Consider the following 144179-nt stretch of genomic DNA (forward strand, 5'->3'; position numbering starts at 1 on the left):
AGTCTCTTGTACATCTGTAAACAAGTGTCCTCGTCCTCCATGATGTCTTTGCCTTTCCACTCTGTACAGAATTCAAACACAGTATGTGTTCAGCATAGGAACTGTAAACAATGTACAAAGAAATGTAGTACAGCATGATAACCAACCTCATTCATTCAATACAGTGCAGTAAATGGATGGCTTAGAGTTAAATGTTTATGCAATACTCTGCAGTCATACATATTTTACAGTACATTACTGTAATGCTAAAATAGTCATTAGATAGTTGCATACCTGTTCTCATTTCTGAAGGTTCGAATTATGGACGCCACTGTAAATCGACTCAAATTGGGCTGGACTCTGAGTCCATGGTTAAACCATGGTTGATCACATGATCAACAAGTGTTGCCCTAATCTCATTAGAGTGGCTCTCCTTCCTTCCTTCCTTCCTTCCTTCCTTCCTTCCTTCCTTCCTTCCTTCCTTCCTTCCTTCCTTCCTTCCTTCCTTCCTTCCTTCCTTCCTTCCTTCCTTCCTTCCTTCCTTCCTTCCTTCCTTCCTTCCTTCCTTCCCTCCTTCCTTCCCTCCCTCCTTCCTTCCTTCCTTCCTTCCCTTCTTTGCCCTCGTCCTCTCCCTCCTACTCCTCTTGCTCACTGTCCATTGTTGGCATCCATTGTTCAAAAGAGGTCATCTGACCTTTGACCAATTTATAGGCCTATACCACAGTAAAGCAGTGATTGGTTAGTGATCAGTTAAGCTATTAGTGTTTACACATGTGAGGAGTGTGTGTGTGACCTGGTGAATAAGTGTAGCATTTTGATTGGTTGTGTTCGGAAAAGGAAAGCAAGTCACTTCCTGTTAGATTTCTGTGTTTTAGGTAGAGAATTATGTGTAGTGTTTTGAAAAAAGTGTTTTATGCAATTGACAACTGAGTCAAAGGCTGAGAAATAGCTTATGGTTTTGGATATTTGGTGTGTAGTTTTGCACTTTGAGTGAGAGGTTTCAAAAATCATGTGACATGAAAAGATTTTGTGTGTAAGCAGTTGGAAAAAACTGTAATATACCCACATGGCATTTTAAGCATTGACATACACAGGTATAGACTTACAGTTTTTCCAATTGCTAACACACTAAAATGACATGCACATCACAATTATTTAAACTGACACACAGAGAGCAAAACCTCTTCTCAAGTCTCCAAAAGTCTAAACACATTTTCTGCTTTACACACATTTTGCAATTCAAAATGGCACTTTTTAAATGCACTCAACACGGTTCTCTGCATAAGACACAACAATCTGACATAAAGTCACATGTTTGCCATTTCAAAACACTGCCATTCAAAATTACACTACATGAGCTAATTGGCCAATACACCTCAACAGTTAATTGTTACCACTTCAATCAGGAAGTAAGCACTATGAAAAGACCACAGGTGAGCACCTTTTGTTTTACAACAACAATGGAAGCCATTGCAGAGAGAGAGGAAGAGGGAGGGTGAGAATCAGAGGGGGAGGGTGAGAATCAGAGGGGGAGGGGGAGAATCAGAGGGGGAGGGGGAGAATCAGAGGGGGAGGGTGAGAATCAGAGGGGGAGGGGGAGAATCGGAGGGAGGGAGGGAATCAGAGGGGGAGGAAGAGTGAGAGGTATGGGTAGAGCTGGTAGAGGAGTTCATGGCCAAAGAAGACAACATCTTTCAAATGAAATCAGAGCAACCTTAGTTGATCATGTCATCAACCATGGGCTGACAATGCGAGAGGCTGGACAGAGAGTGCAGCCCAACTTGAGCCGTTTTACTGTCGCCTGTGTCATCCGGACATTTAGACTGGAGTACAGGTATGTAACCAAAATTTATTTCACACTATGTAGTACACCCCATGTCATAGTGTATCACTTGGGTGACACCTGTTAACTTCATAAATGGCTGATGTCATACACTAACTGCACAAATTTCCTGTAGAATTTACTCTACTGTGGGGGAAATATCTTTAGGCTGCATTGTCCAAGCCCTATATTTTTGTTTTTTTTGTTTTTCTAAAGGACTGAGAGACGCAACCATGGTAGAGGAAGGGGCCAAATGTTCACCGGGGTACAGGAAGATAACATTGTAAACTTGGTTTTGGAAAATAATGAAATCAGATTACGAGAAATTCAAAGCCAAATCATCCAAGACAACACCATATTCAACAACATTCAACGAGTCAGTCTGTCCACATTGGCTCGCATTCTCACGCGAAACCAAATCAGAATGAAACAACTTTATAAGGTGCCGTTTGAGAGAAACTCTCAAAGAAACAAAGAGGTCAGACGAGCATATGTGGATGTAAGTACAATATTGACTGCAGTACACTACACGCAACATTGTTTCCCAGTGTACTGGATAACACCATATTGACTGCTTTTGTTCTTTGTTTTCAGGGAGTACTGGAAATGGATGCTCATGCAATCCCACATGAGTTCATCTTTATAGATGAGGCTGGGTTCAACCTAGCAAAGACCAGAAGAAGGGGGAGAAACGTCATTGGCCACAGAGCCATTATAGATGTTCCTGGCCAACGCGGTGGGAACATCACAATGTGCGCTGTCATCTCCAATACGCATGGTGTCCTCCACCGTCATGCCAACCTTGGACCATACAACACAGCCCATATTCTCACATTTCTGGACAGACTCCACAACATTCTCATACCACCAGAGCATATGAATGATGCAGATCATCAAAGAACCCGGTACGTTGTAGTATGGGACAACATGAGATTTCATCGTGCAGCCCCAGTCCAAAACTGGTTTGCTGACCACCCACCATTTCTTGTGCAATACCTCCCACCATACCCACCATTTCTGAACCCCATAGAAGAGTTGTTTTCGGCATGGCGGTGGAAGGTATACGACCGGCAGACCTTTGTGCTCATGCCTCTTGTGCAGGCTATGGAAGAGGCACGTGATGAGATTGATGTGGGTGCGATTCAGGGATGGATAAGGCACTTCTTCCCTCGATGTTTGGCAAGGGAAGATATTGCCTGTGATGTGGACGAGGCGTTGTGGCCAGACCCAGCTGTGCGGCAAGGTGCTGCCTAATTATTTTTCTTGACTCTTTTTTTTCTATACATTTTTTCTGCAATTTTCTTATTCAGTTTACTCTTTTTTTGTGAGCATATTTTTGTTCAGTCCAATGTAAATATATCTGCTGTGCATATGTTGCACTGACTTGTTTGGAAAAATAAAAAACTGTTTCAAAAGCATGTGTGTGTCTCTGCAAATATTTCTGTGCATCTGAAGATTTTCTACAATTTGAACTATTTTAGTATTATGGCAAAGCATACTAAAGAGGAGAGTGCTTTTCATTATGCCCAACAGTGTGTAGTTGGTTAGACAAAAATCTGGTAATATGAAGTGTGTGCCATTTCGTGCAAACATTTGATTTTGATAATGCTATATGTAGTTTTGGTTGCAGTGCTTCATTTTGCAGGATCTGAGGTATTTTGCAGTTTGGATGTGTGGTTTTGTGAATTGTGTTAAGTATTTTGATAAAACCAGCCTAGTTTGCAAAATTGTGTTTTAGCAATTGGGAAAAACTGTAACAGCAATAAATAAACAATTACACACAGTTAAGATAATGTCTCAATTAATTAGGTGGTAGAAGTAAGGTTTAAGGGTGTCTTGTACTGTATCTCTCTGTTCCTGTAAATTCCCAATTCTGATAAGAAGAAATACAGGGTGGGAGGGTGAACATGTTGTCTGGCACTCGTCCAAAAGGGGAGGGTCAAAAGCAGAACTGAGTTATGGTCTGGGAAAATGCCACGATAAAAGCTTGAGCCTGGGTGAAGCAATTTAATTTGGGCTTGAATCAGACCCACATTATGCTGGTGGAGCTAGTGTTGCTGGCCGCTGTGGCTCTGTCTCTCCCTCTCCTCTCCAATGGTGAAGTGCTGTGAGTACATCATAAATACAATCGTTTTCAATGTGGTAGAACATTTGGTGCCACAATTCTAAAGGCAATACATCAGCCATCCTTCCTAGAATTGTCATGGTAAAACGTGTCATAGAAACATTGATGAATAATAAATATTACTTCAAAAAATTATAGTATTAATAGATAGATTTCCATCTAATTGGAGACAGATTTTCATGCGAAATTTTAAAGGACTTGTTGCGGGTAACATTGACTTTTTGTGGATACAAATCAGGGTGTAATGATGTAGCGCACACAAAATGTACTTTTTTGTTTAAGTTGTCATGTACAAAATCTAAATCTGAAGTTCAATATTTTTCCATTGCATTTTCAACAGTACCAATAGTTTTGTCACAAAAACTGTTGCGCTAAATAGCAAATGTGCCTAATCTGGTTTTGGCACATGTCCCAGTGGTTCTCAACTGATTTTGCCTGGGGACTAACAAAATTGACCATGACAAATGAGTCACGACCCAATATTATGGACTGTTATATTGCAGCTACATTTTGTAATGTTGTATTGCAGCTGCCTTCTTGGACAGACTTCACTTGCAAAATAGACTCTGGCTCAACGGGCTACTAGAATACAAACAGTGAATGGTTATACAAGCTATAATCCCCATTATCAAAGTCAATCAGTTAGCAAACAATGACGTTTCTCATTTCACTCTTTCAATTGTCTTCATGTGTACATATAATTAATGTCAATACATATGAACCATATCGATTGCATGATCCGTAGGGCCGTGATCATTGACAATTCACATTACACAATATGTTTGAAGCGTGCGCTCCAAGCCGAATGAATAACTATTAACAGTAACTGAATGGCCCACTCTCCCGATCGCCACAGATAATTCAGATGAAAGGTAACAGAGTCGATGGATTCATGGGCGCACAGAACTTCTGGATCAGATGGAGTTAAGCAAGAGAAAGCAGCGAGATCAGGCGATGGCAATTTCCTCCTTTTATGGAGTTGAGATCTGTCGGACATTTCCACCTGACCTAATTAAAGCGCCCCTGGCCCAGCTGAGTAAATGGCAATGAATTAAAGGATTATTCCACCAACTCCATGGGCCTTTTCTACAATTATGGTATAAAAGAAAGTCATTACACAGCCATATTAACTAAGAAAACATTTATTATCAATTCAAGAGAATAAGCCATTTAATTAGGCAACCAGTTCAGGAGTGGGTGTAATAAATTATCAGATTCAGAATATGACATCGAATGAATAGCTTCACAACCTTGAAAAGGTGTACATTTTTAACCAGTTCAATAAAATGTAATATGAATGTCAGAGTTGATTAACATACTGAACAATAACTAATTTACCTGTTTTTCTGTGCTTGACAAGATGCTGTTTAACAGTTTTTTTCAGTGTGTCGCTGTGTGCTTTGTTGATCAGATTCCAAATCTCGACCGTCCCTTGCGTTGACACTTTGAGCGAATTCAGATTCTAAAAAATATCCACCAGGTAGGCAAACTTTGTGAGCTACTCCTCACAAACGAAATGTTCAGCCAGAGGTAACTTGTTCTCCGAAAAAAAACAAAGCAATCTCCGCTTGAAGTGGGTATGTGTGGGGTGAGAATTGTTATTGTTTTGGTCAGTGAGTGAGTATGTGCAGCGTGAAAATGTAGCTAGCCATTTCATCACTGCGGAAGTGCTGCACGTGGGGGTCGCGACCCCCCAAATTGAGAATCACTGCTCTAGCCAACAGCTCGCAGATACGGTGCGGGTAGGCTAGTCTAGATGATGAGATTATTATGGATAAGAGCAATAATATTTTTATTTGTCATGATATCGCCAGAATAAGACCCTCAATATTTATTGGAATGGAGCATCAAGATCACTGTGCACTTTCACCACCCTGTGAAGTTCATCCTCATTTATTTCATCAGTAGCCCAGTAAACAGTATGGTTTGCCGAGTCATAGTGGGAGGACACCATATCTTCGTGACTCCAAGTCTAGTACGATATGATGGTTATTATATCAATATTTGTTTATAAAGGCGTGTCCACCGCAATTTATCGTATAATATATATTTACTGACAAGGATCTGTTTGCATTTATAAAATTATACCGAAACTTCCTGTTTCCATGAGCTGTTGTGATTTTTAAAAATTTAATATGATATGACTTTACTTACGTAAAAACTGTGTATGGAAACGTGATTTGTGCCATACAACTTGTTTACCAGTTACTGTGCATGCGTTGTGAATTTATTCATGTTTTGTTTGCATGGCCACTGCAGGTACCATCATGTTATGACACACAAGTTACATTTTTATTTCCTGCAATTACACAAAAAAGTACAATATTTTATAAAAAAGGAGGGGGGAAATTCTTAAAGAGATTGTTCACTTTTTAAATCAAAGGGAAAGTTCGGGATTTTACAACTTGATGTTAAGAGGATCATCACCCTAAAAGTAGTCTATGGGCCCGAAGAAACTGTAATCTATGGGTTAGTTGTCTTTAAACGACCTCTACAAACATCGTCTTTGTTTAACCACCGCCTTGACCTCTGAATACTCGGCTATGAAAAGCCAACTGACATTTACTCCTGAGGTGCTGACCTATTGCACCCTCTACAACCACTGATTATTATTTGACCCTGCTGGTCATCTATGAACGTTTGAACATATTGAAGAACGATCTGTCTTTAATGGCCATGCACTCTTATAATCTCCACTTGACACAGCCAGAAGAGGACTGGCCACCCCTCAGAGCCAGGTTCCTCTAGGTTTCATCCTAGGTTCCCAACTTTTCTAGGGAGTGTTCCCTAGCTACTGTGCTTCTACATCTAAATTACTTCCTCCTTTTTGAGTTTTAGGCTGGGTTCTGTGTAAGCACTTTGTGACATCTGCTGATGTAAAAAGGGCTTTATAAATACATTTGATTGATGGACAGTTGTGCCTATCAATGGCCAAATCAACTGAAATCAACAACATATTTGGTTGACAAAAAACATATTCTGTTTATAGGATTTTTTAACCCAAAGTTTGCATAGAGGGGTCAGTGAAGCATTAGCCTACTAGACATCCCAGAATGGCTGAATAAGTCTACTGGTTTGGAACCTTGTTCAGAGGTAATACATTTCTCAGCAGTTTGCTATACTTTATGAATGGTGTGAGAAATGGGAACTAAAAATGGATTATTACACGGCTCCAAACACAGCATGTATCTGCAGACAGATTCCCCAAAAACACACACGCAGACAGATGCATGTACACATTGATCAGATGTCAGTCATTCCATAACAAAAACGTCTAGCCTGTGATTCAGTGCAAGGTGTGTTATAGTATGGTGCACTAAACAGCCAACAATATGCCTTTAAAATACATTTTTCCCAACGTTCGTGGAGATCACATTCATGGTAAATGCTGCCCATGTCAGGTCAACTGTAAATGACCTTTAAAGTGTGTTATAGTGTGCTGTGACCTGCCCTGAATTACATCCCGGGCTTAGTCAAGCACAAATCAATATTCCACCCTCCATATTTTGAATCATCCTTTCCCCTCTCTTCATCACTGCAGGTATGTCATGTCTGCTCCTAACCCTCTACGGGTGGGTAGCATGGAAAGGGTCTTTGTTGAAGCTCAAGGTTACTCAGGGGATGACCTCAATGTCCAAATCAAGGTGATGAACTTCCCTGCGCAAAATAAATTGCTTTACACCACAAGTGTGTCCCTGAATTCAGTGAACAAATACCAGGCACTTAAGGACATTAAAGTAAGTCTTTATACATGTTTCCTCACATAAATTAAATGGCTTCAGAAAGAATTCACACCCCTCGACTTTTTACACATAATATGTTACAGACTGAATTTAAAATTGATGAAAAAAACAGGTAAAAGCTGATATGTCTTGAGTCAATAAGTATTCAACCCCTTTCTTATGGCAAACCTAGAGTTTAGGAGTAAAAATAATAACATAAGTTGCAGCTGCACAATTCACTTTTTGTCCTGAATACAAATTGTTATGTTTGGGGCAAATCCAATACAAGACATTACTGAGTACCACTCTCCATACTTTCAAGCATAGTGGTGTCTGCATCATGTTATGGGTATGCTTGTAATCATTAAGGACTTTTTCAGGATAAAAAGGAAACGGAATGTAGCTAAGCACAGGCAAAATCCTAGAGGAAAACCTAGCTCGTCTTTGAACCTTTCTACACAGGTCTTCCGGTCCATCTCTGCTACTGGACAGCTAAGCTGTTTACCAGTGTATACAACAAGAGTAAACAGAAATCCAACAGGCTTGTCCTTACTGGGGTCAGGTCAACGGCCAAGTAATGTCCATTAGGTTCATGTCCAGCCACCACCCAACCTCCAAACTACAGGTGTGTTCAATTAGGCTCATACCTTTCCGGGCCATCCTCTCCCCTGGCCAGCAGATGTAGCCAACTTCAACTATGACAGACAAAATGAGAAGAAAAAAAATCCAGAAAATCACATTGTAGGATTTTTAATGAATTTATTTGCAAATTATGGTGGGAAATAAGTATTTGGTCAATAACAAAAGTTTATCTCATTACTTTGTTATATACCCTTTGTTGGCAATGACAGAGGTCAAACATTTTCTGTAAGTCTTCACAAGGTTTTCACACACTGTTGCTGGTATTTTGGCCCATTCCTCCATGCAGATCTCCTCTAGAGCAGTGATGTTTTGGGGCTGTTGCTGGAAATACTTATTTCCCACCATAATTTGCAAATAAATTCATAAAAAATCCGACAATGTGATTTTCTGGATTTTGTTTCTCATTTTGTCTGTCATAGTTGAAGTGTACCTATGATGAAAATTACAGGCCTCTCATCTTTTTAAGTGGGAGAACTTGCACAATTGGTGGCTGACTAAATACTTTTTTGCCCCACTGTATATCGGGTGTCCTTTGAGCCTTTCTACACAGGTCTTCCGGTCCCTCTCTGCTACCGGACAGCTACGCTGTTTACCGGCGTATCCAACAAAAGATAACAGAAATCCAACAGGCTGGTCCTTACTGGGGTCAGTCTACGGCCAAGTAACGTCCGGTAGGTTCCTGTCCAGTTGGGCTCGATATCCCTCCCAGTATTGGAGGGCCCTGCATGTCAGCTCCAGACCAAAAACAGATCTGGCCAAAGCTAGGTTAAAACAGCCACCACCCAACTTCCAATCTAATTTTGGGGCTCCGGAGAGGCGCAGCGGTCTAAGGCACCGCGTCTCAGTGCTAGAGGCGTCATTACAGACACCCTGGTTTGAATCCAGGCTGTATCACAACCGTCTGTGATAAATAATTGTAAATTATTTAATTAATTAATTTTTTTATTGTAAATTAATTGTAAATAAGAATTTGTTCTTAACTGACTTGCCTAGTTAAATAAAGGTTACCTTTACAAGGCTCTTTACCCTTCCAGGCCATCCTCTCTCCTGGCCAGCAGATGTAGGCAACGAGCAGAAATATACCGACCTTCACACACCCACCCTCTAAGCTCCATCACATTCTAAAAACATGTTTTCACTTTGCCATTATGGGATATTGTGTTTAGATGGGTAGAAAAATATATATTTTTAGTCAATTTTGAATTCAGGCTGTAACACAAAATGTAGAATAAGTCAAGGGGCATGAATACTCTCTGACGGGACTGTATCTTCATAAGTTATTAATTTCACAATTATACCTATGGTTGTGAACTTTGCACAAAAAATCACTTGTGTTTTCTCCAACTTGTCAGATCCCGGAGGGACCTGACTTCTTTGATGAGGACTACACAGGGAGCCAGTATGTGAACCTGTACGCTCAGTTCCCAAGCCACAAGCTTGAGAAAGTAGTCCTGGTCTCCTTTCAAACCGGCTACATATTTATACAAATGGACAAAACCATTTACACGCCGGAAAGTACAGGTATGCTGAGCCCACTGACCTAAAGACTTCGAATTAGCATCGCTCAGCAACCACTTATGCTCGGTGGCGGACTGGGACCAGAAATCGGCCCTGGTATTCCTAACACACCGGCCCATTTTTAATTTTCTTGGGGCCCCCATTATTAGCCAGATAATGATCATTTAGCGCAAACAAAAGACAAGTTAAACAGGCCCACTGGGCTAAAAATGGACCGACCCATCTGGCATTTGCTCGAAATGCCAGATGGGTCGGTCCATTTTTAGCCCAGTGGGCCTGTTTAACTTGTCTTTTTTTTGCGCTGAATGATCATTATCTGGCTAATAATGTCTGCCCCTGTGAATCAATTTGATTAATTTGGGGTCGGGTCGAAACATTCATGGACATTTAGCTAGCTAGCTGGGAGATGAACATTGGGGTGTTACTTTACCTGAAATGCATGTGGTCCTTTTTTTACCAGATCTTTGTAGAATTTTGATCCGCAGTCAAAATCGTGTTTCTCTACTTAATCCACAGATAAAAAGGTGTTACTCTATAAAAACCTAACATCTTAAACTACATTCTTAGTGTATTAATTCAGTAATATTGTTTCAGTTAAATACAGAGTCTTCAGTTTAAACTCCGGTTTAGAGCCTGTAACGGATAGCATCAATGTGGAAATTATGGTAAGTAAGTAGTCCTCACAATAAATGTAACTGCATTGACAATGCTTCCTTAGTGGTGGTCGATGCATATGGCCAGTTGTCAAAATAGTTTTTTTCTGACATTACTCATGTTTACAACTGTCAGTCTTGCGTAGTAACAGATTAATTATCTGTGATCCATTTATGTTAGTCTTTCACATTTCATGTATATTATTTATAGAACCCTGCTGGAATCACCTTACTGCAGGAATATTTCAAACCAGATGATGGGATGACATCTAGAGTCTTCCCTGTCCCAGAAATCCCCAGGTTTTTTTGTGCTATTCAATCATCCTAACACACTTATCAGGAAAACTTTTGCCTGTGAACTCTTCTGCTCTCATTCTCTTTTTATATAGCTTTGGAAACTGGAAAGTCGTGGCCAAGTTTAAGAACAGCCCACAGAAGAACTTCACTGCAGATTTCGAGGTGAAAGAATATGGTAAGAAGGGTATTGGTTTGGGTGGCCTTTTATTAAAAGGACAATTACGCCACTTTTCAACCTCATATTCATTTCCAGTCTCCATATGTGAAAATGACACGTTTCTATGATCTGTGGTTAAAAAGATATGAAAAGAATGTTCCTAAAAGATGCTTCTCTATGACATAATAGGGTAGGATTAAAAGTAAGAAAAACAGTGATTTTCAAAACCTGTTTCTAGCCAGAGGGAGGTTATTTTCTTTCTCCCCACATCACTGAAAATATGATGATAATAAAATGATTGAAAATCACTTTTTTTTTTTTATGTTTTAATCTCTGATGTCATTGGGAATATTTTTTTGTTTGTTCTTTCTATAAAACATAGAAATGCACCGTTTTCAATTAGATGAAAAGAGGTGGAATTGGCCTTTTAAGAACAGGCCTCGCTTGTCTAGGACGGAGTGTTTGTACAGAGTAAATAGGGCCTATGTAAACTACATGAACTTAACAAAAATATAAACCAACATGCAACAATTTAAAAGATTTTACTTAGTTACAATTCATATAAGGAAATCAGTCAATTGAAATAAATACATTTGGCCCTAATCTATGGATTTCACATGACTGGGAATGCTGATACAGTTCATTCGGAAAGTATTCAGACCACTTGACTTTTTCCACATTTTGTTACGTTACAGCCTTATTCTAAAATTGATTAAATCGTTTTTTCCCCTCATCAATCTACACCCAATACCCCATAATGACGAAGGAAAAACAGGTTTTTAGAAACTCTGGAGCTCTGTCAGAGTGACCATAGGGTTCTTGGTCACCTCCCTGACCAAGGCCCTTCTCCCTCGATTGCTCAGTTTGGCCAGGTGGCCAGGTATAGGAAGAGTCTTGGTGGTTCCAAACTTCTTCCATTTAAGAATGATGGAGGCCACTGTTCTTGGGGATCTTAAATGCTGCAGAAATAGATGTAGACAGGTGGGTGCCTTTCCAAATCATGTCCAATCAATTGAATTTACCACATGTGGACTCCAATCAAGTTGTAAAAACATCTCAAGTATGATCAATGGAAACACGCACCTGAGCAAAATTTAGAGTCTAAGGTATTTCTGTTTTTATTTTAAATACATTTACAAAAATGTCTAAAAACCTGTTTTCACTTTGTCATTATGGGGTATTGTGTGTAGATTAAGGCTGTAAAGCAACAAAATGTAGAAAAAGTCAAGGGGTCTGAATACTTTCCGAATGCACTGTAAGCATCTGGTGGTCACAGATACCTTCAAAAAAAGGTTGGTGCGTGGATCAGAAAACCAGTCCGTATCTGGTGTGACCAACATTTGCCTCATGCAGCGGACACATCTCCTTCTCATAGAGTTGATCAGGCTGTTGATTGGAATGTTGTCCCACACATCTTCAAAGGCCGTGCGAAGTTGCTGGATATTGGCGGAACTGGAACACGCTGTCGTACACGTCAATCCAGAGCATCCCAAACATGCCCAATTTGTGACATTGAGCATGGAAGAACTTGGACATTTCAGCTTCCAGGAATTGTGTACAGATCCTTGTGTACAAGTCCCTTTGTTCACAATGTTAACATCCGCAAACCACTCCACAACGCCATACACGCTGTCAGCCATCTACCAGGTACAATTGAAACTGGGATTCATCTGTGAAGAGTACACTTCTTCAGCGTGCCAGTGGCCATCGAAGGTGAGCATTTCCCCACTGAAGTCGGTCACAACGCCAAACTGCAGTCAGTGCAAGATCCTGGTGAGGACGATGAGAATGCAGAGGATTTTCCGTGAGACGGTTTCTGACAGTTTGTGCAGAAATTCTTCAGCAAATTCATAGGTTCATCAGCTATGTTGGGGGATGGTGTTCTGACAAACAGAGTGAAAAACTAACGGACAACTAGTCAAAGCTCAAACCAAGTTTATTCACCCACTTGGTCAAACAGCTGAAAAGACATGTTTACACAGGCACATATATTTATACCCTCCTTCTAGGCGGAGTCTGTTGCTAGGCAGGAATTTAAGTGGTGACTGTTCCTTCTCACTTCATCTGACCTGACCTTGGCCCACATTCCTCACTCCTCCCTAATCCACGGCTATACAACCTTATCAGTGACTGAAACCAGACTGTTACTCTTTGCCTCTCTCCATAGGATACATGAGATTTGACAAAAACAAAATGTAAGCAATAGGAGATCAGGAGACAGAGACAATGCCATAGCTATTCTCCCGGCAGTCGCTGTATGGACAGAATGTAAACTTTCTGCACTCCCCTTTCTCACTCAGTAGATTTCTATACACCCAGTTCTAATATGGTAACATGAACAAGGATATTTTAAGTTAGAATCCAACACTTAAGCCGGGTGTGAAGGTCCTGGGGTTGGCTGGTTACATGTGGTCTGCAGTTGTGAGGCCGGTTGGACGTACTGCCAACTAATCTGAAATGATGTTGGAGGTGGCTTATGGTAGAGAAATGAACATTAAATTCTCTGGCAACAGCTCTGGTGGACATTCCTGCAGTGCAACGCTCCCTCACAACCTGAGACATCTGTGTTGTGTAACAAAACTGCACATTTTAGTGACCTTTTATTGTCCCCAGCAAAGGCTTTTTGATATGCGGGTGGATTATTTGACAATGGAGAAATGCTCACTAACGTGGATGTATACAAAAATTTTGAACAACATTTTAGAGAAATATGGTGAGTTTGGACATTTTTTAGGATCTTTTATTTCACAGAAGAAACCAACCCTTTACATGTTGCGTTTATATTTTTGTTCAGTAAATTAATTCATAACTAACTTCCTATCTAGTTCTACCCAGCTTTGAAGTCAAATTGACAGTGAGCAAGTCCTTCTTCTACGTTGACGATGATGAGCTAACGGTCAACATTAATGCCAGGTTGGAGCCATTGTAGAATGTCAAAATATATTTATAGTTATTTCCATGGTAACTATTGCTAAAATAGCTACTTAACGTTTCATGTCATTTATAGTACTCCTCTATCTGTTTCCCTCCCCCTGAATTCTCTGTGGTGATATTACTGTATGGTTTGTGTCGGAAGGTACCTGTTTGAGGAGCCTGTGAAAGGAGTTTGTTTTGTGGTGTTCGGGGTGATCCAAGGAGTTGACAGGACGAGTTTTCCTGGCTCTCTCCAGAGAGTGGAGGTTTGTGCATGTAATATGGGAGGGAGTATATTTGGATGATACACATACGGGTATTCAAACATTCACCATGGGTAGTCTATATTTGATTAGCTCTATAGCTCGAATAACACAAGTCTGACAGATGGACATCTTGTCTTTGTTTCTTTCAAATGCAGCTTAAGGAAGGAGTGGGCAAAGCGGTACTGAAGAGACAGCACATTAAAACAACTTTTACAGACATCAATAAGCTTTTGCATAAATCCCTATACATATCAGTCAATGTGCTAACGGACACAGGTAAGTAGAGGCTGTAAGTTGTGGTACGTGCATACGTTTGCATCTTTTGAAGTGTGCGTTTGTGTTCAGTCTCAGAACAGGGAAGGTGTTGGGTTTTAATCCCTCAGGGAGTGAGATGGTGAAAGCAGAGAAGAAGGGAATCTTCATAGTCAAGTCACCGTATAGCATTCACTTCAAGAAGACCCCGCCGTACTTCAAACCAGGAATGCCGTATGATGTCTCGGTACATTTAAGAACATTCAATCACTGTGTTCTACATTAACTCAATTACTATGCTATTCCAAAGTGTTGCCCAGTTCTTTTAACCAGGGAACCCACCTGGTAACTGTGGTCAAGGGGTAGGATGATATATTGGGCTTACACTGTCTTTCCTACCTATTGGTCTAATTGTACCTCTTTCCATTTGTACTATTAGGTGTATGTGACCAATCCAGACGATTCTCCAGCCAAAGATATCGATGTGGAGGTTTTACAAAAAGACCAAAAAGTGCTGGGGAAGACCCATGACAATGGTATTGCCAAAATAACCATTAACACGAAAGCGGGGGATTCTGAGCTGCCAATCACGGCAAGTTCAAAACTAAAACTTCTCTAAGCCGCAATCCAATTATGTGTGCATGTCTGTTTTGGCTTTTTGTTCTGTATCAATCACAGTGTTGACGCCTTGTAGTCGTTCATGTTGTTACTCTATTTCCACACAGGTGAAAACCAAAGTCGACGGACTTGGGGATGACAGGCAGGGCACACAGAAGATGACTGCCAAACCCTATCAAACAAAAGACAATTCACAGAACTACATTCACATACACATCCATTCTACAGATGTCAAAATCAAAGATCAACTCAAAGTAGACCTAAGCCTCGGCAGCAGTCCCTCGGCCCAAAATAACAATCATGAGATAACCTTCCTGGTGTGTACTGGTCAACTTTAACCACATAGACTTGTGTATTTTACCGAGCTGGGGTGCATTGGTTGGCAACATTACAGGGTAAAAATGCTACATGGTGTGTATTTATTGTATTCAAGTGTGGTATGTAAACCAATATATCTATATTTTTTGTTGTTTTTGAAAAAACGTAAAAGCACAGAGGTGCTGCTTTGAGGAAGGAACAATAACCTGGGTCTTGTTCCTTACTTAAACCATGAACTCACTGACTCCACCCATCCCTGGTTGGTAATTTATTCCCTTAGTGCCAGTTTGTCATCCCCGTAGGGAGGATTACTGTCAGTTATCGGTCTCTGTGTTCACAGATCTTGAGCAAGGGACAGCTCATCAAATCCCAAAAGATAGAGTGGAATAAGGGACAGGGACTGATGTCACTGCCTCTGGTGGTGAACAAGGATATGATCCCCTCCTTCCGGGTCGTGGCGTATTACCACGTGGGCCATAATGAGGTTGTGTCTGACTCTGTGTGGATCGACGTCAAGGACACGTGCATGGGATTGGTAAGAATGTTGCCTTACTGTGCAGAGCCCATCGTCTAGTGGTAACACTGTTCTCTAGTCACATCTACCACTCTCCACCAGAGAGCGGGGCTCAAACTGTGTCCACCCTTTCTACTGTTATACCCATGTGCCTGTCTCCCCCTCTTAAAAATGGTTCCTTACTGTGTTAGTATTTCAGTGTGAGGTGTTGCATTCAGGACTTCTCAAACATGACCTCCGTCTTTGTGTGCCATACTGTAGCTAAAAGTGAAGGATGTCAGACACAGTGGTAGTTATGCACCTCAGAAAAGAGTCACCCTGTCTATCATTGGTGATCCAGGGGCCAAGGTGGGACTTGTGGCCGTGGATAAGGGGGTCTACGTCCTGAATGACAAAAGCCGACTTACTCAGACTAAGGTGAATAACTGCAGACTGAACTTTCCCTACTTCAGCCAGCTAATTAATGATACTCTTTGATCCTTGTCATCTAAATTGTGCATAATTGTTCACTTATTGATATTAGTCCATACCTACAGTGGTATCCGAAATTATTGACACGCTTGAAACAGATGAGCAATATTGACTGTATAAAATAAATACTGAGCTATATTGCATGCCAAAACATATTTTTTTATACTAACACAATTGCTCAGAGAAAGAGATTTTGTAACAAAAATTAGGTAGGGGTCAAAATTATAGACACCCCTAAAGATTCTTATGAATAAAGTAGTCAAAAGTTTAGTGTTTGGGCCTATATTCCTAGCACGCAATGACTACAGTACATCAACCTTGTGACTCTACAAACTTGTTGGATGAATTTGCAGTTCGTTTTGGTTTTGTAAATAGTATACAGATAATCCTGAATGAATTGTGAATGATGATGATGAGAGGGTCAAAGATTATACCCCCCAAGACATGCTAATCTCGCCTGTTATTGGAACTTCAAAAGCAAGCTTGATGTAGTCATTGTGTACTAGCAATAGGGGACCAAATACTAAACCCCTTTATTCGTAAGAATCTTTAGGGGTGTCAATAATCTTGACCCCTACCTTATCTAGATGAAGAAGAAAAAAGATGTTAAACAATATTTATTTCGCAGAGAAATGTATTAAATAATATAATTTCCCAATTTTTTTGGAGCATAGAATATTTTATTTATTTAACAAATTTTTATTGCTCATCTTTATCAATGGTGTCATCATTTCAGACCCCCACTGAATGTATTTCATGTGGGTATAAAAAAAAAAAGTGACGTGTTTTTTTAAATGTAATCTTTCATGTGTATTAAAAAAAAAAAGGCCATGTGGGTATTTAACATAATTGTACTCGGGAAACTGGTTGGTTTGATAAATCAAATTAATGTGCGAGAGAATTCAACTCTTATATTTAAAACAATATGATAAATAGATTTTTGATAGATGCAACATTTTCATTTGTACTCTTTTTTTTTTGTAAACTTTTTTGTAATCTTTGACCATACAGAAGATTGCACCCTACTTGCCCACCAACACTTGGGAATGTTTTGGAACTTAGCTGATTTGTGTGTAAGTGTGTTTTTGGTTTTACTGTCCTTGTGCGGACCAGAAGTCCACAAGGATAGTAAAATAGGAAAGGTCGGAACAAGTGGGGGAATTTTTGTCGGTCCCCACAAGGAAAAGGCTATTTTAGGTTTAGAGGTTAGGTTTAGGGGTTAGTTTTAGGGTTGGGTTAGGGGTTAGGGGAAATAGGCTTTTGAATGGGAATCAATTGTCTTGTCCCCACAAGGATAGTAAAGTGTGTGTGTGTGTGTGTGTGTGTGTGTGTGGTGTGTGTGTGTGTGTGTGTGTGTGTGGATGCATCCATCCTTAGATCTGGGACATAATAGAGAAACATGACACAGGCTGCACTGCAGGGAGTGGAAAAGACAGTATGGGGGTTTTCTACGATGCTGGGCTGGTGTTTGCATTCAACACTGCAAAGGGCACCCCTCAGAGGACAGGTATTTGACATAAGGCCTCTACATAAAAGCTGCAATACACATTCAGGCCTGTCTTGCGTGGCCATGCCTGCCTAGTCTCTCGTTCACTTGACTTTTGGAAGTCAGGCAAACTTCACGTTTGGATTTCTAGTTTGAATGGTAATGGTCAAAGTCAATTGCATTCAGTGCTCGGATTTGATTGCCTCAGTAAAGGCATTTAGTGTATTCTCTTTTTCTTGTTTTGTCCGTGTCTCTGTTTAAGTAGCTTGTTATTTTGTTACTCAATGTCTCTTTGGAATGGCACCCATGCAAAATACTTGATTGGTTTGATAGAGGCATTACCCACTGGGCACAAACTGGCTGAATCAACATTGTTTCAACATAATTTGTCAATGTATTGTGAAGTTGAATCATCAACGTAAACTTGTTTTGAGGATGAAATTTCAACCACAGGATTGTCCTTTGGTAACCAAAGGTCAACATAGACAAACCTTTGAATTTGTATCTTTAAAACAACGTCAGATCTTCAACGTTATATCCACTATCAGAAGATAAACTACAGGCTGGGCCGCACCTCCAACTGGAGAATTGATCTATCAAAAGCTGCCCGTTGGTCTCCCATCCAGGGTTTTAACCAAGGCCTGCTTAGCTATGACACATGCGAGGGTTTGGTTAAATGCGGAAGACACATTTCAGTTGAATGCATTCAGTTGTACCCCCTTTCCCTTCCCTACGATATTTGTATTACCAATATGCTATGGTGAGAATGATTATTGAAAAATCTCAACCTAAAAACTAAATGGATACACTGTTGCTATCGATATTGGCCATATACCACAGCCCTCTGGCCTTATTTCTTAAATAGACAATTCATGTTGTAGGCCTACTGTTTCAAGCTCTGGTTGATTTCAAATGTAATAGTATTTAGTGATAATGAATTGGGTTTGGTTGTCAATGCAGTGTCTTCTGCTCGGTAGTTCCATCTGTGCCACTGAATTAGTCTGGCTTTAATTCCAGTTTGGCTACAAAAAAAGCTACATTGATTACAAACATAGTGTAGACATTGTTAATGTTGTAAATGACTATTGTAGTTGGAAATGGCAGATTTTTTTTTAATGGAATATCTACATAGGCGTACAGAGGCCCATTATCAGCAACCATCACTCCTGTGTTCCAATGGCACGTTGTGTTAGCTAATCCATGTTTATAATTCTAAAAGGCTAATTGATCATTAGAAAACCCTTCTGCAATTAAGTTAGCACAGCTGAAAACTGTTGTCTGATTAAAGAAGCAATAAAACTGTCCTTCTTTATACTAGTTGAGTATCTGGAGCATCAGCATTTTGGGGTTTTATTACAGGCTCAAAATGGCCAGAAACAAAGAGCTTTCTTCTGAAACACGTCAGTCTATTCTTGCTCTGCGATAGGAAGGCTATTCCATATGAGAAATTGCCAAGAAACTGAAGATCTCATACAACGCTGTGTACTACTCCCTTCACAGAACAGCACAAACTGGCCCTAACCAGAATTGAAAGAGGAGTGGGAGGCCCCGGTGCACAACTGAGCAAGAGGACAAGTACATTAAAGTGTCTAGTTTGAGAAATAGACACCTCACAAGTCCTCAACTGGCAGCTTCATTAAATAGTACCCGCAAAACACCAGTCTCAACATCAACAATGAAGAGGCGATTGTGTTCTTTTGCCCATCTTCATCTTTTATTTTTATTGGCCAGTCTGAGATATTACTTTTTATTTGCAACTCTGCAAAGAAGTCCCATGTATTATTACTTAACTTGTAAATACACTAAAATAAATATTTTAGCCAGTTATCAGCTGGTGTATCATATATTACTTCACCAGAGTATCTTCATTCTCAATGTGAGGTTTGGTTGATGTAGGCTTAATAGATTTGTCCTTAATATTGTCTTGGCAAGTTTTATCCATCAGTCTTCTTCTTTGTGTGCTTTAGTCTCCAGCTGCCCTGTCAACTCACGGAGACGACGAGCAGTAACTGTAAATGATGTCGGAACCACAATGGGTAGGACAAGAGTTTCTCTGCTTGTGATGCCTGATCATAAAACTGGATGTTTTTATTTTGACTATGTACTGTATGTATCCATGTATGTATGTATTTATTTATTTATTAGTAGAACTTAGTACTACTTTCTTACCAAACAGACATATGTTGTAAGGATGTCAAATAGTGTTTTATTGTTTATGTTTTCAATCTCTGGGAATGAGAACGAATTGTGAAATAGGAAGACTGCTGTCCTGATTGGTCACTAAACAAACTTCAAGTGACTCTCACTACTGGGTTTCCCAAAGCTTTTAATGCATTTCTCTCTGTCCTAGCGACCCTGTACACAGGCCTGGAGAGACAGTGCTGCATGGACGGTATGAGGAAGAACATTCTAGATTACACGTGCGAGCGGCGATCCCAATACATCAGTGATGGAACAGAGTGTGTGGGAGCCTTCCTGAAATGTTGTAGAGAAATGGTCACCAAAGGCGAAGAGGCCAAGATTGACCAGCTCACACTAGCCCGCAGTAAGTAAAACAACTGTGGTGGACTGGAATTGTCAATTCTAAAATTGCACACTATGGAAATCGAGAGGGATAAACAAAACCAGAATGTGAATGTTAAAGTATACTGGTATTCCCTTCTGTGTAAAAGGGAAATACATTCACAGTGATGGGAACTGTCTGACTTCTTGTCACTCTTTGTAAGGTGAGATAGAGGATGACCAATTCGAAAGTTTTGACGAAATCAAGTCCCGTTCCTTCTTCCCTGAGAGTTGGCTATGGAATGAGGAGATTTTGCCACAGTGTCCTAAAGATGAGGAGTGGTAAGAGCAGAATTGAGTGAGATCGTTCAATGCACTACAGTAAAATGCGTTCTTATGCATATCCCTTTTCCCATGTAAATAAAATCCTACTTATTTTCTCTCTCTCTCTTTTTGCCATTTAGTGCTATACAGAAATCAATTGACTTACCAGATTCCATCACCAGCTGGCAGATCACTGCTATTGGCCTGTCCAAAACACATGGTACGGTCATGTATTTGTGCCCCTCTTTCTATATTGGTGGCTACACTTTCTACATCTTATGGCAACTCTCTTGCTCAATAGGAATCTGTGTGTCTGAACCCCTTACGCTGATTGTTCGTAAGAACTTCTTCCTTGATCTGAAGCTGCCCTACTCTGCCGTACGCAATGAGCAGCTGGAAATCAAAGCCATTCTTCACAACTACATGGACGACACTATAACCGTAAGCTTATTGTCATTTAAAAGCAGGCACGCAACCCAGCCCAAATATTTTATTCTAAAATCAGTATGACGCCTGATTATTATTATGATACTTACTATTATACCATTCAGTGTGTTTTTTATCTGATCAGATGCACGATGATGTGACAACATCACCTCTCCACCCTAATGGCAGGTCCGTGTAGAACTGAGGGAGACATCAGATGTGTGCAGCTCTGCTAGCAAGAAGGGGAAGTATGTTGTTACTGTTATGGTGGACCCCAGGTCCACACGAAGTGTCCCCTTTGTCATCATCCCCATGATGTTGGGCCTCCATACCATCGAGGTGAAGGCCTCCGTCCGAGATTGGGGTGGTCAAGACGGTGTTAAGAAGGAGCTACGTGTGGTGGTAAGGCAAACCGTTGCATCTTGACAGATCTATCTAGTAACTACCCTGAGGATGATATGGAATTTATATATGAACATGTGTCGATCAGTGTGAATCTGATTGATTGAATCATAAATTCCAGTCCTCAACAAATGAGGGCTACCACCTTACAGTTATGCTAAGAGATAACACCTGGAGAAGAGTGGAAGGCGCTCAACCAATTTGAGATGAGGTGCCACATTTTTTTTTATATCCAATTATAACCAATAAGACGGGGGGGGGGGGGGGGGGCGTTCACAGAGTCACTGGGCCAACATAGAGAAGGGGCCCTTGCCCTTCACAGAAACATTCTGTAGTCAATGTAGCTGTTTCCAAATGACTAAGTTATCGAAACAAGATTTTGACTTATTAAGAATGTGACCTTTCCCAACCTATCCAAGGTACAGGTTGCCAATATTTGGTGCCATCCATGTACCCAGCCGTCCAACTACACTGTAACCAATAAGGTGTCAAACTTAAAATAATTAGTGTTGCTGGAAAAGAGGAAAGTGGACTGGTATCAATTCTCAAATCAAGATGTTCTGGTACCTTGAAGTCACCTGTCTTTATGATAAGATGGAAGAACAGGAAGCATTTGTTTGATGCTCTCAATATCTGACACAATGGGTTTGCCTGTCCAGGCACTTGTGAATCTTCAGTTATGTGTAGAAGAGTGGGAAGTTGGACATACATGAACTGCCAAGTAGTGCTGCTTCTTAATTCACTATAGCTTAACCCGGAAGCCAGCCGCACCATTTAACTCACAACCGAAGTCAGCTTGCAGGTGCCTGGCCCGCCACAAAGACACGCTAGAGTGCAATGAGCCAAGGAAAGCCCTCCAGCCAAACCCTCCCCTAACCCGGTCGGAACTTGGCCAATTATGTGCCGCCTTATATGGAGCTCCCGACTGGCTGTCACACAGCCTGGCATCGAACCCCAGACTGTAGTGGTGCCTCACCACTAATGATGAAATGTGGCAGTTCTTGACCCTTGTGGTGGATGTTGATCCTTGAATATTTGGTAACTGGAAAGCCTTGCTATTTAACAATGATTCCAGAATTTTCCCATAAAAAGTAGGCCTATTTGCTGTACAAGTAAATACTTTATCGAGCCTTTTGGAAAACCTAGGCCACCAGGTGAATTGTTGTAATTCAAGCAAAAAACCTATATGTTGAGTTGATAAATAAGCATAAGAGCAAATTACAGTGCTTTCATTCTAACAATGACAGGCCGAAGGGGTGCGGAAAAGTCTTCAGGTGAAGAATGTGGAACTGGATCCTGCCAGACACGGTGAGTGTATGGCAACATATACAGATGTAAATGATTTATAGTTCCAGTGACAGTGTTGCCATTCGGTTAAAAAAAATAAACATTTGTATTTAACCTTTATTTAACTAGGCAAGTCAGTTAAGAACAAATTCTTATTTATAATGATGGCCTACCAAAAGGCCTCGTGGGGACGGGAGCTGGGGTAATAAAAAAAAAGAATAATAATAATAATAAAAAAAAATATATATATATATATATATATATATATATATATATATATATATATATATATATATATATAGGACAAAACACACATCACAACAAGAGAGACAACACTATATAAAGAGAAACCTAAGACAACTGTCGTGTCTTTGGCTATGCCGGACTAAGTGATATGACATGCTATTCTATAAAATAATTTCTTGGTAATTAATATCACCTGATGGAGCTAATCATGTAAATGCAATTAACTAGAGAGTCGGGCACCACAATAATATTTACAGTGCCTTGCGAAAGTATTCGGCCCCCTTGAACTTTGCGACCTTTTGCCACATTTCAGGCTTCAAACATAAAGAAACTGCTGTTCACAAATGCTCTCCATCCAACCTCACTGAGTTCGAGCTGTTTTGCAAGGAGGAATGGGAAAAAATGTCAGTCTCTCGATGTGCAAAACTGATAGAGACATACCCCAAGCGACTTACAGCTGTAATCGCATCAAAAGGTGGCGCTACTAAGTATTAACTTAAGGGGGCTGAATAATTTTGCACGCCCAATTTTTCCGTTTTTGATTTGTTAAAAAAGTTTGAAATATCCAATAAATGTCGTTCCACTTCATGATTGTGTCCCACTTGCTGTTGATTCTTCACAAAAAAATACAGTTTTATATCTTTATGTTTGAAGCCTGAAATGTGGCAAAAGGTTGCAAAGTTCAAGGGGGCCGAATACTTTCGCAAGGCACTGTATAGAGCTGTTATCTTCCGAATAAACTCTTAAGGACCTCGTAATATTTTACATCAATAGCAATCAATATCAATCGTCACCTTAATTCAGTCTCATCTGAAAGTTGTAAATTCTTAGTTATCTGCACAAACCCTGGCTAACAATTTGAATCAGCAATACAAAATTGGGTTTAATTATTTATTTACTATATACCTAACTAATCACACAGAATTACACATATACATAATTAAATCATAACTTGATTACAAATTACATCATAAAGGAAAACGTCCCTAGCGGGCGAAACAGATATGACAGCTTGTCACACAAAAGAAAAGGGGCTGGGTTTGAGTGAAGGAGCGGTAAGACTGAGGAACAAAGGGAAGAAGCTGGGCTATCGTAAATACAGTATCTTATGCATTCTAAATTACCGCCCATTTGGAAAAGGAAAATGCAATAAATATTTACTCTGAGCTGCGGTTGGTGGTAGATGGAAGGCCGTGTTGCCAAGCCGAGTCCTTTGAAGAATGTCTCTGGTTGTCAATTGGATACGTTGTAGTAACGTCGTTGGATAGACGGGATACTCTGTCTGTTCCTTCCTACCCCTCGTTGCATCTGCTGTTGCTAACTCAACGGCTAGGAGGTATCACTTCTGTAGTGAATAAGAGTTCAAAGTTCATACCATTTGCAACCAAAGCTCATGCTGTTGTTGGCTTCGTTCTGTAGTTATTATCTGAACCATTCTGACATAGGACCGTCGTCCTCACATCGTTGGAACAGCTGGTTATATTGTCGTCAAGACTTTATATAGGAAGGGAGAAAAAGGGTGTGTTTCATAGTTTACAACCTATGTCTCTTCACGTGGGCGGGCCACTGAGTGAGCAGCCCTATCTTATGAAAACCCACATCTCACATTTTAGAAGCTAAAATCACATTTCATCCCATCACAAATAATTTCATTTTCAAACATTTAAATTGAACAACAATTCCATGTGGTTCCGATATCTCTGATGTGTAGACTTTCCACTGTAGAGTTTGTCATCTTATCATTGATGAGAATGTCTCAGATGACAACCGAACTGACATCATATTCATTAAGTACCACCGCATATGTTCAATTGGTCGCATTACCAGAATATTGTTTATTTCCCCCCACCTTCTGATGTTCCCAGAATCTCTATGTTAATCAAGAGTTTTGCAAATGTAACATCAGTAGGGTAGAGAGAGGAAAAGGGGGGGGAAAGAGGTATTTATGACTGTCATAAACCTAACCCCCAGGCCAACGTCATGACACAACATAGCAAGGCAGGAACACATGACAACACAGCATGGTAGGAACACAACATGACAACAACATGGTAGCAGCACAACATGGTAGCAGCACAAAAACACGTACCGAAACATGGTACAAACATTATTGGGCACAGACAAGAGCACAAAGGGCAAGAAGGTAGAGACAACAATACATCCCGCAAAGCAGCCAAAACTGTCGGTAAGAGTGTCCATGATTGAGTCTTTGCCCTGATGAGTATCATGATTGTTGATAATATACATTTAATATGCAAGCCATATTGTATGGCTTTACCCGTAAGTGAGACTGGAATTTTAAAACTCCTAACAACTGTTTGCTCTCTCTTTCTTTCTCTGTCTTTGTCTCTCTCTGGTTAAAAGGGGGGACTGATATTGTGCATGTTGGGAGTGGTGCACTGACTGACCAGGTTCCAAATACACTTGCCAGCACACACATAAGTGTGACAGGTGAGACAGAATGATCTGACATACATGCACCATTTAGAAATGTACTGCGGATACGTGTTGACAACATTAGTTGAATTAGCTAGAGTTGCTCACTAGTTCTCGTCTGGATTCACAAAGCTATAGGACCGCCATGGCTATTAACATCGTCAGTAGAAAAAAACCCATTGTGTGATGCTTTGGAAGCTTAGTGTAGGGATAAGCCGGGATCAGTAATAATACTGTTGTAGTGTGGCTCTATTGCTCCGTGGTAATTCTTTATCATCTATGTCACGAAAATGTCTTTGTCATTTTGTCACTGACCATTGACTGAGTCGTATTCCAGTTCTGATTATGTTTTACTGTCTGCATTTACCTTTGAATGGGCTGTATGCAACTTGTCAGGTCAGCAGTTGGCCCGGACGATAGAGGCTGCCATCAGTGGTTCACCCCTGGGTGACCTCCTTCAGCAACCAAGTGGCTGCGGGGAGCAGAACATGATGAAGATGACTTTACCTCTCATCGCCACACTTTACCTGGACGAGACCAAACAGTGGGATAAGGTGGGGTTAGAACGCAGAAAGGAAGCAGTCAACTCCATTAAAATGGGTGAGAAGCTTTAGATTTCCACTTTTGAGGTTTGCAATTTACAGTTGCACAACTCCCAGAGAGGATGGCATTGATTGGAGCATTTGCATTAAAAATTGATATGATATTACAGTGTAGTTTTAGCAATTGTTGTTTTTTTTTTTACATTGGATTTGGTTAGCAACCACACAAAAAGCAAGTTAGAATTATTTTGTTTAAAGCTTGAACAGACCAGGCTAATTTGGTACTTTGTCTCTCAACAAAAAGAAAATGAATAAAGTAACACTCCCTAACATGTTAGCTACAAATGCTTTGGGTGTGATCAGCACCCTCAGCACAAATTCTTTGTTATCATCAGCACAAATAAGGCTTTGATTATCTTCATGGTTCCTTTTCTTTTGTTATATCAAGGCTATGAGCAGGAAATGGCCTATCGGAAACCAGATGGATCATATGCTACCTATCTTTATGAGCGTAGTGGTACCTGGTGAGCTAAACCTTCCCCCACTCCCACACAAATGTTCTCTATATCCTCCAATGTTCCACAATACCAGGGACACAACATTAGATGTACAACAAATAGGCCTAGGTCTACTGTATGTTAAAACAACAGTCTGCGATTGGTACATAATTTAACAAATAAATAGATGATTGACATAGCCATTGATTCTTTAAGAATATAACAACTGTCTTACCCCATCAGAACCCAAAATATAAGCACATTTTTATTTCATTATTTGTAAACAATGTTTTTTGATCTCATGAATGTCCTTGCATCTATAGCTCTGTCTGTAATTTCTTTGAGTGGCTACAGTTCCTCAGCCCCAATCCCTCAGCTGTTTACCAAAACAAGTGTCAGGGCAGCCGTGTTTTTCTCTTCTTCGAATCGCAGACTGCAACTTTAACTGAATTGTATCTGTTGACTTACGCCAATAAGACCTTGTAGTGGTGAAACAAAGAAGCACGTAGCACTTTGAGGAATAACAAAGGAGGACGATTTATACATGTACATTTTGTTCAAGGCAGGGCATGTGATACATAGGCCTAAATATCATCCTTCCATCTAGGCTCACAGCTTATGTTGTGAAGGTATTTGCCATGGCAAATCCGTTCATCGTTATTTCGAAAGATGTCCTGTGCAGTGCAGTCAAGTGGCTTGTCATGGAAAGACAGCGGCCCAATGGCATTTTTGAAGAATCTGGCAAAATCCTGACCCCCAGCATGATGGTACTGTATGGGTTGCGGGCAAAATCAAGTCAACCATCATTATTTGTGCCAAATTGATTTTCTAAAACAAATGATATCAATGGCAGTAGGCCTACATCTCACCCCTGTCCTACAATACATGTAGCCGAACACGAATTATAATAATATTCCTCAGTTGTAATCTTGTTTCTGAGTCTTATTTCATCAAAATCTTTGGAGTTTTCATGGAAAGGTTCTTAAACAAATTCAGGGGTACATTCTTGCAGAGAATTAGAAAACGGACATACCATTTCTGTCTTGTATTTGCTTATCTACAGGGAGATGTACTGGGGAAAGACGTGGACGACACACTGACAGCATTTGTGCTCATAGCCATGCAGGAAGCACACACATTTTGCACAAATTACGATGGTATCAGTGTAAGTGAAATTTACACAATCTAATTTCCTATTACTTCTTTCATAAACATGTTTTCTATGGTCATGCATAGTCGAACAACAATGGCAGTTTTTTAAGAAGTCTATGGAATTGTTTTTGGTTGCCTTTTTCCTCTGATACTTCAAGAAGTTCGCAACTGCCTCTCTTTTTCTTTCTCTCTCTCCAGGAGCTACCAGACAGCATGAAAAAGGCTGTGCAATACCTGGAATCTCGAAATCAATACCTGACCAACCCCTATTCAGTGGCCATGACCTCATATGCCCTGGCTAACAAGGGCAAGCTCAACAAGGATATCCTGTTCAAATTCTCATCGAAAGGTAACCTTCAGTTTCATGAAACACAATTGCTGACTCATACAGTGGGGCAAAAAAGTATTTAGTCAGCCACCAATTGTGCAAGTTCTCCCACTTAAAAAGATGAGAGAGGCCTGTAATTTTCATCATAGATACACTTCAACTATGAATTTATTTGCAAATTATGGTGGAAAATAAGTATTTGGTCAAACAAGCAAGATTTCTGGCTCTCACAGACCTGTAACTTCTTTAAGAGGCTTCTCTGTCCTCCACTCGTTACCTGTATTAATGGCACCTGTTTGAACTTGTTATCAGTATAAACGACATCTGTCCACAACCTCAAACAGTCACACTCCAAACTCCAATATGGCCAAGACCAAAGAGCTGTCAAAGAACACCAGAAACAAAATTGTAGACCTGCATCAGGCTGGGAAGATTGAATCTGCAATAGGTAAGCAGCTTGGTTTGAAGAAATCAACTGTGGGAGCAATTATTAGGAAATGGAAGACATACAAGACCACTGATAATCTCCCTCGATCTGGGGCTCCATGTAAGATCTCACCCCGTGGGGTCAAAATGATCACAAGAACGGTGAGCAAAAATCCCAGAACCACACTGGGGGACCTAGTGAATGACCTGCATGTCATATGAAGATGAAACCAAAATATAACTTTTTGGTAAAAACTCTGTTTGGAGGACAAAGAATGCTGAGTTGCATCCAAAGAACAGCATACCTATGGGGGTGGAAACATCATGCTTTGGGGCTGTTTTTCTGCAAAGGGACCAGGACGACTGATCCGTGTAAAGGAAAGAATGAATGGGGCCATGTATCGTGAGATTTTGAGTGAAAACCTCCTTCCATCAGCAAGGGTATTGAAGATGAAACATGGCTGGGTCTTTCAGCATGACAATGATCCCAAACACACCACCCGGGCAACGAAGGAGTGGCTTCGTAAGAAGCATTTCAAGGTCCTGGAGTGGCCTAGCCAGTATCCAGATATCAACCCCATAGAAAATCTTTGGAGGGAGTTGAAAGTCCGTGTTGCCCAGCAACAGCCCCAAAACATCACTGCTCTAGAGGAGATCTGCATGCGGCCAAAATACCAGCAACAGTGTGTGAAAACCTTGTGAAGACTTACAGAAAACGTTTGACCTCTGTCATTGCCAACAAAGGGTATATAACAAAGTATTGAGATAAACTTTTGTTATTAACCAAATACTTATTTTCCACCAAAATCCTACAATGTGATTTTTCTGGATTTCTTTTCTCATTTTGTCTGTCATAGTTGAAGTGTATCTATGATGAAAATTACAGGCCTCTCTCATCTTTTTAAGTGGGAGAACTTGCACAATTGGTGGCTGACTAAATACTTTTTTTCCCCACTGTATAGCCCAGTGCTCTTGACATCAAAAAAGGTTCATTTTGCCAGTGTAGCAGATGTGTTTTTGTACACTTCTTTTGTTATCAATAAAGAATGTAGGGCTGTCCCCGACTAAAACAAATCTTTGTCGACCGAGAGTCATCCTGTTCTTTCGACCAATCGATTGGTCTAAATGTTTAAACAACTTTTTCCGTATAGACAGACGCACCCTATGTGTTTGAATAAAATTAACTACATATGCACTGAGATTGACTGATTTCAGCACATTGTTTGATTAAATAATGAAGACAAGAAAGAGCCCAATGGTCACACTGGGTTAAAAAAAATGACAGTGACTGGCGCACGTTGTCTCGCTCTCCTCCCTACTGCAGCGAAAAGGCACTACAGCACAGCAAGTGTTTATTATGCTGTTGCAACTATCATTTCAGCCATTTAGTTTCATACTTATGTTATCGAAATCCCTAATTTGTTTAGGAAAAACATTCCCTATTTCCTCAACCCTTGCTCTCTTTACGTGAAACATGTAAGCATTGCATGCATGTGAACAATAGGGCCTGACCTTGAAGCTTATCATATTCACATCAATAAATTGGTTATAACAAACTCTGAACACAGTAACACGTGACAGCAAAATGGATGTGGAGGACGTGAAAAAGAAACTTGACATGGGTGAATGTTTACTGGTTGCTCAGGAGGGAAAGGGGAAGTCATATCTGTGGAAGACACAGTTGTGGAAACTACTGGAGATCAAGAAAAAGGAGGGTATAGGAGCAAGGGTTGGGTAATTATTATGTGTGCCAAAAAAACTAAAACATATTTAACCAAACATCAGCTCTGTCTATTAATGGACACTGTGTTTATACAGTATTTTCTGTAATATCTTTGAAGGAACTGTCTGTAAAATAATGCACATTGTATCAATAATGTTCTGTTTTTATATGGATATGTTGTTAAAATAGTGCTCCCCCTCCATGTATATACAAAGTTATTTTTAATCTCTCTCTGTAAATCTATGGTAAATACTGTATGTTGAAAAATTGCAAATGTACATAAATTAACAGAAACTATTATTTTAAAGAAACTGTTAAATTATCATTCAGAAATATTTATTTTGCAAAAGAACAAACGATACATTCCTCAATACAACAAATAAATGCAATAATATAAACACTTAATGTACAATATCATTGTGTAAAGTACAAATTGTTGTCTATATCGGCAAAAGAGAGAAAAGGTTATGAAAGTTTTTTCAAATTCATAGTTATGAGCAATTTGTGCTCTTTGTGGTCGGTTTTGATAATGATAAAAATTATCATGGTTTTCACATTAAATACACTTTGCATTATGTTATGAATATGGGTCCAAATACTTAACTTTTTAGTACTTTAAAACACAAGTGAATTTGTCCCAATACTTTTGGTCCCCTAAAATGGGGGGGAACTTTGTAAAAAAAAAAAAGTTTAAAAAAAGGGTCACCCGATATGGATGAAAATACCCTCACATTAAAACTGACCTCCATAGTCATTGTATAATTTCAAATCCAAACCTTTGGAGTATAGCACCAAAACAATTTTTTCTTCCCATTGCAAGAGTGAGGTTAGAGGGTAGTTTGTGCCAAGGAATTGTGAACACCTCACTGGATAGGCAACTGGGACCTATCAATGTTGGAGGCTATGACAAAACTGGTTGAGAGGGCTAGGGGACAGCATCACCACATCACCAAAAACAAATCATGAGCAATGGCAGACATAACAGAAATAGTTCAGTTTATTGATTAACTGACTTTTGAGCGCATGTTAAGATCATTCATATTCCTCCATTTGAAAAAGTCTTTAATATATAGAATTCATACCAGGATTGATATTTATAATGTGCACAATACAAAACTGACAATGGACAGAAGTAAATCTGTTATCTATCAACTCAGCAAAAAAAGAAACGTTCTCTCACTGTCAATTGCATTTTTTTCCAGCAAACTTAGCACGTGTAAATATTTGTATGGACAATTTTATATTTTTTATTTCACCTTTATTAAACTAGGTAGGCCAGTTGAGAACAAGTGATCCTTTACAACTGCGAGGATAAAGCAAAGCAGTGCGACAAAAACAACACAGAGTTACACGTGGGATAAACAAACGTACAGTCAATAACACAATAGAAAGATCTAAATACAGTGTGTGCAAATGTAGTAAGATTAGGGAGGTAAGGCAACAAATAGGCCACAGTGGCGAAATAATGACAATTTAGCATTAACACTGGAGTGATAGATGATGATGTGTATAACATATTTTTTTTTTTACCTTTATTTTATTAGGCAATTCAGTAAGAACAAATTCTTATTTTCAATGACGGCCTAGAAACAGTGGGTTAACTGCCTGTTCAAATTGAATAATGTGTCCCTGAACAAAGGTGGGTCAAAATCAAAAGGAACCGTCAGTATCTGGTGTGGCCACCAGCTGCATTAAGTACTGCAGTGCATCTCCTCCTCATGGACTGCACCAGATTTGCCAGTTCTTGCTGTGAGATGTCACCCTCTCTTCCACCAAGGCACCTGCAAGTTCCTGGAAATTTCTGGGGGGAATGGCTCTAGCCCTCACCCTCCGATCCAACAGGTCCCAGATGTGCTCAATGGGATTGAGATCCAGGCTCTTTGCTGGCCATGGCAGAAAAGGACATTCCTGTCTTGCAGGAAACCACCCACAGAATGAGCAGAATGGCTGGTGGCATTGTCATGCTGGAGGGTCATGTCAGGATGAGCCTGCAGGAAGGGTACCACATGAGGGAGGAGGATGTCTTCCCTGTAACGCACAGTGTTGAGATTGCCTGCAATGACAACAAGCTCAGTCCGATGATGCTGTGACACACCGCCCCAGACCATTACGAACCCTCCACCTCCAAATCGATCCCGCTCCAGAGTACAGGCATCGGTGTAACGCTCATTCCTTCGACGATAAACGCGACCATCACCCCTGGTGAGACAAAACCGAGACTCATCAGTTAAGAGCAAGATGCTTGTTTCTATTGGCGCGATGCGTGAAGAAACCAGCTGGCTGCAGCGACTCCGATAGTGTCTCTCTAGTGATCAATGTTCCCGTGACGCAAAGAACGTTAGTCTCTAATGTCTCTCTGGAATGCTACCCTTGCTCGGATTTTACCAACCTTGTTGTCAAGAGACTGGACATTGGCGAGTAGTATGCTAGGGAGTGCTGCGCGATTGCCCGTCTCCGGAGCCTGACCAGAAGACCACTTCGTTTTCCCCTTTTACGGCGACGTTGTTTAGGTTCGCCGGCTGGTATCCGATCCATTGTCCTGGGTGGAAGGCAAAACACAGAATCCGCTTCGGGAAAGTCATATTCCTGGTCGTAATGATGGTGAGTTAACGTTGCTCTTATATTCAGTAGTTCCTCCTGACTGTATGTAATGAAACTTAAGATTACCTGGGGTACCAATGTAAGAAATAACACGTAAAAAAACAAAATACTGCATAGTTTCCTAGGAACGCGAAGCGAGGCGGCCATCTCTGTCGGCGCTGGAAGTCATTCCGGAGCTGTTCAATTTTCAAGGCAAAACTTTTCCCGAAAACAAAGGTTGGCACATGGCAGATGTCTCTGTAGTGATGCTGCCTAATACCCAACAGGCAAAACGTGTTTGGTTAAATCCGTAAATGACCTGTAAGCGGTTATACAGAACATTTCTGTTGGGAAAATGCAGAAGATTGTCCATTAAAATGACAGATATTTTTTTACAGTGTATGTTTGTGTGTTTCCCCCATAGACCGGACCCACTGGCCTGTTCCAGGCAAAAACCTGTTCACATTGGAGGCCACAGCTTATGCCCTGTTAGCCCTGGTGAAGGCCGGTGCCTATGAGGAGGCTGGTTCCATCGTCAGATGGCTCAACAGGCTGGGGTTTAAAGGTGGAAAGGATTCATACACTCAGGTAACAAGTAACATCAAACATCCAACCAGGGCAAACAAGCTGCCTAACTAACCTTGGCTAAGTAGGGCTACTGTCAATATCATATAATTTGAAACAGGCTGCATCAAGGTCATACAACTTTATAACACAATATTGGTAATATGATGTGTGTTGGAGAAAGCTGCATTTAGGATACAGCAAATACAACACTCAAAACTCAAGAGCCATATATGACACTTTGTACACTTTCTTACCTCCTGCTTCTGTTTCTTCCAAAATAGGCCACTATCATGGTGTTCCAGGCTGTGGCAGAATACAAGATGAAAGCAGGAAAAGTAAAAGACATTGATCTGAATGTGGACATTGATATCGCAGGGAGATCTCAAGTCATCAAGTGGTCATTTAACAAACGTAACGCCTTACTCACACGCACCGACAAGGTAAGGACGTATGCACACATAAGCCCCTTTGTAACACGTTAGACGTGCAGACCTATTGTCAATGAGCGCAGAACAACACAATCTAGCTACCTGAATCACCCCTCTGGGTCAAAATGTTGCAGGTGTGAAAATGGTTCCCAGAGGAAAGGAGCAAGGCAACCTGCAATCACAGAGGGGGAAGGAGAAATGTGTGTTAGAGGAAGCAAAATTACAGAATAGTTGATCACAGCCAGATGGAATAAGGACTACAACAGTGTGGGATGTATGCTATGTTGTCTGTTAGGCAGGTCTTAAATTAAAGTTTTCATTCTGTATAGGTCATGCTGCATGAGAACTTCACAGTAACAGCCAAAGGAACTGGTCAGGGGGGATTATTGGTAAGAAGCATGCCACTTTTTCTTACAAGGCCTTAATTCCAGGAGAGACACTGGCATTTAGTCTGCTGACAAATGGGCAATGATGCATCATTTTATGGGGGCGGGGGCTATCCCTCTGCCCATCCTTCCTTACCCCAAATCTAGCCTCAGGTACCCAGGCTTTGCTCAAGTCAACAGTTCCCTGTTTACTTTCCACACAATAGTGCACACACAATGCACTGGATTTAAATGAGTCGAATTAGTGTGAAGACAATATTTGATAACATTCAAATTAAATGAATACCTAAGGCTAACCACGTAACACCAACCCTCTCCTTGCCTATCCGTGTCAAGGTTACAACCTTATACTATGCCATGCCCAAGGAGAAGAACCAAGACTGCAAAAACTTTGTGCTTAATGTGGAACTAATAAAACAGGATACAGGTAGGCTACTTGTCATGGCTATTGTATTTGAACTTGTTTCCACTCCACAGTGATAATTCAAGTTTGTTTGTTTTGTTTTATTTAATTGAAATGGGTAAGAGCTAATAGTGGCAGATTTACGTTCTGTGGTTGTTGATATCTGCAAGACTGAAGTTGCCCCACTGTGTATGATGTCATATTGCTAAATCTACCTTCAAAATGACATTTCTTGTTTTTTAAGTTTCACTCAAAGAAGCTACAGAGACATATAAGCTCTACATTGACGTGTTGTAAGTAAAAGAAAACCTGATTACTCGGGGTATACTGTAATCACCTTCATACCTTGCCATAGGCCAATATTGCTATATCTGATTCTTATCTAGTGGAATAGGAAATACTTGCAAAAATGAAATCAGTTCAAATCAAGTCTTGCTTATGGACACTCCCATTCTCTCCTAAGGTTTAACTCTGACAGAAATGCCACCATGACAATTTTAGACATCAGCTTGCTGACTGGCTTTGTAGTTGACTTTGAAGATCTGAAACAGGTGAGTGATCAATGTTGATATAGCAGATGGCTTACGGTGCATCACTACTGCCTTTCTGAGACCTAGAAGTACTGTTGCCCTGGCCTGGATCCAGAAAACGCATTGGCATGTACTGGGTCAGTAGTATTGACTAGAGGTCAACCGATTATGATTTTTCAACGCCGATACTGATATCAATTATTGGAGGACCAAAAAACGCAGATACCGATTAATCGGACGATTTTTATTAATATATTTGTAATAATGATAATTACAACAATACTGAATGAACACTTTTATTTTAATATAATAAATAAGATCAATGTAGTCTCAAATAAATAATGAAACATGTTAAATATGGTTTAAATACTGCAAAAACACAGTTGGAGAAGAAATTAAAAGTGCAATATGTGTCATGTAAAAAAGCTAACGTTTAAGTTCCTTGCTCAGAACATGAGAACATGTGAAAGCTGGTGGTTCTTTTTAACATGAGTCTTCAATATTCCCAGTTAAGAAGTTTTAGATTGTAGTTATTATAGGAATTAAAGGACTATTTCTCTCTATACCATTTGTATTTCATATACCTTTGACTATTGGATGTTCTTATAGGCACTATAGTATCGCCAGCCTAATCTCAGGAGTTGATAGATTTGAAGTCATAAACAGCGCTGTGCTTCAAGCATTGCGAAGAGCTGCTGGCAAACGCAGGAAAGTGCTGTTTGAATGAATGCTTACGAGCCTGCTGCTGCCTACCACCGCTCAGTCAGACTGCTCTATCAAATATCAAATCATAGACTTAATTATAATAAACACACAGAAATACGAGCCATAGGTCATTAATATGGTCAAATCCGGAAACGATCATTTCGAAAACAAAACGTTTATTCTTTCAGTGAAATACGGAACCGTTCGGTATTTTATAGAATGGGTGGCAACCCTAAGTCTAAATATTGGTGTTACATTGCACAACCTTCAATGTTATGTCATAATTATGTCAAATTCATGCAAATTAATTACGGTCTTTGTTAGGAAGAAATGGTTGCATATACTGTTGCATATACCCTGAATTTCCCTAGTTAATATTGCCTGCTAACATGAATTTATTTGAACTAAATATGCAGGTTTTAATGTATTGATTTAGTGTATTGATTTTAAGAAAGGCATTGATGTTTATGGTGAGGTACATTGGTGCAACGATTGTGCTTTTTTCACGAATGCGCTTTTGTTAAATCATCATCCGTTTGGCGAAGTAGGCTGTGATTCGATGATAAATTAACAGGCACCGCATTGATTATATTCAACACAGGACAAGCTAGTTAAACTAGTAATATCATCAACCATGTGTAGTTAACTAGTGATTATGTTAAAACTGATTGTTTTTTTATAAGATAAGTTTCATGCTTGCTAGCAACTTACCTTGGCTCCTTGCTGCACTCACGTAACAGGTTGTCAGACTGCCACGCAGTCTCCTCATGGATTGCAATGTAATCGGCATCCAAAAATGCTGATTACAGATTGTTATGAAAACTTTAAATCGTCCCTAATCAATCGGCCATGCCGATTTAATCGGTCAACCTCTAGTGTTGACTGTGCTTCTTGCAGATCTCCTAGAATGCCTGGAGTCAAGGCTGTTTCTCCAGAATGCCTGGAATCATTGGATGTCAGAGAGGGATCACAGTGTTCCTTTTGGCTGGGCAATTTCGGTGATACATACCTAGCAAAACAGCTTGCAGATATGCGGTCTTAATTTGATCCCTGTGCTGTCGCAGTGAAATGCAAATTGTGCTGTATTTGAGGTTTAAAAAGGCTTCTAAAGTTTCCACAAATTAGACTTGATTTGCCCTAACGAAAAATTTATCAACCCCTACAAAAATGTTCAGTAGTTATAATCCACTAATGTCTTGTTGCTACAGGATTATCTTCCTGCTGTGAGAAACATGGTCAAATTAAGATAGCAGATCTGTATGTACTCTTACCCTTAATAGTCTTTCATTATCCTAATTGTAATATTTCCCTGTAAAATCAATTGGGTCCATACTTGCGAACATAAAAAAAAAAGTTTTTGTTAATGATTAATCAACAGCCAAATAAAATTGTTGACGTAGTGGCACGTGATCAAAGGCTACATGTTAGCTGTTCGCATTACATTACCTGGCAAATTCCATATTAGCGAATTAAAATCATTGACGTAGTTGGACGCGAGAGAACACTTTTCCATAACAGCAGTCAAACAGCACCATTTGCCAATCAGTTACTTTTTAGTGTACCAATTTTTAACTGGACGAGTCGCTAAAATTGTTTGTTGTTTCACGTGATAGAACGCTACATTGTAGTTGGTCCCATCAGATAACCTGGCACATGTTAGCCCTATGCTAATCTCACCAGTGTGAGCTCTGGTGTAGTTATGGCAATACTCTTAATCCCTCAACCTGGATGAACACTTCTTAGCACAGCATTGCCAAACACAGTTTTTGTTAATTTCAGATTTTTTTTGTGGATAATACAATAAACATTAATGGTTCAAAGTTCACTCTTGTGTTTTTGCTTGCAGTTGTCAACCGGGAGGGAAAAGTACATTCAGAAGTTTGAAATGGACAAAAAGTTGTCTGAGAGGGGCTCCCTCATCATCTATCTTGACCAGGTATCTGTTTGTGACTGCATGCCACACTGGTATTGTAATGACTTTCTTCTGCTCAGTGACAGTGACATGTTTACAATGATGTAACTTAATTGTATTATTCAACTTTCACTATATCTCCGGTATCCATTAAGGTGTCTTTTAAACTACCAGACAAAGTGGCGTTCAGAATACACAAGGTACAAGATGTAGGTCTGCTTCAACCTGTCGGGGTCACCGTTTATGAATACTATGCTCAAGGTATGCTTTATTTGAGAGGTGAGATGAACCAGACCTGGTTTAAATAGAATGTACCTTTCTTTAAAATACTTAACCTGTGCTTGATTCAGCTTGTCTGGTGGAATGGAGCCAATGGAATATTCCCAAAAGTATAAACCCTGCCCATCTGGCATTCCAGGTAGGCTCAATCAAACACTCAAAGTATTTGAAAGAAAATGAAAAACTAGTTGAACCCAGGTCTGATATAAGCACAAATACTCACATGTACCTCATAGACTACAAATGCATTCACTAGAAATGCCAACACACAGAAGAAATTGTTTTGAATAGGGACTTTTGTCATTTTAGAGAACCGCTGTGTGAAGTTCTACCACCCAATGAAGAAGGATGGAACCCTGAACCGGCTTTGTCAAGATGATGTGTGCCGTTGTGCTGAAGGTACCATGCCTCGGTGACCAAATTGCTGCCAAAAAGTAGTTGCAGTTATAGGATCAGCTTACTCTACTCTGATCCTTTTACCATTGTCAACAATCCCTCCATCATCCATTCAATGTTCAGGAAAAACCTAAATGTTGTGTTCCATTTTCTCATCGAATAATCATTTTGCCTGTACAATAATATGTTAATGTTGCCTGGGAAGCAGTCTTTTTCTGTCATTCTTTCAACTCCTTGTGACACCTTGTCATGCCAAACAATGACACGGAGTACAATGCCATGTTTGACAATGACACAGAGTACAAGGAATGGAATGTTCGCACAAAACATGTTCTGAATTTCAGCCTAATGTTAATATTCTGAATGCCAAAGTAATACTGTCCTCACTATATAGATTGTCTGGTTACTTTGAAATGTTTAGACACATGACCTTTCTTTCATAGAGCGCTGTAGCTACCAGAAGAAACTTGGAGACGTGAGTGAAATAAAATTGTTGGACAAAGCCTGCGAAACTCGTATGGATTATGGTAAGTCTGTTGAGGCAGACAATTGTGTTCAGTAGTATGACACAAAGTGCTTTGCAATGGGACCATTTGTGTTTTCTCCCTACTGGACACAACACAGGTTTTTATTAAATTGAACAAAATTATATGTTAATTTGTTCATATGACTCTGTCTTTTTTTCTCAGTTTTCAAAGCCTCCATGGTCAATGCAACATTGGAGTCCTACACCGACACATACCTCATGGAAATAAAAATGATTATTAAAGAAGGTAGGATAAGTCCTTAATGTTTAGTCCGGAGTTCTCAAATGAGAATCATTCACTGCTGGATTATAATGGAGTAGGACTGTGTAATCAGTGGCAGTTGATATTTTGTTAACATTTTCAAATGCTCCTCTCACTTCAACACAAATGTGTCATTCCGCAAATAGAATGCCTATCATTGGGTAGTGTAATTTGTCAAAAATATATATTTTGAATTTTTCACCTAATTTTCACATTCTGATCAAATTCATAAAAACATGTTTCCCAATCTCAAGAGGTTTATTTAAAAGAAATTACTATAGTGACAGGGTTGATCATAGCAGTGTTGACGATTTCATCTTGAATCAACCATAACTTCCCTTCTGACAGGGGAAATGGAAGCTTGTAGTGTGCAACAGAGAGGGGCAATTGAATGCAAGCTTAATCCAAATATTTCACTTGTTAAAATATTTCTAGCCTTCCTATCGATGAGTAACAGGGTTGACTTATGTTTAATGTGCTCAGTTTTCCACAATTAAACACCAGAAAAACGGCCAGCTCACCTGCTTGTACATTTTGATTTGACTGTTAAATGTTCAATGTTTCTTTAGCAAAAACTGAGGGACAACTGTTAATGAATCACTAATCACATGAAATAAGTAAACACCTTCAGAAATGACTTTACCAAAGCAACAAAGTAAATAGGGCTTTACAATGATGGTGAAAACTTGTGAAAATCTTGGTTATGTGGGTTAAAATTTTCCAGAGAAGTTGACATGATGTGGGACATGCCAAAATGGGAAAACAAATCACTTTACTTGAATAAAAACAGACAGCTATTGGAATTTTTAACATGGTTTAGTTAGAGCATAGATGTTTGTGGTCCAACTGGTAAATCAACTGTTTTATCAACATTTACACGCATAATGTCCGAAGTATATAAAAGGCAATCTATTTGTGTTCTATATTGTGTTTCCCTAGAAACACAATATGGTTTTGCACACAAATGCAAATGTTTTTGTTTTGCAAGCCACTCTTTTTCCAGAAAGTTTAAAACCAAAGTTCTTTACAAAATGAGATCAACGTTAAATGTTTCATTTCTCTTTAGGCACTGACTATGTGTTAGAAGGGGGAAAACGCTTGTTCCTGGCCCACCCCTCCTGTAGAGAGGCACTAGATCTGAAAGAAGGCCAGAGCTACCTGCTCATTGGAGACACTGCAGATCTAATCAAGAGTGGTCACGGGTAAGAAATGTCTCATCATTTCATTACGCTAGTTTCAAAAGGGTTTGAAGAGAAATCTTGCCCACGACTCTGTTTTTTAATCGTAAACCAGACATTTTAGGCTCAGTTATAGTGATACGCATCTATTCTGGTCTTCAGTTTGACCGTTCGTTGCAAAAGTGATATGTTTTGGTATTTTAGTAGTTAATCTAGCTATTTTTGCCCCTAGCGGTACCAATGAAATCATAATGTAAAGGCACCTTGAGAAGGTGCCTCTACGTCATTTCAAGGGAGGGGTTCTGTATGAAATACACTCCCTTCTAGATGTGCTGGGTGGTTCCACCTGAAGTCTTACTATAAAAGCAGGTGAAAGCCTGCCTTATTTGGAAATGATCTTGGTAAGTGGAGTGTGCCAATATATTTAGCATGATGCTACCTTGACTAGACTACTGACGTTACACAAAATAAAATAAAAAGTATGGTGCATTTCCCCATATGGACATAAATTCTATGTTTTTGCTTACCGTTTCATACACATCTATGCATCTGACAAAAAACATGTAAACTATGAGGATTATACATTCATAGTTGTAGCTACATCCTAAGAAGAAATAGATGACAATGGTGGTCATGTCAACTTGTTGTATTTTTTCCCAACCACTGACTGATTTGTGGTGTGGTCTGCTAAAACAGATGGCTCATACTGTTGTTGAATGGTTGTGAGTTCTAGTCAATATGTATAAACCCTGGATGACCAACAGGGGGTGCTGTATTGAAACCACATTGTGGATTCAGATTCCTGATTTAACCTTTCAAGTGTAGATAGGATTAAACAAACAATGGAATGCAGTATCAGCTTTAAAGGAGTAGTTCAGTATTTACAACTTGATGTTAGATGGTTCCTCAACCTTAAAGCAGTCTATGGGCCAGGAAAAACTGTAATCAATGGTTGTTTTTTCCTTAAACAGCCTTTACTTAAACAGCCATTACTTTAGCCACCGCTAGCTAACAATCAATGGAAGTGATGGGGGGGGATGTGAGCATGTTATTTTTGAATGGCCAAATATGGAGTTATTCATTGATTTCGGTGATTTGGAGAAAACATTTTTTTACATTCTCACATGCCCCCATCACTTTCAATGATTCTTTTGCTATCAGTGTCTCAAGTTTGTAGTGGCTGTTTAAAGAGAACTTAACCATGGATTACAGTTTCTCCTGGCTCATAGACTACTTTCATCCTTGAAGTAAAAGCTATAAACGAGCTATTTTATTAACTGTAACTATTTCCGTCACGCTACTAGACCGCAAACCCTGCTAAGAGCTATGTCTTTGTTTCTAGATTCGACTATGTATTGGGTGAGCGGACATGGATCGAATACTGGCCCACAAGTGATGAGTGCAATATGCAGGGTCAGGAAAAGACCAGGAAAAGATGTTTGGAAATCTATGACTTTGTTCACGAAATGCAAAGCGAAGGATGTGTAAACTAGAGTGAACATGTGTTATTCTGTTCTTTTCATTTGACACAGTCATTTTATTCCTTGCACAAGAATGTCTTTGTACCAAATGTAGCCTAAATTAGCACTATTACTTGTCAATTAAAATGCTTTTGTTTGTTGTACTGGAAGATGCTTGCAAAAACATGAATAAAGATGTTTGTCCAATTTTCTTGGTTGACACCAGTCTCAGTCCAGGGTTTAAACCAGGTTCATCCATGTCCCTACCTGTCTATACTATACCAGAGTGAACATGTGTTATTCTGTTGTTTTCATTTGACACAGTCATTTTTTTCCTTGCACAAGAATGTCTTTGTACCAAATGTAGCCTAAATTAGCACTATTACTTGTCAATTAAAATGCTTTTGTTTGTTTCAATCCCCTGTCGAGTCAGACCAAAGACTTACAAAATGGGACCGATGCCACTGCTTTGCACTCAGAATTAAGGAGATTCATTTATGGTCCAGCCCTTTGATTGACTAGCATTCTGTCGATAGGTCTACTTGTACATCAAGCTGCTTCACGCTACAGACACAGGAGATGGGTTTCTGCCCTATTGGCTGTTCTGGCTCAGACAAGGCTTGCTTACTTAGGCTGTGGCCAGAGATGTTGCATTCGCCACAGTTCATTTTGAGATCTTTTAGAAATGTAATGCAAATACAAATGACAATGTGTGAATTCACAAACCACAAACTGTTATTAAAGTTACTGTATGCCTTCAAAAAAAGACAAATAGCTTCCTGATAACTAACATGTTACTGTACTAACAAGAACAAAGACAATGTACACCAAACTTGTAAAAAATAAAAAAGGTTTAATAGGACAGCTGTACAGATTGTAAATGTCCTATTTTTTTCCCACAGTCGCCGCACAGCTGCACACACAGTACATGTGTTAACCTTATGTAACACTCCTATGGTGGGCTGTCAACCCTCTTATGGGGAGAATGAGGTCATCAAAAGGCACTGGGCCAACTTCTCTCCAGATAGGCTTGTGGCAGTCAAACACCAACAACCTGGCGTTATGCCCAACAATCTGTACACCTTCACAGTAGTAATCAGCTATAACTGTTCATCAAGCGCACCACTGGAAAGGTGTACTTCAGATAATAGGTCTACAGTTGAAGTCGGAACTTTACATACACTTAGGTTGGAGTCATTAAAACTAGTTTTCAACCACTCCACAATTTTTTTGTTAACAAACTATAGTCTTGGCAAGTCGGTTAGGACATCTACTTTGTGCAAGACACAAATAATTTTTCCAACAATTGTTTACAGACAGATTATTTCACTTATAATTCACTGTATCACAATTCCAGTGGGTCCAAAGTTTACATACACTAAGTTGACTGTGCCTTTACAGCTTGGAAAATTCCAGAAAATGTCATGGCTTTAGAAGCTTCTGATAGGCGAATTGACATCATTTGAGTCAATTGGAGGTGTACCTGTGGATGTATTTCAAGGCCTACCTTCCAACTCAGTGCCCCTTTGCTTGACATCATGGGAAAATCGAAAGAAATGAGCAACGACCTCAGAAAAAAAATTGTAGACCTCCACAAGTCTGGTTCATACTTGGGAGCAATTTCCAAAACCCTGAAGGAACCACGTTCATCTGTACAAACAATAGTACGCAAGTATAAACACCATGGGACCAAGCAGCCGCCATGCCGCTCAGTAAGGAGATGCTTTGTCTCCTAGAGATGAGCGTACTTTGGTGCGAAAAGTGCAAATAATTCCCAGAACAACAGAAAAGGACCATGTGAAGATGCTGGAGGAAACAGGTACCAAAGTATCTATATCCACAGTAAAACTAGTCCTATATCGACAAAGGCTGCTCGGCAAGGAAGAAGCCACTGCTCCAAAACCACCATGAAAAAGCCAGACTACGGTTTGCAACTGCACATGGGGACAAAGATTGTACTTTTTGGAGAAATGTCCTCTGGTCTAATGAAACAGAAATAGAACTGTTTGGCCATAATGACTATCGTTATGTTTGGAGGAAAAATGGGTAGGCTTGCAAGCCGAAGAACACCATCCCAACTGTGAAGCACAGGGGTGGCAGCATCATTTTGTAGGGTTTTTTGCTGCAGGAGGAACTGGTGCACAAAATAGATGGCTTCATGAGGAAGGAAAATTATGCGGATATATTAAAGCAACATCTCAAGACATCAGTCTTGACATCAGTTAAAGCTTGGTCACAAATGGGTCTTCCAAATGGACAATGGACAACAACTTTGGAAGCATACTTCCAAAGTTGTGGCAAAGTGGCTTAAGGACAATAAGCCAATGTATTGGAGTGGCCATCACAAAGGCCTGACCTCAATCCCATAGAAAATGTGTGGGCAAAACGGAAAAAGCGTGTGTGAGCAAGAAGGCCTAAAAAAACCTGACTCAGTTACACAGGTTCTGTCAGGAGGAATGGGCCAAAATTCACCCAACTTATTGTGGGAAGCTTGTGGAAGGCTCCCCGAAACGTTTGACCCAAGTTCAGCAATTTAAAGGCAATGCTACCGAATACTGAGTTTTTGTCAACTTCTGACCCACTGGGAATGTGATGAAAGAAAGAAATTCTGAAATAAATCCTTCTCTCTACTATTATTCTGACATTTCACATTCCTAAAATAAAGTAGTGATCCTAACTGACCTAAAACAGGGAATTTTTACTAGGATTAAATGTCAGGAATTGTGAGTTTAAATGTATTTGGCTAAGGTGTATGTAAACTTCTGACTTCAACTATATATTTCAGGTATTTATTTACAATACAAAAAATACAATGTGACTTTTTATCAAATGGATCAGAAAATAATGGCAAAATAATTTGTGAGGTTTCAAATACACACAGTAACAAGGTCAAAGGACTAGATAGGTGGAAGCAATAGGATAGCAACTCCACCTAACCAACCAGAGAACTACAGTAGAGATCCCTATCATATCCTTACAAACTACCCAATCCTCTCAGATCTGCCAGAGGGAAATCAACAAGGAACTGAGCAATAGAGGCCTAGCGATCTGAATGGATTTGGGCCACAGAGCAACCGGCAGCCGGATGCAGCTTATCTTTCTTCCTCTAAATAGGAAGTTGGAAGGCACACGTGTCACAACTCCTTTTGTGCAGTTAGCAGGAGAATCTACTGATCTCTCTTCAGTCCTCACAAGTTCCTCTCTACACAGCTTCCGTCCACCACGTCTGGGCACCGGCAGGTGAAGCCGCCGCGGCGAGGTAGACAAAGGTGTGAACAGCCTCCGTTGTTCGAGCAGTAGTTATATGCTGTGGAAGACATTTGGATAACATTACCATCATTTACAGGAGTTTCTAGCCATTTGGCACAAGTGTACTTTAAATTGTACTTTGATATCAAATGCACACTACATGTGGTCTGAATAAGAATAAGAGCAAACCCCACCAAAAGCAGCAGTAGGGATATTCACAGTGCTATAACAACATACACAGCTACATACTCGTACACTAAAAACTGTTTAATTGATAACATGTGACATTTCACACACACAAAAACATTCACTGTATGCTCTAGGAGTGTTTCAGACACCCAGAGTACTTTGAAAAAGACAGTCAGAACAGATTTACACTGTTCTTGGTCCTGTGGTCTTGATTATGCAGTAATGTAAACCAGACTGAGAGCTCTATTATTAAAACCTCTACAGGATCGGTGGGTCCCCATCAGGACGGTTGAGCTAACATAGGCTAATGTGATTATCATGAGGTTGTACGTAACAAGAACATTTCCCAGGACATAGACATACAGTGCCTTGCGAAAGTATCCGGCCCCCTTGAACTTTGAGACCTTTTGCCACATTTCAGGCTTCAAACATAAAGATATAAAACTGTATTTTTTTGTGAAGAATCAACAACAAGTGGGACACAATCATGAAGTGGAACGACATTTATTGGATATTTCAAACTTTTTTAACAAATCAAGAACTGAAAAATTGGGCGTGCAAAATTATTCAGCCCCTTTACTTTCAGTGCAGCAAACTCTCTCCAGAAGTTCAGTGAGGATCTCTGAATGATCCAATGTTGACCTAAATGACTAATGATGATCAATACAATCCACCTGTGTGTAATCAAGTCTCCGTATAAATGCACCTGCACTGTGATAGTCTCAGAGATCCGTTAAAAGCGCAGAGAGCATCATGAAGAACAAGGAACACACCAGGCAGGTCCGAGATACTGTTGTGAAGAAGTTTAAAGCCGGATTTGGATACAAAAAGATTTCCCAAGCTTTAAACATCCCAAGGAGCACTGTGCAAGCGATAATATTGAAATGGAAGGAGTATCAGACCACTGCAAATCTACCAAGACCTGGCCGTCCCTCTAAACTTTCAGCTCATACAAGGAGAAGACTGATCAGAGATGCAGCCAAGAGGCCCATGATCACTCTGGATGAACTGCAGAGATCTACAGCTGAGGTGGGAAACTCTGTCCATAGGACAACAATCAGTCGTATATTGCACAAATCTGGCCTTTATGGAAGAGTGGCAAGAAGAAAGCCATTTCTTAAAGATATCCATAAAAAGTGTAGTTTAAAGTTTGCCACAAGCCACCTGGGAGACACACCAAACATGTGGAACAAGGTGCTCTGGTCAGATGAAACCAAAATTGAACTTTTTGGCAACAATGCAAAACGTTATGTTTGGCGTAAAAGCAACACAGCTCATCACTCTGAACACACCATCCCCACTGTCAAACATGGTGGTAGCAGCATCATGGTTTGGGCCTGCTTTTCTTCAGCAGGGACAGGGAAGATGGTTAAAATTGATGGGAAGATGGATGGAGCCAAATACAGGACCATTCTGGAAGAATGATGGAGTCTGCAAAAGACCTGAGACTGGGACGGAGATTTGTCTTCCAACAAGACAATGATCCAAAACATAAAGCAAAATCTACAATGGAATGGTTAAAAAATAAACATATCCAGGTGTTAGAATGGCCAAGTCAAAGTCCAGACCTGAATCCAATCGAGAATCTGTGGAAAGAACTGAAAACTGCTGTTCACAAATGCTATCCATCCAACCTCACTGAGCTCGAGCTGTTTTGCAAGGAGGAATGGGAAAAAAATTCAGTCTCTCGATGTGCAAAACTGATAGACATACCCCAAGCGACTTACAGCTGTAATCGCAGCAAAAGGTGGCGCTACAAAGTATTAACTTAAGGGGGCTGAATAATTTTGCACGCCCAATTTTTCAGTATTTGATTTGTTATTTGAAATATCCAATAAATGTCGTTCCACTTCATGATTGTGTCCCACTTGTTGTTGATTCTTCACAAAAATACAGTTTTATATCTTTATGTTTGAAGCCTGAAATGTGGCAAAAGGTCGCAAAGTTCAAGGGGGCCGAATACTTTCGCAAGGCACTGTATCTGATATTGGCAGAAAGATTAACAAGAATTTAAGCCAACTGCACTGTCCAATTTACAGTAGTTATTACAGTGAAATAATACCATGCTATTGTTTGAGAGTGCACAGTTATGAACTTGAAATGTATTAATAAACCAATTAGGCACATTTAGGCAGTCTTTATACATCTTTTTTTATACAGAAATGCAATGGTTCTTTGGATCAGCCTAAAATGTTGCACATACACTGTTGCCATCTAGTGGCCAAAATCTAAATTGCACCTCGGCTGGAATAATACATTATGGCCTTTCCCTTGCATTTAAAAAATTATGGTAAAAAATATATATATATGTTTTATCAGATCTAATGTGTTACATTCTCCTACATGAATTGAACATTTCCATAAACTTCAAAGTATTTCATTTAAAATGGTTTCAAGAATACGCATATCCATGCTTCAGGTTCTAAAGCATGAAGCAGCTAGATTTGGGTATGTCATTTTAGGCGAAAATTGAAAAAACGGGTCCGATCCTTTAAAGAAAGAAAATGAAATAAATATAGAACTATAACAAATAATTAAGGAGCAACAATAAAATAACAGTAGCGAGGCTATACACAGGGGGTTCCGGTACAATGTGCGGGGGCACCGGTTATTCAAGGTAATTGAGGTAATATGTACAGTTGAAGTCGGAAGTTTACAAACACTTAGGTTGGAGTCATTAAAACTAGTTTTTCAACCATTCCAAAATGTCTTGTTAAGAAACTATAGTTATGGCAAGTCGGTTAGGACATCTACTTTGTGCATGAGACAAGTCATTTTTCCAACAATTGTTTACAGACAGATTATTTCACTTCACTGTATCACAATTCCAGTGGGTCAGAAGTTTACATACACTAAGTTGACTGTGCCTTTAAACAGCTTGGAAAATTACAGAAAATGATGTCATGGCTTTAGAACTTTCTGACAAGCTAATTGAAATATTTTCAGTTACAGCAGCTCTGTCAGGAGGAAGGGGCCCAAATTCACCCAACTTATTGTGGAAGGCTACCCAAAACTTTTGACAAAACTTTTAAACAATTTAAAGGCAATGCTACCAAATACTAACTGAGTGTATGTAAACTTCTGACCCACTGGGAATGTGATGATAGAAATAAAAGTTTAAATAAATAATTTTCTCTAATATTATTCTGACATTTCACATTCTTAAAATAAAGTGGTGATCCTAACTGACCTAAGACAGGGATTTTTTACTCTGATTAAATGTCAGAAATGGTGAAAAACTGAGTTTAAATGTATATGGCTAAGGTGTATGTAAACTTCCAACTTCAACTGTATATTTCAGGTATTTATTTACAAATTATTTGATAAAAAGTCAATGTATTTTTTTTGTAATGTAAATACAGCTTGCAGCTGTGCTTCCCTTCGTAGTCCGTAATAGTTTGTAAGCCCTAACCCTAACCCAACCATTTGTACCTCTGCATTAGCTTTAATGTAAGGCAGGGACTGCTGTATGTCTAAACCTAAAACCTCTTGAATCCAAATTTTAAAAATACTTTCTTGATGAATGGTTAAAAGCAGTTGGCTGGCGGTTCACCATCCTAAAGCCTTTAATCACACAACATCGGGCATCATTTTTCTTTTTCAACATCGGCCGCCATTTCACAACAATTCTGCATGTTGAATGGCCACCGTTCGTCGACACTCATTAGGCGATCTACAGCACATAGCCAACTATACTATAAGTACTTACTATACCACTCATACTGTACACAAATTAAGGCCAGAAAGTAAGAACAGACCCCCATGGTGGATGGGATCAGACCAGATGAATCCAGCGGGACCCCAGATGTATGAACATGGCAGATGGTGCACATTCCGCCAGACCCGAGTAATTGCATCCAGACCATGTGAGGATATATATGTAGGAAGGGGGGGTGGGAAAATCGGGCGGTTGCTGAGTAAAGTGAACCTCTGCATAGCCAGCTGTAACGTTACAATTATGAGACTCTCAACTGTATCCATGTACAGCTGTGTATTTAAAGCTATGTATCCAACTTGACTAATTCAGTGCTATATAACTAGTCTAGAACCACAACCATTAGAGTTGGGATCAATTCCATGGAATAGAATTGGACATAAATTCAGATCACGTGCGTGTGTGTTTATTGTATAGACCTACACCAGTGGTCACTAACCAGTCGATCACCAAACATTTCTGGAGAAAAGCAGACGATAAAGGCATAAAGGGTCCCTTTTTTTGTGTTGCGCTGTAGGCGGTAGGTGCACTTGATTCAGAAGCCCTGCGCACCGGGATACAAAGTGTTCCAATTTTGAACCATTTAATTTGTCTGAAAAGGCAAACTGCCTACCCTGTGGACCAGGAGATCTCTGGTGAAATTGAGTGTGCCGACTGCGTTGGCCAATTGGATAGCTCAAATCACTGTGCCTACCTACAGCTTCCACGACCCTAGCCTATGAGAGGTTTCATGACTTTTAAAACCATGACCAGAGAGACTGTCAAATAACACAGCAAAGAGCAGCTGTTTTTATGAGTGAGTTCACGTCTGAGTTTTATTCAGCACTGTCAACACTGTTTTTATGAGTGAGTTCACGTCTGAGTTTTATTCAGCACTGTCAACACTGTTTTTATTCAACACTATTACAAAACATAAAACGCGCTTCTCTCTACTTCCACTCGCGCTGTAGCTGCAATGAATGAGTAGCCAGGTGTATCGATAGCCCTGCGTTTTTATTACTATTAGTAGCTTGCCGTGCCTGTTTTAATATCAAGGAGTATTTCACTTTCTCGGGTCATAGGAAAAACAGGAATTTGTGCCTGAGGCAGATGCAGTGCGACTCGAGTTTCGCCATCAGGTGGAAAACTGTGTCCCGTCTCTCTGGTCAGCCTCAGAGGACAGGAAGGAGGGACCATGAGAGGCAGACCCTCTGCTGAGGCTAATGCCGTGTTCAAAACAATTGGGAACTCGCAGATCCGACTGAACATTTTTTATTTGACCCGCCATCCAACTCAGAAACGCTGGTCTCTTTTTCTAGATCTTTCCGACCTGATGTTCACTGATGTCATAATTTGACCTTTTTTTCCAGAGTTACCAGTCTTGAAAGCATTATGACCATCAGATGCAGATACCTATAATCAGTCCAGCGAATGATTTACATTTATGCTCAGCTGTGCCTTGCAAGCGCTACACCAACTGATCTATTTTGTTATCAAAGCTCGAGTTTTGAAATATAATATGGTCTGATTAACAATATTGACAGGCCAGGCATATAGCCAATATGCTGTGATAATGTATTAGGACTACTGCACAAACCTCATTCCTACAGAACTGTTTTTATTAGGTTAATGTTATATTTTTTAAGTGATGTTTAAAAAAAATCAGAGTGGTGGATCTCGGCTTGCTTTCGACTACGAAAGTGATCTTGACTCAGTCTAGGTCAGTGGTCACCAACCTTTTCTATCTCCAAATGGTACCCTATTCCTTATATAGTGTACTTATTTTGACCAGAGCCTATAGGGTGCCATGTGGGATGCAAACCAAGGCTATTGAGAGAGTGAGGAAGTGTGAGGAGGCTTACCTTGTGGGCATTGAGTTGGGGTCGTGGCAATGCCGTACACTCGTGAACGCTTCTGTGGCAGAAACTCGTCCGTCTCTCTGTCCGTTGTGCGGTCCACGGCTACCACCGCCTCCCTGGCAACAGCAAACGACATTATCAGAGCATTTTCTAAACATTCGCTGGGCCCCCTCGGGACCACACGCCAACGTTTGAGCCATGCTTAGTGCTATACATTACTTAAGTAATAATACTTTTTAAATAATACTTTACTAATCATATTTGACAACTTTTACTTTACTACATTCCTAAAGAAAATTTATCTACTTTTACTCCATACATTTTCCCTGGCACCCAAAAATACTTGTTACTTTTTGAATGGTTAGCAGGACAGAAACGTAGTCCAATTTACACACTTATCAAGAGAACATCCCTGGTCATCTCTACTGCCTCTGATCTGGCAGACTCACTAAACACAAATGCTTAGTTTGTAAATGCTGTCTGAGTGTTGGAGTGATCCCCTGGTAATCTGTAAAGAAAAAAGAAAATGGTGCCGTCTAGTTTGCTTAATAAAAATATAAGGAATTTAAAATCATTTATACTTCTACTTTTACTTTTGATACTTAAGTATAATTAAAACCAAATACCTTTAGATTTTTACTTAAGTAGTATTTTACTGGCCAACTCACTTTTACTTGACTCATTTTCTATTAATAAATCCGCCCCTTTTTTTCAATTTTTGCCTAAAATTACATACCCAAATCTAACTGCCTGTAGCTCAGGCCCTGAAGCAAGGATATGCATATTCTTGGTACTATTTGAAAGGAAACTCTTTGAAGTTTGTGGAAATGTGAAAGGGATGTAGGATAATATAACACAATACATCTGGTAAAAAATAATACAAAGGAGAAAAAAAACGTTCTTCTTACCATCATCTTTGAAATGCAAGAGAAAGGCCAAAATGTATTATTCCAGACCAGGTGGAATTTAGATTTTGGCCACTAGATGGCAGCAGTGCATGTGTAAAGTTTTAGGCTGATCCAATGAACCATTGCATTTCTGTTCAAAATGTTGTATCAAGACTGCCCAAATGTGCCTAATTTGTTTATTAATACATTTGAATGTTCAAAATTAGGCACTCTCTTCAGACAATAGCATTGTATTATTCCACTGTAATAGCTACTGTAAATTGGACAGTGCAGTTAGATTAACAAGAATTTAAGCTTTCTGCCAATATCAGATATGTCTATGTCCTGGGAAATTCTCTTGTTACTTACAACCTCATGCTAATCGCATTAGCTTACGTTAGCTCAACCGTCCCGTGGAAGGGAAACCAATCCCGAATAAGTTTTAAGGTATATTTACTTTTACTCAAGTATGACAATTGTGTACTTTTTTCACCATTGGTCACATCAAATAAACATTGTCATTAAACAAATATGGACATTTATGAGACAGTCGCTTTTTTAAATGAATAGAACTCTTTCAAATGGCTATGAAGAAAGAGAGCATAAACCTCATACTCATAACTTTGAAGTCGACTACCATTCTAATGAAGGCTCTTACACTATTGACTGCCGTGAAAAAATACATTCTACATGACAATAATCCTTTCGATCATTCATTGCCAAAGTTTTTTATTTATTTTCATGAATCTTTTGAAAATGGGCAATATACTGACCTGATGTATACAAATCTGAACATTTTAAGTAATGGGAAATGGATGCATGCTCATGAAATAGGTGTGTATGAATTAATTAATTAATTAAACAAATCAAATTGTATTCGTCATGTACACAGCTTACAGCAGGTATGAAAGGTATATCTTTAGGCAAAAATTACAGACAGTAGCCGACAATTAGCAAATTAGAACTCAAATTATTGATATAGAATTTATTTTTATATGATTTAAATATATGTATATATATATAAATAATTTTCATGTTTTAATTTGAAGCACCTTCACTTGTTTGTAACAATTGCAAAGACATTGGCGACTTTGTATTTCTGGTCAACTTCATTCTGCAGTTATCGTCAGTCACAGAGAGACAGATAGGCCTGAACATCTTGATTCTATGTATAGCAGAGATTGTATGTGCATAGTAGGATAATCTACAGAAGGGCAGCCAGTAAACAACAAGCATTTTCAAGAGCAACTTTAGTAACAATAGTTTTGGGAAACAGCTTGGAGATTTAACGATGCTCCTACCAAGGTTCAAACAATGAATTTAGCCTTAAGATGCTTTTGGGAAACCGGACCCAGGTCATCATACCTTCTCCAGTCAGTGTAGTAAAGGTTCCTCCCATGGGATACGATGGCAAAAGGATACTGAATCCCTTCCACAATAGTCCTACGGTTCCTACCGTTGGGGTCCATACACTGTACCTTACGAGTACCTGTAAAGGTAAAAGAAAACATGCAGCAGTCAAACCAACATCCCTGCTGTGAGCACCAGTTGTGTAAAGTACTTAAGTAAAAATACTTTAAAAAGTATGACTTAAGTAGTTTTTTGGGGTATCTGTACTTTACTTTACTATTTACATTTTTGACAACTTTTACTTTTACTTCACTACATTCCTAAAGAAAATAATGTACTTTTTACTCCGTACATTTTCCCTGCTACCCAAAAGTACTCGTTACATTTTGAATGCTTCGCACAGGAAAATGGTCCAATATATGCAAGAAAACATCCCTGGTCATCCCTTATGCCTCTGATCTGGCGGACTCACTAAACACACATGCTTCATTGGTAAATTATGTCTGAGTGTTGGCTATCCATAAATAAAATAAATAAATAATATAGTGCCGTCTGGTTTGCTTAATATAAGGAATTTGAAATTATTTATACTTTTACTTTTTTTACTCAAGTGGGTGACTTTCACTTTTACTTGAGTCATTTTCTATTAAGGTATCCTTACTTTTACTCAAGTATGACAATACAGTACTTTATCCACCACTGGCTAGCACCATGCTCCAACTAACTGAGTCATCTGAACTGTCTCAGTACAGTGGGATTTTCCCATGGATTGCTACATAGCATGTTTAGCTCACAATATCAATAGTGTTAGCATCTTTAGTGTAGCATCTTTACCTGCATCAATAGGGTTAGCATGTTTAGAATAGCTTCTTACTAGCATCACTAGTGTTAGCATGTTTAGCACACCTTCTTAACAACTTCAATAGTGTAAGCAACGTTTAACATAGCTTTTTACAGATAGTGTCTGCATGTTTAGCGTAGCCTCTTACCGGCGTCGGCCCAGCACAGTTGCTGGCTCTCAGTGTCGTATGTCAGGCCGTTGGGCAGCCCCAGGTCGTCCTTAACCAAGACTGTCCTGTCGGTTCCGTCCATGTTGGACATCTCGATCTTGGGCCCGTCTCTGTTCCAGTCTGCCCAGTAGAGTCGTCTGGACAACAAGCCATAGAAAACATGTTCCTGTCACAATGCTTAGGACCATATTTTTAAACCAACAGCTTTAAAAAGGAACACAGCACCAGTGATTTGTGTTGTCAACCCTACATCAAACCTACAGTGGGGCTGTAGTCAGCCACCAAATTGTGCAAGTTCTCCCACTTAAAAAGATGAGAGAGGCCTGTAATTTTCATCATAGGTACACTTCAACTATGACAGACAAAATGAGAATTTCTTTTCAGAAAATCACATTGTAGGATTCTTAATGAATTTATTTGCAAATTATGGTGGAAAATAAGTATTTGGTCACCTACAAACAAGCAAGATTTCTGGCTCTCACAGACCTGTAACTTCTTCTTTAAGAGGCTCCTCTGTACTGTACCTACGTGCTATCTAAACCATGAAAAGGCTAACCTGACAGATTCGCTAGCAAAATCATTCTAGGCCTTAGCGGTTAAGAACAATATTATTCAGCACAAATAATTAACTGCTTATTTAATCGCAAATTTGCATCAAAGGAATCAAAAGTCAGACATTGTCCAAAGACACGTACCCATAGGAGGGGTCAGCGACGATGGGCCGGGGGTTGACCAGGTCGGTGTCAAAGAGAACACGGCGCTGGCTTCCGTCCAGTTTGGCCACCTCAATCCTGTCCTTCATGGAGTCCGTCCAGAACATTAGCCGGGCCAGGTGGTCGATAGCCAAACCCTCTGGGCTCTCCAGGTCTGAGGAAGAGAGAAGGATGATATCGTTACGCCTAGTTCAGACAGAAACTACAGATTTTGTATGAGGGTTTTCAGGGATGGAATTTAAGTATTTTGAGCACTGGCCCGCCAGGCGAATAGACCGCAATTTCTACAAGCCCGGGTCCAAAATCTGTGGGACATTTAAGAAGAAAAAAATCACTAGCCAGCGAGCTAGTTGGGCACATTTTCTACAATCCCGATATGAAAAATACTATCCTTAGGTTAGCTTTATTTCCATCCCTGGGAGTTATACACTACATGACCAAAAGTATGTTGACACCTGCTCGTCGAACATCTCATTCCAAAATCATGGACATTAATATGGCGTTGGTGCCCCCATTGCTGCTTTAAAAGACTCCACTGTTCTGGGAAGGCTTTCCACTAGATTTTGGAACATTGCTTGCTTCCGTTCAGCCACAAGAGCATTAGTGAGGTCAGGCACTGATGTTGGGTGATTAGAGCTGGCTCGCAGTTGGCGTTCAAATTCATCCCAAAGCCGTTCGATGGGGTTGAGTTCAGGGCTCTGTGCAGGCCAGTCAAGTTCTTCCACACCAATCTCAAAAAATAATTTCAGTATGGACCTTTTTTTCACCTTTATTTAACCAGGTATGCCAGTTGTGAACAAGTTCTCATTTATAACTGCGACCTGGCCAAGATAAAGCAAAGTAGTGCGACAAAAACAACAACACAGAGTTACATATAAATAAACATACAGTCAATAACAAAATAAAATAAAAATAGAAAAATCTATGTACATTGTGTGCAAATGTAGAAGAGTAGGGAGGTAGGCAATAAATAGGCCCTAGAGACAAAAATAATTACAATTTAGCATTAATACTGGAGTGATAGATGTGCAGATGATGCTATGCAAGTAGAGATACTGTGGTGCAAAAGAGCAAGAGGGTGTGCTATTTACAAATTGGCTTTGTACAGGTACAGTGATCGGTAAGCTGCTCAGACAGCTGATGCTTAAAGTTAGAGAGGGAGATATAAGACTCCAGCTTCAGAGATTTTTGCAATTCGTTCCAGTCAGCAGAGAACTGTAAGGAAAGGCGGCCAGAGGAAGTGTTGGCTTTGGGGATGACCAGTGCAATATACCTGCTGGAGCGCGTGCTACGGGTGGGCGTTGCTATGGTGACCAGTGAGCTGAGATAAAGCGGGGCTTTACCTAGCAAAGACTTATAGATGACCTGGAGCCAGTGAGTTTGGTGATGGATATGTAGTGAAGGCCAGCCAACGAGAGCATACAGGTCGCAGTGGTGGGTGGTATATGGGGCTTTGGTGATAAAACGGATGGCAGTGTGATAGACTGCATCCCGTTTGCAGAGTAGAGTGTTGGGAGCTATTTTGTAAATGACATCGACAAAGTCAAGGATCGGTAGGATAGTCAGTTTTACGAGGGTATGTTTGGCAGCATGAGTGAAGGAGGCTTTGTTGCGAAATAGCAAGATGATTCTAGATTTATTTTTGGATTGGGGATGTTTAATGTGAGTCTGGAAGGAGAGTTTACAGTCTAACCAGACACCTTAGGTATTTGTAGTTGTCCACATATTCTAGGTCAGAACTGTCCAGAGTAGTTATGCTAGTCAGGCGGGAGGGTGTGGGCAGTTGAAGAGCTGCACTTGGTTATACTAGCATTTAGATTTACTATCACCATTCTCTGTGCATTGTCATGCTGAAACAGGAAAGGGCCTTCCCCAAACTTTGCCACAAAGTTGGAAGCACAGAATCGTCTAGCATGTCATTGTATGCTGTTGTATGCTTCACTGGAACTAAGGGGCCTAGCCTGAACCATGAAAAACAGCCCCAGACCATTATTCCTCCTCCACCAAACTTTACAGTTGGCACTATGTATTCAGGCGGGTATTCGTCCATCAGGACTGCCAGATGGTGAAAAATGATTCCTCACTCCAGAGAATGCATTTTCACTGCTCCAGAGTCCAATGGCGGCGAGCTTTCACACCACTCCAGCCGACGCTTGGCATTGCGCATGGTGATCTTAGGCTTGTATGCAGCTGCTCGGCCATGGAAACCAATTTCTTGAAGGTCCTTAACGAACAGTTCTTGTGCTGACGTTGCTTCCAGAGGCAGTTTGGAACTCGGTAGTGAGTGTTACATGCAATGTGTTTCAGCACTTGGCGTTCCCGTTCTGTGAGCTTGTGTGGCCTACCGCTTTGCAGCTTAGCCATTGTTGTTACCAGAGCTGACCGGGGCAGCTCTAGCAGGGCAGACATTTGACATACTTGTTAGAAAGCAGTGGTGTAAAGTACTTAAGGAAAAATTAACTTAAAGTACCATTTAAGTCATTTTTTGGGGTATCTGTACTTTACTATGTATATTTTTGACTACTTTTACTTTTACTTCACTACATTCCTTAAGAAAATATTGTACTTTTTACTCCATACATTTTCCTTGACACCCAAAAGTACTCGTTACATTTGAATGCTTAGCAGGACAGGAAAATAGTCAAATTCACGCACTTATCAACCGAACGTCCCTGGTCATCCCTACTGCCTCTGATCTGGCGGACACACTGAACCAACGTGCTTCGTTTGTAAATTATGTCTGAATGTTGGAGTGTGTCTGTGGCTTTCTGTAAATGAAAAAAACAAGAAATTCGTGCCATCTGGTTTGGTCAATATAAGGAATTTGAAATTATTTATACTTCTACTTTTGATACTTAAGTATATTTTAAACCAAATACTTTTATACTTTTACTCAAGTAGAATTTTACTGGGTGACTTTTCCTTTTACTGGAGTCATTTTCTATTAATTATTTCTTTACCTTTACTCAAGTATGATAGTTGGGTACTTTTTCCACCACTGTTGGAAAGGTGGCATCCTATGATGGTGCCACATTGAAAGTCACTTAGCTCTTCAGTAATGCCATTCTACTGGCAATGTTTGTCTATGGAGATTGCATGGGCGTGTGCCCGATTTTATACACCTGTCAGCAACGGGTGTGGATGAAATAGCCAAATCCACTCATTTGAATTGGTGCCCACATACTTTTGGATATATAGTGTACATGTCACACCCTGACCTGAGTATTCTTTGTTTTCTTTATTGTTTTGGTTAGGTCAGGGTGTGACATGGGTGATGTATGTGGTTTTTGTACTGTCTAGGGGTTTTGTAGGTTTATGGGGTTGTTGTTTTTTGTTGTTGTTGTTTTACCTTTATTTAACTAGGCAAGTCAGTTAAGAACAAATTCTTATTTTCAATGACGGCCTAGGAACAGTGGGTTAACTGCCTGTTCAGGTTTACCATCTAGGTGTTTATATATGTCTATGGTTGCCTAGATTGGTTCTCAAATAGAGGCAGGTGTTTATCGTTGTCTCTGATTGGGAACCATATTTAGGCAGCCATCTTCTTTGGGTATTTCGTGGGTTATTATCTATGTCTATGTCTAGTTGCCTGTGTCTGCACTTTTGTAAGATAGCTTCAAGGTCATTTTGTTATTTTGTATAGTTTGTTTAGTGTTCGTCTTCATTAATAAATAGAAGATGTATTCACATCACGCTGCGCTTTGGTCTCCTCACTACGACGAACGTGACAGAATAACCCACCTTAAAAGGACCAAGCAGCGTGATTGGGAGGAACAGCGCTTAATGGAGAAATGGACCCGGGAGAAGGACGAATGGGTAACAACCTGGGAGGATATTGAGAGTTGGTCGATCAATCCAGGGAGAGTGCCAGAGCCTGCATGGGATTCTTTGGAACAGTGCGAGGAGGGATACAGGAGAATGGAGGAACGGCGAAGATATAAGGGTACATGGCTAGCACGGAAGCCCGAGAGGCGGCCCCAATAAATGTTTTTTGGGGGAGCACACGAGGAGATTGGCTAAGTCAGGTAGGAGACCTGAGCCAACTCCTCGTGCTTACTGTGGGGAGCGTGTAACTGGTCAGGCACCGTGTTATGCAGAGATGCGCGCAGTGTCTCCAGTGCGCATCTCTAGAATGAGCATCCAGCCAGGACGGGTTGTGTCAGCTTTACACTCCAGACGTCCAGTACGCCTCCACAGCCCAGTACGTCCTGTGCCTGCTCCCCGCACTCGCCCTGAGGTGCGTGTCCCCAGCCCAGTACCACCAGTGCCAACACCACGCACCAGGCTTCCTGTGCGTCTCCAGAGCCCTGTACGCCCTGTTCCTCCTCCCCGCACTCGCCCTGAGGTGCGTGTCTCCAGCCCGGTACCACCAGTGAGGGGCACCACGCACCAGGCCACCAGTGCGCCTCCAGGGTCCATTACTCCCTGTTCCTGCTCCTTGCACTCGCCCTGAGGTGCGTGTCCCCAGCCCGGTACCTCCAGTGCCGGCACCACACACCAGGTCTATAGTGCGAATCGGCAGTCCAGTACGCCCTGTTCCTTCTCCCCGCACTCGCCCCGAGGTGCGTGTCTCCAGCCCGGTACCACCAGTGCCGACACCACGCACCAGGACTATAGTGCGCCTCGGCAGTCCAGTACGCCCTGTTCATCCTCCCCGCACTCGCCCTGAGGTGCGTGTCCTCGGCACAGAACCACCAGTGCCGGCACCACGCATCAGGCCTACAGTGCGCCTCACCAGTCCAGAGCGTCCGGCAACAGTACCCAGTCCAGAGCATTCGGCAACAGTACCCAGCCCAGAGCGTCCGGCTACAGTACCCAGTCCAGAGCGTCCGGCTACAGTACCCAGTCCAGAGCGTCCAGCAACAGTCTACAGACCGGAATCCCCTACGACAGGCCGCAGATCGGAACCTACCACGACAGGTCCAGTCCGGATCCGCCAGAGTCTCCCTCCAGTCCGGATCCGCCAGAGTCTCCCTCCTGTCCGGAGCCGCCAGAGTCTCCCTCCTGTCCGGAGCCGCCAGAGTCTCCCTCCTGTCCGGAGCCGCCAGAGTCTCCCTCCTGTCCGGAGCCGCCAGAGTCTCCCTCCTGTCCGGAGCCGCCAGAGTCTCCCTCCTGTCCGGAGCCGCCAGAGTCTCCCTCCTGTCCGGAGCCGCCAGAGTCTCCCTCCTGTCCGGAGCCGCCAGAGTCTCCCTCCTGTCCGGAGCCGCCAGAGTCTCCCTCCTGTCCGGAGCCGCCAGAGTCTCCCTCCTGTCCGGAGCCGCCAGAGTCTCCCTCCTGTCCGGAGCCGCCAGAGTCTCCCTCCTGTCCGGAGCCGCCAGAGTCTCCCTCCTGTCCGGAGCCGCCAGAGTCTCCCTCCTGTCCGGAGCCGCCAGAGTCTCCCTCCTGTCCGGAGCCGCCAGAGCTGTCAGCCAGCCAGGAGCCGCCAGAGCTGTCAGCCAGCCATGACCCGCCAGAGCTGTCAGCCAGCCAGGAGCCACCAGAGCCGTCAGCCAACCAGGAGCTGCCGATGCCGCCTGTCACGCCGTCGATGCTGGAATCTCCCTCCTGCCCGGAGCTGCCAGAGCCGCTTCTCAGTCCAGTGACGCCCTCTACGATGATCTTCAGTCCGGGGCCTGAGGTAGAGCGGGGTCCACGTCCTGCACCCGAGCCGCCGCCGTGAAAAAGGCCCACCCGGACCCTACCCTTTAGATTAGGTTTTGCGTCCGGAGTCCGCACCTTTGTGGGGGGGTACTGTCACACCCTGACCTGAGTATTCTTTGTTTTCTTTATTGTTTTGGTTAGGTCAGGGTGTGACAATGGTGATGTATGTGGTTTTGTACTGTCTAGGGGTTTTGTAGGTTTATGGGGTTGTTTACCATCTAGGTGTTTATATATGTCTATGGTTGCCTAGATTGGTTCTCAATTAGAGGCAGGTGTTTATCGTTGTCTGTTTGGGAGCCATATTTAGGCAGCCATCTTCTTTGGGTATTTCGTGGGTTATTATCTATGTCTATGTGAAGTTGCATGTTTGCACTCAGTGTTTATAGCGGTCACGGTCATTTTGATATTTTGTTTGTTTAGTGTACTTCGTGTTTTTTTTCATCTATCATTAAAAGGATGTATTCACATCCCGCTGCGCTTTGGCCTCCTCACTACGACGTTCGTGACAGTACATTGAAAGACTACCAAGACAATGGATCACAATCCGTCATTTGTCCGTGTTGTTTCACGGAACTTTTGTTTTTTGTTTACACATTATACTATATTTCATGAATAAGCCTTTATAAAGGCACACAAGTCAATTATGAGAAATCCATGAGAAATAAAACATGATAAATGAAAAGTTAACTATTATCATTCTTGATGCGTTTCATGGACCAGGCTAGCTAGGTTTGAGCTGATCTCAGACCAGTGTACCTCTCACCTGTTGTGACGAGAGAGATTGTGTCTCCTCCTGACTGACTGGCCTGAGACCTGTGTACTAAAGCGGTTGTGACGAGAGAAATGGTGTCTTTTCCCTGCAGGCTGACCTCAGACCTGTGAACAGCTCACCTTTTGTAACGAGATAGTTGGTGTCTCCTCCCTCCAGGCTGACCTGAGACCTGTGTACTGCTCACCTGTTGTGATGAGAGAGATAGTGTCTCTGCCGTCCAGACTGGCCTGAGACCTGTGTACTGCTCACCTGTTGTGACAAGAGAGATGGTTTCTCCTCCCTCTAGGCTGGCCTTGCTGATGGAGGGCCCTGTGATGTCTGTCCAGTACACCATCTTCTCCACACAGTCGTAGGCCACAGCGATCGCCACTCTGTCCTGGGAGCAACACATAGAGACAGAGGGTTTTATTGATTTATGGTTTATTTAGATCGGGACAGATACAAAACACATTGACACATTGAATAGACCAATTATCCAATACACTTTGCACCATAGTAGTGTGTAGCTGGCCTGGTACAAAAAAAATGATTCCTTGTGTTTTCCCTTCTTAACTGCTAATTGGAAACCATTCTAATGTCAGAATATAGGATGTCACACACACACTCAATGGAGCCCCTGTTTACACCAAGAGAACATTGCAGTAATGTTATAAATGTTTTTTTATCAAGATTGTCAAATTTATGTTGCAAGCAGAACAGGAATGACTTTAATAGTGTTAATATCTCGCCCCACTCATTTCAGATGGGGTTCAACCAAATGACATAAGAAATACACAATGTTACATTACATTTCAAAATGGCAGAATACGGTTAGCCAAACAATTGAAGCATTTATGGGGAATCCCGCTGTTCTGCCAGACCATTCCACGCTAGTGAGAAGAAAGAAGAAAAGCCTGAGGACGAGTATGGATGGCCGACTCACACAATCAGGAGATTGTTCAAGTGGCATTTGGGACATTCCAGAGAGTGGGTACGTGGACCCACGACACCCATCAACGCACTCTCAGTCCGGCTAAAGGAAATATCTGACATGCAAGAAAGAGATGATAAAAAAATACTATTTTCATTCAACCTAAGACTGGGGGTCTTAGAAGACAGCTCTGGCCATCTGGTGAGTGGCCATCTTGACAAGGCGTGGTAGGCCAGGGCTTACAGAGGAGTGAGTTACTGACAGAGTTAATCACTCACTCGAGAAGAGAGTGAGTGAGTGAGTTAAAGTTTGTGAGTCAATAAGTAACTTCCCACAGTGCTTGTAGCAAGTGATGTGCAGTGCTTGACTGAATGACTGACTAACAAACTGACTGGCTGTCTGACTGAGATAATGTGAGGTGAGTTGAGGTGCATCAATGTGGAGCCTCACAGGCAGGTGCAGCAGGGCTTTGGCCTCCCCTTTGTTCATGCTGTATCCATCCAGGGGGATTTGCTCGATCTTCCCGCTCTGGGCAAAGAGCAGGTGGGTCCCTGGGGCCACAGGAGAGACATCCGGCCTGGTGGTGGGTCCGATCGGGGGAGGAATAACTCCCCGGTCAATACCTGTCAAGGAAGGACAACTGAAGTTACATTGTCATTTCCCACTGGGCACAGACGTCCTATCCACCTCTAGTTTTGATTTGCATATGATTGAGTTTTCAACTAACCTAAATTAAATGTGAAATCAACAAAACGTTCAACCATGCCATTGAATTTAGGTTAAAAGTTACTTTACTTTGATTACTTTTTGCAAATCCAATCAGTTTTTCACATTGATTTAATGTCATCACATATAACTTTTTTGTTGAAATGACGTGGAAACAATGTTAATTCAACTAGTATGTGCCCAGTGGGTTCCTAATGTATTTTTATTTAGCATGCGGGTGCAAATGTTGAGTGTAATGGAATGGACATGAATGTGCATGAATATGTTGAATATGAATATTAAAGGTACAAGCCAAGGATGACCAATCGCCCCCTCCGTCTTTTGAGGCAGTCACTCACACAAAGGTCTTTGGCCGGGGCCAGTTCTAGTGTTGGAGATCTCCTGACCATTGCCGTCCACACACCAGCACTGCCCAATGCTACCGTGGCACTGGGTAGGCTCGTAGGCACCATGCTGGTCGCAGGTAGGAACATACTGACTGACGGCGGGGCGTAGGTGGAAGAAGGAAAACGAGCCTGTGTTGGAGGAGACCTGGATGCTTTCTCTGTCTCGCTCGCACTGCGTCTTCTCATGCTCTGGAATAAAAACAGAAAGATGACATGAGAGAAGTAACAAAAGAAATAGAAGAAATTAAGAAGATAAAAATGATCCTACATGTCCTTTAGAAAGGTTTCTAAGAAATTGCTCTTTCTTTTTAAAGCGCTGTATAGCTTTGGTTTTAATATAATCTCCTTACTGTATGACATGGCACATGGCAGTTCAAAACTAAAGTTACTTGCCCACTACTAATGTGGATAACATGGAATAAGGAGAGAGCCGATGAGCACATGATTTAAATGCAGAATCATTTTTGCAGTCACGTAAAGCAGACATAGGGGACAGGGTGACATCTGGAATGTAGTGTCTCGCTGAAAGACTTATCCCAAGGGTATCTGTCCGGTTAACCACAGACTAGTCATAACAATCTCAAACAGCTGCACCATACAATCTGTGCTTTGCACAACGTCTGGCAGCAGCAATCAACAAAAGCCACCAAAAAAAAAGACAACTAGTCAACGATGGGAATGGTTGTCTCTGAGGAAAGGTTGTCTCTGAGGAGGAGATCAACGCAGTCTTTGTCAGATGGTCGTTAACTGTCGAGATGCGAGGAGGACAACCAGGACAACTCTCACAGGGTCCAGATGCTACAGTGTATACTACAAGGACAAGTTCAGACAAAGGAGGACAAAATGATGCCCCCTTTTCAGACGGGTTGTACAAAATATGACAAAACTGTGGAGGCAGAGGAGAAAAGGCTATAATTAGCGTGGTGGAGTACATACATGCAGTTGACACCTGGATTGGACTTGAACAAAGAGGCAACAGCTGAGAAAGATGCCAACTCGCAAACAACCCAAGGTACATGACATGAAAGCTGCAGCCTATTTTTTATTTTATTTTTTATTTCACCTTTATTTAACCAGGTAGGCTAGTTGAGAACAAGTTCTCATTTACAACTGCGACCTGGCCAAGATAAAGCATAGCAGTGTGAGCATACAACAAAGAGTTACACATGGAGTAAACAATTAACAAGTCATAGAAAAATAATGGAACACTTGAATACACATACCCTAAATTCCCAAACATACAGTGGTGAGTTGAATCAAAAAGAAAATGTATTGGTTGTTAAGTCAGTAGGGGTAAGTGATACTTTTTCCTATTACTTCAGTTGTTGTTGTTTATTAAATGTTTAAATTCCTGGTTGTAACTCCAGGGCATCTTTATCTTTATGTTCAACTGAATTGGACTATTGACCCTGGGCAAAAGTAGTGCAATATATACAGTGCCTTGCGAAAGTATTCGGCCCCCTTGAACTTTGCGACCTTTTGCCACATTTCAGGCTGCACACATAAAGATATAAAACTGTATTTTTTTGTGAAGAATCAACAACAAGTAGGACACAATCATGAAGTAGAACGACATTTATTGGATATTTCAAACTTTTTTAACAAATCAAAAACTGAAAAATTGGGCGTGCTAAATTATTCAGCCCCCTTAAGTTAATACTTTGTAGCGCCGCCTTTTGCTGCGATTACAGCTGTAAGTCGCTTGGGGTATGTCTCTATCAGTTTTGCACATCGAGAGACTGAAATTCTTTCCCATTCCTCCTTGCAAAACAGCTCGAGCTCAGTGAGGTTGGATGGAGAGCATTTGTGAACAGCAGTTTTCAGTTCTTTCCACAGATTCTCGATTGGATTCAGGTCTGGACTTTGACTTGGCCATTCTAACACCTGGATATGTTTATTTTTGAACCATTCCATTGTAGATTTTGCTTTATGTTTTGGATCATTGTCTTGTTGGAAGACAAATCTCCGTCCCAGTCTCAGGTCTTTTGCAGACTCCATCAGGTTTTCTTCCAGAATGGTCCTGTATTTGGCTCCATCCATCTTCCCATCAATTTTAACCATCTTCCCTGTCACTGCTGAAGAAAAGCAGGCCCAAACCATGATGCTGCCACCACCATGTTTGACAGTGGGGATGTGTGTTCAGGGTGATGAGCTGTGTTGCTTTTACACCAAACATAACGTTTTGCATTGTTGCCAAAAAGTTCAATTTTGGTTTCATCTGACCAGAGCACCTTCTTCCACATGTTTGGTGTATCTCCCAGGTGGCTTGTGGCAAACTTTAAACGACACTTTTTATGGATATCTTTAAGAAATGGCTTTCTTCTTGCCACTCTTCCATAAAGGCCAGATTTGTGCAATATACGACTGATTGTTGTCCTATGGACAGAGTCTCCCACCTCAGCTGTAGATCTCTGCAGTTCATCCAGAGTGATCATGGGCCTCTTGGCTGCATCTCTGATCAGTCTTCTCCTTGTATGAGCTGAAAGTTTAGAGGGACGGCCAGGTCTTGGTAGATTTGCAGTGGTCTGATACTCCTTCCATTTCAATATTATTGCTTGCACAGTGCACCTTGGGATGTTTAAAGCTTGGGAAATCTTTTTTTATCCAAATCCGGCTTTAAACTTCTTCACAACAGTATCTCGGACCTGCCTGGTGTGTTCCTTGTTCTTCATGATGCTCTCTGCGCTTTTAGCGGACCTCTGAGACTATCACAGTGCAGGTGCATTTATACGGAGACTTGATTACACACAGGTGGATTGTTCAGAGTTGGATCATTCAGAGATCCTCACTGAACTTCTGGAGAGAGTTTGCTGCACTGAAAGTAAAGGGGCTGAATAATTATGCACGCCCAATTTTTCAGTTTTTGATTTGTTAAAAAAGTTTGAAATGTCCAATAAGAATCAACAAACTTTTTTAACAAATCGAAAACTGAAAATTTTTGCAAGTTTGAAATGTCCAATAAATGTCGTTCCACTTCATGATTGTGTCCCACTTGTTGTTGATTCTTCACAAAAAATACAGTTTTATATCTTTAGGTTTGAAGCCTGAAATGTGGCAAAAGGTCACAAAGTTCAAGGGGGCCGAATACTTTCGCAAGGCACTGTAGGCTATTAGGGACGCAACCCAGGAGTCTGTATTCAGGAGTGTGGCTCTATTCCAGCACATCCATGTGACATGTTCCAGGCCTTTGGCCCTAATTGCATGGAGAATGAGTAGCTATGTTGGTCTTTCTCGTGGGGATTGTATGTTATCTATCAACACCAAACTTGATTATATCAACACCAACCTCCCTTTCCATTCCTGTATCCTCCCTATGTAACATCTGTGTGTTGTTATACCCATCCCCGCACAGGAAGGCTGCACAGTGTCAAATGGCAACCTTTAAATGTCATTCGAAGGGGGGAGGGAAGAGGGGGACATGTGGTCAAGGCACACCAGAAACCAACAGACACTCAGTTCAGAGTGAGTTTCAGAATCCCGAAGCAAACGCATACGCACATACCCTTCATCCATCCTCCCTCCCCCTAACATTTCCATATTTTAGCACGCAGTCTCATGGAATCCTATATCAGTCTTATGGAAGTACACTCTGTTCCGGCCTTCGCCTCAATCCACGTTCTACCATGCTGGGAGCGTTCCATGATTAAATAACTTTCTATTGGTGCCAGGCGATGACACAACACTAACTTGGCGAACAGACCTCCATTAGTAAAATGCACTGTATATACTGTTAAGTCCACTATGGCTTGTGTTGACGTTCAATGTAAACAGTTCGTCTCTGGTGTATTATGCTTTCCTTTGATGACAAATCTGTCTCGCTCCGCCGCCTGGACTCTCTCCCTCCCTCTCCCTCTAAACCAAACTATACAGTTAGGAGCTTCACATGTTCCAACTGTTGGCACTAAGACAGAAGAAGTATAACTAAGGCGAATCCTAACATTTTGAGGGGAAGAAGATGGCTGATCAGAGCTCAAACTATACACATTGAATGTACAGTATTTACATACTTCCGGGACATAGCCATATAATTTAGAGGTTTCTTCTGAATGCATGCCTTCCCTTGCACATTTTAGACTACACTGCCTCTGGCTGCTGTTTAACTTAGAAGTATCAGTAGCCTTGTCTGAGACAAAATGGCCCATAGGGTAGGAGCCTATATCCTGTTTCTGCAGCATGAGGCAGCTTAATGTACACACCCTGTCCATTTCCTTAAAGGGCCAATCTGCACATCACAACTTGTAAATGTCTCATGAACTTATTTCAACTGCCGTACCCCATCAGAAACCCAAGATATAAGCTTATTTTACTCCAATGTTTTTTAAATATTGTAATTGTAAACAAACAATGTATATCTTTAAAACATGGGTAAAACTATAATTTTGATGTCATAGAAGGTCAGTTCTTGCATCCATAGCTCCATCTATACATTTGAGAATGGTTACATTTCTCCAGTCCCTGAGCTATTTACCAAAACACTTGCCGGGTGTTAACCTTGTTATTATTTTGAACTGCAGATTCACCCATTTTTAGAGTTGTTGGTATGACTTGACCAGGGATCAAACTTCTGTTTGGTTCCAAATGAAGAAGAACTCCTCTTATACAACTTGGGGTTTGAAAATGTGATTTATTTACACCAAAAAGCACAGGGGTTACCTACCCGGGGAGCCAGGTGTACACTGGAAGCCGTCACCATGGAAACCAGGGCGGCACTGACAGGTGAAGGAGCCCTGAGAGTTATAACAGACGGCGTCCCGGTGACAGCGACCTTGCTCACACTCGTCAATGTCTGTGTGTGAAACAACAGACAACAACAGTTGCTAAGTTCAACTGAAAATAAGGTATCAACATATTTAAATATATAGCTGAAATAGACAGTCAATAGGAATGTGAATATGAAATCCTGCAATGGAAATATACCAAAAAATACACATTCATATGTATTGGTATTGCACTACGCCTTTAAAAAGTATCTAAATCTGAAACATACATTCATGACATGTCACATCCTGTGTTATATAGGGAAAGAAACAGCATTATTTAGATAATAAAAACACATTGTGAAGTTTAGCGTTTGATAGGGACAAAGAGACCATTCTTTGGATACAACTTGGATGTAACACACCCAGCTCACTACCCCGACCTCTGAAGTATATCTCTAAGGCCAACAAATGAAAAAGGAGTTCTCCAAATTCTACAAGGACATATGGAAATTCCTACAGCTTTCGTTTGGTGGCGGGCCAAGTCACGTTGGACGAGGGAAAATAAGAAATACAGGGATGGATGGATGGATGAATAAAACGCATGACCAACGAGCTCCCCAGCTGTAGGGCCGGGTTGTGTTTGCATTTCCTGTCCAGGTGCACACATTTCCTCTCGCAGGGGCCTCCGTGTGGGTGCATTACAACGAGAAGGACTCAGAGGGTTCAATCTAGAGAGACCCAGTGGAGAGTTTAGAGAGAAGACATGGTCTGTTTTTTTTAAAGCTGAAGGGTTTGTGTGTTTCTGTGGTGTCTGGGGGGGTTCTGAGAAAGGCAAAAGACAACTTTATTTTTCATGTTGGACAGTAAAGTACACTATTCGAATACGGCATAGTAACTAGACAAGTTCTACAAAGGCAAGTCTAGACATATCTGAAGTAACCAATGGGGGGGGGGGTCATACTCAGACAATCAGAGAAGGGACATATTATTGTGGCCCTGGTAGCACAAAATAATCAAAGGTTTGACTGCACAGAGATGCTTGGGGAAATGGTCACAACGGTGGACCACCGTGTGTGTGTTTCAGGGGAAGGGGGTGTATCTGATCTCCATCACCTAGGACTTGACAATGGTTAATCAAATCTCCCCTTTTTGCTCAATTTTGCATCTCAAACAGCTGCAACTGTATATGCGTTCATAAATCATGTCCTTTCTTGAGTTGGGATCAGGGAAGGAACAACTGTTGAGCATCTGAGCTTATGGTTGTTTGTGGGGGAAAGGGGTTTAGTGAGTGAGTGTGTGTGCGTGTGTGTGCGTGTGCGTGTGCGTGTGTGTGTGTGTGTCCATCTGTTGCTAGGGGGTAATGATGTAAGGGACAATATAAGATTAATCACAATAATGGATTGCTAAAATAATAATTGCTTCCCAAAATGAATTTTTGTAATGGCAATCCTGGTTATAGGTAACAATCCTGGTTATAGGTAACACTCCTTTGCATGAACTGCCTACATTATTATGCATTTTATTTGTTAATTATGGAAATTAAGATACGCTGGATTTTATATATATATATATATATATATATATATATATATATATATATATTTCAAAAGCAATATATAATGCAAATTGAGGTGAGGGCAATGGAAATGCTTTTGGCGGTTGATCTGTTTCTGTTCTGTGGGTGGCACTGTGTGCTCTTTTCCAAGGATGGGTCCCGGTCTCTCCGGGACCATGGGATCCAGGGGGTCAGGGGTGGTCTGCCAATCATTGAGATGACAACACACCTTGGGATGGGGAGGGGTTTTAGCGGGTGGGAATAGTGGGGAACAATTGGAGGTTTACTTAGTAGCAATGCAAATATCATGGTATAGCTATATGGACACTCAATCATCATGTTACTTTTCAATGGTGAGTTTACAAAAATATATTATGATAAATAGATTTGAAACTTGTATCTCACTATGGTAAATGGTGAAAAACGTATAGCCATCTTTAATTGTAATGGCTTAGTAGATAATGAGAAAAGATCATCAGTATTTACCTGGCTAAAAGAGTATAATATAATATACAGAATAAAGAATATAAAGAATATAATATACACTGCTCAAAAAAATAAAGGGAACACTTAAACAACACAATGTAACTCCAAGTCAATCACACTTCTGTGAAATCAAACTGTCCACTTAGGAAGCAACACTAGTGTCCAGAGCATGGATGCGCTACCAGGAGACAGGCCAGTACATCAGGAGACGTGGAGGAGGCCGTAGGAGGGCAACAACCCAGCAGCAGGACCGCTACCTCCGCCTTTGTGCAAGGAGGAGCAGGAGGAGCACTGCCAGAGCCCTGCAAAATGACCTCCAGCAGGCCACAAATCTGCTCAAACGGTCAGAAACAGACTCCATGAGGGTGGTATGAGGGCCCGAAGTCCACTGGTGGGGGTTGGGCTTACAGCCCAACACCGTACAGGACGTTTGGCATTTGCCAGAGAACACCAAGATTGGCAAATTCGCCACTGGCGCCCTGTGCTCATCACAGATGAAAGCAGGTTCACACTGAGCACGTGACAGACGTGACAGAGTCTGGAGACGCCGTGGAGAACGTTCTGCTGCCTGCAACATCCTCCAGCATGACCGGTTTGGCGGTGGGTCAGTCATGGAGTGGGGTGGAATTTCTTTGGGGGGCCGCACAGCCCTCCATGTGCTCGCCAGAGGTAGCCTGACTGCCATTATGATGAGATCCTCAGACCTCTTGTGAGACCATATGCTGGTGCGGTTGGCCCTGGGTTCAATGCTAGACCTCATGTGGCTGGAGTGTGTCAGCAGTTCCTGCAAGAGGAAGGCATTGATGCTATGGACTGGCCCGCCCATTCCCCAGACCTGAATCCAATTGAGCACATCTGGGACATCATGGGGCGGCAGGGTAGCCTAGTGGCTAGAGCATTGGACTAGCAACTGGAAGGTTGCAAGTTCAAACCCCCAAGCTGACAAGGTACAAATCTGTCGTTCTGCCCCTGAACAGGCAATTAACCCACTGTTCCTAGGCTGTCATTGAAAATAAGAATTTGTTCTTAACTGACTTGCCTGGTTAAATAAAAGTAAAATAATATGTCTCGCTCCATCCACCAATACCACGTTGCATCACAGACTGTCCAGGAGTTGGCGGATGCTTTAGTCCAGGTCTGGGAGGAGATCCATCCGCCACCTCATCAGGAGCATGCCCAGGTGTTGTAGGGAGGTCATACAGGCACGTGGAGGCCACACACACTACTGAGCCTCATTTTGACTTGTTTTAAGGACATTACATCAAAGTTGAATCAGCCTGTAGTGTGGTTTTCCACTTTAATTTTGAGTGTAACTCCAAATCCAGACCTCCATGGGTTGATAAATTTGATTTCCATTGATAATTTTTGTGTGATTTTGTTGTCAGCACATTCAACTATGTAAAGAAAAAAGTATTTAATTAGAATATTTCATTCATTCAGATCTAGGATGTGCTCTTTTAGTGTTCCCTTTATTTTTTTGAGCAGTGTATATTGTTTACAGGAAACTCATTCAACAATTTCAGATGAAGTTGTGTGGAAAAAGGACTGGGGGGGGCGAAATGTATTTCTCCCATGGGCAAAGTAATTCAAAGGGGGTGATGAAATTAATTTACAGTAATTTTGATCCGAATATGTAAATTGTCCAAACAGATAGATGGATGATTTTAAATATGTTATTTGACCATAAACAGATATGGCTCATTAACCTATACGGTCCAAATATTGATGATCCACGCTTCTTTGAAAATATATATAATGATTTATCAACTCTACAAGCAATATGAGACTATTATTATGGCGAGAGATAATAAAACGGATTTAAATACCTCTATGGACCGTAAAGGAAATCCCCCTACAAACTATCCCCTGCATGCACATAAAGAAATCACAAATGTCATGGAAATATTGGAACTCGTGGATATATGGAGGCTTAAATATCCTGACTTAGTGACATATACATGGCGGAGGCTCAATGAAGCTAGTCGTCTTGACTACATGTTAGGGGACAGAATGCGGTCGGACCATCAAATAATTGGCTTATACTGTATATTACTTACAGAATTTACATGTGAGCGAGGATATTGGAAATTTTATCAAACCCTATTGGATGATAACTTGTTTTTAACTAGGACAGAACAATGAATAAAGTTTACATACACTCAATTAGTATTTGGTAGCGTTACCTTTAAATTGTTTAACTTGGGTCAAATGTTTCGGGTAGCCTTCCACAAGCTTCCCACAATAAGTTGGGTGAATCTTGGCCCATTCCTCCTGACAGAGCTGGTTTAACTGAGTCAGGTTTGTAAGGCCTCCTTGCTCGCACAAGCTTTTTCAGTTCAGCCCACACATTTATATAGGATTGAGATCAGGGCTTTGTGGATGGCCACTCCAATACCTTGACTTTGTTGTCCCTAAGCCATTTTGCCACAACTTTGGAAGTATGCTTGGGGTCATTGTCCATTTGGAAGACCCATTTGCGAGAAAGCTTTAACTTCCTGACTGATGTCTTGAGATGTTTCTTCAATATATCCACATAATTTTCCCCCCCTCATGATGCCATCTATTTTGTGAAATGCGCCAGTCCCTCCTGCAGCAAAGCACCCCCACAACATGATGCTGCCACCCCCGTGCTTCACGGTTGGGATGGTGTTCTTCGGCCTGCAAGCATCCCCCTTTTTCCTCCCAACATAATGATGGTCATTATGGCCAAACAGTTCTATTTCTGTTTCATTAGACCAGAGGACAATTCTCCAAAAAGTACGATCTTTGTCCCCATGTGCAGTTGCAAACCGTAGTCTGGCTTTTTTATGGCAGTTTTGGAGCAGTGGCTTCTTCCTTGCCTTTCAGGTTATGTCGATATAGGACTCGTTTTACTGTGGATAGATACTTTTGCAACTGTTTCCTCCAGCATCTTCACAAGGTTGTTGTTCTGGGATTGATTTGCACTTTTTTGCACCAAAGTACGTTCATCTCTAGGAGACAGAACGCGTCTCCTTCCTAATACTTGCATACTATTGTTTGTACAGATGAATGTGGTACCTTCAGGTGTTTGGAAACTGCTCCCAAGGATGAACCAGACTTGTGGAGGTCTACAATTCTTTTGAGGTCTTGGCTGATTTCTTTAGATTTTCCCATGATGTCAAGCAAAGAGGCACTGGGTTTCAAGGTAGGACTTGAAATACATCCACAGGTACACCTCCAATTGACTCAAATTATGTCAATTAGCCTATCAGAAGCTTCTAAAGCCATGACATTATTTTCTGGAATTTTCCAAGCTGTTTAATGGCACTGTCAACTTAGTGCATGTAAACTTCTGAACCACTGGAATTGTGATACAGTGAATTATAAGTGAAATAACCTGTCTGGAAACAATTGTTGGAAAAATGACTTGTGCCATGCACAAAGTAAATGTCCTAACCGACTTGCCAGAGCTATAGTTTGTTAACAAGAAATTTGTGGAGTGGTTGAAAAATTAGTTTTAATGACTCCAACCTAAGTGTATGTAAACCCTCGGACTTTAACTGGAGGTACAGCTAAATCCCTTATTGTGTGTCACACTTTTAAAAGTGCCTATAGAGGCCATGCAATTCAGTACTCATCTCTAAAACAAAATAAATGTAGGTCAAAAGAGTCCATATTAACAAAGGAAATGGAAGGACTAACAGTACAGATAGATAGCAATAAAAACTGTACCATGGAGGCTCATAATAAGTTATTGGGAAAAACAAAAATAAATGAAGGACCTTATTCAAGAAAGATCAAGTGTAATATATTATTTAAAAAATAAAGCGAACTGGAGGGAATATGGGGAAAATTCACCAAATTCATAATTAATCTTCAACATAGAAATGCTGCCAAAAATAATTTACTGAAACTTGTTACAAATGACCGAGTCACCCACGACTCACCAAACAATATTTTGAAAGAGGAAGTAAAGTACTTTAAGCATATGTTTTAGTGTCAGTCTCCTACATCTCTACCAACCAAAGTTAATTGTATGATTTAAAAATATATATATAATGTAAAATGAACAGCTGTACAGAAAAACTCACGTGAAGGCCAAATTACAGAGGAAGAACTTCTTGATTCATTTAAAGTGTTTTAGTCCGGGAAAACTCCAGGGTTGGATGGCATTCCAGTGGAGGTATACCAAACCTTTTTTGATATACTCAGAGGACTGTTTTTAGCATGTTTTAACCACTCCTATATAAATGGTAGATTATCAGACACTAAACAAGAAGGTCTGATTCATTATTACTGAAACAGGATCCAAGTGGTAAATATAAAGATCCAGTCCATTTAAAAAATTGGAGGCCTCTTACACTTCAGTGTTGTGAAGCAAATTCTTGGCCAAAATGCATAGCGCATAGAATTAAAAAGGTATTGTCGGATTATAATTAATACTAATCAGAATTCTTTTTTTACATGGACGATACATTGGAGATAATGTAAGACAAGTACTGGAAACAATAGAACACTATGAAATATCTGGGAAACCAGGCCTGGTATTCATAGCTGACTTTGAAAAGACATTTGATAAAGTACGATTGGAGTTTATATATAAATGCCTGAAATATTTCAATTTTGGAGAATCTCTTATAAAACAGGATTAAGGTTATGTATAGTAAACCCAGCTGTAAAATTAGTAAATAATGGCTACTTCTCAGAAAGTTTTAAAACTGTCAAGAGGAATAAAACAAGGTTGTCTACTATCGGCATAACTATTTATTATTGCCATTGAAATGTTAGCTGTTAAAATCAGATCCAACAATAATATCAAGGGGTTAGAAATCCAGGGGTTAAAAACAAAGGCGTCATTGTACGCTGATGATTCATGGTTTCTTTTAAATCCACAATTTGGATCACTCCACAGCCTCATAGAGGATCTAGATACTTTTTCTAACCTCTAGATTACAATCAAATTATGATAAGCGTACTAAACTCAGCAAAAAAAGAAACGTCCCTTTCAGGACCGTGACTTTCAAAGCTAATTCGTAAAAACCAAATAATTTCACAGATCTTCATTGTAAAGGGTTTAAATCAATCAATCAAATTTATTTAGAAAGCCCTCCTTTCATCAGCTGATGTCACAAAGTGCTGTACAGAAACCCAGCATAAAACCCCAAACAGCAAGCAATGCAGGTGTAGAAGCACGGTGGCTAGGACTTACTCCCTAGAAAGGCCAGAACCTACGAAGAAACCAGGCTATGAGGGGTGGCCAGTCCTCTTCTGGTTGTGCCAGAACACTGACATAGTGTTTTAAACACTGTTTCCCATGCTTGTTCAATGAACCATAAACAATTAATGAACATGCACCTGTGGAACAGCTTACAGACGGTAGGCAATTAAGGTCACAGTTATGAAAACTTAGGACACTAAAGAGGCCTTTCTACTGACTGAAAAACACCAAAAGAAAGACACCTAGCCACCGTGCTTCTACACCTGAACATGCCTTAGACATGCTGCAAGGAGGCATGAGGACTACAGATGTGGCCAGGGTAATAAATTACAATGTCCGTACTGTGAGATGCCTAAGACAGCGCTACAGGGAGACAGGACGGACAGCTGATCGTCCTCGCAGTGGCAGACCACGTGTAACAGCACTTGCACAGGATCGGTACATCTGAACATCACACCTGCGGGACAGGTACAGGATGGCAACAACAACTGCCCGAGTTACACCAGCAACGCACACTCTATCAGTGCTCAGACTGTCCGCAATAGGCTGAGAGAGGCTGGACTGAATTAGCGTTACACTGAGGCCTGTACTCTGAAGCGGGATCGATTTGGAGGTGGATGGTCCGTCACGGTCTGGGGCGGTGTGTCACAGCATCATTGGACTGAGCTTGTTGTCATTGCAGGCAATCTCAACGCTGTGCATTACAGGGAAGACATCCTCCTCCCTCATGTGGTACCCTTCCTGCAGGCTCATCCTGACATGACCCTCCAGCATGACAATGCCACCAGCCATACTGCTTGTTCTGTGCGTGATTTCCTGCAAGACAGGATTGTCAGTGTTCTGCCATGGCCAGTGAAGAGCCCGAATCTCAATCCCATTGAGCATATCTGGGACCTGTTGGATCAGAGGGTGAGGGCTAGGGCCATTCCCCCCAGAAATGTCCAGGAACTTGCAAGTGCCTTGGTGGAAGAGTGGGGTAACATCTCACAGCAAGAACTGGCAAATCTGGTGCAGTCCATGAGGAGGAGATGCGCTGCAGTACTTAATGCAGCTGGTGGCCACACCAGATACTGACTGTTACTTTTTTTATATATATATTTTTTTACCTTTATTTAACTAGGCAAGTCAGTTAAGAACAAATTCTTATTTTCAATGACGGCCTAGGAACAGTGGTTTAACTGCCTTGTTCAGGGGCAGAACGACAGTTTTGTACCTTGTCAGTTCGGGGAATTGAACTTGCAACCTTTCGGTTACTAGTCCAACGCTCTAGCCACTAGGCTATCCTGACCCCCCCCCCCCCCCCCCCCCCCCTTTGGTCAGGACACATTATTCAATTTCTTTTAGTAACTGTGGAACTTGTTCAGTTTATGTCTGAGTTGTTGAATGTTCATACAAATATTTACACATGCAGAACATAAACGCAGTAGACAGTGAGAGGACGTTACTTTTTTTGCTGAGTTTATATGTATACAGTACCAGTCAAAAGTTTGGACACACTCATTCAAGGGTTTTTCTTTATTTTTACTTCTACAAGATGTAAAATAACACATATGGAATCATGTAGTAACCAAAAAGTGTTAAACAAATGAAAATATATGTAACGTGTACACACGTCAGGAAGCAAGTACAGGGAGTGAATTTAATAATAAATAACACATAGAACAAAACAAGAAACACGAACAGAAGCAATAACGCCTAGGGAAAGAACCAAAGGGAATGACATATACAGTGCCTTGCGAAAGTATTCGGCCCCCTGGAACTTTGCGACCTTTTGCCACATTTCAGGCTTCAAACATAAAGATATAAAACTGTATTTTTTTGTGAAGAATCAACAACAAGTGGGACACAATCATGAAGTGGAACGACATTTATTGGATATTTCAAACTTTTTTAACAAATCAAAAACTGAAAAATTGGGCGTGCAAAATTATTCAGCCCCTTTACTTTCAGTGCAGCAAACTCTCTCCAGAAGTTCAGTGAGGATCTCTGAATGATCCAATGTTGACCTAAATGACTAATGATGATAAATACAATCCACCTGTGTGTAATCAAGTCTCCTTATAAATGCACCTGCACTGTGATAGTCTCAGAGGTCCATTAAAAGCGCAGAGAGCATCATGAAGAACAAGGAACACACCAGGCAGGTCCGAGATACTGTTGTGAAGAAGTTTAAAGCCGGATTTGGATACAAAAAGATTTCCCAAGCTTTAAACATCCCAAGGAGCACTGTGCAAGCGATAATATTGAAATGGAAGGAGTATCAGACCACTGCAAATCTACCAAGACCTGGCCGTCCCTCTAAACTTTCAGCTCATACAAGGAGAAGGCCCATGATCACTCTGGATGAACTGCAGAGATCTACAGCTGAGGTGGGAGACTCTGTCCATAGGACAACAATCAGTCGTATATTGCACAAATCTGGCCTTTATGGAAGAGTGGCAAGAAGAAAGCCATTTCTTAAAGATATCCATAAAAAGTGTTGTTTAAAGTTTGCCACAAGCCACCTGGGAGACACACCAAACATGTGGAAGAAGGTGCTCTGGTCAGATGAAACCAAAATTGAACTTTTTGGCAACAATGCAAAACGTTATGTTTGGCGTAAAAGCAACACAGCCCATCACCCTGAACACACCATCCCCACTGTCAAACATGGTGGTGGCAGCATCATGGTTTGAGCCTTCTTTTCTTCAGCAGGGACAGGGAAGATGATTAAAATTGATGGGAAGATAGATGGAGCCAAATACAGGACCATTCTGGAAGAAAACCTGATGGAGTCTGCAAAAGACCTGAGACTGGGACGGAGATTTGTCTTCCAACAAGACAATGATCCAAAACATAAAGCAAAATCTACAATGGAATGGTTCAAAAATAAACATATCCAAGCGTTAGAATGGCCAAGTCAAAGTCCAGACCTGAATCCAATCGAGAATCTGTGGAAAGAACTGAAAACTGCTGTTCACAAATGCTCTCCATCCAACCTCACTGAGCTCGAGCTGTTTTGCAAGGAGGAATGGGAAAAAAATTCAGTCTTTCAATGTGCAAAACTGATAGAGACATACCCCAAGCGACTTACAGCTGTAATCGCAGCAAAACGTGGCACTACAAAGTATTAACTTAAGGGGGCTGAATAATTTTGCACGCCCAATTTTTCAGTTTTAGATTTGTTAAAAAAGTTTCAAATATCCAATAAATGTCGTTCCACTTCATGATTGTGTCCCACTTGTTGTTGATTCTTCACAAAAAATACAGTTTTATATCTTTATGTTTGAAGCCTGAAATGTGGCAAAAGGTCGCAAAGTTCAAGGGGGCCGAATACTTTCACAAGGCACTGTATACGGAAGGTAATCAGGCAGTCCAAGTGAATCTGATGAGGCGCTTATGCGCATAACGATGGTGAGAGGTGTGCTTAATAATGAGCAGCCTGGTGACCTCAAGTGCCGGAGAGGGAGTATACGTGACAGTACCCACTCCCTGATGCGCAGCTCCAGCCACAGGATGCCGACCAGAGGGATAATCCTGGGGACCAGCCGATCGATTCTGCTGATATGCGGGAATCTGGCGAGCTGCCTGAGGCATGGGAGCCTGTCGAGCCGGCTGAGGCATGGGAGCCTGTCAAGCCGGCTGAGGCATTGGAGCTTGTCGAGCAGGCTGAGGCATGGGAGCCTGACGAGCCGGGTGAGGCATGGGAGCCTGACCAGCCGGCTGAGGCATTGGAGCTTGTCGAGCAGGCTGAGGCATGGGAGCCTGACGAGCCGGGTGAGGCATGGGAGCCTGTCAAGCCGGCTGAGGCATTGGAGCTTGTCGAGCAGGCTGAGGCATGGGAGCCTGACGAGCCGGGTGAGGCATGGGAGCCTGACGTGCCGGCTGAGGCATTGGAGTCTGTCGAGCTGGCTGAGGCATAAGAGCCTGACGAGCCGGCTGAGGCATAGGAGCCTGACGAGCTGGCTGAGGCATGGGAGCCTGACGAGCCGGCTGAGGCATAGGAGCCTGCTGAGCAAACCAAGTTTTGGGAGCCTGTGGCGCCAGCTGAGGCATTGGAGCCTGACGAGCTAGCTGAGGCATTCTCGGTAGACTCGGCAACGGACAGTTGCTGGGGCAACCGAGTCTTGTAAACCTGACGAACCGGCTGAGACATGGAAGCCTGAAGAGCCAGCTGAGGCATCCCTGGTTGCTTTGGTAGCGGCACCCGGACCCGACGTCACCTACACTAACAAAATACAAACAATACTTCCCTTTGGTGAGACGCTATTCTGTAACGTGTACGCAAGTTCAGGGAGTGAATTTAATAAGAAATAATACTTAGAACAAAACAAGAAACAAGAATAGCGTGGCGACCTCAAGTGCCGGAGAGGGAGTATATGTGACAATATATGTTACGTTCTGACCCTAGTTATTTTGTTATGTCTTTGTTTTAGTATGGTCAGGGCGTGAGTTGGGTGGGTTGTCTATGTTCTTTTTTCTATGATTTGGTATTTCTGTGTTTGGCCTGGTATGGTTCTCAAAGGTAGCCTGTTTCCTATTGTGTTTTGTGGGTGGTTGTATCCTGTGTTGGTGTTTTCACCATACGGGACTGTTTCGGTTGTTTGTTTGTACTTTTGTTATTTTGTTCAGTGTTCTGTTGATTTATTAAATATAACATTATGGACACTTACCACGCTGCACATTGGTCTGATCCTTGCTACTCCTCCTCTGAAGAAGAGGAATTCTGTTACAATATATTATATATTTGAGATTCTTCAAAGCAGCCACCCTTTGCCTTGATGACATCTTTGCACACTCTTGGCATTCTCTCAACTAGCTTTGCTACAGAATGCTGTGGTAGCCATGCTGGTTATGTGTGCCTTGAATTCTAAATACATCACCAACATTGTTACCAGCAAAGAACCCCCACACACCATCACACCTCCTCCTCCATGCTTCATGGTGGGAACCACACATGCGGAGATCATCCGTTCACCTACTCTGCGTCTCACAAAGACAAAGCGGTTGGAACCAAATATCCAAAGGACAGATTTCCACCGGTCTAGTGGTGGCTTCTTCTTATTGGTGACATTTGGTAGTGGTTTCTTTATAGCAATTCGACCATGAAGGCCTGATTAACGCAGTCACCTCTTAATAACAGTTGATGTTGAGATGTGTCTGTTACTTGAACTCTGTGAAGCGTTTATTTGGGATGCAATTTCTGAGGCTGGTAACTCTAATGAACTTATCCCCTGCAGCATAGGTAACTCTGGGTCTTCCTTTCCTGTGGCGGTCCTAATTGACTAACCTTCTTGTCTTAAAGTAATGATGGGCTGTCATTTCTCTTTGCTTATTTGTGCTGTTCTTGCCATAATATGAACTTGGTCTTTTACCAAATAGGGCTATCTTCTGAATACCAACCCGACCTTGTCACAAAATTGATTGGCTCAAACTCATTAAGAAGGAAAGAAATTCCACAAATTAACTTTTAACAAGGCACACCTGTTAATTGAAATGCATTCCAGGTGACAATCTCATGAAGCTGGTTGAGAGAATGTCAAAAGTGTGCAAAACTGTCATCAAGGCAAAAGGTGGCTACTTTGAAGAATCTTAAATATAAAATGTATTTTGATTTGTTTAACACTTTTTTGGTTACTACACGATTCTATATGTGTTATTTCATATTTCTGATGTCTTCACTATTATTCTACAATATAGAAGATAGAAAAAATAAAGAAAAACAATGCATGGTACTGTATATGTATGTATGTATATGTATGGGTATATATATGCATATTTATATGTATGTGTATAAATACAGTTGAAGTTGGAAATTTACATACACTTAGGTTGGAGTAATGAAAACTCGTTTTTCAACCACTCCACACATTTCTTGTTAACAAACTATAGTTTGGCAAGTCAGTGAGGACGGTTAGGACTACTTTATGCATGACACAAGTAATTTTTCCAACAATTGTTTACAGACAGATTATTTCACTTCTAATTCACTGTATCACAATTCCAGTGGGTCAGAAGTTTACATACACTAAGTTGGCTGTGCCTTTAAACAGCTTGGAAAATTCCCGAAAATGAAGTCATAGCTTTAGAAGCTTCTGAAAGCTAATTGACATAATTTGAGCTAATTGACATAATTTGAGTCAATTGGAGTGGTACCTGTGGATGTATTTCAAGGCCTACCTTCAAACTCAGTGCCTCTTTGCTTGACATCATGGGAAAATCAAAAGAAATCAGCCAAGACCTCAGAAAAAACTGTGGACCTCCACAAGTCTGGTTCATCCTTGAGAGCAATTTCCAAACGCCTGAGGGTACCACGTTCCATGGGACCACGCAGCCGTCATACCGCTCAGGAAGGAGACAATGTCCGTCTCCTAGGGATGAATGTACTTTGGTGCGAAAAGTGCAAATCAATCCCAGAACAACAGCAAAGGACCTTGTGAAGATGCTGGAGGAAACAGGTACAAAAGTATCTATATCCACAGTAAAAGGAGTCCTATATCGACATAACCTGAAAGGCCGCTCAGCAAGGAAGAAGCCACTGCTCCAAAACTGCCATAAAAAAGCCAAACTACGGTTTGCAACTGCACATGGGGACAAAGATCATACTTTTTGGAGAAATGTCCTCTGGTCTGATGAAACAAAAAAAGAACTGTTGGCCATAATGACCATCGTTATGTTTGGAGGAAAAAGGGGGATGCTTGCAAGCCGAAGAACACCATCCCAACCGTGAAGCACGGGGGTGGCAGCATCATGTTGTGGGGGTGCTTTGCTGCAGGAGAGACTGGTGCATTTCACAAAATAGCTGACATCATGAGGAGGAAAAATATGTGGATATATTGAAGCAACATCTCAAGACATTAGTTAGGAAGTTAAAGCTTGGTCACAAATGTGTTTTCAAATGGACAATGACCCCAAGCATACTTCCAAAGTTGTGGCAAAATGGCTTAAGGACAACAAAGTCAAGGTATTGGAGTGGCCATCACAAAGCCCTGACCTCAATCCCATAGAGCAAGGAGGTCGACAAACCTGACTCAGTTACACCAGCCCTGTCAGGAGGAATAGGTCCAAATTCACCCAACTTATTCTGGGAAGCTTGTGGAAGGGTACCTGAAACGTTTCACCCATGTTAAACAATTTAATGGCAATGCTACCAAATACTAATTGAGTGTATGTAAACTTCGGACCCACTGGAAATGTGATGAAAGAAATAAAAGCTGAAAGAAATCATTCTTTCAACTATTATTCTGACATTTCACATTCTTAAAATAAAGTGGTGATTCTAACTGACCTAAGACAGGGAATTTTTACTCGGATTAAATGCCAGGAATTGTGAAAAACTGAGTTTAAATGTATTTGGCTAAGGTGTATGTAAACTTCCGACTTCAACTGTACATATATTTACCAAAAAAATATATGGGGGATTGGAAATGAAGCAGACAATAACGTTGACGGACGCTACAATCTGCAATATTATTTACCCGCTAAAAGAATTATAACAAATAAATAAAACATGTAAAAAGGTCTAGATGATGAGGTCCTGATGACAAATAAATATTGTTGCTGTGAGTGAGTTCAGTTCATTTAAGTCATTTCATTAGTAAAGATTTTAAAAAGTGCTTCAACCTCAGAGAACACCATGCACACACAGCACGCACACACTGCACACACATTTGTACAACTAACCTTGTGGGGACACACAATTCAGTCCCATTCAAAATCTTATTTTCCTTAACCCCTAACCCTAACATGCTGACCAGACCAGACATGTCGCGTGCGTTGCAAAATAAATGTACATATGCATGTTATTCAACCATTACACCCACACTGCTCGCGGGTGTCAGCGAGCGTCTGTGTGGCCATGCGCTACAATAGAAATCAGTTCTATTTGTGACGATCATCACGCTGCAAGTTGGCCTCTCCCATCTCCTGATAGGTTTTTAGGAGCATACTGTATACCCACATGGGTGATTGAAAGATGAATTGAGGTCCACACTCCGGAAGGTTGTAGTAATACACACACACACACACACACACACACACACACACACACACACACACACACACACACACACACACACACACACACAGTGCTTCTACACCTGCATTGCATGCTGTTTGGGGTTTTAGGCTGGGTTTCTGTACAGCACTTTGATATATCAGCTGATGTAAGAAGGGCTATATAAATACATTTGATTTGATTTGATTTAAAGTGTCACCCTACCCTGGCAAGTATAACCATCACCCACGAATCCGGACAGACAGGAGCAGATATAGGCAGACGCCCCCGTGTAGCTACAACGTGCCCTCTCTGGGATGTCGCAGTTATTGGTACCCCTCTGGCAGTGGTCTATTGGACGGTCCACTTCTACAAAGGATAGGGGGGAAAGGGAGAGGCAGATTTTAGACTTGGTGGAGACAGAAATACCCTGAATCCTTTGTTTGATGAAACTAAAATTATAAAAAGGAGTAACAAATGTGAGAAATTTCTCAGTAGACGGTTTGATAGACTAAAGAAAAAAACAGATTAATAGACGGAAATAGCATAGAAACGCTCTTAAATTTGAGTTTAAGATTAATATATAGATGATATGAAACAATCTGTAAAAGGTTACTGTATTTAGAGTGTGTATTAAGTTAAGCAACAGAGTTATATTGGGGGTCATCCAAACAAAGAACAACACAGCTGTGAACACACTTTTTCAACACTACATACCGACGCAGGTCTTGCCATCGCTGGCGAACTGGAAACCGTCCATACACTCGCAGCGGAATGTTCCCGGTTGGTTGTTGCATATGGCGTGAGAACCACAGATCTCGGGCATCTCTCTGCACTCGTCAATGTCTACAAAATGAGCACAGTCAATTCAAACAACTGTATTTGTCCCATAAGGGCAATTCTGTTGCACCAGATTAACGTTTACTGCAAGTCATATCAACAGCCATAATAATAATTACATTATTTCATTGCATATTTGGAATAAATGATTTAATGTGATCATTTGTAGTATATGTAATAATATACTGTACATTACAGTATATTAATAATATTAATTATTATTGGGACATTTCTGATGACATTGCTTGTTTTCCTATGCTACAGTCTGTCTCAGTCCTGTAATACATGTTTCTCTCTTTGGGCGGTCTTGCCCTTTACTGATGTAAAGCGTTTATGAGTTCTTAGAAAGTGCAAAATAAGCCAAATGTAATATCATCACCACTACTATGAAGATGCCGTCTTACCAATATTACCTGATTTATGAAGATCAGTCATGAAAGGTAATGTGCTGTTTTAACACCAAATGTACCTAGGATCAGTTCGCCCAATCCTTAGTGGGGAAATTGCTAAACTGACCGAAGATCAATGTCTAGGGAAACTTCATTTTCAGTCCTATTACAGCTAGTATTTATTCAAAAAATTGCTACAATTGGTATGCTCTGTTACTGAAATTGGGAAATTGGTCACCACTAAATGGTGCTAAGTAGTCTTTATTTCAAAGAATCCCCATGAAACCGATATGTTTATTAGATAATAAAGTAATAAAGTTATTACCATGCATTCTTTAATGAATTTCCAGGTAAATATGTAAAATAAAGTATAACCCAAACTTCAATAGACTTCAACTTCCCTATGTCCCTTATGCATCAGCTGGTGTAGGTTCAAGCTGATATGTATAGTGTGCAGGGCCCCTACCATAGCATTGACGTCCGTCCCCAGTGAAACCAGTGGAACACTCGCAGGTGAACTGGATGCCTTCTTCGGGTCTGCAGGCAGCGTTGGTGTCGCAGCCGTGTCTGCCGGTGAAACATGGGTTCTGCTCTGGTGGGCCACCTGACAATCATGACAATCATGACAATCATTCCATTCTCTTGAGGGGCAGCAATGGGATCCGTGTTAGTGGGTGATGCCATCAATGCCTAGTTCAGGGTTAGTTCTGATGTTATAGCTAGAATTTAAGCGTAAAAGTTGCAGTAAACATGGTAGGGACCAATTGGTTGGACAAACAGCAATTCAGTTATAGGTTACATGTCTTCCTTCAGTAAGGCTTTTGTGTGGCTGTTTTCAGATTATGGATTTTGTAAATCAAGGGATCAGGGGAGTTCTACTTTGGAGTTACTTCAATCTTTGGATACTTCAGTCTGAAAAGCCACAGTATAGTACTACAACCTGAAATGAATAGATTCCTATTAACCCTCACGTTAGTTATTGTTGGAAATGGCTTACGCTGTGGAATATCTGGACAAGATGTTGTGACATCACACACACAAACACACACACACAATGTCTCAGTTTTGTAGACACAGGCATGTAAGACACCTCTCCTGGCTGTTAGAAGGGACATGCAGACCGCTTATCAGACAGCTGCTTATTAGGACGGGGGGGCTCCTCCAGTCCCCATTGCATCCTCACAGGAAACTCGGCACAGATGTTACACTTTTGCCAATAAACTCCAGCTGAGTCTAGTTTGCTTGCATAACCTACCCCTGGCCCCCAGACCGCCACCCCCGGGCCATCCCCTATGTACCTTTACCCCTCTCCCGGTGCCTTCCTCTTGCCCTCTTGCCCTCCCCCACTCTCCCTCTTCTTCTTACACCTCCTACCTGCAGTAAATAACCTTGTGTGAACTGAAGCACGGCCCCTTGTTTACCTTAGCCGTTAACCTTTACCCTGTCGAGGATTTGGGTGTCTTTGAAAGGCCAGCTGAGGAAATACGACAACACAAGGTTTTGGTTTACCTACAGATAATGTTACTTAACAGATAATAACTATTCTTTTGGCTCGACATTCCATACTGTGTATAGTCAGGAATTCAAATGTTCTTGAAGAGAAATGTATGTAATACGATGGCCCATTGAGACAACAAATGAGTGGTAACAACCCCCCCCCCAGATGTCTAAAGAAGACACACGTATGAGTAGAGTCAGAAGAATCTGTTGGGAAAATGTATACTGTTCCAATCGCAGGTCCTGATCCTAATCTCTTAGAACCAGCTGTCCTGTAAACACCAGCAAGAATCATTAGGAACCACGGGTGTCTTTGGTTTTCCCGTTTGACGTCAATACGTGTCATAATAATAATGCGATTCATAGATGCTACTGAATGCAAGTGCACGAAAATCCGACAATGGAAAGGCTACAATTTTTCCAGTGAAGGAAGGTTTTTTGCATTTCCATTTCCATACCCCACACCACACTCACACACAGCAGCATCCACCAGTCAAAAAATAAGAATACACTTTCATACGCTCCCCATTACACACATTTGACCAATCAATCTTCTTTACATCTTCAGCATAGGAATCACTACAAACACGTTGTATGATCTCTTAAACACTATTTTAGGCCCGCCTTTGGAACCTTGGCTTTTCTGGATACAGCTATTTTATCGTGGTCACTACATCCAATGGGTGTGGATGCACCTTGAGGACAAAGTTCTGCAGCATTACAAAGAAATGATCAATACACACGTGGATGATATACAGTCGTTTCTGCACGTTTCTGCACGGCTTTTGGCAAACTCCAAGCGGGCTGTCGTGTGCCTTTTACTGAGTAGTGGCTTCCATCTGCCCAATCTACCATAAAGGCCTGATTGGTGGAGTGCTGCAGAGATGGTTGTCCTTCTGGAAGGTTCTCCCATCTCCACAGAGGAACTCTGGAGCTCTGACAGAGCTCCTTTGGGTTCTTGGTCACCTCCCTGACCAAGGCCCTTCTCCCCTTCTCCTTCGGGTTCTTGGTCACCTCCCTGACCAAGGTCCTTCTCCCCCTGATTGCTCAGTTTGGCCGGGCGACCAGGTCTAGGAAGAATTTTGGTGGTTCCAGGCTTCTTCCATTTAAGAATGATTGAGGCCACTGTGTTCTTGGGGAACTTCAATGCTGCAGAAATGTTTTGCTACCCTTCCCCAGATCTGTGCCTGAACACAATCCTGTCTTGGAGCTCTACGGACAATTCCTTCGACCTCATGGCTTGGTTTTTGCCCTGACATGCACTGTCAACTGTGGAATCTTATATAGACAGTTGTGTTCCATTCCAAATCATATCCAATCTCAAGGATGATCAATGGAAACATAATGCACCTGAGCTTAGTTTTGAGTCTCATAGCAAAGGGTCTGAATACTTATGAAAATAAAGTTTTTCAGTTTTTTTATTTTAATACATTTACAAACATTTCTAAACTTGTTTTCACTTTGTCATTATTGGGTATTGTACGTAGATTGATGAGGAAAACATTTAAATCTCTTTTAGAATAAGGCTGTAACATAACAAAATGTTAATATCCCTGTATTGCTACTGCTGTGTTGACACATGAATTAACTTAGTGAGTTTAATTGATGACTAATATACACTATATAAACAAAAGTATGTGGACTCTCCTTCAAATTAGTGGATATGGGTGTTTCAGCCACACCAGACTTTCAACCTTGGTCTCATCATTACGACGATCGTGACAGGAGATCCCACCAACAAAGGACCAAGCAGCGTGCCCAGGAGGAGGAGAATCCTGGACTTGGGAGGAAATCCTGGCAGGACAAGATTGCCTTCCTTGGCAGGAGTCAACTAGGAGCATGAGAGGACAGCAACGACGTCGGGGAGGTAGGCTACAGAAACCCCAAGAAATGTTTTGGGTGGGGGCACATGGAGCAGTCGGCGGAGACGAGGAGTGAACCAGAGCCAGGCTGGGAGAAGAAGGAGAATTCGGAGGAGAGAGAAATGGGGGAGTTTTTGAGTTGGTGGAGGACACACAGATTTGGAATAAAGGAACGTGTCGTCAGTTTGGTGCCACCTGAGTCAGCTCCCCATACTCGTCCTGAAACGTGTGTTAAAGTTCCCGGAACAATTGATGCAGGCTATACACACCAGGTCTCCAGTGTACCTTCACAACCCAGTGCGTCCTGTGCCAACTCCTCGCACTCTCCCTCAAGTGTGCTTTTGCAGTCAGGTGTGTCCTGTTCCTGCTCCTCGCACTCTCCCTCAAGTGCGTGTCCCCAGTCAGGTCCGTCCTGTGCCTCTTCCCCGCACTCGCCCTGAGGTGCGTGTCATCAGCCCGGTGCCACCGGTACCGGACCCACGCCTCAAACCTCCAGTGCGCCTCCACAGTCCAGAGCTTCCGGCAACAGTTCCCAGTCCAGAACCTCTGGCGACAGTTCCCAGTCCAGAGCTTCCTGCGACAGTTCCCAGTCCAGAACTTCTGGCGACAGTTCCCAGTCCAGAACTTCCGGCGACAGTTCCCAGTCCAGAACTTCCGGCGACAGTTCCCAGTCCCAGTTTTATGTCTAGGGGAGTTGTATGTCTAGGGTTTTTGTATGTCTATGTTGGCCTGATATGGTTCCCAATCAGAGACAGCTGTTTATCGTTGTCTGTGATTGGGGATCATATTTAGGTAGTCATTTTCCTCATTTGTGTTGTGGGATCTTGTCTACGTATAGTTGCCTTAGTGCACATCAGTAGCGGCACGTTTCGTTTGTGCTTTTTGTTGTTGTTTTGTTTATGATTTTCTCTATATTAAATATGTGGAACTCTACTCACGCTGCGCCTTGGTCTCATCATTACGACGATCATGACACAGTCAAAGGATAAAACCTTGTTCATCAAATTTCTGCCCTGCTAGAGCTGCCCCGGTCAACTGTAAGTGCTGTTATTGTGAAGTGGAAACGTCTAGAAGCAACAACGGCTCAGTTGTGAAGTGGTAAGCCACACAAGCTCACAGAATGGGACTGCCAAGTGCTGAAGTGTGCAACGCATAAATATTGTCTGTACTCGGTTGCAACACTCACTACCAAGTTCCAAACTGCCTCTGGAAGCAATGTCAGCACAAGAACTGTTTGTCGGGAGCTTCATGAAATGGGTTTCCATGGCCGAACAGCTGCAAACAAGCCTAAGATCACCATGCACAAATCGAAGCGTCGGCTTGAATGGTGTAAAGCTCGCCGCCATTGGACTCTGGAGCAGTGGAAATGCGTTCTCTGGAGTGATTAGTCATACTACCATCTGGTAGTCCGACGGACAACTCTGTATTTGGCGGATGTCAGGAGAAGGAGAACGCTACCTGCCTGAATGCATAGTGCCACCTTTAAAGTTTGCTGGAGGAGGAATAATGGTCTGGGGCTGTTTTTCATGGTTTGGGCTAGGCCCCTTAGTTCCAGTGAAGTGAAATATTAATGCTACAGCACACAATGACCTTCTAGACGATTATGTGCTTCCAACTTTGTGGCAACAGTTTAGGTAAGGCCCTTTCCTGTTTCAACATGACAATGCCCTTGTGGACAAAGCGAGGTCCATTCAGAAATGGTTTGTCGAGATCGGTGTGGAATAACTTGACTGGCCTGCACAAAGCCCTGACCTCAACCCAATTTGGGATGAATTGGAACGCCAAATGTGAACCAGACCTAATAGGTCGGCCAACATCAGAGTCCGACCTAACTAATGCTAATCAAGTTATTGATTTCATGAATCTTATTTCTTAGGCTGCATGTAGTAATATGGACTATTTATTGCCCTTTCCTGGGTAGCTTATTAGAGATAGACATAATATGGGAAACCACAAACAAAGCATGCAGTCAGTCAGGGTGCAGGGGTTAGGCTATGAACCCATCTGCTTGGTTCTCTCACCCCTTCCAGGCTTTTGGGTGGGAGGGAGGACAATGAGCCTGTGGTTACAGATGTAAGCAATGTCCCCATGCTCTCTGGCAGCCTTCATAGCTGGGATCAGTTTCAGAGTAGTCCTCATTGAGGAAGATGTTGGTTCCTCTCCATAACAACCACTGTGTCTTTGTACCTCAGGAAATGTACCACTATTGACCTGGGTCTGTCACCTGGGCCATAGGTTTTCCAATCCTATGGGCGCACTCCACCTCAATCTTCTTCTGATCTATCTGCAGCTTTTCATCGATTATTTTTCACACTTTCTCCTCAGACTCCGTCCAGGTCTTGTGTGGAGACTGGGATTTCATTTACAACAATGTTATTTTGCCTTGATTGTCCTTCTTGGTACTCCTGTTTGCCTGTCATTACTAACATCGATCATACAAATCAATTTTTTCAAATCCACACAGGGCTTCCACCATCATTTAAATTTAAGCATCAGGTGTCGGGCTTACACCCACATCCAGCCAAACATAGAGGATAAGCCATACAGTATTTTTATTTTTTATTTTTATTTAACCAGGTAAACTAGTTGAGAAGAAGTTCTCATTTACAACTGTGACCTGGCCAAGATAAAGCAAAGCAGTGCGACACAAAGAACAACACATAGTTACACATGGAAAAAACAAGCGTACAGTCAATAACACAATAGAAAAAAAGAAAGTCTATATACAGTGTGTGCAAATGCCGTGAGGAGGTAGGCAATAAATAGGCCATAGTAGCGAAGTAATTACAATTTAGCAGATTAACACTGGAGTGATAAATGAGCAGATGATGATGTGCAAGTAGAAATACTGGTGCAAAAGAGCAGAAAAGTACATCAAAACTATATGGGGATGAGGTAGGTATATTGTGTGGGCTATTTACAGATGGACTATGTACAGCTGCAGCGATCGCTTAGCTGCTCAGATAGCTGATGTTTAAAGTTAGTGAGAGAAATAAAGTCTCCAGCTTCAGCGAGTTATGCAATTCGCTCCAGTCACTGGCAGCAGAGAACTGGAAGCAAAAGCGGCCAAAGGAGGTGTTGGCTTTGGGGATGACCATTGAGATATACCTGCTGGAGCGCGTGCTATGGTTGGGTGTTGTTATTGTGACCAGTGAGCTGAGATAAGGCGGAGCTTTACCTAGCATAGCCAGTGGGTCTGGCGACGAATATGTAGTGAGGGCCAGCCGACTAGAGCATACAGGTCGCACTGGTGGGTGGTATAAGAAGCTTTGGTAACAAAACGACTGGCACTGTGATAGACTGCATCCAGTTTGCTGAGTAAGCTGTTGGAAGCTATTTTGTAGATGACGTCGCCGAAGTCGAGGATCGGTAGGATAGTCAGTTTTACTAGGGTAAGTTTGGCGGCATGAGTGAAGGAGGCTTTGTTGCAAAATAGAAAGCCGATTCTAGGTTTGATTTTGGATTGGAGATGTCTAATATGAGTCTGGAAGGAGAGTTTACAGTCTAGCCAGATACCTAGGTATTTGTAGTTGTCCACATATTCTAAGTCAGAACCGTCCATGGTAGTGATGCTAGTCGGGCGGACAGGTACGGACAGCGAACGGTTGAAAAGCATGCATTTGGTTTTACTAGCATTTAAGGGCAGTTGGAGGCCACGGAAGGAGTGTTGTATGGCATTGAAGCTCGTTTGGAGGTTAGTTAACACAATGTCCAAAGAAGGGCCAGATGTATACAGAATGGTGTTGTCTGCGTAGAGAGCAAGAGCGGCATCATTGATATACAGAGAAAAGAGTCGGCCCGAGAATTGAACCCTGTGGTACCCCCATAGAGACTGCCAGAGGTCCGGACAACAGGCCCTCCGATTTGACACACTGAACTCTGTCTGCGAAGTAGTTGGTGCACCAGGCGAGGCAGTCATTTGAGAAACCAAGGCTATTGAGTCTGCCGATAAGAATACGGTGATGGACAGAGTCGAAAGCCTTGGCCAGGTCGATGAAGACGGCTGCACAGTACTGTCTTTTATCGATGGCGGTTATGATAGCGTTTAGTACCTTGAGCGTGGCTGAGGTGCACCCGGATTGCACAGCGGAGAAGGTACGGCGGGATTCGAAATGGTCAGTGATCTGATTATTAACATGTCTTTCGAAGACTTTAGAGAGGCCGGGCAGGATGGATATAGGTCTGTAACAGCTTGGGTCTAGAGTGTCACCTCCTTTGAATAGGGGAATGACCGCGGCAGCTTTCCAATCTTTAGGGATCTCGGACGATACAAAAGAGAGATTGAACAGGCTTGTAATAGGGGTTGCAACAATGGCGGCTAGTTTTAGAAAGAGAGGGCCCAGATTGTCTAGCCCAGCTGATTTGTACGGGTCCAGGTTATGCAGCTATTTCAGAACACCTGCTATCTGGATTGAAGGAGACACTGGGGAGGCTCGGGCAAGTAGCTGCCGGGGGGGGGGGGGGGGGGGCTGTTGGCCGGGGTAGCCGGGAGGAAAGCATGGCCAGCCGTAGAGAAATGCTTATTGAAATGTTTGATTATCATGGATTTATCGGTGGTGACCATGTTATCTAGCCTCAGTGCAATGGGCAGCTGGGAGGAGGTGCTCTTGTTCGCCATGGACTTTACAGTGTCCCAAAACTTTTTGGAGTTAGAGCTACAGGATGCAAATTTCTGTTTGAAAAAGCTAGCCTTTGCTTTCCTGACTGACTGCGTGTATTGGTTCCTGACTTCCCTGGACAGTTGCATATCGCGGGGACTATTCGATGCTATTGCAGTCCGCCACAGGATGTTTTTTTGTGCTGGTTAAGGGCAGTCAGGTCTGGAGTGAACCAAGGGCTATATCTGTTCTTAGTTCTACATTTTTTTAAAGGGGCATGCTTATTTAAGATGGCGAGGAAAATACTTTTAAAGAACGACCAGGCATCCTCAACTGACGGGATGAGGTCAATATCCTTCCAGGATACCCGGGCCAGGTCGATTAGAAAGGCCTGGTCACAGAAGTGTTTTAGGGAGCGTTTGAAGGTGATCGGGGGTGGTCGTTTGACCGCGGACCCATAGCGGATGCAGGCAATGAGGCAGTGCTCGCTGAGATCCTGATTGAAAGCAGAGGGCAAGTTGGTCAGGATAATATCTATGAGGGTGCCCATGTTTACGGATTTAGGGTTGTACCTGGTGAGTTCCTTGATGATTTATGTAGCGGGAAAGTTAGCAGAAAGGTAGCAGAACATTAGCACAACTAAAGCTGTAGATGATCCGTATCTACATGATAGGCTATACTCACTGAGGATGGGCCCAATCCTCTTAGCAGAGGGTTACCAGAACATTAGCAGAATATTAACAGAAGGTTAACACAACTAGCAGAACATTTGCGGAACATTAGAAGAACGTGAACACAACTAGCAGAACATAAGCACAAGGTTAGCATAACATTATAGGAGAACATGAACAAAGATTAGCAGTAACACAAGGGGTTCTACTCACTGTGGATGGAGCCGATCTTATTGCTCATAGCGTAGCGGATCAGCTGGTTGCCCGAGTCGTACATGACGAAGATCTGGTCGACGCTGAGCTGCTGGGTAGACTGCACGGCCCTGACCTCCTCGTCATTGGGACAGCTCTGGTAGGTGATGGTCTGACGCCACTGGTAGGCCTTGGTCTGGACACTGCCATCCGGTAGGCTCACAGTGTAGTCGCGGTTGGAGGAGGAGGTGATCACTGAAGAGAATAGGGAAAATGGAGTGTTACTACATTGAACATCCATATACATACTTGGTATCATAAGTATTCACCACCCTTGGCTTTTTTCACATTTTGTTGCGTTACAAAGTGGGATTTGATTTTGATTTGATTTAGAATTGATTTAAATAGATTTCATTTAGAATTTTTGTCATTGATCTAGACAAAATAGTCCATAATGTCAAAGTGAAAAGAAAATGTGACACATTTTTTCCAATTAATACGAGAACTAGAATATAGTTGTTGCATAAGAATTCACCTCTTTTGTTTAGCCAAGCCTAAATTAGTTCAGGAGTCAAAATTGGCTTAACAAATCACATTGTATGAAATAATACGGGTTGACATTAATATTTTAGGACTACCCCTTCCTCTACATACAATATCTGTAAGTTCCCTCAGTCAAGTGCTGAATTTCAAACACAGATTCAACTACAAAGACCAGAGAGCTTTTTCAAAGCCTTTATAAAGAAGGGCAGTGTTGGTAGATGGGTAACAATAACACGTCAGACATTGAATATCTCTTTAAGCATGGTCTAGTAATAAGCATGCTGTGGATGATGTACTGAACCACCCAGACACATCAACAATACAGTCGTCCTTCTGAACTGAGCTGCAGGACTGGAAGGAAAATACGCAGGGATTTCACCATGAGGTCATTTGTGATTTTAAATGGCTGTGATTGGAGAAAACTGAGGATGGAGCAACAACATTGTAGTGACTCCACAATAATGACCTAAATTAAGAATATAAATGTGCAGAATATATAGAGAATAGTCCAAAACATGTATCCTGTATGCAACCAGGTAATAAAATACTACTGCAATAAAAGCACGCAAAGGAATATACTTTTTGGCCTAAACGGAAAGTCTTATATTTGGGGCTAATCCAACACAACACATCACTGAGTAATTGCCTCCTTATTGTCAAGCATAGTGGTGGCTGCATCATGGTATGGGTATTCTTGAGGCAAAGACTGGGGAGTTTTCAGGATAAATAGAAACGGGATGGAGCTAATCAGATGCAAAATCCTAGAGGAAAACCTGGTTCCTTCTGCTTTCCAACAAACACTGGGAGAGGAATTCACCTTTCAGCAGGACAACAACCTAAAACACAAGGCAAAATCTACACTGGAGTTGCTTACCAAGTTACAGTTTGACTTAAATTTGCTTGACAATCTATGGCAAGACTTAAATATTTCTGTCTAGCCATGATCCCTAACACCTTGATAGAGCTTGAATAATTGTTTTAATAATAATGGTCAAATATTACACAATCCAGGTGTGCCGAGTTCTCCAAGAAGACTCACAGCTGTAATTGCTGCCAAAAGTGTTTCTAATACAATGTGTTTCATGAAAAGAATAGGAAAGACTACTATCTGGTTGCACGTAAGAGCACTTTGATTAATAACAACATTGGGATTAATGCTGACCTTTCTTATGTGATTAGATGTACTACAAACTGTGATAGTGTCGAGTTCCAGGGTTGGCGTCAATTCCATTTAAATTCAGGAGATCAAAATAATTTTTGTTTACTTCCTGAATTGACTCAATTGAAATGGAATAGACCCCAAGTCTCCATTCCAAGTTATATTGGTGTGGTCGTGACTTACGGTTGCTGCCATACTGGTAGATCTCCTTGTAGGGGTCGATCTGGACAGTGGAGCCGCGTGGGACCTCAGGGAGACGGCCCTCCAGCTCGGTGCTCACCACCAGGTGGTCGTGCTCGTCGATGCCCTTGAACTCCTGCTTGATGGTCAGCCTCTCGTTGCCCGGTAAGAAGGTCACCTCGGCCTGCCTGGAGAACACGCCACCTGGAGGGGGAGCGGGGGGGGGGGGGGGGTTGAAGGTGGTTGTGGGGTTGAGGGTGTTGTGTGCGAGCAGAGATGGGGGTGGGAGAAGGAAAGAGAGAGACAACCAAACCTCATCGGTTCTCTTCAGCTCCTGAGCACAAATCTAGGATCATCTTGCCTTGCCCAAAAGCTAACCATTATGTGATGAAACACAAAACCTAGCCGTACCTAAGATCAGCATTTAGGGGCAAGTTCATTCTGCATCCCCACCCATACCCTTGAGTGTATCCCCCCACTTTTAGTTCTCCCTAGAGCCAACAACATTACACATTAAAGGGGAATATTTTGAAAGAAGTGAAGCCAGCTGGAAGCAATGAGCTTGAGCAACATTTTGATGCCGAAAAGCAGAAAGATTAACCAAAAACGGTAACACAGAACAAATTCCCCATAATTTTCCCCATCATCGTTCTCCCTACAAATATTGTCCTAGTGGAAGATTAAAGCGGAGGTCAACATGTTGAGGAACGTTTCAAAAAGGGAAAGATAGTCCTAATCACTTGGCACAATTCATTCAAACGTCCACGTATACCACTCAAAAGGCCAGTAGAGAAACTACTTTCTCTGAGCAAAGAGATTGGCAGTGTCCGAATATCCTTACTTGCATTCTAAATAGAAGGCATTTTGGGTATGCAAAAAAATTATATTCATTATGCATATGTGAAATGTCCAAAATGTTGTATGCTTTAAATGCCATGATGTCATACTCATTTCAGCTTTTAATCTAGTAGAATTCGCTGCATACCATTGAGAAATAGAATCGTCTTTCGAGACCAACGTGTGTTTGACAACAGCTGATAATCAGCTGAGGGGACACGCTCTACCAAAATGAGCGAATGGCGGGAATCAACGCAATTGTGCATTAGATGACACATTCTCAGTATGGATGAGCCTAGTATGCTACTTTAATGCATTTGTTTTTACTAAACAGTACATTCTTAACAGTATGTAGTACTATTGGTACACAGTATGCCATTTAGGTAAGTAAGGCAGATTTTGGACATAGCCTCTGACTATTAAAAAAAATCTGTCATTCAAAGAGAGCAAATAAATCAAGCTTAACTTGAATAAATGTTGACCTAATCATCAATCCCACCGTGGTCATTCACACCTGTCTTTGAAGGACATCTCATTAGACCACAACAAAGACCCAAGCCCCAGGTACTTTTGCTACAATGGAGGGAGAAGCTAAACCAAATGCTACCCAACACACATGAGAAAAGCCTAATGTATTCAAATCATCTGCTGCCTTTTAATGACACTATGGCACTTTATCAACTGTTTTTCCTTGATTTGTTATGAATCAAGAAAGCGAGGAATCACTTTTGTGATTCACCCAAATGTCAGCTCTTACCTTAAAACAACTCTTAATGACACAACAATGTGCAAGATTGACACAATGTGCAAGATAATCGTCAAACAGCTCTTACCGATGATGCTGAAGCCGTTCTCATAGCCGGGCTGCTCCAGAGCGAAGGCCCAGCCGATGACCCCTCCCAGGGAAGACAGGGGCTGCAGGGAGGGTCCCAGGCCGGCCGGGATGGTACTGATGGCCACGTAGGCGCGCCCATCGTTGGCCACCACGTACGAGTGCAGGTCGTTGTTGGAGAGCTCCAGCGGCGAGGGCGTGTTGCCCACAAACACCCGGCCATTCACTTTGCCGTTCATTCGCTGGGGCTTACCTGCGTGTGGAATGTGAGGAAACTAACTACATTCGATTTGAATTCATGCAACTTTAAATGTAACTGATGTGTGACTGTGTGTCAAGCATTATCAGGTTTTCAATTTCTTTACAAAATATTGAATCATTCTTATACTTTATATCACATATTTCATTATAATGAAGGAAGCAGGCTAGCCCTAACCCTTATTACGCAAATACTGTATGTACTTTGGGTGTGGGGTTACTCCTACCTTCAGCCACACAATCCTTGCCATTGCCATAGAAACCAGGCCTACATTGGCAGCAGTAGCCATTGGTGTAATCCTTACAGTCAGCGAAGGACGAGCACTTCTGCCTGTTACTGGCGCATGTCTCAGAATTGTACGCAAACACTGCCAAAAAGAAGACAAACCACATTCTTAGAAAAATAACCATTTAGAAAAAAAAGGTGCTATCTAGAACCTAAACAGGTTATCCAGCTGTCCCCATAGGAGAAACCTTTGAAGAACTCTACATGGAACGCAAAAGGGTTCTACTGGGAACCAAAAAGAGTTCTACCTAGAATCAATAAGGATTATCCAATGGGGACTGTCAAAGAACCCTTTTGGAACCCTTTTTTTCTAAGAGTGTAATTTCATTGTAGTTCTTGTTTGCTACAAAATACTTTGATAGGCCGGTTAAACAAAGCAGCATGGCTCAAAACAAAGAAGCTCAAAACAAACCAGCATGCCTTGCCCTAACTGCACACACATAACTAACATCAACAACATGCATGATAGTTTTTCATGGTTGTACGCGAAAAGAAGACTAACTACATTCCGTTTGATTTTATGCGCTGTTTGTAACTTATTTTTGAAAACTTATTTTGTAGTAATGTTATTGCTACCGTCTCTTATGACCGAAAATAACTTCTGGACATCAGAACTGGGATTACTCACCACGAACTGGAAGAAGCTATTTCCTTTAACGAGTCAGATGAGAAAAATATACTGCTCTCCCGGGAACAGGCCCAGATCCCCGTCATTTCCGTGTAGAAAAGACGGGGGAAAAGAGGAAGCAGATCGGGCTGCCTTTTGAGAATCCGTAGGCGAGTGAGTAAATTCCCACTACGATTATCCGTCCAACGGGACATTAAGAACTGTAACATCTTCTGTTTCACCGAGTCGTGGCTGAACAACGACACAGATAATATAGAGCTGGAGGGATTTTCAAAGCACCGGCAGAACAGAGAAGCTACGTCTGGTAAGACGAGGGGTGGGAGTGTGTGTCTTTTTGTCAATAACAGCTGGTGTCTAATATTAAAGAAGTCTCGAGGTATTGCTTGCATGAGGTAGAGTACCTTATGATAAGCTGTAGACCACACTATCTACCAAGAGAGTTTAACTATGTTGTTCGTAGCCGTCTATTTACCACCACAGACCGAAGCTGGCACTAAGACCCCACTCAACCAACTCTATAAGGCCATAAGCAAACAAAATAAATGCTCACCCAGAAGCAGCGCTCCTAGTGGCCGGGGATTTGAATGCAGGCAAACTTAAATCAGTTTTAACTAATTTTTAAGTGGTCAGATGACGTGGATGCTACGCTACAGGGCTGTATTGCTAGCACAGACTGGAATATGTTCCGGTATTCTTCCAATGGCATTGAGGAGTACACCACATTAATCACTGGCTTCATCAATAAGTGCATCGATGACGTCGTCCCCACCGTCACTGTACATACATACCCCAACCAGAAGCCATGGATTACAGGCAACATCAGCACTGAGCTAAAGGGTAGAGCTGCCGCTTTCAAGGAGAGGGACTCTAACCTGGAAGCTTATAAAAGATCCTGCTATGCCCTCCAACGAACCATAAAACAGGCAAAGCGTAAATACAGGACTAAGATCGAATCGTACTACACTGGCTCCAACGCTCGTCGGATGTGGCAGGGCTTGTAAACCATAACAGACTACAAAGGGAAGCACAGCCGAGAACTAACCAGTGACAGCAGCCTACCAGACTAGCTAAATAACTTCTATGCTCGCTTCGAGGCAAGTATCACTGAAACATGCATGAGAGCATCAGCTGTTCCGGACGACTGTGATCACGCTCTCTGCAGTCGATGTGAGCAAGACTTTCAAACAGGTTAACATTCACAAGGCCGCAGGGCCACATGGATTACCAGGACGTGTACTCCAATCATGCGCTGACCAACAGGCAAGTGTCTTCACTGACATTTTCAACCTCTCCCTGACTGAGTCTGTAATACCTACATATTTCAAGCAGATCACCATAGTCCCTGTGCCCAAGGAAGCGAAGGTAACCTGCCTAAATTATTACTGCCGCATAGCACTCACGTCAGTAGCCATAAAATGCTTTGAAAGGCTGGTCATTGCTCACATCAACAGCATCCTCCCAGATACCCTAGACCCACTCCGATTCGCATACCGCCCCAACAGATCCACAGATGACCAAATCTCAATCGCACTCCACACTGCCCTTTTCTACATGGACAAAAGGAACACCTATGTGAGAATGCTGTTCAACACCATAGAGCCACCGAAGCTCATCAATAAGCTAAGGCCCCCAGGACTAAACACCTCCCTCTGCAACTGGATCCTGGACTTCCTGACAGGCCTTCCCCAGGTGGTAAGTGTAGGCAACAACACGTCTGCATCGCTGATCCTCAACATGGATCCCCAGATCCTCAAAAAGTTCTACAGCTGCACCATTGAGAGCATCCTGACCGGGTGCATCAGCTCCTGTTATGGCAACTGCTTGGCATCTGACCGTAAGGCACTACAGAGGGTAGTGCGTACGGCCCAGTACATCACTGGGGCCAAGCTTCCAGCAATCCACGACCTACACTACCATTCTAAAGTTCGGGATCACTTAGAATGCCAGCATCTCGGAGTCGCCTCGTCACTGTTGACGTTGAGTCTGGTGTTTTGCGGGTATTATTTAATGAAGCTACCAATTGAGAACTTGTGAAGCGTCTGTTTCTCAAACTAGATACTCTAATGTACTTGTCCTCTTGCTCAGTTGTGCATTGGGGCCTCCCACTCCTCTTTCTATTCTGGTGAGAGTCAGTATGCGCTGTTCTGTGAAGGGAGTAGTACACAGCATTGTACGAGATCTTCAGTTTCTTGGCAATTTCTCGCATGTAATAGCCTTCTTTTGTCATAACAAGAATAGATTGACGAGTTTCAGAAGAAAGTTCTTTGTTTCTGGCCATTTTCAGCCTCTAATCAAACCCACAAACGCTGATGCTCTAGATACTCAACTAGTCTAAAGAAGGCCAGTTTTAGTGCTTCTTTAATCAGAACAACTGTTTTTAGCTGTGCTACATAATTGCAAAAGGTTTTTCTAATGATCAATTAGTCTTTTAATGTGATAAATGTGGATTAGCTAACACAACATGCCATTGGAACACAGAGTGATGGTTGATGATAATGGGCCAATGTATATCTATGTAGATATTTCATTTAAAAAATCCAGCTACAATAGTCATTTACAACATTATCAATGTCTACACTGTATTTCTGATCAATTGATGTTATTTTAATGGACGAAAAATTAGCTTCTCTTTCAAAAACAAAGACATTTCTAAGTGACCCCAAACTTTTGGAAGGTAGTGCATAAAATAGATGGTGTCAGAGGAAAGCCCATAAAATTATCAGAGACTCCAGTTACCCAACTCATAGACTGTTTTATCTGCTACTGCATGGCAAGCGCTACCGGAGTGCCAAGTCTAGGACCAAAAGGTTCCTTAACAGCTTCTACCCCCAAGCCATAAGACTGCTAAACAATTAATCAAATGGCCACTGGACTATTACATTGACCCCCCCCCCATTTATTTTGTACACTGCTGCTACTCACTGTTCATTATTTATGCAAAGTCACTTCACCCCTACCTACAAATTACCTCAACTAACCTGCACACTGACTCGGTACCAGTACCCCCTGTATATAGCCTCGTTATTGTTATGTTATTGTGTTACTTTTTATCATTTTTTACTTTAGTTTATTTGGTAAATATTTTCTTAACTCTTCTTGAACTGCACTGTTTGGTTAAGGGCTTGCAAGTAAGCATTTCACGGTAAGGTCTACACTTGATGTATTTGGCGCATGTGACAAATAAAGTTTGATTTGATTTGGTTGATGAGAAATTGGCTTCTTCTCTTCTTGTCTTTTTAAGAAACGTGTGTGTTGAAAATGCCAAACTAATTGTATAATCTATTTACATACACTTCAAACGGAAATACCTTATTTACACAAGTATTCAGACCCTTTGCTATGAGACTCGAAATTGAGCTCAGGTGCATCCTGTTTCTGTTGATCATCCTTGAGAGGTTTCTAAAACTTGACTGGAGCCCACCTGTGGTAAATTCAATTGATGGGATATGATTTGGAAAGACACACAGCCCAGCTACCCTGAGCCGACCCAGCAAAAACCAAGCCATGAGGTCGACGGAAATGTCCGTAGAGCTCCAAGACAGTATTGTGTCGAGGCACATATCTGGGGAAGAGTACAAAACAATTCTGCAGCATTGAAGTTCCCCAATAACACAGTGGCCTCCATCATTCTTAAATGGAAGAAGTTTGGAACCAAGACTCTTCCTAGAGCTGGCCGCCCGGCCAAACTGAGCAATCGGGGGAGAAGGGCCTTGGTAAGGGAGGTGACCAAGAACCCGATGGTCACTCTGACAGAGCTCCAGCGTTCCTCTGTGGAGATGGGAGAACCTTCCAGAATGACAACCATCTCTGCAGCACTCCACCAATCAGGCCTTTATGGTAGAGCGGCCAGACGGAAGCCACTCCACAGTAAAAGGAGTGCTGTTGTTCTTGTCTATAACTGTTCGGTACTTTGTCATGTATTTGTATGTTTTATGTGGACCCCAGGAAGAGTAGCTGCTGCATGTGCAGTATCTAATGGGGATCCTAATAAACTATTCTAAACCAATGTTTCTGTCATGGCAATCTTGACTAATATTCTATTCCCGGTCACAATTTTCAGACACAGATTCAATTGTTGTTTCTTTCATGGCTTACCGTCAACATCAAGGTCATCATCTTCATCCACGACCACCACCTGTGGGGTTTGAGGCTCATAGCGTGGTGGCTGCGGCTGGGCCGGCTGGACAGGCTCAAGGTAACTGGGCTGGACCGGCTCAGGGTATCTGGGCTGGTTCGGCTCAGGGTATCTGGGCTCGGTCGGCTCAAGGTAGCTGGGCTGGGTCGGCTCAGGGTAGCTGGGCTGGGTCGGCTCAGGGTAGCTGGGCTGGGTCGGCTCAGAGTAGCTGGGCTGGGGCGGCTCAGAGTAGCTGGGCTGGGGTGGCTCAGGGACAACAGGGTATCTGGGCTGGTACTGGACCGGGTGGACAGTTGGGGGCAGCTCTTGTTCAGGTGTCTCCTCTTCCTCCTCGTGCTCATAGGGAGGGAATTCAATCTCCTGTTGTTCTCCAGTGTTTCTGAGTGGAAACTCTGGCACGGACTCCATCTGCCCACCTGCCATGCCCTCCTCTGGGGACAGGTTGGTGACCTGGCCTGGGGTAATGGAGTAGAAGATCGGGGAGGTGCCGATCTCATACACCCACACACCACGCCTGCCTGAGTTTGTCTCCCTAGCGGAAGACCGAATGGATCATTATGAGACCTGCCTCTATGAAGAAGCTTTATGCATATGTCAGGTTATTGTAATCATTACATAATTACCATAATGCAATGTAACTATGCAAATACCAGGTCAAAACATAATGACAGAAACCTAACCAAGTTTTCTATGAACAACACTTACTAAGCCTATGTAAAGTTCTTGGAGCATCTGGAAGCACACTATAGAAATCCAACCAATCAACCAACCAATCAACCACCCCAACGAACCCACCAACCAGCCCACCCACCAACCAATCAACTTACTCAGAGAGCTGTCTGATGGACGTCTCGTTGTCGGTGGCAATGCGGTAGTAGGGCCCCGGGCTGCTGCTCCAGTTGAACCAGCCCTTGACCCGGCCCTTGACGAAGCCGGTGTGGACTAGCTCGCTCTGGCCCGCCACAGGCGTGGAGATGTACTGCAGCCCCTCCCTGGGGTAGAACAAGATGGCGTAGGAGGCGGACGCCATGGACGCCACCACCAGCTGGAACGTGTTTCTCTACATGGTAAAAAGAAAAGATAGAGGGAAACTGAGTCCTAGCACCCTATTACTTCTTTAGTGTACTACCTTTGAGTTTGGCTTGGTAGAGTGAACTAAATATGTAACAAAAAAAATCTATGTAGTCCACCACAAAAACTGCAAAACTGCAGGTAACACAGTTGGAAAGATTATGCAACCATGAGTAACATCACTCTAATTATAATGTACCTCCATACCTGTAACAACATTGTACAATGTATGGGTTTTAGGCAACTTCATATTAGGTGGATAGAAAATCTGGTCTCAAATTATAATTTCAAGTGCTGTCCATATCAATGTGGCATTAAAACAAGTTTATCAACTGTTCAGTATATCCAATGACATATTTTAAAAGACACAAAATGAATATGACCCTATCTAGGCCAAGCGATGAGGGTCGTCCTTACCTTTCTGTCCAGCCCATCTCCTCGACCAGGCACGCCGTGGGCCGCCACGTTCTCCCATGTGATGATTAAGGCGTGGGTGGGCTTGATCTCATCGTCCTGAGGGAATGCCTGGTTGATGTGGTCAGTGGTCCGGAGAAGAATGGAGGGTCTGCTATCCTGTCGGTAGTACACCTTCCCCACTCCGTCGCTGTTGTCCAGATCTCCGAGGAAAACCGCTATCATTCTGAAGCTGGCAGGCATCTTTCCCAGGTACTCAGACTCCACCTGAGGTTCTTCTACTGACAGAAAGCCATTGGTGTTGATCTGGGATTGGATGATCACAAATGTGTTATTATCAGCAAAGACATGGATGCACATTTCTCTGCAGAATTTTCTGCAAATTCAACATTTTCTCATAACGCCAAATTTAAATATAGCCTAGAGTTCAAATAGGTTTTTGGATAATGATATTTTTGAACCACAGTGTGGTTGAGGTAACAATTGTCAATGTCCATGATACAATTGGAGATCCTGTCACTTTTTACCCCAAAACTGCTGGGAATGACCGGCTGTGGGGTTCAGAAAGTTAATTTTATCATGATGACTTCAACTAGAATTTAAATCTTAGGAATTTTAAGAGAACCCTATCCTGCTGCAAAGTAAATATCCAGATTTACTGCACGGTCAGGGTCCTCGTGAAAATAGTTGTAAATCTTAACATGCCATGACCCCTCCTTCACATTAGTTAAGGCCTCCCCCCATCCCCCCAGGGAACATGGGGTATTTCTCTCCCCCTATTGTGAAAGATGTCTGAGGTTCCCCTTACTGATCTAAGATCAGTATATTCTAGAGCAGACCTTCTAAATATGATATGGTTCCCCTACTGATCTAGGAACAGTTCAACCTGGACAAGGCCTGACTGCTTTATTTATACACTACATGACCAAAAGTATGTGGACACCTGATTGTTGAACATCTCATTCCAAAATCATAGGCATTAATATGGAGTTGGTCCCCCCTTTGCTGATATAACAGAATCCACTCTTAGGGGAAGGCTTTCTACTAGATGTTGGAACATTGCTGCAGTTTCCAGTCAGTCACAAGAGCATTAGTGAGGTCGGGTACTGATATTGGGCGATTAGGCCTGGCTCACAGTCGGCATTCCAATTCATCCCGAAGGTGTTCAATGCTGTTGAGGTCAGGTCTCGTTGCAGGCCAGTCAAGTTCTCCCACACCGATCTCAACAAACCATTTCTGTATGGACCTTGCTTTGTGCACGAGGGCATTGTCATGCTGAAACAGGAAAGTGCTACCACAAAGTTGGAAGCACAGAATCGTTTAGAATGTCATTGTATGCTGTAACATTCTAAACGTATGCCTTCACTGGAACTAAGGGGCCTAGCCCGATCCATGAAAAACAGCCCCAGACCATTATTCCTCCTCCACCAAACTTTACATTTTGGTGCCATCGGGCAGGTAGCGTTCTCCTGGCATCCATGAAACTCAGAATCATCCATTGGACTGCCAGATGGGGAAGCGTTATTCATTACTCCAGAGAATGCATTTCCACTGGTCCAGACTCCCAATAACGGCTTTACACCACTCCAGCCAAGGCTTGGCATTGTGCATGGTGATCTAAGGTTTGTGTCTGGCTGCTTGGCCATGGAAACCCATTTCATGAAGTGTCCAACTAACAGTGATTGTGCTGACGTTGCTTCCAGAGGCAGTTTGGAACTTGGTAGAGAAGTGTTGCGACTGAAGACAATCGATTTTTACGCTCTACATGCTTCATCACTCGACAGTCCCTCTCTGTGAGCTTGTGTAGCCTATCACTTAATTTCCACTTCACAATAACAACACTTACAGTTGACCGGGGCAGCTCTGGCAGAATTTTTACGAACTGACTTGTGCCACGTTGAAAATCACTGAGCTCTTCAGTAAGGACAATGTACTGCCGATGTTTGTCTATAGAGATTGCATTGGTCTGTGCTCGATTTTATACACCTGTCAGCAACGGGTGTGGCTGAAATAGCCAAATCCTCCAATTTGAAGGGTTGTCCACATACTTTTTTCCCACATTTTGATACATTACAGCCTTAATCTAAAATTGATTGAATAAAAACATTACCTCATCAATCTACAAACAATACCCCTTATTGATGAAGCGAAAACAGATTTTTTGAAAATGTTTGCAAACGTATAAAAACATAAAACAGAAATACCTTATTTACAAAAGGATTCAGACCTTTTGCTATGAGACTCGAAATTCAGCTCAGGTGCATCCTGTTTTCATTGATCAACCTTGAGATGTTTCTACCACTTGGAGTCCACCTGTGGTAAATTAAATTAATTGGACGTGATGTGGAAAGGCACACACCTGTCTATATAAGGTCCCACAGTTGACAATACATCAGAGCAAAAACCAAGCCATGAGGTTGAAGGAATTGTCCGTAGAGCTCTGTGACAGGGTTGTGTCGAGGCACAGATCTGGGGAAAAAATGTTTGCAGCATTGAAAGTCCCCAAGAACACAGTGGCCTCCATCATTCTTAAATGGAAGAAGTTTGGAACTACCAAGAGCTGGCCGCCTGGCCAAACTGAGCCATCAGGAAAGAAGGGCCTTGGTCAGGGAGGTGACCAAGAACCCGATGATCACTCTTAACAGAGCTCCAGAGTTCCTCTGTGGAGATGGGAGAAACTTTCAGAAGGACAACGATCTCTGCAGCACTCCACCAATCAGGCCTTTATGGTAGAGTGGCCAGATGGAAGTCACTCCTCAGTAAAATACACATGACAGTCCACTTGGAGTTTGCCAAAAGGCACCTAAAGGACTCTCAGACCACAAGAAACAATATCCTCTGGTCTGATGAAACCAAGATTGAACTCTTTGGCCTGAATGCCAAGCGTCATGTCTGGATTAAACCAGCATCATGTTGTGGGGATGTTTTTCAGCGGCAAGGACTGAGCAACTAGTTAAGATCGAGGGAAAGATGAACAGAGAAAAGTACAGAGAGATCCTTGATGAAAACCTGCTCCGGAGCGCTCAGGATCTCAGACTGCGGCGAAGGTTCACCTTCCAACAGGACAACAACCCTAAGCACACAGCCAAGACAATGCAGGAGTGGCTTCGGGACAAGTCTCTGAATGTCCTTGAGGGGCCCAGCCGGAGCCCGGACTTGAACCCGATCAAACATCTCTGGAGAGACCTGAAAATAGCTGTGCAGCAATGCTCCCCATCCAACCTGACAGAGCTTGAGCGGATCTGCAGAGAGGAATGGGAGAAACTCCCCAAATACAGGTGTGCCAAGCTTGTAGCAACATACCCAAGAAGACTCGAGGCTGTAATCGCTGCCAAAGGTGCTTCAACAAAGTACTGAGTAAAGAGTCTGAATACTTAAAAAATGTGATATTTCAGTTGTTTTTTTATACATTGGCAAAAAAAACAGTTTTTGTTTTGTCATTATGAGGAATTGTTTATAAATTGATGAGGGGGAAAAAAAGATTTAGAATAAGGTTGTAATGTGGAAAATTCAAGGGGTCTATATACGTTCTGAACGCACTGTAGTGTAGTCAAATCATAATAAAGAACAGAGAAGAAAAACTGGTCTAAGGTCAGTGCTTGGGAATTTCCTCCTATACTGTGAAATATGGATATGAGTCATTGACCTATATTGTATTGTGATACACTGAGTATACCAAACATTAGGGACACCTTCTTACTATTGATTTGAACTGCAAAAACAGTAAATACTGTAGTATTTATTGTCGTATACTATAATATTTACAGTTAACTATAGTATATATTTTTTATATGCTATAGTAATTAATGTTGTGTTTTTGCAGACTGTATTATAATGTAGTATTTGCGGAAATTACTGTAGTACAGTGTCTTCAGAAAATATTCACAACCCTTGACTTTTTACAGTTGTGTTACAACCTGTATTTAAAATACAGTTTGTGTTACTGGCCTACACACAATACTCCATAATGTCAAAGTGGAATTATGTTTTAATTGATTTTTACAAATTAATAAAAAATTATACCTGAAATATCTTGAGTCAATAAGTATTCAACCCCTTTGTTATAGCAAACCTAAATAAGTTCAGGAGTAAAAATGAGCTTAACAAGTCACATAATTGTCCCATTTTGACCATAGTTCTTTTGTGTTTTCTTTGTTTTAGTGTTGGTCAGGACGTGAGCTGAGTGGGCATTCTATGTTGTGTGTCTAGTTTTTCCATTTCTATGTTTGGCCTGATATGGTTCTCACTCAGAGGCAGGTGTTAGTCATTGTCTCTGATTGGGAACCACATTTAGGTAGCCTGTTTAGTGTTGGGTTTTGTGGGTGGTTGTTTCCTGTCTTCTGTCTTTGTGTCTATGCACCAGATAGGACTGTTTTGGTTTTTTCACATTTGTTGTTTTGGTATTTTGTAGTGTTCACGTTTATGGTCTTTATTAAACATGTTGAACTCTAGCCACGCTGCGCTTTGGTCCGATCCTTCGTCCACAGAAGAAAACCGTTACAATAATAAGTTGCATGGACTCACTGTGTAAAATAATACTGTTTAACATGATTTTTTAAAGACTACCTTATCTCTGTACCCCACACATACAATTATCTGTATGGTCCCTCAGTCAAGCAGTGAATTTCAAACACAGATTCAACCACAAAGACCAAGGAGGTTTTCCAATGCCTTGCAAAGAAGGGCACCTGTTGGTAGATGGGTTAAAAAAAAGCAAACACTGAATATCCCTTTAAGCATGGTGAAGTTATTAATTACACTTTGGCTGGTGTATCAATACATAACAAAGATACAGGCGTCCTTCTTAACTCAGTTGCCGGAGACGAAGGAAACTGCTCAGGGATTTCACCACAAGGCCAATGTTGACTTTAAAACAGTTAGAGTTTAATGGCTGTGATAGGAGAAAACTGAGAATGGATCAACATCATTGTACTGTAGTTGTTCCACAACACTAACCTAAATGACAGATTGAAAAGAAGGAAGCCTGTACACAATAAAAATATTCCAAAATGTGCATCCTGTTTCCAATAAGATCTTTTGCATCTTTATATCCTGAATAAGAAACGTTATGTTTGGGGCAAATCCAATACAACACATCCCTGTGTACCACTCTTCATATTTTCAAGAATGGTGGTGGCTGCATCATGTTACGGGTACACTTGTCATCTGCAAGGACTAGGGATTTGTTTTGGGATAAAAAATAAACAGAATAGAGCTAAGCAAAGGCAAAATCCTAGAGGAAAACCTGGTTCAGTCTGCTTTCCAACAGACTTCACGAGACAAATTCTCCTTTCAGCAGGACAATAACCTAAAACACAAGGCCAAATCTACACTGGAGTTGCTTAAAAAAGACAACATTGAATTTTCCTGAGAGGCCTAGTTACTGTTTTGACTTAAATCAGTTTGAAAATCTTTGGCAAGACTTGAAAATGTCTGTCTAACAATGATCAACAACCAACTTGACAGAGCTTGAAGAATTAAAAAAAATAACGTGTAGAAAATATTGTACAATCCAGGTGTGCAATGCTCTTAGAGAATTACCCAGAAATATTTTTTTCCAACAAAGCAATACGCCTGAATTCACATCTGACAAGTCTCATGTATTTATATCCACTGTGTTTAGCCTAAAGGCAAATAGTTCAAATAGAATTTGAAATCTTTCAAATAGTTTAGCTGTCCTTTAAAAATCTTCCAAATCCTTTATCTGTGCTTGACTGAGCTTGACTGACACAATGGAACCAATTGATGTCTCCAAAGTGCACATGGCAGGTGCAAGCAAACAACACATAGTTCTTGACAGATTTTGAATACTTGATCGCAGTTCTAGCTGGAATTACTTGTGAATTCGTTTTTGTTTTTATCTGGAGAAAACGGGCGGATAACAACTACTGTTGAATAAAACTGTCTGCTAAATACCATCTATTATTATTATTAGCTGGCAATAGACTTTGGTTTGGACCAAAGGAGAATCTAGACTACAGTACTACATCTGGTTCAGGCTCTCACACTCAGCCCTTGGCCCCTTTCTCTAAACGACAACTCACCCAAAGGAACGCATTAATGACAAAAGCATCTGGGTGAATAGCCTCCCTCACAGCAGGTATTTGACTTGAAGAAAATACTTGTAGTGCAGGAGTCACTTGGCTGCATTGTGACAAGTCAGGGGCTATCAGAATTTGTCCTAAAGTCCTCCAGGGGTTGATAAGAGAGGAAGCCCTTCTAAAGCCAAAGCAGCACGTAGGCATTACCAATATCATTTTAGGAGACCCTTTCCACAAACCAAAATTAAGCCACTCCTGGATTTTGAATGCCTGCTCAACGGAGAATCTGACAGTCTTAATCTGGATTGTTGGCCTTAAAAAAATGGCTTTTTAGTCCAGGAATATAGGTTTACTCTGGGTCTGGAAAAGCGGACCCAAGAGAGTCCTGTGATGTTCAAGGCTGTAAAGTTATGCTATGAATGCTGTAAAGTTATCTTTGAGAACGCTTTCCTGAGAGGTAGGAACCTCATATTGGTTACATCATACAGATGCCTGGGATCATAGTTATCAGTTGAGGGGCAAGAAAAGCTGATACAGAGAGAGAGAGAGAGGGGGGGGGGGGAGTGAGAAGACGAACCAAGCACTTGCTTTTTAGATAAAGAGAGAGAAAGTGAGACGAATCAAGCAGTCTTGCCTCCTGTCCAACTTTCCAGACGTGTTAGTCTAATAATGGCATTGTTCATGGATACATCCTTAAGATTCCAACTGAAAAAGGCTTTACCTGGGTCATTCCACAAAAAGAGTGCCTTTGATATTTTAAGTAGACATTGTGCACCAACATTGCATTTTAAAAGCCTGTTATACACTGCTCAAAAAAATAAAGGGAACACTTAAACAACACAATGTAACTCCAAGTCAATCACACTTCTGTGAAATCAAACTGTCCACTTAGGAAGCAACACTGATTGACAATACATTTCACATGCTGTTGTGCAAATGGAATAGACAACAGGTGGAAATTATAGGCAATTAGCAAGACACCCCCAATAAAGGAGTGGTTCTGCAGATGTGGACCACAGACCACTTCTCAGTTACTATGCTTCCTGGCTGATGTTTTGGTCACTTCTGAATGCTGTCGGTGCCTTCACTCTAGTGGTAGCATGAGACGGAGTCTACAACCCACAACCTAGCAGCAGGACCGCTACCTCCGCCTTTGTGCAAGGAGGAGCAGGAGGAGCACTGCCAGAGCCCTGCAAAATGACCTCCAGCAGGCCACAAATGTGCATGTGTCTGCTCAAACGGTCAGAAACAGACTCCATGAGGGTGGTATGAGGGCCCGACGTCCACAGGTGGGGGTTGTGCTTACAGCCCAACACCGTGCAGGACAATTTTTTCATTTGCCAGAGAACACCAAGATTGGCAAATTCGCCACTGGCACCCTGTGCTCTTCACAGATGAAAGCAGGTTCACACTGAGCACATGTGACAGACGTGACAGTCTGGAGACGCCGTGGAGAACGTTCTGCTGCCTGCAACATCCTCCAGCATGACCGGTTTGGCGGTGGGTCAGTCATGGTGTGGGGTGGCATTTCTTTGGGCACAGCCCTCCATGTGCTCGCCAGAGGTATCCTGACTGCCATTAGGTACCGAGATGAGATCCTCAGACCCCTTGTGAGACCATATGCTGGTGCGGTTGGCCCTGGGTTCCTCCTAATGCAAGACAATGCTAGACCCCATGTGGCTGGAGTGTGTCAGCAGTTCCTGCAAGAGGAAGGCATTGATGCTATGGACTGGCCCGCCCGTTCCCCAGAACTGAATTGAATTGAGCACATCTGGGACATTATGTCTCGCTCCATCCACCAACGCCACGTTGTCCAGGAGTTGGCGGATGCTTTAGTCCAGGTCTGGGAGGAGATCCCGCAGGAGACTATCCGCCACCTCATCAGGAGCATGCCCAGGCATTGTAGGGAGGTCATACAGGCACATGGAGGCCACACACACTACTGAGCCTCATTTTGACTTGTTTTAAGGACATTACACCAAAGTTGGATCAGCCTGTAGTGTGGTTTTCCACTTTAATTTGAGTGTGACAGAGAAACTCAGCCATTTTTCCAGCCAAAGAGAGGAATCACAAAAAGCACAAATAGAGATAAAATGAATCACTAACCTTTGATGATCTTCATGAGATGACACTCATAGGACTTTATGTTACACAATACATTACGGAAAAAGCATAATCTGAGAACGGCGCTCAGAGCCCAAACCAGCCAGAGAAATATCCACCATGTTGGGTAGTCAACATTATTCATAAATAGAATTATAAATATTCACTTACCTTTGATGATCTTCATCAGAATGCACTCCCAGGAATCACAGTTCCACAAAAAAATGCTTGTTTTGTTCGATAATGTCCATCATTTATGTCCATTTATGTCCAAATAATTGTTTGTCACCAAACTGTTCCTGGATGGTTGGGAGAAGTTGCTCTCGGAGGATGTGTTGGTACCATTCATACCATGGCTATGTTCTTAGGCAAAATTGTGAGTGAGCCCACTCCCTTGGCTGAGAAGCAACCCCACACATGAATGGTCTCAGGATACTTTACTGTTGGCATGACACAGGACTGATGGTAGCGCTCATCATGTCTTCTCCGGATGCCCCAAACAATAGGAAAGGGGTTTCATCAGAGAAAATTACTTTACCCTAGTCCTCAGCAGTCCAATCCCTGTATCTTTTGAAGAATATCAGTCTGTCCCTGATGTTTTTCCTGGAGAAGTGGCTTCTTTGCTGCCCTTCTTGACGCCATTCTCCAAAAGACTTCGCCTCACTGTGAGTGCAGATGCACTCACACGTGCCTGCTGCCATTCCTGAGCAAGCTCTGTATCGGTGGTGCCCCGATCCCGCAGCTGAATAAACTTTAGGAGACGGTTCTGGCACTTGCTGGACTTTCTTGGGCGCCCTGGAGCCTTCTTCACAACAATTGAACCGCTCTCCTTGAAGTTCTTGATGATCCGATAAATGGTTGATTTAGGTGCAATCTTACTGGCAGCAATATCCTTGCCTGTGAAGTCCTTTTTGTGCAAAGCAATGATGATGGCACGTGTTTCCTTGCAGGTAACCATGGATGACAGAGGAAGAACAATGATTCCAAGCACCACTCTCCTTTTGAAGCTTCCAGTCTGTTATTCAAACTCAATCATCATGACAGAGTGATCTCCAGCCTTGTCCTCGTCAACACTCACACCTGTGTTAACGAGAGAATCACTGACAGGATGTCAGCTGGTCCTTTTGTGGCAGGGCTGCAATTCAGTTCAAATGTTTTTGGGGGATTCAGTTCATTTGCATGGCAAAGAGGGACTTTGCAATGAATTGCAATTCACTTGATCACTCTTCATAACATTCTGGAGTATGTGCAAATTGCCATCATACAAACTGAGGCAGCAGACTTTGTGAAAATTAATATTTGTGTCATTCTCAAAACTTTTGGCCTCGACTGTATGTGTGCCATTCAGAGGGTGAATCGGCAACACAAAAAATGTAAATGCCTTTGAACGGGGTATGGTAGTAGGTGCCAGGCGCACCAGTTTGTGTCAAGAACTGGCAACTCTGCTGTGTATCAACAACTGTGGGAATCATTGGAGTCAACTTGGGCCAGCATCCCTGTGGAACGCTTTTGACACCCTATAGAGTCCACGCCCTGATGAATTGAGGCTGATCTGAGGGCAAAAGGTGGGGGGTGCAACTCAATATTAGGAAGGTGTTCTTAATGTTTTGTACACTCAGTGTTCAGTATGATCTGTATGTTACAGAACTGTACATTTTTTCTAAAGATAACATTATGTAGTTCGTCAGAAGATCACTGAGTTAGAGAATCAACATTGACCATCTCAATGCACTTTAACATCCAGAATATAACAAGTCACAAAACCAAAATATTTTTTTCTTCTTCCTGAACAAACACACTAATGGACAAACCCACTCTTCTCCCACTCTTACAGAGCACTGAAAGAATTCAACTCCCTGAACCCCAACTCACACACACACATCCACCCTCTACCCCTCTGCCAACCTCTAAACATTCCCTCCCGGAAGTGTGTGTTTATGTGAGTGTGTCGGGGGCAATTTCATAGACAGCTGCTGGGACTGCTGGAAAGGCACTGACTAGAGCAACACAGCCTCGACCTGCACACCAGACGAGGGGGAGAGGGAAAGAGGGAGTGAAGGATGGAGGTAGGGGTAGCTCTCGGCATCTGCTGAAGCTCAACAGACCGTGATTGAGAGTGAAGGGGAAATCCCACATGCACAAGGGGTGTGGGAGCAGAGATTGGTGGAAGGAAAGCAGACTTTAGAACCCGTTGCTTAAGCTTATAGATGACACGCAACACAACGAGACGGTGAAGGGCAGCAGGAAAACGACACTCTGATATATCTTAAACAAACTCACACCAATGACCAGACAACATTTGCAAAAGTTTTTCTTCTTCCATTTGCTGTCGTGCTTTGAAACATTTTGGGATTTTTGTGGGTGGTTTAGAAAGAAATGACATCAAAACTGAAAAGAAAAAAACATGCAATATATATATACACACACCTACTCTTTCAAAGGGTTTTTCTTTATTTGTTTTACTGTTTTCTACATTGTAGAATAATAGTGAAGATGTCAAAACTATGAAATAACACATGGAATCATGTAGTAACCCAAAAAAGTGTTAAACAAATCAAAATATGTTTTATATTTGATATTCTTCAAAGAGCCACCCTTTGCCTTGATGACAGCTTTGCACACTCTTGGCATTCTCTAAAACCAGCTTCACCTGGAATGCTTTTCCAACAGTCTTGAAGTAGTTCCCACATATGCTGAGCTCTTGTTGGCTGCTTTTCCTTCACTCTGCGGTCCGACTCATCCCAAACCATCTCAATTTTGTTGAGGTCGGGGGATTGTGGAGGCCAGGTCATCTGATGCAGCACTCCATCCCTCTCCTTCTTGGTAAAATATACCTTACACAGCCTGGAGGTGTATTGGGTCATTGTCCTGTTGAAAAACAAATGATAGTCCCACTAAGTCCAAGCCAGATGGGATGGCGTATCGCTGCAGAATGCTATGGTAGCCATACTGTTTAAGAGTGCCTTGAATTTTAAATACATCACAAACAGTGTCACCAGCAAAGCACCCCCACACCATAACACCTCCTCCTCCATGTTTTACAGTGGAAAATACACATGCAGAGATCATCCGTTCACCAACACAGGTTAGAACCAAAAATCTCAAATTTGGACTCAGCAGACCAAAGGATAGATTTCCACCGATCTAATGTCCATTGCAAGTGTTCCTTGGCCCAAGCAAGTCTCTTCTTATTATTGGTGTCCTTTAGTAGTGGATAATTTGCAGCAATTCGACCATGAAGGCCTGAGTCACACAGTCTCCTCTGAACAGTTGATGTTGAGATGGGTCTATTACTTGAACTCTGTGAAGCATTTATTTGGCCTGCAATTTCTGGGGCTGGTAACTCTACTGAACTTATCCTCTGCAGCAAAGGTAACTCTGGGTCTTCCATTCCTGAGGCGGTCCTCATGAGAGCCAGTTTCATTCAACATAGCGCTTGATGGTTTTTGCGACTGCACTTGAAGAACCTTTCAAAGTTCTTGAAATGTTCCGGATTGACTGACCTTCATGTCTTAAAGTAATGATGGACTGTCGTTTCTCTATTCTTATCTGAGCTGTTCTTACCATAATATGGACTTTTCCTCCAGTCATGTCTGTTCTAGTGGCCATTTGTACTGATAAGAATTTTTATTGAACTTTTTCCATAGTTTTTATTTCTATTACGGTTTTTCAGTTTTTTTCTGTCCTATTTCATTTACTTTAATAGTACACTGCTCAAAAAAATAAAGGGAACACTAAAAGAACACATCCTAGATCTGAATGAATTAAATATTCTTATTAAATACTTTTTTCTTTACATAGTTGAATGTGCTGACAACAAAATCACACAAAAATTATCAATGGAAATCAAATTTATCAACCCATGGAGGTCTGGATTTGGAGTCACACTCAAAATTAAAGTGGAAAACCACACTACAGGCTGATCCAACTTTGATGCAATGTCCTTAAAACAAGTCAAAATGAGGCTCAGTAGTGTATGTGGCCTCAACGTGCCTGTATGACCTCCCTACAATGCCTGGGCATGCTGCTGATGAGGTGGCGGATGGTCTCCTGAGGGATCTCCTCCCAGACCTGGACTAAAGCATCCGCCAACTCCTGGACAGTCTGTGGTGCAACGTGGAGTTGGTGGATGGAGCGAGACATGATGTCCCAGATGTGCTCAATTGGATTCAGGTCTGGGGAAGGGCGGGCCAGTCCATAGCATCAATGCCTTCCTCTTGCAGGAACTGCTGACACACTCCAGCCACATGAGGTCTAGCATTGTCTTGCAGTAGGAGGAACCCAGGGCCAACCCAGGGCCAACCACACCAGCATATGGTCTCACAAGGGGTCTGAGGATCTCATCTCAGTACCTAATGGCAGTCAGGCTACCTCTGGCGAGCACATGGAGGACTGTGCGGCCCCCCAAAGAAATGCCACCCCACACCATCACTGACCCACCGCCAAACCGGTGATGCTGGAGGATGTTGCAGGCACCAGAACGTTCTCCACGGCGTCTCCAGGCTGTCACGTCAGTCACATGTGCTCAGTGTGAACCTGCTTTCATCTATAAAGAGCACAGGGCGCCAGTGGCGAATTTGCCAATCTTGGTGTTCTCTGGCAAATGAAAAACGTCCTGCACGGTGTTAGGCTGTAAGCACAACCCCCACCTGTGGGCGTCGGACCCTCATACCACCCTCATGGAGTCGTTTGAGCAGACACATGCACATTTGTGGCCTGCTGGAGGTCATTTTGCAGGGCTCTGGCAGTGCTCCTCCTGCTCCTCCTTGCACAAAGGCGGAGGTAGCAGTCCTGCTGCTAGGTTGTTGCCCTCCTACGGCCTCCTCCACGTCTCCTGATGTACTGGCCTGTCTCCTGGTAGCGCCTCCATGCTCTGGACACTACGCTGACAGACACAGCAAACCTTCTTGCCACATCTCGCATTGATGTGCCATCCTGGATGAGCTGCACTACCTGAGCCACTTGTGTGGGTTGTAGACTCCGTCTCATGCTACCACTAAAGTGAAAGCAACGCCAGCATTCAAAAGTGACCAAAACATCAGCCAGGAAGCATAGGAACGGAGAAGTGGTCTGTGGTCCCCACCTGCAGAACCACTCCTTTATTGGGGGTGTCTTGCTAAATGCCTATAATTTCCACCTGTTGTCTATTCCATTTGCACAACAGCATGTGAAATTTATTGTCAATCAGTGTTGCTTCCTAAGTGGACAGTTTGATTTCACAGAAGTGTGATTGACTTGGAGTTACATTGTGTTGTTTAAGTGTTCCCTTTATTTTTTTGAGCAGTGTATATCCTTGTGTGATGCCTTGGTGGGATGGAGGGAGGGAGGGAGGGAGGGAGGGAGGGAGGGAGGGAGGGAGGGAGGGAGGGAGGGAGGGAGGGAGGGAGGGAGGGAGGGAGGGAGGGAGGGAGGGAGGGAGGGAGGGAGGGAGGGAGGGAGGGAGGGAGGGGTTGGGGTTGTACTGTTCTTGTTCTCATATTTGAAAATCTATAAATACATATTTTTTAAGACTAAAATGTAAATGTAAAATGAACAGTAAGATTTAATGAAAAATGTGATCAATGTGATTTTTCCCTTCTGCAATTCCATTTAAGTACAATGTTGCTCTGATTGCATCCAGCCCTTTGTGTCGTTCTGCAATTAGTGGGTGGTATATTATCTGGCTAATCTGGTTGGAAGGGGTTCAAATAGCACTGGGAATATTTCTAAATTCCAGGATGTCACTCATTGGGAGGGGAGGAAGCTGTTCTGGACAGATAAATGCAGCCTTTTTTCAGGAAACTTTGTATGGAATATGTTTGTATGGAATATGTTTGTATGGAATATGTTTGTATGGAATATGTTTGTATGGAATAAAGTTTGTATGGAATATGTTTGTATGGAATATGTTTGTATGGAATATGTTTGTATGGAATATGTTTGTATGGAATAAAGTTTGTATGGAATATGTTTGTATGGAATATGTTTGTATGGAATAAAGTTTGTATGGAATATGTTTGTATGGAATATGTTTGTATGGAATAAAGTTTGTATGGAATATGTCATTTTAGGGGAGTTTAAGTCAACAAAAACAAAAGAGATAGATGTGGTGAGAAGTGAGAACAACCACAAGCGTGTTGGAATCTCTTGGTTTAGAAGGATATTTGCATAGAAGAACAATCTGAGCAGTTGAATGGTCCCAAATGACAGAATGTTAACTGACTTAGCTATGTAATGACAAAAAAAACTTGAAATGCAGAGACAAATTCCCTGCTAATATCCCTAAACAATGACAAACACTGCACACATTTTTTTATTTAGGGTAGAGAAAAATCATCTTCAGTCGAATCAAGTCAAGTCAATATGATAAGCATCAGGATTGGCTATCAATTGGATTTGAGCTCGCATACAGCATGAAACACACTGAGAATCTAACTGCCGATAGACTGCCGATAGGTAGGCCTACATATCAAAGTGGGAGGCCGTTCCTTCTCTTGCTAGAACAAAAGCGGTACCTGCTGCGTGCTGACCCGGTAGCGACGAACCTACAGATTATACTTGTAGAATCGCAATATTTGTCAGTGGCCAACAACTTGACTTTGAGCCAATCAAAGAGCATGAACCCCCACGTGGGGGAGCCAACAAAAATATGAAAAATAGGGCATTTTCTCAGTATATCCAGGGATGAGCCAGTCGCACTTCATATGCAATGTAGGCTAGCTAAGCGCATAGACGCAATGCATACAACACTAAATACTTCCTCCAAGCTTGCTAACCACTGTAGCTAGTATTGACCTTATAATTAAATCACAATGGATTAGCTAGTTTCCATGAAACAGCTGTCTGTGTTAGCTGCCAAGTTAGTGCAGTGTCCTTAGCTAGCTAGCTATGTTGTACTAGCTAGCCACCTAAACATTTTGCTATGGACTGACACTGGCAGTATAGAATTATGGAGAGTGAATTAAATAGTTTCTTCATCACCTTGCAAGGTACTGTAGTTATCTAGCTGTCCCATCTGACTAGTATTTAGTTGAGTTAATTAGGATCCCCATTAGCTACTGCAAATGCATCAGCTACTCTTCCTGGGGCCACATAAAATGTACAAATACATGACAATGTACAGAACAGTATTAGACAATAACAACATAGTATCAACAAGGACTTTCTACAAAATAGCAACATTAGCGACGATACAGTAGCTTCGAATCTAGGCCATAAGCAATACACACGGATATGCATTGCCAAACAACACTACTGCCACCTTCTGGTTTGGAGTATTTTAGCAAGGCTGAGTCGCTGACACCTTCCAAGGTCTTTGCTGTGTGAACACAAAAGAGATTGACTGCCTCTTTGGAGATAAATCACACAATAGGCCTGCTGTGTGGGGAACTCATCAGTTCTCTGTGTCGTCTGTTTTTTGATCCAACAAAAGGCGGGTCACGTCACAGACAAAGCTTTCTTATGGGGCACAGGGATGAGCTTACCTGGGCCTTGTGGGGTTAATGTTTTGTCAATTCACAACAATGGGGCTCAGCGCTTTTTAACAAACAGACTAGTCATTGTTTGGGTTAATTAAGCCTTACACTACACCATCTGGGATCCATTGCTATAGGGGGATTTAATATATAATGCAGTAGATACATGAGAGAGAGAGAGAGAGAGAGAGATTTGGGGATAACAGGGGTAACAATTGCCAATGTGACATTTTGGGCAACTTTCAGGTGCTTGGGATGATCTAAAACATTCTAAACTAAATGCATATGTGGATCAATGAATGTATCATTCTCTATCAATCATCATCACATGATTTGTTGGTATGTGATATTCTACAGTATAAGGAGGCACAGAGCCAAGTTTATGAAGGTGTGTGTTGATAGCCTTATCAGTCACATAAAGAATTGACTGACATTCCAAACCCTCCCAGCAACATTCCACATGGCCTTTCATCACCCCAATTCATGGCATTTGAGCAATTTATGCTAATTGATTATCATCAAAGAGTACTTTACTTTGTGAACAGATTTTCAATTATGTGATATGTGGCATATGCATGAGGTGGTTAACTAATTGAGAACATAGCTAACAAAACAATTACATTCTATCTTTCATGGATAAAATCGCCAGTCACAATGAATCCATAGGAAGGGGAACAGTCAACGTGCATGTGAATATCATAATTGATGGCTGTGCATCTTTTCCATTGATATATTTTGCAGCTATTCTCGTGCATAATTAAGCTACTATTTGCGCATGTGCATAAAACATCATTCTACTCACATAAACAGTGTCATATGTGCCATCGAAGAAGAACATTGACTGATTCAAAATAAGTTGTTGAGTTTGGTCGGTCCCTTGCTCCAACAGTTGGTCTCCAGCTTGCTCTCCATAATCAAACATGTCGCGTTTGCTCAAACCGTTCACTGATAACGCAATGGCAAAAATAGTTGCCCATCCTAACCAACCTCGTTGATGGAGATCCATATTTAAATACGTCTATGCCCAGAACTTTTATTAGTTTTGACCTATAGGCTTGCCTACACAGTTTGCCAAAGCGGTTCCGATGCGGTGTACACCTCAGGGCGCACAATAACGGAATGAATCCGCGGTAGTAAAAGCCCATATAAAGGGAGGGTGGAGTTGGAGAAGGCGGAGAAATATGCATGGGACACTTGCGCGGGATTGCCTGCCTCACATACCGCTTTCCATTCTTCACAATCATGCATCTGTCCGGACGGTTTAACCTTCTCTCTTCTAGATATACTAGATAACATAACCATGAAAAAGTAGATTTAAGTCCCTTTGCCTTTACTCGCAGTCTTTCACCAAACAAACTGAACCTTGTTTTTTCATGAATTGATAACCACATATTTAAGCAATTTATGAGTGAGGATTTTGGGTGCAGAATTACAGATCATTATATATAACAAATAATTCTGTAATGTTTGTCCAACAACATACTGGTGGTTAAACAGTTTTAAATAATTTACCAAGCTACAGCAACTACAGCGGCAGGTAGCCTAGATGTTAAGCGCGTTGGGCCGGTAACCTAAAGATTGCTGCTTCGAATCCCCGAGCCGTCTGGGTGAAATATCTGTCGATGAGCGCTTGAGCAAGACACTTAACCATAATTACTCCTGTGAATCGCTCTGGATAAGAAAGTCCGCTGAATATTGAAATGTAAACAACAACACTGTTGAGTAGAGCGTCATGCCAATATATTGAACAGCTGAAAAGTGTTGCCTATGTTCCCCTTCAACCCACATTTTGTTCCAAGTTAAGTAACAGATTGAGAACAATTGCAAACGGTTGCAAAATAACTATATAATATGTGGGCAACATATTGTAGTGTTGCAATGGCAGGTCGCCATTTTCTTTTTCCAAACCAGATGAACTAGTTAAGCAAATTAATAACAAAGGAGAGAAAATATAAAGGTACTAGAAACATATAGCCCATTGCTTGTAATTGCCTTATTTTTTTGTTACTTTCTTTTTCATTCGAAGACACTGCCACCTGCTGACTTGATGTCAAATAGTCTTTAACAATCCATTTGAATGGATGAGGAGCATTTCATCATCTCTTTTTGTGTGTGATGTATTTGCTTTTTGATTGAAATGAAACTACATTTACCTGTTTTACACATGTAGTTACTACATTCAGAGGTAGTATTGTACCACCCTATATATTCCTATCAGGGCCTGGTCAGTTTGATGTACAGTGCAGGCTTTACTGACAGATGTTAACTTGTTAAAATATTTAAGAAAATATCTATGATGCAGCAATCATCAAGAGGCATTCTTGTGTGTGTGTGTGTGTGTGTGTGTGTGTGTCTTTGTATAAGTGTGCCAGGGTTGGAGTCAATTCCTTTTAAATTCTCTCAATTTAGTAAACTGACTTTCCACTTCCTGTTCCAATATTCCTCAATGCCTCATTTTAAATCAATTGTTTTAATGGAAACTGGGATTTCAGCTTACTTTCTGATTTGACTGAATTGAAATGGAATTGACCCCAACCCTGATGTGGGCATATGAATGAGTGAATATCAGTGACTATGCTTCCTCCTTTTTCTTGCAATCTGGGGTCTCCTCCTTCACTCTGGCTATATGCTCTTTGTAGCCCCTGCTGCCAAACCCCTTCTGACATATCAGCAGGCCTCTAGCTGCTGCTTCAGTTTAGGCCTCTTGGACTTTCTCAGTTCCTGATTGAGAATATCCCTCAGCCGCTTCCAGGAAAGGTACGCAGACACCGGCCTCCACATGCTGCATATATTTAGCTCGGGGGATGACAGTTGAGGTCTCTTGAGCTGGCTCACTTCCTGATTGACGGAATGACTATCCGCTCCCATGTCAGGGGGCAGCAAAGGTACCCAGAAACCTGACTGGCATTGGCACTGGCCTCCACAGCACTCTGGGACAGGTCTGGACACTGCAAGGCCTGCTTGGTCAACTTGGGGCCTGACAGCCTTCTGAGATGAGCCTTGACAACCAACCTTCTTCAGGATCATCCTGATTGCAGAGGCGTTTCTGGGGTCGGCACACAGGATGCACTCCCAGAGGACTTCGGCCTTGCACCGGTCAGCGGCTCTGACTTTGGAGCCAAGAGATTGGGTCTGTGGTCAGGCTGTTGGAGACCAAAAACTTGACCTGTAGGCCACTGTCACTGTGAAAACTGGGGTTCTCCTCAGAGTTGAATCCTATGTACTGCAGTGCAGTTCTCTAGGCCCTCTACTCTTTTCTATTTGTACCAATGACTTGCCACTTGCATTAAACAAAGCATGTGCCCATGTATTCTGATGATTCAACCATATACGCATCAGATACCATAGCCAATGAAGTCGCCAAAACCCTTAAGAGTTGCAGTCTGTTTTGGAATGGGTGGCCAGTAGTAAACTGATCCTGAACATCTCTAAAACTAAGAGCATTGTATTTGGTACAAATCAAGTTCTAGACATCAGCTGAATCTGGTAATGAATGGTGTGGCTGTTGAACAAATTAGGACTAAATTAATTGGTGTTACCTTAACTGTCATGGTCAAAACATATAGTCAATGTTTGAAAGAAATGGGGAGAGGTCTGTCACAAAGAGATACCCTGCTTTTTTGACACCACACAAAGCAGGTCCTGCAGGCACCAATTTTAGCTTATCTTTATTGTCAAAAAAATAAATTAAAAAAATTATAAAAAAATTATGGCCAAGTGTTGCAAAAAAATAAAAGTGGCACATCTTGCTCTTCATTGTAATCAAAGGGCTAATATTAATACTATGCATGCCAGTCTCTCTTGGCTGAGAGTTAAGGAAGGACTGACGGCATCACTTGTTTTTATAAGAAACATGAACGTGTTGGAAATTCAAAATTGTTTGCATAGTCAACTTACATACAGCACTGACAGACCCCCCCCCCCCCCCCCCCCCCCCACCCAGGGGTCTTTTCACAGTCCCCAGGAAACATATAGTATTATACCGAACCATGAGTGGAACTCCCTTACATCTTATAGTGGGGAAAAAAAAGTATTTAGTCAGCCACCAATTGTGCATGTTCTCCCACTTAAAAAGAGGTACACTTCAACTATGACAGACAAAATGAGGGAAAAAATCCAGAAAATCACATTGTAGGATTTTTTGTGAATTTATTTGCTTATTGTGGTGGAAAATAAGTATTTGGTCAATAACAAAAGTTTATCTCAATACTTTGTTATATACCCTTTGTTGGCAATGACAGAGGTCAAACGTTTTCTGTAAGTCTTCACAAGGTTTTCACACACTGTTGCTGGTATTTTGGCCCATTCCTCCATGCAGATCTCCTCTAGAGCAGTGATGTTTTGGGGCTGTTGCTGGGCAACACGGACATTCAACTCCCTCCAAAGATTTTCTATGGGGTTGAGACCTGGAGACTGGCTAGGCCACTCAAGGACCTTGAAATGCTTCTTACGAAGTCACTCCTTCGTTGCCCGGGCGGTGTGTTTGGGATCATTGTCATGCTGAAAGACCCAGCCACGTTTCATCTTCAATGCCCTTGCTGATGGAAGGAGGTTTTCACTCAAAATCTCACGATACATTGCCACATTCAGAAGCTAATCAGAAGCTAGTTAGCTTCTTTACTGGCTAATCGTTAGTATTCAGCTAACCACGGTTTGTGGTCATCAGCTATCCTTTAGCTCGAAAATCTATCGCCAGTTTTGTACGGCGCGGCTCGGACCGGAACATACCGGACCTATTTTTCTCCCCATGTCCCTGGATTTCAACCGCTAACTCTGGACATTCATACCTGGATCTCGCAGCTAGCTAGCGGCTATCCCAAATCAAATCAAATCAAATTTTATTTGTCACATACACATGGTTAGCAGATGTTAATGCGAGTGTAGTGAAATGCTTGTGCTTCTAGTTCCGACAATGCAGTAATAACGAACAAGTAATCTAACTAACAATTCCAAAAAACTACTGTCTTATACACAGTGTAAGGGGATAAAGAATATGTACATAAGGATATATGAATGAGTGATGGTACAGAGCAGCATAGGCAAGATACAGTAGATGATATCGAGTACAGTATAACATATGAGATGAGTATGTAAACAAAGTGGCATAGTTAAAGTGGCTAGTGATACATGTATTACATAAGGATGCAGTCGATGATATAGAGTACAGTATATACGTATGCATATGAGATGAATAATGTAGGGTAAGTAACATTATATAAGGTAGCATTGTTTAAAGTGGCTAGTGATATATTTCCATAATTTTCCATCAATTCCATTATTAAAGTGGCTGGAGTTGAGTCAGTGTCATTGACAGTGTGTTGGCAGCAGCCACTCAATGTTAGTGGTGGCTGTTTAACAGTCTGATGGCCTTGAGATAGAAGCTGTTTTTCAGTCTCTCGGTCCCAGCTTTGATGCACCTGTACTGACCTCGCCTTCTGGATGACAGCGGGGTGAACAGGCAGTGGCTCGGGTGGTTGATGTCCTTGATGATCTTTATGGCCTTCCTGTAGCATCGGGTGGTGTAGGTGTCCTGGAGGGCAGGTAGTTTGCCCCCGGTGATGCGTTGTGCAGACCTCACTACCCTCTGGAGAGCCTTAAGGTTGAGGGCGGTGCAGTTGCCATACCAGGCGGTGATACAGCCCGCCAGGATGCTCTCGATTGTGCATCTGTAGAAGTTTGTGAGTGCTTTTGGTGACAAGCCGAATTTCTTCAGCCTCCTGAGGTTGAAGAGGCGCTGCTGCGCCTTCTTCACGATGCTGTCTGTGTGAGTGGACCAATTCAGTTTGTCTGTGTTGTGTATGCCGAGGAACTTAAAACTTGCTACCCTCTCCACTACTGTTCCATCGATGTGGATAGGGGGGTGTTCCCTCTGCTGTTTCCTGAATTCCACAATCATCTCCTTAGTTTTGTTGACGTTGAGTGTGAGGTTATTTTCCTGACACCACACTCTGAGGGCCCTCACCTCCTCCCTGTAGGCCGTCTCGTCGTTGTTGGTAATCAAGCCTACCACTGTTGTGTCGTCCGCAAACTTGATGATTGAGTTGGAGGCGTGCGTGGCCACGCAGTCGTGGGTGAACAGGGAGTACAGGAGAGGGCTCAGAACGCACCCTTGTGGGGCCCCAGTGTTGAGGATCAGCGGGGAGGAGATGTTGTTGCCTACCCTCACCACCTGGGGGCGGCCCGTCAGGAAGTCCAGTACCCAGTTGCACAGGGCGGAGTCGAGACCCAGGGTCTCGAGCTTGATGACGAGCTTGGAGGGTACTATGGTGTTGAATGCCGAGCTGTAGTCGATGAACAGCATTCTCACATAGGTATTCCTCTTGTCCAGATGGGTTAGGGCAGTGTGCAGTGTGGTTGAGATTGCATCGTCTGTGGACCTATTTGGGCGGTAAGCAAATTGGAGTGGGTCTAGGGTGTCAGGCAGGGTGGAGGTGATATGGTCCTAGTCTCTCAAAGCACTTCATGATGACGGATGTGAGTGCTACGGGGCGGTAGTCGTTTAGCTCAGTTACCTTAGCTTTCTTGGGAACAGGAACAATGGTGGCCCTCTTGAAGCATGTGGGAACAGCAGACTGGTATAGGGATTGATTGAATATGTCCGTAAACACACCGGCCAGCTGGTCTGCGCATGCTCTGAGGGCGCGGCTGGGGATGCCGTCTGGGCCTGCAGCCTTGCGAGGGTTAACACGTTTAAATGTCTTACTCACCTCGGCTGCAGTGAAGGAGAGACCGCATGTTTTCGTTGCAGGCCGTGTCAGTGGCACTGTATTGTCCTCAAAGCGGGCAAAAAAGTTATTTAGTCTGCCTGGGAGCAAGACATCCTGGTCCGTGACTAGGCTGGATTTCTTCCTGTAGTCCGTGATTGACTGTAGACCCTGCCACATGCCTCTTGTGTCTGAGACGTTGAATTGAGATTCTACTTTGTCTCTGTACTGGCGCTTAGCTTGTTTGATAGCCTTGCGGAGGGAATAGCTGCACTGTTTGTATTCGGTCATGTTACCAGACACCTTGCCCTGATTAAAAGCAGTGGTTCGCGCTTTCAGTTTCACACGAATGCTGCCATCAATCCACGGTTTCTGGTTAGGGAATGTTTTAATCGTTGCTATGGGAACGACATCTTCAACGCACGTTCTAATGAACTCGCACACCGAATCAGCGTATTCGTCAATGTTGTTATCTGACGCAATACGAAACATCTCCCAGTCCACGTGATGGAAGCAGTCTTGGAGTGTGGAGTCAGCTTGGTCGGACCAGCGTTGGACAGACCTCAGCGTGGGAGCCTCTTGTTTTAGTTTCTGTCTGTAGGCAGGGATCAACAAAATGGAGTCGTGGTCAGCTTTTCCGAAAGGGGGGCGGGGCAGGGCCTTATATGCGTCGCGGAAGTTAGAGTAACAATGATCCAAGGTCTTTCCACCCCTGGTTGCGCAATCGATATGCTGATAAAATGTAGGGAGTCTTGTTTTCAGATTAGCCTTGTTAAAATCCCCAACTACAATGAATGCAGCCTCCGGATAAATCGTTTCCAGTTTGCAGAGAGTTAAATAAAGTTCGTTCAGAGCCATCGATGTGTCTGCTTGGGGGGGGATATATACGGCTGTGATTATAATCGAAGAGAATTCTCTTGGTAGATAATGCAGTCTACATTTGATTGTGAGGAATTCTAAATCAGGTGAACAGAAGGATTTGAGTTCCTGTATGTTTCTTTCATCACACCATGTCACGTTGGCCATAAGGCATACGCCCCCGCCCCTCTTCTTACCAGAAAGATGTTTGTTTCTGTCGGCGCGATGCGTGGAGAAACCCGTTGGCTGCACCGCTTCGGATAGCGTCTCTCCGGTGAGCCATGTTTCCGTGAAGCAAAGAACGTTACAGTCTCTGATGTCCCTCTGGAATGCTACCCTTGCTCGGATTTCATCAACCTTGTTGTCAAGAGACTGGACATTGGCAAGAAGAATGCTAGGGAGTGGTGCACGGTGTGCCCGTCTCCGGAGTCTGACCAGACTCTTTCGGAGTCGTTTTTTTGGGTCGCTGCATAGGATCCACTCCGTTGTCCTGTTTGTAAGGCAGAACACAGGATCCGCGTCGCGAAAAACATATTCTTGGTCGTACTGATGGTGAGTTGACGCTGATCTTATATTCAGTAGTTCTTCTCGACTGTATGTAATGAAACCTTAGATGACCTGGGGTACTAATGTAAGAAATAACACGTAAAAAAACAAAAAACTGCATAGTTTCCTAGGAACGCGAAGCGAGGCGGCCATCTCTGTCGGCGCCGGAAGGCTTTCGTCGATTCCTTTTCGGTAGTCGATTCCGGAGCAAACATCAATTCCGGAGCTAGCCAGCTGAAGAGTTCCATCAATCACTCCTGGGCTACAATCACCTATCCGGACCCGTTTTACTGCCAACGCGGAGCCCCACCGGGCCTTCACAACTGGACTACCGACGTTATCTACCCGAAGGAGTTATCCGGCTGGCTCCTCCGTCGCGACGTTCACTGAACGCCCATCTGCGGTCCGCTAACCGTTAGCTGTCTTACCGGCTGCTATCTGAATAGACCTATCGGACAATTCATTTATTTTAATTTGATTTTTTCTTGGGCCTCTATAACTATATCTATTGTTTTTTTGTGTGTGATTTGGATTCATCCCCTCTACCACACGGAACCCCACTAATCCTACCGACGGAAACGCACGAGGTGGCTAATAACAGACCTCCATCCTATGCTAGCTTGCTACCGATGGCCCGGCTAGCTGTCTAAATCGCCGTGACCCCAACCAACCTCTCTACTCACTGGACCCTTTCGATCACTCGACTAAGCATGCCTCTCCTTAATATCAATATGCCTTGTCCATTGCTGTTCTGGTTAGTGTTTATTGGCTTGTTTCACTGTAGAGCCTCTAGTCCTGCTCACTATACCTTATCCAACCTATTAGTTCCACCACCCACACATGCGATGGCATCTCCTGCTTTCAATTATGTTTCTAGAGACAATATCTCTCTCTTCATCACTCAATACCTAGGTTTACCTCCACTGTATTCACATCCTACCATACCTTTGTCTGTATATTATACCTTGAAGCTATTTTATCGCCCCCAGAAACCTCCTTTTACTCTCTGTTCCAGATGTTCTAGACGACCAATTCTTATTGCTTTTAGCCGTACCCTTATTCTACTCCTCCTCTGTTCCTCTGGCGATGTAGAGGTGAATCGAGGCCCTGCAGTGCCTAGCTCCACTCCTATTCCCCAGGCGCTCTCTTTTGATGACTTCTGTAACTGTAATGGCCTTGGTTTCATGCATGTTAACATTAGAAGCCTCCTCCCTAAGTTTGTTCTATTCACTGCTTTAGCACACTCTGCCAACTCGGATGTTCTAGCTGTGTCTGAATCCTGGCTCAGGAAGACCACCAAAAATACAATCTAAACTTGATGCCCTCAATCTCACACAAATGATCAATGAACCTACCAGGTACCTCCCCAAAGCCTTAAACACGGGCACCCTCATAGATATCTTCCTAACCAACTTGCCCTCTAAATACACCTCTGCCTTCTTCAACCAAGATCTCAACGATCACTGCCTCATTGCCTGCATCCGTAATGGGTCAGCGGTCAAACGACCTCCACTCATCACTGTCAAACGCTCCCTGAAACACTTCAGCGAGCAGGCCTTTCTAATTGACCTGGCCGGGGTATCCTGGAAGGATATTGATCTCATCCCTGAGTATTTTTTTAAAATGCCTTCCTAACCATCTTAAATAAGCATGCCCCATTCAAGAAATTTAGAACCAGGAACAGATATAGCCGTTGGTTCTCCCCAGACCTGACTGCACTTAACCAACACAAAAAACATCCTATGGTGTTCTGCATTAGCATTGAACAGCCGCCGTGATATGCAGCTGTTCAGGGAAGCTAGAAACCATTATACACAGGCAGTTAGAAAAGCCAAGGCTAGCTTTTTCAAGCAGAAATTTGCTTCCTGCAACACTAACTCAAAAAAGTTCTGGGACACTGTAAAGTCCATGGAGAATAAGAACACCTCCTCCCAGCTGCCCACTGCACTGAAGATAGGAAACACTGTCACCACTGATAAATCCACCATAATTGAGAATTTCAATAAGCATTTTTCTACGGCTGGCCATGCTTTCCACCTGGCTACTCCTACCCCGGTTAACAGCACTGCACCCCCCACAGCAACTCGCCCAAGCCTCCCCATTTCTCCTTCTCCCAAATCCAGTCAGCTGATGTTCTGAAAGAGCTGCAAAATTTGGACCCCTACAAATCAGCCGGGCTAGACAATCTGGACCCTTTCTTTCTAAAATTATCTGCCGAAATTGTTGACACCCCTATTACTAGCCCGTTCAACCTCTCTTTCGTGTCGTCTGAGATTCCCAAAGATTGGAAAGCAGCTGCGGTCATCCCCCTCTTCAAAGGGGGGGACACTCTTGAACCAAACTGCTACAGACCTATATCTTTCCTACCCTGTCTTTTTAAGGTCTTCGAAAGCCAAGTCAACAAACAGATTACAGACCATTTCGAATCTCACCATAACTTCTCTGCTATGCAATCTGGTTTCAGAGCTGGTCATGGGTGCACCTCAGCCACGCTCAAGGTCCTAAACGATATCTTAACCGCCATCGATAAGAAACATTACTGTGCAGCCGTATTCATTGATCTGGCCAAGCCTTTCGACTCTGTCAATCACCACATCCTCATCGGCAGACTCGACAGCCTTGGTTTCTCAAATGATTGCCTCGCCTGGTTCACCAACTACTTCTCTGATAGAGTTCAGTGTGTCAAATCGGAGGGTCTGCTGTCCGGACCTCTGGCAGTCTCTATGGGGGTGCCACAGGGTTCAATTCTTGGACCTATTCCTATTTCACAACAAAGCATCCTTCACTCATGCTGCCAAACATACCCTTGTAAAACTGACCATCCTACCAATCCTCGACTTCGGCGATGTCATTTACAAAATAGCCTCCAATACCCTACTCAACAGATTGGATGCAGTCTATCACAGTACAATCCGTTTTGTCACCAAAGCCCCATATACTACCCACCATTGCGACCTGTACGCTCTCGTTGGCTGGCCCTCGCTTCATACTCGTCGCCAAACCCACTGGCTCCATGTCATCTACAAGACCCTGCTAGGTAAAGTCCCCCCTTATCTCAGCTCCCACCTGTAGCATCTCCCACCTGTAGCACACGCTCCAGCAGGTATATCTCTCTAGTCATCCCCAAAACCAATTCATTCTTTGGCTGCCTCTCCTTCCAGTTCTCTGCTGCCAATGACTGGAACGAACTACAAAAATCTCTGAAACTGGAAACACTTATCTCTCTCACTAGCTTTAAGCACCAACTGTCAGAGCAGCTCACAGATTACTGCACCTGTACATAGCCCACCTATAATTTAGCCCAAACAACTACCTCTTTCCCTACTGTATTTATTTTATTTATTTATTTTGCTCCTTTGCACCCCATTATTTTTATTTGTACTTTGCACATTCTTCCACTGCAAATCTACCATTCCAGTGTTTTACTTGCTACATTGTATTTACTTTGCCACCATGGCCTTTTTTTGCCTTTACCTCCCTTATCTCACCTCATTTGCTCACATCGTATATAGACTTGTTTATTCTGTATTATTGACTGTATGTTTGTTGTACTCCATGTGTAACTCTGTGTCGTTGTATGTGTCGAACTGCTTTGCTTTATCTTGGCCAGGTCGCAATTGTAAATGAGAACTTGTTCTCAACTTGCCTACCTGGTTAAATAAAGGTGAAATAAAATAAAATAAAAATTCATTATTTCCTTTACACAGATCAGTCGTCCTGGTCCCTTTGCAGGAAAACAGCCCCAAGCATAATGTTTCCACCCCCATGCTTCACAGTAGGTATGGTGTTCTTTGGATGCAACTCTGCTTTCTTTGTCCTCCAAACACGACGAGTTGAGTTTTTACCAAAAAGTTATATTTTGGTTTCATCTGACCATATGACATTCTCCCAAACTTCTTCTGGATCATCCAAATGCTCTCTTGCAAACTTCAGACGGGCCTGGACATGTACTGGCTTAAGCAGGGGGACACATCTGGCACTACAGGATTTGAGTCCCTGGTGGCGTAGTGTGTTACTGATGGTAGGCTTTGTTACTTTGGTCCCAGCTCTCTGCAGATCATTCACTAGGTCCCCCCGTGTGGTTCTGGGATCTTGTGATCATTTTGACCCCACGGGGTGACATCTTGCGTGGAGCCCCAGATCGAGGGAGATTATCAGTGGTCTTGTATGTCTTCCATTTCCTAATAATTGCTCCCACATTTGATTTCTTCAAACCAAGCTGCTTACCTATTGCAGATTCAGTCTTCCCAGCCTGGTGCAGGTCTACAATTTTGTTTCTGGTGTCCTTTGACAGCTCTTTGGTCTTGGCCATAGTGGAGTTTGGAGTGTGAATGTTTGAGGTTGTGGACAGGTGTCTTTTATACTGATAACAAGTTCAAACAGGTGCCATTAATACAGGTAACGAGTGGAGGATAGAGGAGCCTCTTAAAGAAGAAGTTACAGGTCTGTGAGAGCCAGAAATCTTGCTTGTTTGTAGGTGACCAAATACTTATTTTCCACCATAATTTGCAAATAAATTCATTAAAAATCCTACAATGTGATTTTCTGGATTTTTTTTCTCATTTTGTCTGTCATAGTTGAAGTGTACCTATGATGATAATTACAGGCCTCTCAACTTTTTAAGTGGGAGAACTTGCACAATTGGTGGCTGACTAAATACTTTTTTGCCCCACTGTATATAGTGCAAGTGAACAGCATACCTGGTTTTAAAAAAACAAATAAAGCAACATATCATGGTACAATGCCTCTCCCCCATGTGACCTACTTGTGGCAGTTTCGGCGACTTGATCTTGGTAAGGCAGGGTTTACACAAACACACACCGCCAGTCCACAGGAATGGTTAATACGGTTTATTATTTTAAATTGGGTACCGGCAACTCAAACAAACAAAGTAAATCCATCTTCACCAGTCAAAGATCCTCCACTCTTGGTCTTTGGGGTTCACGCCTTGCTAAAATCTTCAGTTCCTTTATTCCAGTAAACCTCCTTCTCCACCATATGTGCAGTCTCTCCAATAGCCGCAGCCACCGCCACCTCCACCTCCTCCTCCTCCTCGTTCACCTGCCGGGGTTAAAGGAAAGACAAAGAATGCATACACAGGGCGCAGTTAAGTAGAGGCCCCGATTAGTTTCAATCTGCTATTTAGCCTCTAATTACAACTGGAGACAGGGGTGGCTGTTCTGCTTTAGTCTGGCAGTTTCCCCAGAGCTGTCCATGGTCCTGCCCCTGGGGAATACTTCCCATTGCTGTCCATGGTCCTGGCAGCCAGAAAACACAGAAACCTCATAGGCACATACCGACCATCCACCATACAACCCCTGAAACAGTGTGTAATGACATGTATGTGTAACTGATAGATGCACACACACACACTACATGTTCATATTTGTATATCAATTGTAAAGTATTTTGTCTAATGTATTTTTCAATATGTGTCGGACCCCAGTAAGACTAGCTGTTGTCATTGGCATCGGATTATCTTTGAATGGATACCTGAATAAGAGATATAATTTTGAGTTTACAAGCTAGTGTAATGTACACTATTTCTAAATTCATGAAGATATACCCTTACCCAGGTAGTAAGGGTAGGTAACAACACATCTGCCACGCTGATCCTCAACACGGGGGCCCCTCAGGGATGCGTGCTCAGTCTCCTCCTGTACTCCCTGTTCACTCATGACTGCATGGCCAGGCACGACTCCAAAACCATCATCAAGTTTGCAGATGACACAACAAATGCTAGGCCTAATCACCGACACTGATGAGACAGTCAATAGGGAGGAGGTCAGAGACCTGGCCGTGTGGTGCCAGGACAAAAACCTCTCCCTCAACGAGATCAAGACAAAGGAGATGATTGTGGACTACAGGAAAAGGAGGACCGAGCACGCCCCCATTCTCATCGACGGGGCTGTAGTGGAGCAGGTTGAGAGCTTCAAGTTCCTTGGTCTCTACATCACCAACAAACTATCATGGTCCAAACACACTAAGACAGTCTGAAGAGGGCATGACAGGAGACAGAAAGGATTCGGCATGGGTCCTCAGATTCTCAAAAGGTTCTACAGCTGTACCATCGTGAGCATCACTGACTGGTATGGCAGCTGCTCAGCCTCTGACCGCAAGGCACTACAGAGGGTAGTGCATATGGCCCAGTACATCACTGGAGCCAAGCTTCCTGCCATCCAGGACCTCTATACCAGGCAGTGTCAGAGGAATTTCCAGATGCCTGAAGGTACCACGTTCATCTGTGAAAACAATAGTACGCAAGTATAAACACCATGGGACCACACAGCTGTCATACCGCTCAGGAAGGAGACGGGTTCTGTATCCTAGATATGAAACAAAAATATAACTGTTTGGCCATAATGACCATCGTTATGTTTGAAGGAAAAAGGGGGAGGCTTGCACGCTGAAGAACACCATCCCAACAGTGAAGCACGCATGGCAGCATCATGTTGTGGGGGTGCTTTGCTGCAGGAGGGACTGGTGCACTTCACAAAATAGATGGCATCATGAGGGAGGACAATTATATGGATATTTTGAAGCAACATCTCCAGGTATCAGTCTGGAAGTAAAAGCTTGGTCGCAAATGGATCTTCCAAATGGACAATGACCCCAAGCATACTTCGAAAGTTGTGGCAAAATGGCCTAAGGACAACAAAGTCAAGGTTTAGAGTGGCCATCACAAAGCCCTGACCTAAATCCTATAGAAAATGTGTGGGTAGAACTGAAAATGTCACGTTCTGACCTTAGTTCTTTTGTTATGTCTTTGTTTTAGTATGGTCAGGGCGTGAGTTGGGTGGGTTGTCTATGTTTGTTTTTCTATGAGTTGGTATTTCTGTGTTTGGCCTGGTATGGTTCTCAATCAGAGGCAGCTGTCATTCGTTGTCCCTGATTGAGAACCATACTTAGGCAGCCTGTTTTCACCCTTGATTTGTGGGTGATTCTTTTCTGTTGAGTGTTTGTATTCTGCACCAGACAACTGTTTCGGTTTCGTTCGTTCACTTTGTTGTTTTTGTTTAGTGTTCAATTTCTTTATAAAAAATATGGACACTTACCACGCTACGCATTGGTCCTCACCTTCTTCCACCACAGACAGCCGTTACAGAATCACCCACCAACCAAGGACCAAGCAGCGTAGTAACGGGCAGCGGCAGAAATCTCAAGACTCCTGGACATGGGAGGAGATTCTGGATGGCAAGGGACCCTGGACACAGGCTGGGGAATATCGCCGCCCCAGGGAAGAGCTGAAGGCAGCCAAAGCAGAGCGGCGGCATTTTGAGGAGTTGGCATAGCAGCGCACACGGGGCACACGGGGAGTGTCGCTAAGTCAGGTAGGAGACCTGAGCTAACTCCCCGTGCTTACCGTGGAAAGAGGTGGACCGGGCAGGCACCGTGTTATACCGCGAGGCGCACGGTGTCCCTGGTGCGCAGGCATAGTCCGGTGCGTTATACATAGCAGGGCCTCGCATCGGCCGGGCTAGAGTGGGCATCGAGCCAGGTGCCATGAAGCCGGCTCAGCGCATCTGGTCTCCAGTGCGTCTCCTCGGGCCGGGGTACATGGCACCAGCCCTACGTATGGTGTCCCCGGTTCGCCAGCACAGCCCAGTGTGGTCTATACCACCTCGCCGCACTGGCCTGGCTACGGGGAGTATCCAGCCAGGTAGGGTTGTGCAGGCTCGGTGCTCGAGACCTACAGTGCACCTCCATGGTCCGGTCTATCCGGTGCCTCCTCCACGCACCAGCCCTCCGGTGGCAGCCCCCCGCACCAGGCTGTCTCTCCGTCTCCTCCCTACAGGTGCTCCCGCCTGCTCAGCCCTGTCAGAGTCTCCCGTCTGTCCTGAGCTGCCAGAGTCTCCCGTCTATCCTGAGCTGTCAGAGTCTCCCGTCTGTCCTGAGCTGCCGGAGTCGCCTGTCTGTCCTGAGCTGCCGGAGTTGCCCGTCTGTCCTGAGCTGCCGGAGTCGCCTGTCTGTCCTGAGCTGCCGGAGTTGCCCGTCTGTCCTGAGCTGCCGGAGTCGCCCGTCTGTCCTGAGCTGCCGGAGTCGCCCGTCTGTCCTGAGCTGCCGGAGTCGCCCGTCTGTCCTGAGCTGCCGGAGTCGCCCGTCTGTCCGGTGCTGCCAGAATCTCCCATCTATTCGGGACCCGCTGCTAGGGTCCCCAGTCCGGGGTCGGCGGCGAGGGTTCCCGCTCTAAAGAGGCCACGGAGGCGGGTAAAGACTATGGTGGGGTGGAGTGGGGTCCGCGTCCCGCGCCAGAGCCGCCATCGCGGCCAGACGCCCACCCAGACCCTCCCCTATAGGTTCAGGTTTTGCGGCCGGAGTCCGCACCTTTGGGGGGGGGGAACCTTAGTTCTTTTGATATGTCTTTGTTTTAGTATGGTCAGGGCGTGAGTTGGGTGGGTTGTCTATGTTTGTTTTTCTATGAGTTGGTATTTCTGTGTTTGGCCTGGTATGGTTCTCAATCAGAGGCAGCTGTCAAACGTTGTCCCTGATTGAGAACCATACTTAGGCAGCCTGTTTTCACCCTTGATTTGTGGGTGATTATTTTCTGTTGAGTGTTTGTATTCTGCACCAGACAGAACAGTTTCGGTTTCGTTCGTTCACTTTGTTGTTTTTATTCAGTGTTCAATTTCTTTATAAAAAATATGGAGACTTACCATGCTGCGCATTGGTCCTCACCTTCTTCCACCACAGACAACCGTTACAGAAAAAGTGTGTGCGAGCAAGGAGGCCTACAAACCTGACTCAGTTATACCAGCTCATTCTGGAGGAATGGGCCAAAATTCACCCAACTTATTGTGGGAAGCTTGTGGAAGGCTACCCGAAACGTTTGACCCAAGTTAAACAATTTAAAGGCAACGCTACCAAACACTAATTGAGTGTATGTAAACTTCTGACCCACTGGGAATGTGATGAAAGAAATAAAAGCTGAAATAAATCATTCTGTCTACTATTATTCTGACATTTTACATTCTTAAAATAAAGTGGTGATCCTAACTGACCTAAGACAGGGAATTACTACTAGGATTAAATGTCAGGAATTGTGAAAAACAGGTATATGTAAACTTCCGACGTCAACTGTACATGTACATATTACCTCGACTAACCGGTGCCCCCGCACATTGACTCTGTACCGGTACTCCCTGTATATAGCCTCTCTATTGTTGTTTCACTGATGCCGTTTAATTATTTGTTACTTTTAATTTACATTTTTTACTTATCTATTTTTTTTATTTAACACTTTTTCTTAATCTTCTTAAAGAATTGTTGGTTAAGGTCTTGTAAGTAAGCAATTCACTGTAAGGTCTACACTTGTTGTATTCGGCACATGTGACAATTAAAAATGGATTTGATTTGATCTTTATTTGAAAAAAAATTGGAAGACTTAAAAAAAAAGGTAGACAATTAAAATTGAATTGATTTGATCTTTATTTGAAAAAAAATTGGAAGACTTAAAAAAAAAAGGTAGAACGGCTTTCATAGGCCTACGGGCCAAAGCAGTCCACTTTTTGACTAACATTTTAAGTCACAAAAGAAGAAAAAACAACTCACATTGTCCATTGTATGTAGTTCTGTCCTTGAGCTTTTCTTGTCTATTGATGTTCTGTATTATGTCATGTTTCATGTTTTGTGTAGACCCCAGGAAGAGTAGCTGCTGCTGTTGCAACAGCTAATGGGGATCCTTTTCAAGCCACCACCGGCCTGAGGAGAGACACATTGAACAAGGGGTTAATACGGTAATCGGGGGAAGCTGTAACCGATAACTAACCTCGTTCAGTCACCTCAGGACTTTAAATGGCCCCACAAACCGCTGCCCCAGCCTCTGGCAGGGCAGGCGGTGGGGCAAATTTTGGGTCGAGAGCCATACCCGGTGGAGGTGAACATGGGCGGCGTCCCAGGTCTCCTCCGCGCGCCTGAACCAGTCGTCCACCGCAGGAGCCTCGGTCTGACTCTGATGCCAAGGCACCAGAACCCGGCTGGTACCCCAGTACGCACTGGAAGGGCGAGAGGTTAGTGGAGGAGTGGCGGAGCGAGTTTTGAGCCATCTCGGCCCAGGGCACGAACGCCGCCTACTCCCCCGGCCGGTCCTGACAATAAGACCGCAGAAACCTACCCACATCCTGGTTCACTCTCTCCACCTGCCCATTACTCTCGGGGTGAAAACCCGAGGTAAGGCTGATCGAGACTCCCGACGTTCCATGAACGCCCTCCAGACCCTCGAAGTGAACTGGGGACCCCGATCAGACACCATATCCTCAGGCACCCCGTAGTGCCGGAAGACGTGTGTAAAAAAGGCCTCCGCAGTCTGTAGTGCCGTAGGGAGACTGGGCAGAGGGAGGATATGGCAGGACTTGGAAAAACGGTCCACAACAACCAGGATCGTGGTGTTACCCTGTGAGGGAGGAAGATCGGTGAGGAAATCGACCGACAGATGCGACCAAGGCTGTTGTGGAACGGGTAAGGGTTACCTCTGGGCAGGTGCCTAGGAGACTTACACCGTGTGCACACCGAGAAGGAGGAAGTATGGGGGTAGGATACATGGGCCGTTCCTCTGTGTCATACAGCCGGGACAGTGTCTACCTTAACATTCTGGCAACCTGGTCTGAAAGAAAGGGTGAAAACAAAACGGGTAAAAAACATGGCCCACCTTGCCTGACGAGGATTCAGTCTCCTCGCTGCCCGGATGTACTCCAGGTTGCGGTGGTCAGTTCAGATGAAGAAAGGGTGTTGAGCCCCCTCAAGCCAATGTCTCTACACCTTCAACGCCTTCACCACAGCCAACAGCTCCCAGTCCCCCACATCATAGTTTCGTTCCGCCGGGCTGAGCTTCGTGGAGAAGAAGGCACATGGGCGGAGCTTCGGTGGCATACCCGAGCGCTGAGAAAGCACGGCTCCAATCCCAGCCTCGGACGCGTCCACCTCCACCGTGAACGCCAAAGAGGGATCCGGATGTGCCAGCACGGGAGCCGAGGTAAACAGAGCCCTTAGGTGACCAAAAGCCCTGTCCGTCTCAGCCAACCACTGCAAATGCACCGGGCCCCCGCTTCAGCAGTGAGGTAATGGGAGCCGCTACCTGACCAAAACCCAGGATAAACCTCCGATAGTAATTGGCAAACCCTAAAAAAGGCTGGACCTCCTTTGCCGTGGTGGGAGTCGGCCAATTACGCACGGCTGAAATGTAGTCACTCTCCATTGACATTTGAAAGTCTGAAAAATTTATGTAAAATCGGGTGAGATGAAAATTGACAAACTAAACCTTGTGCCATGTGTAGGCCCACTGAGTGGACATTCTGAACCTTGTTTGAAGTCAGTAGGTCACATGACCAAGGAGCTATTGAAATTTTAAATTTGGAAAAATTTATGTAAAATCATGTGCCATGAAAATATAGAAGGGTAGTAGTCAGTGTTGCAATATAGAAGGGTAGTCAGTGAACATTCTGAACCTTGTTTGAGTCAAGTAGGTCACATGACCAAGGAGCTATTGACATTTAAATGTAAAAAAAAGTTTGTACTTTGTTTACGCTCCATAACTAATTCAACTAGGACTACAAAATGCTGCTCACATTTCCACGTTTATTAGCTTTGGAAAGCTAATTAATATCCAAATCGTGAAAATAAGACCTGTGCAATTTTTCCAACATCCTGACACTTATTTGGAGCCTGTGGCTCAAGTGGTTTGAAAGCTGTTGAGGTTTGAAAGCGCGAATATCCGTCAAATATCCCATTTGAAACTGGCTTTACCTCGTATTGGGCGGCAAATAAACCCCCAGTTCCATTACCAAATCAAACAAAAATATTATCAAGTCCTGAATCAAGTCTGTAAACCTACAAGTCTCCCATAGGCAGACAGGTTACCTCCCACATTGACTGTTGCCATAGATCTGAGTCAGCAAATATCCCTCTCATAAACCCTTGTTGACTAGTGTTCAAAACAAAGTCCACAATTTGTGTGGGTGGCAACCGGCGTCTTTAAATCAGCCAGCTTTAAATCGTGAAGTAGCCTATGCAATTCCGGAAGCCCAGTTGCGATGCTTGGGTCGGTGGTGTTGTTGTGGCTCTTTATCCTCCTTCTATTCTTCTTCATCAGGGTCCGCCGACCTAAAAACTTCCCACCAGGACCCCGTCCCCTGCCCATCCTTGGCAATCTGCTACAGCTGGATCCTGTCAACCCCCTCAAAGACCTGGAAGGGGTAAAGTGGGCTATACTTTGTAGGCTAGAGTTAGACCAACTCTCGCTAGACCTGCTACGATTACGCTGCTGGAAATAACTTTTTTGTGACGCTAATATTTTGGATATAGCTTTCTTCAAGCAACTCATAATATAGGTCAACGGATTCCTATTATTCTGTAGAATAAATCCAAGTCGCTCCATTTAGTATGTATGATATGTTACGTTTCGTATGGTGTGTATTATGGATGACCATCACCTATTTCGTATGATATGTTACGGATTATAATTGGTATTATATGTTATGAATTTGCAAAAATTAACAATATGTTATGAATTTGTAAAAATTAACAATATGTTATGAATTTGCTGGGCCCTTCCTGCACGCACGCACGCACCACGTCTATTTATATGGGCACAGCACTGTTCATGACAAAAAACTGTTCACACCCCTCTTGTTGGTGGAGAGGATTTTGCAGGTTTAAAGCTTATTTCCTGCAATTCTACAAATTTTGTCATGGGGTGCAAAGAAAATGTTGCCGTTTTAAAACTACATTTCTTGCAATTCTATACAGTTTCCCATGTCTAATGTGTATTCATGTGATATTTGAGTGACAAAAAAATTACAACAAAATCTATGGGACTGTAACAACCTTCAAGAGTAAATGTAAATCTTTACAGGGTACTTAAAAATAAGACAAGTTTTGGAACCACTGCCTTAAGTAACCATCTGTCTTTTGTAACCATACCAGAGGTAACATCATACTAATTTGAGAGTCCTGGATCTACATTTACTATGTTACATCTAGTCAATGAGACCAGTCTGTCAAGTATTTTGTGTTTATCTTTATTATTTGTTCAGGCCAGGGTGTGACATGGGGTTATTGTATTGTCCTATTGGGGTTTTTGTAGGCATTGGGATTTGTGGTTGATTAGGGGTGTGTCTTGTATAGGCTTGGCTGCCTGAGGCGGTTCTCAATCTGAGTCAGGTGATTCTCGTTGTCTCGGATTGGGAACCGTATTTAGGTAGCCTGAGTTTCACTTTGTATTTCGTGGGTGATTGTCCTATCTGTCTTATGTGTACTCTCTGTCAGTTTGCACAAGTATAGGCTGTTTTCGGTTTTCGTTTATTGTTTTGTAGTGTTCGTGTTTAGTCGTGTTTACGTTTGTTTAAATAAACATGGATCGCAATCGACACGCTGCAGTTTGGTCCGACTCTCCTTCATCACAACTAGAAAGCCGTAACACAGTCTGACTGAATGGGTATTAAGTGTGATGTAGGCTAAAGTTTTAGGACAACAGATACAATAGTTGATTCATGCCACAAACGGACAAAAGAATGCTCAACAAGGTTGGAATGTCATAACACAATTTCAACAAAAGACAATGATGAATTAATTTGACAATAAACAGAAATAATAAGTGGCACAGTGGTCTAAGGCACTGCATCTCAGTGCAAGAGGTGTCACTGCAGTCCCTGGTTCGAATCCAGGCTGCATCACATCCATTCTGATTGGGAGTCCCTTAGGGCGGTGCACAATTGGCCCAGTGTCATCCGGGTTTGGCTGGGGTAGGCATTGTAAATAAGAATTTGTTCTTACCTAGTAAAAAAAAAAATTTGTGGATAAAAACCATGCTTTCTGTTATTTCTAAACAGTAACATTCTATGGGATTTGTGAACAAGGAAAAAATATTGAATTAAAAAAAAATGGAAAAACTTTATTATCCTGGTGTAATAACACACTAACAACACCGTATAGATATGTTCTGAATAAGGTTGAGCTATTTTGTTATTACACATAAAGAAAGGAACCAGGGACTCAATGTTTAATATCAGAGTGCTACACAACTTGTAAAGGGAGAAATAATAGTAGTCAGCCAAGAGTTACTCCTGTTAACCACTCCAAAAACGCACGACTGAAAGCTTATCCATCAACCCTTGCGTGCTTGAATAACATTTCAAAAGAAAAGTTCCCCATTATATTCTCACAATAAATACTCCCCCTGTCCCTCTCCTTCTGTGCTTCAGCTGAAGAGGCGCTATGGTAACGTGTTCAGTCTGTACATCGGCTCACGGCCTGCAGTGGTTCTGAATGGCCTGGAGGTGGTTCGTGAGGCACTGGTGACACGCGCAGCAGAATATGCTGGACGACCAACCCATATGATGGTCAGCCACCTCTTCAAAGGCAAAGGTAGAACTTTCTTGACCCCTTTTATAATATGTATTATAATAAGGGAACTCTGTGTGTGTATGTGCCAATGGCGGTATCTGAGCCCTGGTCTCCCACAGGAGAAACCAACGTCTTAAGAATTAGCCCAATAGGAAATCCCCCCCCCCCCCCCCCCCCCCCTGGGCTGAGGGTGACACTGATTTTAAAGTCGCAGGCATGAGACCGTGAGTCCGACCCACTTACGCTCCGTGTGTGTTTGTTTGTATGCGTGTGTGCCGATCAGGGATCGTCATGGCCAATTATGGCTCCAGCTGGAGGGACCACCGGCGCTTTGCACTGACCACGCTGAGAAACTTTGGTCTGGGCAAACGCTCCATGGAAGAGCGCATCCTGGAGGAGGTTTCCCACATCTGCACTGAGCTGGAGAGCAGTGCTGGTACAGTCTCACACACACAACGTCCTAGTAATCACAGTCATCACTGTACATATTTATGTCATTATCAGCGCTTAGTATCCACCCCAAAGCTCCTCCAAATACTGTATCAAACCATTACACTATTAACCCCTTGTTGTTGTAACAAACTTCCATAAACCATACTCCCAGTATGACTATATTTACTATACTTGTTTTAACATTAGGTATAAAGACTGTGGGGATTGTTGCTTTATCTATCCTGTCAGTGTGTTCAATTCAGTAGCTCTGTGATCGTTGTTCTTACCTTGTCCGTGTGTATTGCTTCGTGTGGTGATCGTTGCTGTGCCCTGGTAGGCGGTTCGATGGATCCTCAGCACCTGTTCCATCTTGCTGCGTCTAACATCATCTGCTCACTGATTTTCGGAGAGAGGTTTGAATATGATGACCCGGTCATCCTCACCCTCATCCAGAGGTTAGAGGAGTTTACCAAGGAAGCTATTGGACCTTGGGCCATGGTACAGTCTAAGCCCTCCGTGCTTACTAAAAAAGGGTTCCAAAATGGTTCTTCGGCTGTCCCCAGGTAGAACCCTTTTGGGTTCCAGATAGAACCTTCTGTGGAAAGGGTTCTACACTGAACCCAAAAGTGTTCTTCAAAGGGGTTCTTCAAAGTGTTCTTCAATGGGGACAGCGAAAATAATCATTTTAGATTCTAGATCGAAACTTTTTTTTAATAAGAGTTACATGATCATCACTGACCTCTCTGTGCTAGACATGACACACTGATCCACATTCCCCTCTGTTTTACCTCCATTTCCTCCCATCTGTCTTTTGTAGCTCTATGAAATCATACCAGTCTTGAGGCCCCTCCCTTTGCCATTCAGGAACGTTTTCCACAAATTTGATAAAATGAAAGAACATATCAAGAAGGTTGTGACCAAGCACAAACATTCAAGGATCGCAGGAGAGCCCAGAGACCTCCTTGACTGCTACCTGGACCAGATTGACAAGGTAGGAGAACAATAGAAGTATGGTTCTAGAAGTAAAATAAAGAAGATAAGATATAAAGTAAGTAGCCTTGTACAAGTAAGCCTGAATGGTCCATAGGGCAGGAGCCTATCTCCTGTTTCTGCAGCATTAAGAAGCTTGATGTAGAAGTACACCCCTGGATAGGACACTAGTCTGTTGCAGGACTTTACCCTGAATCCATTTGCCAATCAGAGAGGCATCGGGTCCCATTTTTAGTCTTTGGAATGACTTCCGTGAACGGGGCAAACATTTTCATTGGGCTGGTAGAAGAGGAGGACGTACTTTACAGGATGGAGCAGGGTGGAATGCAGAATTTAATGTAGATGCCTTTGGTGTCTGCGTGCGTGTATGTGTGTTTCAGACAGCTGATGGAGGCTCCACATTTAATGATGCTCAGATGGTGTCTCTACTACTTGACCTGTTCATTGCTGGGACAGACACGACTTCCAACACCCTCCGCTCTGCCATGCTATACCTGATGACCAACCAGCATGTACAGGGTGAGGAAATACATACACAACATACACTGGCACATACACTGGCAGACATTTCATTCAATTCGATGGCGCTTGTAGACAATGGTTCCGCATTCACGGTAAACGATGCATATGTCGGCAAAATAGGAAATTAGCTGTAAATACTAAACATTCTACAAAACTTGATCGGATGGAAAACCCGGCCAAAGAGTGTGTGTTTGTCCCAGATCGCTGTCACCGAGAGATCACCGAGGTTCTTGAGGGACGTGCAGACGCTTCGTTTGAGGACAGACATGCCATGCCGTATGTTCAAGCCACGATCCACGAGGCACAGCGCATGAGTGACACCGTTCCTCTTAGCGTGTTCCATACTACCTGCAGCAACACACAAATAAACAGCTACCAGCTGCCCCAGGTGAGCATTACCATGATGACTGATATGCCGCCTGTTGTTGACCTTAGAACTATAAAGGTCTCCTGGGCTACAGTGAATGATGTCATGATTGGTGCTGTCTCAGTCTTTAGTGTACCTCTTCACCTCTCCTTCTCACCCTTAATCCCTCATCTGTTCCAGGGCACGATGGTGATTCCTAACCTGTCTTCAGTGCTGCATGAAGAGGGCCAGTGGAAATTCCCTCACGAGTTCAACCCTGAGAACTTCCTCAACGAGGTCGGAGAGTTTGTGAAACCAGAAGCCTTTCTGCCATTCTCTGCAGGTGCCTTTTTGCCAAAAGCGTCAATATCTATGGCTTATAAATTATACTAAGACAGGAGAATATGTTGACATAAACTGCCAGGCTGCATGCATATGAAGGTATGAGCAAAATGTTGTTCTCATTGATAGCCGTGTGTGTGTTCCCTAGGATCTCGTGTGTGTCTGGGGGAGGGGTT

General features: G+C 42.6%; 3 protein-coding genes across 5 annotated transcripts in view; 2 read left to right on the forward strand and 1 right to left on the reverse strand.

The window, feature by feature from the left end:
* Positions 1-3787: 3787 nt before the first annotated feature.
* LOC109865657 (complement C3) lies at positions 3788-42526 on the forward strand. Of its 3 annotated transcripts, XM_020453991.2 has the most exons (41): positions 3789-3908; positions 7468-7663; positions 9643-9811; positions 10403-10473; positions 10673-10761; positions 10851-10933; positions 13741-13828; positions 13992-14094; positions 14250-14370; positions 14478-14593; positions 14786-14938; positions 15072-15281; positions 15623-15817; positions 16058-16213; positions 17645-17774; positions 19721-19789; positions 20104-20298; positions 20480-20597; positions 20720-20799; positions 20881-21020; positions 21195-21407; positions 22655-22715; positions 25305-25391; positions 25773-25976; positions 26367-26442; positions 27023-27182; positions 27479-27580; positions 27766-27916; positions 33049-33212; positions 33473-33631; positions 33949-34008; positions 34342-34432; positions 34653-34701; positions 34872-34959; positions 37490-37579; positions 37711-37816; positions 38144-38233; positions 38674-38757; positions 38920-39003; positions 40085-40220; positions 41539-42526. In XM_020453991.2, the coding sequence occupies exons 1-41, from the start codon at positions 3838-3840 to the stop codon at positions 41687-41689; spliced, it is 4959 nt and encodes a 1652-aa protein (XP_020309580.1). In that variant the 5' UTR covers positions 3789-3837; the 3' UTR covers positions 41690-42526. The 3 variants fall into 3 exon arrangements, with proteins under 3 accessions (XP_031655072.1, XP_020309580.1, XP_031655073.1); XM_031799213.1 differs by lacking the exons at positions 3789-3908; positions 7468-7663; positions 10673-10761 and having other exon boundaries at positions 9698-9811; XM_031799212.1 differs by lacking the exons at positions 38144-38233; positions 38674-38757; positions 38920-39003; positions 40085-40220; positions 41539-42526 and adding an exon at positions 37906-38105 and having other exon boundaries at positions 3788-3908.
* Positions 42527-44431: 1905 nt separating this feature from the next.
* LOC109865856 (nidogen-1) lies at positions 44432-120027 on the reverse strand. The gene is made up of 20 exons (XM_020454334.2): positions 119729-120027; positions 103332-103634; positions 102671-102903; positions 101804-102375; positions 97022-97162; positions 96538-96789; positions 94871-95071; positions 93007-93240; positions 84632-84769; positions 83654-83782; positions 83162-83305; positions 67699-67827; positions 62994-63230; positions 62380-62552; positions 61269-61395; positions 54590-54761; positions 53874-54031; positions 52900-53023; positions 50651-50763; positions 44432-44963 (listed from the first exon to the last, which is right to left on the reverse strand). The coding sequence occupies exons 1-20, from the start codon at positions 119930-119932 to the stop codon at positions 44845-44847; spliced, it is 3903 nt and encodes a 1300-aa protein (XP_020309923.1). The 5' UTR covers positions 119933-120027; the 3' UTR covers positions 44432-44844.
* Positions 120028-138872: 18845 nt separating this feature from the next.
* Positions 138873-144179, forward strand: part of LOC109865911 (vitamin D(3) 25-hydroxylase) — a 5825-nt gene continuing 518 nt past the window's right edge. Inside the window, exons 1-9 of the mRNA XM_020454417.2 lie at positions 138873-139222; positions 141230-141392; positions 141655-141807; positions 142141-142301; positions 142621-142794; positions 143174-143312; positions 143516-143703; positions 143863-144004; positions 144152-144179. The exon at positions 144152-144179 is cut by the window's right edge and continues 518 nt beyond it. Coding sequence (XP_020310006.1) covers positions 139061-139222; positions 141230-141392; positions 141655-141807; positions 142141-142301; positions 142621-142794; positions 143174-143312; positions 143516-143703; positions 143863-144004; positions 144152-144179 — 1310 coding nt within the window. The 5' untranslated portion in view covers positions 138873-139060. The remainder of the gene's footprint in view (positions 139223-141229; positions 141393-141654; positions 141808-142140; positions 142302-142620; positions 142795-143173; positions 143313-143515; positions 143704-143862; positions 144005-144151) is intronic.

Source organism: Oncorhynchus kisutch, linkage group LG20 (assembly GCF_002021735.2).
Source record: "Oncorhynchus kisutch isolate 150728-3 linkage group LG20, Okis_V2, whole genome shotgun sequence".
NCBI lineage: Eukaryota > Metazoa > Chordata > Actinopteri > Salmoniformes > Salmonidae > Oncorhynchus > Oncorhynchus kisutch.

Coding starts and splice junctions, on each gene's coding strand:
- LOC109865657 (XM_020453991.2), top strand. CDS start 3,838: ATGCTGGTGGAGCTAGTGTTGCTGGCCGCTGTGGCTCTGTCTCTCCCT. Junction 20,800..20,880: donor TGGCCTGTCCAAAACACATG/GTACGGTCATGT, acceptor CTTGCTCAATAG/GAATCTGTGTGTCTGAACCC. Junction 21,021..21,194: donor ACATGGACGACACTATAACC/GTAAGCTTATTG, acceptor CCCTAATGGCAG/GTCCGTGTAGAACTGAGGGA.
- LOC109865856 (XM_020454334.2), bottom strand. CDS start 119,932: ATGGATCTCCATCAACGAGGTTGGTTAGGATGGGCAACTATTTTTGCC. Junction 97,163..101,803: donor TGATGACCTTGATGTTGACG/GTAAGCCATGAA, acceptor TCTTTTTGGCAG/TGTTTGCGTACAATTCTGAG. Junction 83,306..83,653: donor CGATGGCAAGACCTGCGTCG/GTATGTAGTGTT, acceptor TATCCTTTGTAG/AAGTGGACCGTCCAATAGAC.